The sequence below is a fragment of the Amblyomma mixtum genome, chromosome 1, assembly GCF_055824585.1.
Source record: "Amblyomma mixtum isolate Tamu chromosome 1, ASM5582458v1, whole genome shotgun sequence".
In the NCBI taxonomy this organism is placed as follows: Eukaryota; Metazoa; Arthropoda; class Arachnida; order Ixodida; family Ixodidae; genus Amblyomma; species Amblyomma mixtum.
In genome coordinates, this window is record NC_143012.1 from 163124456 (window position 1) to 163229511 (window position 105056).

The following is a 105056-nucleotide window of genomic DNA, read 5'->3' on the forward strand; positions in this document are numbered from 1 at the left end:
TTAGGCTGGTTTGTTATCGCTATCATCGCCCGTTATAAAGATGAGACCACGAGGCTCATTTCGGTGGCTTGCCATATTAAAAAGCTAGGTAACACTTTTATCAGCAGCCCGTCGATAAATCTACTACCTGAGGAACTAGCGTATTTTATTCAGTGACGTGCCTTTTTTCAGTCAGGTTGCGTGGTTTTGCGGTATCTTTTCACTCATGTTGCCTCACCTGTAGCGATAAACCATTTAGTTGTTTGTCAGCGCTGGTGTTTGTCCTCCTCTTGTCTCGTGTTCCGTTGCGCTGTTTTTCCAATCCCTCAAACATGTACCAACCAGCCGGTATTTGCACTCTTCTTAGCTGAACGCCTAGTATTCACACAAGACTATGGAAACCTTTCTCCGCGGAAAACGGTTTAGGCATTTTGACGCACAAAGCACCAATAACGAAAGAAATAGAACCTTTCTGTTTACTGAACTGAAAAGCAACCTTGTGCTACTGTTCAGTAAAACAATTTGAGGTGTATTAGAGTATATACAAGGTGTTTTATCAGCGAACTTTCAAAAATTAATAAGAATAGGGAGATCGAAACGGAAAGAGAACCTTTTCAGGAACAAACTGTCAGCCGCGGCGGACGTCAGCTGCTCTAAAAGCCACATTAATTACGACGTTAAAGCAAAATTTTGGTAAAGAACGTTTTAATTACCACATGCTGGTGGTTAGTGCCAATGGGGAGTTCCAGTGCCAGTGGTTAGTGCCAATGGGATGCGATGCGATATCAGTTTTCCGAACTAAAAAAACGACATTCTTTAAAGGTCAGCAGTGAGCCCCGCCGCGGTGGCTCAGTGGTTGCGGCGCTCGGCTGCTAGCCCGAAAGACGCGGGTTCGATCCCGGCTGCGGCGGCTGAATTTAGATGAAGGCGAAATTCTAGAGGCCCGTGTGCTGTGCGATGTCAGTGCACGTTAAAGAACCCCAGGTGGTCGAAATTTCCGGAGCCCTTCACTACGGCGTCCCTCATAGCCTGAGTTACTTCGGGACGTTAAAACCCAATAAACCAAACCAAACCAAAGGTCAGCAGTGAGAGGAAATCGGGGGCTTTTTCCGCACAAAGCCGAAGCCGAGCGCATGACGGCCGCAGGGAGCTCGCTGCACATGCAACGCCCGCTATAGCGACGAGTTGTTTTTGTTAAGGGGCTCAACTAAAAGTGGTTGGGCTGTTGTGCCACGTCATGCTCATCATTTTGCTTCAGTGCTTAATTCAAGGGAAAGGATGGTGATCGCGAACCACGTTTCATTATTTTTACAGTGACGAAGCCAGGGAAAGTGCAGGCCATGATGCTACGTAAAGCAGGCAGCTCGAATTTGTCGCCGTAGTCATTGCAGGACATCACAAGCAGACAGGAGTTTTCTCCTAGCTTCCTGCGCATCTTATGCGCTCTGTTTCCGTTTTAGGCACAAAAAAGCGCCGCATTTTCTTCTCCCTGCCTATGTTTAAAGAGCGAACTTTTTTTTTCCGTTACAAAAAGTTACGAGGCATCGTCTTGTCCATGGCTTAGAATTCCGCATTAACACAAACCACCAGACTATGCCAACTGAAAAGTAGTTCCTTATGTTTGGTCAATCAGAGGGTTAGTTATGATGAATTTTATAACAACAACATCCATTGTGGCAGACAATTTCTTTCTGAAAATATTTTGTTTTCTTTCTCGACCTTGCACTATTTAGGAATCTTTGAAAGCGTTTGCTCAAACAGCCGGTATATAAACACGCACAGAGTGGAAGCGCCTTAATTCCGGCCTGTGTCGCCAGCGTCACGATGCCGCATCATATGCTTTATGCGCGTATTTTTCTGGAATATACTGATTTTTTTTCTTCCTTTAACGCCTATAAGGCCCTCAGGGCTCTGCACCTACTGAAAAAATTTGTGCGTGTGCGCTCGTGTGTGTTTATGCTCGCGGTTGGTCAACGATGGACGATAAGAAAACGGTAACGACACTGTTGCTCGGGCGGTGGTGCAGTTTGCAACGGAAATAAACGGGAAAAGGTGGGCAGGTGGAAAAATGGCATGTTTTGCTGTTTCATTTTTTTTTGAGGAGTGTACAGTCGGTCGAAGAAGTATACGGAACCACAGAGGCACGGAAAAAACGGATTATCTCATCGCACCATACAGACAGGCGGACCGAATATATCTGAGTGTCTACGGCCCACGTCACCCTTGTGTAGTGCGCTCGGGCGGCGCGCTTCCCAGCATACAAATCCAGATCTTGTCGCAAGGGCAAAACTTGCGCGGAAGTAGTGCCAGATAGACCCACAAACAAAGTAGACACGAGCACTTTGCCCAGATATCAGGGGCTGTTCTCTAATTTCAAGTTTTGATGCCAGGTACTCACCGCTCGAGCGCTCCACACAAGTATGGCGCAGAATATACATTCCGTGCGGACAACGCAGCGAACATTTAATTTTTAGGCTGCTCAGCAAGGCCGTGGGAGGATTTATTTTTCCTCATGACGATCGCTTTTCGCAAACCTTCGCAGTGTGCATATAGAAACAGACCAAGGAGAGCCCACGAAGTTTAGGGGTCGACCTGTTTCGAAGCTCATGTTGCTGGCTACTAAACAAAACGAGCGTTGAGGAGCAGCAATGCTGCTAGGAAGAGGAACTGTTACATAATCTAGAGGGCTATATAAACTGTCCCTTAGCGCGGGCGTATATGAGGAGCTAGGGGAAGCTAGCACTGGGGCAGACGCGCGTCTCCCGCTGTTGCCTCTATCAGGCACTACGCAGTTGTAACCTCTCAATTTGACCGCTCTTACATGCGTGACGTCCCAAACGACGTGCGGACTTTCCTGCGGCAGTCGGCATTGAACGGGGAGGCAACACCTGCTGCTTCGAGAGACGTGGAGTGCTATAGCGAGGAGACGAACACGCGTGGCGCTTCTATTTCAGGCGAGATGGAGGGTAACGCGTATGCAAGAATGATCGTGTTTGACTTTGTCGCAGATAAGCCTGAAGCTGGTGTCTTTCACTGTCCATGCGCTTGAAGATATGGGAGTCGATAGGGTGGTTGTAGGAGGAGACATGCATTCCACTGAACGTGGAAGTAAATTCTGCGCACGATCCAGGCGATAAGCTGTTTTCTAGTTGGTATGACGTCACGGTTGTAGGGGCCGAAGGCACCCGTGGCGTCAGAAGCAAATGTGCACTGACGCCTGAGACCTTGCGTGGTTCATCGGCATATTGGTGCTGACAACCTTATTTTTAAGGTAACCAGGAGGAGATGAATGGCGTCAGGGATACCTACCTGGTTTACAGGTATGAGCGTTTCGGTACCAAATCTGCGCGGTTACATACGCCGCGCTAAATTCTACATGCCACTTCATATTTTTTATAGCTTCGGTTTATTCACTTAAGACTTCACATTAATTTTCACGCAAGCTGAACTTTGAGCCCACATACGCACAGAGTTACTAGATTTCTCCGACAGACATCGTAGGCCCCTTAATTTTTTTCCGGCACTTTTTCTGCCCAGTATACGAGGAGTTAAATGGTCCGCCTTAGGTTTCGCCTGTATGAAGAGGCAGTGCCCTCAAGTGAAATGGCCCAACCATGACGTCACGCCCTCATACCACGTGGCAAGGCGACTATCAAGTGCACATCATGCTTCTGTAAGCGTGGGCGCAGGAATACTGGCATGACAAGGCTTATCTTGTGACTCTGCCGTGATTCGCTTCAACGAAAGCGAGCAAATATACGATGACTGTTTTTTTTCTCTTTAAAACACAGCGAGTTGATGTCAGCCACAAAAGGAACTCAGATACACGATGCACCTGCAATTAGTTAGGCCTCAAGGGCGGGCAAGTTTGGGCAGCAGAAATTTGAGCTTTATAAGCTCGTCCTCACGCTTCTTGTTTTTTACCGCTGTCTACCTACCTGCATGAACTATATATGACCGATGCGTTAGATACGACGGTATGCTCAAAACGGGCTGAAATAACGAGTTATGCAGTGCAGTCGTTGGCCCATGAAAGGAAGGGCTCCTTCACGCAAAGTGCGTAGGTGCAAAACAACGCTGCACGACTTCGTCAAAGCTACCACTGAGCCCAGAGGTGTACAGGATAACCTAATCTGTTTCTCCGTCACTCCCTGTATACGTGCAAAGCAGGTGAGACTTTAGGTTAGCGTCTATGTCATCCGCGTGCGCTCCTTTGGGTAAAAGCAACTACAACCAGAAAGGCAAACACTCCTGCATTGCTTTGTGCAGTACATTAGCGCTCACATTATTGCACCCTCCGAGGCAATTGGACGGCTTGAGGAACTCCGGCGCTTTACTGCCCAAGCTGCAATGTACGAAAATTCACACCTGGCCAAAGGTTTTTTTTCTGGCATAAATAAACCAGTCGAGACATTTAACACGGAGCCTGACTTTGCTAGCGACCGTTTTCTGGATAAAAATCGCTGATTGGGCGAGTTGGTGGGACGTGACTCGAAATGACCAGTGCGAAAGCAGACGGAGACAACTGAAGAAACACAGACGACAGGACGGGCGCTGACTAACAACTGTTTATTTCCGAGGAAAGCCCAGCACAATATATGCCAAAAACCACGTGACAGTCACGGGGCCAAAGATTACAACCTAAAGCACAGTCATCAAAGGGCGGCCGACACAAGCATCAACCGGGAAAAGCGAAATGTGAAAAAATGGGAGAGGAAACTTTTATGAAATTATGCATCAAAAAGCACTATAACCAGCATAAAAACACAAGGAAAACAACGCGCTCAAGCAACATTGTGGCCAAACGCGGTGTCAGAACCCTTAAAAGGCAACAACGAGTGAGCCTAAAAGAGGCCCAAGCAAGCGAAGCAAAAGTAGAGTCAGAAACTAGAATCAGATAAAACGACAAACAATCCTACAGATACCACAAAAGTGGCTAAAACCAAACGAACACAGCCTAAAAAGGAGCAAAAATTTACCAATAGTGGGAAGGCAAAGAGGCAAACACTGAGAGAAAACTAACAGTCCACACGTAAAGCAATTGCCACTTGTAAGCCGCGACAAATGCCTGAGAAGTATGCGCTACCGGCAAACATAAGAAAACTTCATGATTAGACGGGAAGTGGCAGGCGAGCATGCAAAAACAGGAATTCTTAGGGATGATCAAGGAAGCGCATTTCTTTTTCGTGCAGTGAAAATGAGGGCGTGCTTACGCAAATGCCTCCTGCCTTAGCAATAAAGTTGGCCTCAGTGACCTCCCTTTCTGCTTTGTTTTTTGGGCGTTGCTAGGAACCTTGTATTCTCTAATATAGGTTTACACTTGTGGTGAGGCTGGTTGCAGTGGTCTACGAAATTACCTGCAGAACCTCTATCCACGTAGAGGCAGTGCTCCCTGACCCTGATATTGAAGCATCTTCCCGTCTGGCCTATCTACACACTACCGCACGTTAGAGGTATCTGATAGACAACCCCCGTCCGGCACAGTGCGTACCGCTCCCCGTGTCCCGTAGTGCAGGCTGCCTGTCTTGCCCTGTTGTTTAAGACGCATATCTTAGAAAGCTTGCACGGTGCGCAAAAGACTACCTGGACCTTGTACTGCCCTGCTACCTTTCTTACGTTGTGGGACATCTTGTGGAGGTAAGGTATGACTGCAACACGTTTCTTCTCTCGCTCCTTCCTAGCCTTGCTACCCTCCTTTAACGTTTTCAGCACAGCCTCGCATAGATGAGCTACTAACGAAGGCGAGTACCCAGCAGAGTAGAGGCGCTGTACCTGGTTCTCAAAGGTTGAGTTTGCCATATGAACACAGCTCTTGGCTAACGCAGCCTGAAGTGCGCTTGTTACTATCATTCTTGCGCGCTGTCAAAAGGTAGCAGACTCTTTTTAGACCTTACGTTGTGAGACCAGTAAAAATGGTCGTCTCTAAAAAGAAGCAGCAGGTCTAAAAACTGGATCCTGTTATCCACAGGCTATTCAATGGTGAAATTCAGACCACCAGACAAGGCTTTGAATAGTTCGGAGATACTATTAGCGGCCTCCGGCAAATGATAAGTGTCAGCTCTGTCCGTAACTACAAGGTAGTCATCTACATACCTGTAAACTTTCACGACATGTGTGTCCTTCAGTTTTTCCTGAATGTTTCTATCCATTGCAGCTAGATAAATATCGCACAAAACCGGGGCTACTGACGAGCCAATAGAAATTCCGGATTTGTGGGTCAAGAATTGGCCATTGAAAGACAGGACAGTGGACGACAAGTAAAAGCTCAGGAGCTCCATAAAGCTGTCCGCGCTTATGCCGGCTGAATTCTGAAAAATTACGACTCCAGTGTTGTCTATCCTCTGGCGAACGGCTTTGTATAGACCATCATGCGGAACAGAGTAGAACAAGTCTTCAACGTCTAACGAGAAAGCGGTCGCAGCACCCATCATGCCGGCTTTCAGGTCAGTCACAAGTACAAGTGAGGTGTGGATCTGGAACGGGTCCTCACCCGTCAGGCTTTTCAAATTGTCGCGTAGGTAATGTCCCACATGCTCCTGCGATGCACCTTTTTCTGATACTATTTATCTAAGTGGGCATTCGAGTTTGTGCGTCTTTCCTGTGAAAAATATTTCCAGGCTCCCCGTTTGACCGTTTTGTAGTCGGATAAGGAAGAGGGGCTTTGTTGTTACGCAGCGAGATACTTTCAGTGATAAGGCAATGGCTGCCGTAAACAATAATTTTAAGCCTGTCCAGTTTCGTGCTTCTAGGAAGAAATCGGTAGCACTAAGCTTTTGAAGCACTGCCAGCTAGATGGTTTAGTAGAGAAAGTGGACGGAGAAAAAACGGGGAGCCTGGAAATGTGGAAGCCCTTCGTGGCACGGTAACGCTTTTTACGATGTCGTCATCATAATATGGGGCAGAATTCCCGATTTCAAGCTTTGCACGACATATTGGTAAAATGTATAGCTGTGCTGCTAAACAGAGTCTTTGCTACCGGAAAGTCGTTCAGGAAAGCCTACGCTCAAAAGCTATAGCATCTTGTGAAAATGCAGCCAGAAAGACTGGCTTACTTACGGCACCTTGAATTGATAAGGCGCACGGAAATGAAAGAAATGAAAAAATTGATTAACATATCCATCTTAAATTTTAATTCCTGAGAACTGTTACAAAATTATGTGTAACATATCAGTCGTGAACTGTTCCCTTCACTGGGCAGCAACTTTGTGCATGACACCAAGCAACAGCAAATACGGCGATGAGCGAATTATAACAGACAGCATCCACATCAAAACACATAAAACAGTTTGTGTCCAAAGGGAGTGCGGCCGTTACCCCACATTTACTTCCATCTAACACCCTTCTCTAACTTCAGCATGTCCCCAGATCTCTCTACCTGTCCCCACTGCGGAGACTTCCTATCTTTCTCACACAATTTGTGGGAATGCCCCACACCCCAAGAATCCCGCACAAATCTCTCAGCGCGTGTATCCAACCCTTCATACTATCTCCCCAATGACTGGCTCGCTCCCCAAACCCAGCCCTGCATGACCATCCTTCAGTATTTTGTCCAGCACGTCCGTAACGTCCTGGGCGAAACCTGCTGACGTAAACGACCGCAGTACTCAAGGATCCCGGACGAATGTCTAAACGGGGAATAAAATTTATGCTCTTTCTTTCTCCATATGAACACAGTTCGGCTGTTAGGTGGATTTTAACCATAATTACTTGCTCCTCTGTGTCCCGGTACGCGTTAAAGTTTTCTAGTTTGCTTGCTCAAGTAAGGGAGAAGCTTCGTTTTCTACTTTCTAGGACAAAATTCAACCTACATACCACTTAATGACTTTGTAAAACGGCAGCAGTGCTTAGCTAACGACGCCGCATAACGGGACACTTGGCATTCAATGGAAAAGAAACCTAACACTGAGAATGCCGTTTAGTTTCTTCTTCCGTGCAAGAATAACCGCACAGTACTTTTTACCTTTTCTTGCTCATCACCATCCCCACGTAGTGCTCTTACCAAGAAGCAGCTCACGTAGATGTAGGCTACCGCGCAAGGAAAAAAAGAAACAGGAATGACAAGGTTGCTGGCTCTCACTAAAAGCACGGCGTCAGGGATGTGGACAGAAATGCGTGTGAAATCGACCAGAACGTGTTCGTTGCATTGGGAGCCGGACGTTATTTCCGACACCTCCCTTGCCAGACTTAACGCAATGCTACTCGTTCTCTCATGTGCCCGCTGTCGCGGAACTGTTAACGGAAACCGCAAACGAACGTTGGAAGCGCGAGGGGGAGAGGGAGGGAGGGGGGGGGGGGGGCGTTGATGGGTGGACGTGTACAAGCGCACGTCGTGTTGAACGAAAAATGCTCCCACACTTTGGTGTCAAGTATAATCATGAAGTTTAAAGCTAACATTTGTAACGTGGTCACATTAGTGTGTGCATGATTTAAAGTTACATGTAATGCCTCCCACGTTCCATTTTTGCATTTAGGGCCTTGCAGAACAGCGGGGACTAGTATGCACGTCTTGGACTTTTTATTTGTTCTAAAGAGAGAAATGGCACTACAACGCTGGGGTGAAAAGAAAGAAGCTATTGTAAAGGATACAAAACTGGTAAAATTTAATGCTCCAGTCAAGTGCTCTAAGGCAAAAAAAAAAAATGAAAGCTATGAAACAAATCTGAAATGTGTGCACATGAGTGCGCTACGAGTCAAGTACTGGAACACAGTGATAGCAGGCTCGAAGATCGTTGCACAGAGAACAGGATTATCAAAAACAAAAAAGAATGTCCGCTGAGTTTCCCTCAGGTATTATTGTTCGGAAGCTGTCACGTGCCAACCTTGGCGTTTCATTCATTTATTTTGTTCTGTTTTTTCATCCTGTAGGTGGTTGTTCAACGTAACCACTTAGAGGCAGTTTATTAACGTGCCACTTTAACGTTATTACTGTCTCCAGCCTTTTTATACGCGGACTTCAAGCGCCTCAACCCAACGACACGCGGGTATGACCATGGATAACGTCAAGGTTAACGATCGCTTAGCGACGTGAGTAGCAACGCTTATTTAAGATTTGTCTCAAAAACTTTTGTTTCTTTGCAAGATGCAATGACCTCTCAGCCTGTGATGAGCTTGAACGCTAAGCCTTCGCGTTTAACGCGTGCTTGGTCCACGAAACAATAAGGTTTGAGTAGTAGACATATCACCAACTGAAGAGCTGAATCCTCGGAGCAATTTTTTTTTACCTCCTTTTCACTAGAAGTCAGGTTTTAGAGGAAATAATGCGCTTACCTGAAGTCCAAAGAAATCAGCTCACTAAGCCGTGTCGGCGTTTTTATCGATTGCGCACTTCGTTTCTAATTCAGAGAACAATGCAGAGTGTGCAAATAAGGCTGCTGAGGTTGGTAACGCAAAACTGTTGTAGTAAATGTAGAGGAGGTTGCACTCCTGTGACGTCTATGAGAACAAAATGCGATGCATTACTTTGTAAACTAGTGCTAAGAAACATTACAGCACGGTACAACGAATATTTCCTTCCATTTAAGTCCTTGTCGACATAAGCCATGTGCCCAAAAGATCGCAGAAAAACAGTTCCACCAAGGTTCATTGGTGTTCAAGATTTCTTGCTGCTGATGATTCTACTCGCGGAACTAAGTACGAACTCGGCTATGTGCCGCTCGAGCAGCATTTGATTTTAACTGAGAGGTACAGTACCGACCACCATCACTCTCAAGGTTGATGCAGAAGCATAATGCGTTGACCGTCGCTTAGCCCGAAGTTCCAAGAGCGACAATGCACTTGTGCACAGCTGCCATCAGCTGTTGCACTAGTGTCCACCAGTGTCCACGAGAACGCTAGTGTCCACCAGAACACGCTTTTCATGGATCATTGTACGCTTGGCATTGCCACTAAACAGGATGTCCATCTATAGCCTCGCTTGGACAATGCATCTGGCAGGCAGCAAGGCTCTGTATCTGTATACAACCTGCGACTTGCGTTCGATGTACTGCAATGTGTACCTCTTCTCAGGGGTTGCCTGTAGCAAAACATATTACTTATTATTATCTCATCATCTGCAGGATGTGACCAAATAAACAGTAAACTACTTAAAAACACTCTATCATTATCAAGCCAGATACTACACCTAATATTTACCCAATTTTTAGACACCGGAATCATTCCTGACGATTAGAAGATAGCCCAAATTGTTCCCATTTTCAAAACAGGTGATCGCGCATGCCCAGCTAACTATCGTCCAGTATCCCTTACTAGCATATCTTCTAAACTTCTAGAGCACATTATATCATCAAGCTTAATGACCCACCTTGATAAAATTAATTTCTTTTATCCTCATCAGCATGGCTTCAGGAAATCATTTTCATGCGAAACCCAGCTGGCAGAGTTCACCGAAGACAACCTTAAGGCCATAGACGATAACCTCCAAATAGAGGCAATCTTCTTAGACTTCTCGAAGGCATTTGATCGCGTACCTGACAATCATCTGCTTGCGAAACTTTCGTTCCTGGGAATTCCTGCCAATCTGATATGCTGGCTCGAACATTTTCTAAAAGGACGCTCGCAGTTCACATCCGCCAATAACATCCAGTCACCCTTAACAGATGTCCCATCTGGTGTCCCTCAAGGAGCCAGGTTATCACCATTACTCTTCTTAATATACATCAACGACCTGCCTCTGATATTCAATGTAAATTGCGACTCTTTGCGGATGATTGTGTCATCTATAATGCAATAAGTAGCCCAACCGATAACCTCACTTTGCAACAGGACCTTGACGTTATTGCATCGTGGTGTGAAAAATGACAGATGCCTTTAAATCTTACTAAGTGCAAATCGTTGTCCTTCACTCAGAAACACACCTTGACGAATCACACTTACAGCATTTCATCAGTCCCTATAACCGTTGCAAAATCTTATAAATATCTAGGTGTACATCTCACATCAACACTTTCTTGGGTCACCCACATTAGAACCATTTGCTCCGACACTTCACGCACACTTGGCTACTTGAGAAGAAATCTGAAATCTGCATCCCCTAACATAAAACAACTCGCGTATGAAACATTTGTGCGGCCAGAATTAGAGTATGCATCATCCATCTGGCACCCATGGCAATCGTATCTCACCATCGAATTGGAATCGATCCAAAATCGCGCAGCTCGGTTCATCACTTCATGTTACTCAAGAGAAGCCAGTGTCACCGCCCTCAAGCAGTCTCTCCGTCTCTCAACACTAGAATCACGCCGCGTCGTTTCCCGCCTATGCTTACTTCATACATTTTATTATAACACAAGATCACGGCACGCTCTATTAACCACCCCACTACGAACGTCCTCCCGGCTTAGTCACTGTAACCCGATAGCACGCATCAGTGGCCACAAGTCTGCTTACAACAACTCATTTTCACCAACGCAATAGCACTATGGAATTCACTGCCTAACGAGATCGCTGCATGCACTGATCACAAAAAATTCCGCGAGAAAATAAAAATTCACTTCAAATAGATCTTGATCACTTCCGCGCTCTTTGTAGCGAGTATTGCTTGATATATCTTTAATGTATGATGTATCACCTGCTGTGAAACCCTGATATGACTACAACCCCTTTTATGTTTGTTTGTATGTTTGTTCTTTTTATTGTTATGCATGTTCCCATCATCGCCGTTGTAAACCAATATGCCCCCCCCCCCTTATGCAATGCCTTCGGGCCTTTAAGGGAACAATAAATGGAATGATATGAAATAAATGAAACTTCAGTTGCGCCATACGCGCCGGGCGGGTTCACCTGCAGGCGAGCTGGCCTACGTAACGAGCAGAAACTTTCAAACAGCGTTGAAGGCGCTTGGGGTGGGCGATGACCTACGTGCGCCTTTATCGATAAGATCGCGTTCGAACAATATTTGGTGGACATTGCCAGCGTTTAAGTTTGTTCCCGAAGCTCGGTGCATCTATAGCGAGAAGCCCGAGAAGTGCACCAGTGTGTCTCCCCGGCGCGCGCTGTTGCGATGGAGATCATAAAAAATGGCTGAGGCTTAGCTAAGGTTAAGCCTAGTCAGATGCGAAGCATATTGATGGCTAGGCTTGGTACTACATGGCTTTCCTTTTGTAGAACGTTGTCGCCGAGCCGCATATTGAGCACGCCGCTTAGCCAGACGTTCATCCCGCTCTTCATCGGTCTCTGCGGCACGCTGAAGCTTTCGCTTCTCGTTCAAATCAGCCCTGCTTCTTGGCGGCATCCCAACACCTGGCAGCCTCGTAAGTGCCCGGAGAGCGAGGCAAGCTCAGCTTTATACCGCTGCTGTAGCGTCACGTGGTCAGCTGCAGCGCCTCTGATGTGGAGCTTCCACCGCCGCGGCCGACCGCGCGAGCCGGCAGCCCATCTCTCCTCTGCTGTGACGTCATGTTGTCACGTGGTGTCACGTGGTCACGCTAAAGGTCAATGGTAGCTCCACCGCCGCGCTCGACGGGCTGTAGTGTAGCTCTAGTAATATGCTTCGCATAAAAACGTCGAGGCGTACCGCGCATCGAAGTGGGGAAGAGCGCTGTCCGGCAGGAAGTTCGCACGTAAATGAAGAAAAATGGGGGAATGTTTTCTTCCCTTTATCTACCGTGGTTCTCCGTGAACTTCATTAGCTTTCCTAGCACTGTGTGATGCCCGCGAAGCGGGCACATTGAAAGCCGTTGTTGGGCAAGACAAAGAGAATTGAAATAAAAAATTCAGGGGAGCACTTTCTTGACCTAAAGTGCGGTGAGGCGAAAGCCTTAAGCGCGGTGTTGCTGCTTATGTCACTGATGTGTGGTTAAGATGCTAAGCTTCGCCTCTAAGAGTGGGACGCGACCTCGTCTTGCAACGCTGCCATGGAGTCCACGGAACGCCATCGCCCGTTCGGTTCTATGCCTTGCTCGTCGGTAAACTGGTTTTTGAGGAAAGGAAATGTATCTGTCTCGCACACCTCGGTGGACAGCTGAACCTCGCCGTAACGGGAAGGGAGGAATATGGGAGTGAACGAAGACACCGTATTCACTAGACGCGCCTTTGCTCATTCCAAACCATCGAGCTGGCATGGCGCAGAATACACAAAACAATAGACCATGTTTTTTTGCACTGCTGGGAAGGGGTTTATTTTTGGGACGTGTTACAAAGGACCATAAAGAAAGAGCTACCACTTGACGCGCACGGAATTCGCTATTTAAGCACTGATAATGAGGATGGGGCACCTTTTGATCTCATAATGCTCTTGGGCCTCCACTGTATATGGCGCTCCAGAATGGCAGGCTACCATTGTGACAAAGACGCAATACTGGCCCGAATTTATTTTCGGGAAAGCATGGACTGGTTTCTTGCAATCCAAAAAGCAGCTGCGGAGCCTCCCGAGTGGCCCTCAAGACTAGAGCCGTTGTGTATGTTGCGGGAATTTTAAGCTGACGAAGCCAGTCTCGTGCTGGCTGACCACGACAGTGTCGTATGTATATAGCGTTATGTGTATTTTTGTTGTGCAATGTCATGAGCCAAAGACAGGAAATAAAGAAAAAAAAAGCTGGCATGGCGCAGTGGTTAGCACGCTCGTCTCGCACTCTGGAGACCGGGGTTCGATTCCCGAACTCGACAAATTTCCCACTCAGTTTTGTTTATTTATCTGGCCTGATTAGAAAGGATAATTAGGCTAATTGGGTGATTAAGCAATCAGCTAAACTCATTCCCTCTTACTTGAAGCATCACTATACGATCCCTTTAATTGGTTGCATGGTTACTAGCCAAAGTACAATTGTCCCCGTTTGAAATTCGCGCACTGTGACGTCACGACCGTATCGACCAATTGAAAAGCGTGACATTTCTGTCGACAACTCCTGCTCACAACGACGAGGCATTAAAGGCTTCCGCCTTAATAAAAGAAACATACTGACCCCGGGGTTACCCCTTCGCATCAGGGCCTACCATGATGCCTTGCTCATGGCGTCGCAGACGTGTGTCCGAAACAGCAAAGGCCCCTGCTCTGCCTTGCAAAACACTCCTTCCTTTCGCTACTTCTTTTAGAGCGCAGCTCTTTGGCGCCCGTTTCTGCATTTCGCAAGTAGGGAGTTGAGTAGAGGATTCTACTCGTTACGAAAGCATGGACAAGCCGCAGTGCATCCTTGCTTCGTAATCCGCCCCGCTTGTTGGAGACCCGGCGGACCATTCGGACCTGCGCAAACACGATGATGACCAACTGGAGGTCATCCTGCGGAAAGTCATCAAGCGGGCTCTCGATCTCCCGGTCACCACGTCCAACCAGAGACTTCTGGCCTTGGGCGTGGTGAACACATTCCGGGAGCTTCGAGAAGCCCACTTAGTCAACCAATACACGCGTCTTGCACAGACCACGTCCGGTCGCCGCCTCTTGGACCGGCTACACATCAAACACGACTGCCACATTGAGGAAAGGGAGAGAGTGCCAGAACCCTGGAGACGCGCCCTCCGGGTCCGACCCCTTGCCCGCAACATGTCCAGAGAAGACCATAGCGGTCGTCGCCAGGCGCGCGCGGAAGCGTTGGCGCGATACTATGGTAACCAAGAACATGTGTATTACGTAGACGTTGCCGGCCCACACCACGGGGGGTGGTACACGGCCGCAGTCGTACACAACACAAACACAGTTAACGGGCTCACTTTCAAAGCCTACAGCGCAACACACGCGGAGGAGATTGCCATTGCTCTGGCTCTCACGAATCCCAAGTCAAAACACATCATCACCGACTCGCGAGGGGCCTGTCGGAAGTACGAGTTGGGCTGGGCTCCCCCGCTTGCCTGGCGCATACTGGAATATAGCTGTCGATCTGAAGATCCAACTCCACGCAACCTGATTTGGGCCCCCGGTCACCAGGGACTCCAGGGAAACGAACAGGCCGATCAGGCCGCCCGCGCACTCTCTCACCGGGCTATCTCCCTGTCCTTGGAAGGGTACTCCCAATCAGACAATCTGGCCATTACATTAAAACAAATCACCGATTACTACAAGGAGGAGCACCGGCGCTACCCGGCCCCTCTGGATCGCGCTGACGAGCGCCTCCTCATCAAAATTCTCACTAACACTGTACTGTGCCCGGCGGTGCTTAAACATTTCAATACATCCTTTGATGGCACGTGCCAGTTCTGTGGGGAGGTGTCTGACACCTTCCACATGGTTTGGGCGTGTCAATCTAACCCATCTATCCCCCCCAACCCCAACCCCACCAGAGAGGACTGGGAGGCGGCCCTGCTCGGCTGTCAAGATCTAAAGAGCCAAAAGGCCTTGGTTCAACGGACGCGGGCGGCGTTGCTTGCCAATGGGGCCCCGGAATAGGGGCTCCACCTAGTACTGTGAGGGGAAAGGGCCAATAGGGTCCTACCCCAATCACCTTTATGTAAAAATTTAATTGCCCATAAATGTTTTTCACCACCACCACCTGCATTTCGCGGTGTCGCTGTTGCTGTTGTCCGTTGTAACCAACAGTGGACACCTTAGTCGCGCTTTAAGCTGCGAAATCAATGGAGCGGGAGCTTGGAAAGCAGACAAAAAAATGGGTAAATTGGTTTTTGAGCATAGGAAATGGCGCGCTATCTGTCTCACACATCTCGGTGGACACCTGAACCAGAGGGAAGGCGCATAACTGCCCTGTTGGAACGATGGACACTTCAATCGTGCTCTAAGCTACGTGGTGGTAGTGACAGATGTGCGCTGTATGCGTTGGCATTGACAGCGTTGTGCCAGAAACGCAGCGCTGAAGCCATAGGCCTTCGGCGTTCGTGGTGTTCATTGGCGTTGGCGTTGACAATGTTTTACAATCCGATCGTCTTAATAAAAGGAAGGAAGTACGCACAACTTTCTCTCTTGGGGGGGTCAGTGGTCGCCTAATCGCGCTTACAGGTACGTGGGGTGATGAAGAAATGTGGAGTGCAGGCTTTGGCAACGTTGTACCAGACACGCGGCCAAGTGACGCGGCGTTGAAGCCATAGGCCGTCGGAGTTGTGTTCATTGGCGTCGGCAACGTTTTATACTCTGATCACTATCAGGAAAGAAAGTGCGCATAACTGGGTCAGTGGACTCCTGAATCGCGCTTATAGATACGTGGAGTGCTGAGAGAGAGATCTGCGCTGTATGCGTTAGCGCTGACAACGGTGAGCGAACTCTTGTGATCAACCACTAACTGCCACCTGTCCGGGCGGCAGGTTGGGTGGGGACTTTAATGTAGATATGAAGACAAACAGGAATTCCTTACCACTCATCTGGGAGAACATTCCGTTCCTCTCGCTTATAACGCCTCCCACGGCTGTGAAAACCTCGCGCAATACTTGTAGAGACCTCGTCTTTGGGAACAAGGCATTGGTGGAGCAAGTCGAGCATATCATCTATTTATCCGTCCACAAAGCTTCCTTCATGGCAATCAAGAACTGTTAGTGGGGCGTTTCTTGAAGAAGGGAAATGTGTGAAAAATGGCAAGTTGTCTGCAATTGTACATACATGTCTTGCTCCAATTTTTTGCCTGAATCAATCGAAAAGCTGAAATAGCTGATGAGCTGCGCTCAAATTTCGCATTAGGAAGTGACGTAATCGTCGGCAATTTTTTTCTGGTCCTCCGACATGCTTTGACGGTATGAGTGAAACAAATGGAAAGTGTGTTTCCCCGAAGTTCGAAAGCTGGCGTTATTTTAGTAGAGCGGAGGTGAAATATATGGGGCTTCAAGTTTCTCCGTTATTTTTTTTCGGCCAGGGGATACTTGCTGGGATAGAGCAACAACGGCTCTATCCCAGCAAGTTTTGCAGTCTCATCTCCGCATCTGGCTGTGACGTACATTGGTTATGCACTTTTCTTTTCTGATTTATGGGTAAGCTACTATTCATAATATTTAAGTTAGGGAGGATAGAATGCCTTCGCATGCAGCGAATAAGAATATCCTCTGTTTTAGTGGCTGCAATTCTCATTTTTAGACACCAAGTACATTATAACGAGTTAGGTGCCTTGGAGGTCATGTAAAATGACTCATCTGGAAATGAAAGTGTCCCGCGACTTCTCCTAGGCAAACACAACTGATGACAAAGTGTCATCATAAGCTATGACGAGCCAGTCGGTGGCAGGCCAACAACTGAAGTCAGCACTCTTCTCCGAACGTCACAGATGTTCAAAAATTTCATGCCGCGTCCAAATAACCCTGTATAAAGGTCGTTATGTCCCGAGGTACAGCATTATAGAGTTAGTCGCCGGTAATGCATTTAGAATCGGCTTTTTAATTATGTACTTGCTTAGTCACACCACTTATCGACAACACGTTATGGAGGGCACATGATACTCTGCCGAGGCGCGCATACATCGAGCAACAGCGGCACCAAGACGTTGAAATTCTTGTGTCTATCTTCGTTTAAACAGCTTTGGCTGCAGCTAAAGCGTTCTGTTTTGAACTCAAGGTCGTAAGTTAGATTTTTCATTACCAACTGCAAAACGTGCAGAGCGAAAGAGGACTGTGCGCAGGAATTTTATCTCTCGTCAAACAACATGTGGCCGAAATTAGCTCGAAATTGACGACGACCTAAACAGATCGCCGTGCTGATTTCAAATGCCATACACAGATATTAAAGCGACGGGCCGTATGGTTATAAGTTTCCTATTATCGCTGTGGTTCAATTCACTGTTCCTACATTCACCTTGTTTCGTGCTCTGCTTCAGTAATCAATTATTTGCTGTTTGGTTATTGGTTATGCAATGCTCTTTAGTCGGCGCGGTACGATTTCAATAAAAGTCAGTTCGGTGGTTATGCGTGAGGCCCGAAATTACTCTGAGCATTATTGTCAGCGTTTCGACCTCGAATGGATTCTCCAGACTCTGTTCAATGTCACAAAGAGCTCCGCCACGCGCCATTTCGCCAATTGTACGTCGTCGGCTCAAAACAGGGCCCTCATAAAAATGAGCTTTGATCCTCGGAAGGCTTAACGACCGTGCGCGTCCTACGCCGACTCTGGTAAGTTCTTCTTTGCGATAGAATCAAAGGGCACCGATTCTTCAGGAAAACGAAAGGAAGCCTTTCGAAATCCTGGCTTCGAGTTTCTGAAGGAATCCTAACTTATTGCCCGCATGCAGGTCTTTTACATCGCCGAATTATTGATCGAGTTATCGTCCTCGGCGAGCTAAATGTAGGTCGTGAAAAAACAAAAGCAGAAACTGAATTAATTTTCACGAAATGGAGACGCCTATTCTCGGAGGCTGGGAAAAGTAGTTACCGTGGAAGCCGAGCGAGTGACTCCTGATTGTTCAATTTTTGTTTATTTGGCTTCGCTGCCCAGCTTCGCGTTCTACTAGCGGTACCAGAGGAATATTTTTGCGTTTGTTTTTGTCAGTGTGCTATCGGCAGCGAAGGCATACGTGACGTGGGTATGCGGGGAAAAAAAAAATTATTTTGCGCAGCAACCCAAGCCAATCGCGTGAAATGTTTGAAGGTATCAAGAAACGTACCCCTTTGCAAAAAGTAACCGAGCAACAGGTTTTTTGCTTCTCAACCGTATAACGGAGCCTTTACGGCACCCCTAAATACCGCAAGGTGTCAAAATATGAAGTCAAGTGTTCACCTTACTTTACACAGATTCAGAGCTTAAGGGCTGCCGCCTTAAGTGCTTCACTAAGCGGCAAGAAACAAACGACAATTGCCCGATTACTTTTGGCAAAAACTGTACGTGTTGCCTCCTCTAGTAATGATATCAGGCCATTTGGTAGTGATTTAGAGCAACATAAATGTTTTCCCGAAAACTCGCGTCCCGCGCACTTTTGCTGCCGACAGTACATAGTTTGGGAGCGACACGAAGATCGTTCTTCGCTCACCGTTGGCTGTGCAGCAGCTGGCATCATAGGTCTAATCTGGCGTTAAAAAATTATAAAAGACGGTTGACATTGAAGAGGACACGCCGGAGAGCCAAACACACGCAGCGCACAACCCATGGGCTGGCCTGTATTCCAATTACGCGTGTCGCGACGGCCGCCGCTTAACGGCACTTCAGCAGCTTTCTGTTCAGCGCGCAGCTCCTATCACGCGTAAAAGCGAAGCAGAGATGCGGCGTACAGGACCGCTATCTTTCCGCGCTCTCGTTTCGTCTTGTTGCCGCGCTGTGTTCAACAGCTTTTGCGAGTCGAGGGAATGGACTTGGCTTTTCAATTACCGTCGTCTTCCTGTATCTTTGATCGGCGTATTCACGGCGTTTTTTGAAACAAGAATTCGTTTGGTTCATTCCAATTGCACTGGATGCAATGTTAATTTAGGAGGGCGTAACCCCCGTTCTCACGCGGAAGTGGCAATTAATACTGAACCATACTGAGAAAAGCTATCCACATTTGACATAGCGTCTCAGACTGCTGCGCTTTTTGAGTGCTAGCGTGATTCAATCGCTGCAAGAGGATATAGAAGTTGCCCTCGAAACAGAATTCAAGCGGCATTTCCTCGAAACTATGTGACGTTCACAATTTCAGCCGTCGTCTCCGCGGGAAACTCTTTTACTTTTTTTTTTGTAAACAGCTAACGGGTAGTTTTCCAGACGTGCATCAGAGTAGCGCGCCTTCCATGCGCTGTCGTTTTTCTGAGAAACAGCTGACTCAGACCATCACGATCGTTGCAGACCTCGTGGAAAGAAAACACCTATCCCCCCCCCCCCCCCCCCCCCGACACCGGTTCCGCATGCGCACTTCTCGGGGACGTCCTTATCTGCCGCCCGGAAGAGCGGACGGTCTCTCGTTCCGCCGGAAGCGCTTCTCCGCGGAATCGTTGTTGCGCGGCTGCGGAAACGTCCGCTGACGCGTTTCTGCCGCCAGCAGCCTAGGCGAGCTGTGCAGCCACCTCACAGAGCAAAGCCGTGAGCCTGGAGTTATCAGCTGCAGAGCGATTAAAAATTCTGCACTCTGCGGCAGCTCAGTGACGAAACTTGATTAGGCGAGTAAGCAAGTAATCGTGACGCTTCTCCCGACAGATGCACATAGCAAGCACTTTCACAGCTTTCACCTGATAATAAATAGTGTTTACGTATTGTATTCTGGAGCTTACAAGACACCACGGATGCCATCCCTGAAGGTGCAGACTACCAAAGCAAAGTGCTCTCTTCTCCTGGAGCTATGACGACATCTAGGTTAAACATCTAGGTGGACCCTTTTATTTACCACTAGTACAAGCACATAGAGAGTGAATAACAAAACAATGCAACTCGTGCAAAGTTACACTTCAGAGAGAATAAAATACAATGGAAATATCGCACCTAACGCGCACTAACACAAGATGGAGGCAAACAAACAGAACACAGTATATTGACTGGACACTGCGACAGTCTGACGACGACGGTGCCGTACCACAGTCTGGTGCGCGCTGCCTTGTTGGTCTGTGGCTGGGGCGAGTGGTGCTCTCCCGGGAGTCGAGCGGGTGCGCTGTTCGGAAGCTTAAACAGCGGCTCTGGCTAGTCGACAGTGGTCAACGCCCTTCTTATAAAGGCTTTCTCTACGTCTGTCTGTTCTTCGCGCAAAGGCAGGCACGCACATACACACAGTATCGACTGTGCAGTCACCTTCTACTCCTCGCCGGGCGCGCGTCCACATGGCAAACGGTGTGACGGGCTTCGAGTTGCTTCCAGATTTCTCTAAGCTGGCGCCGCCGCCGACGCGCGAGTGACGAGGGGGAGGGCCTCCTTAGCACACGCAAGGCTACGCCCTCTCCGTCGGCTTCGAGTAGAAACGTCTCCGACATTTCAGAACATTCGACGTCATGGCTGACGCAATCCCTCGGCGCCGTGCCGGCGAACAATGGTGGAGGGGTCAGCCGCACACACAAGGCTAGTTGCTCTCCGGGGTTTGCTTCTTCCCTGTTTTGAGATGCGTCCGCGCAGCGCTGTTTTTGTTTCTTTTTTTCCAAATTGCGCCGATGTGACAACTGCCCCACTCTTTTTTAAGCCTCATGCAGCAACAAATTTCTCAGATACTTACTTAATGACAGCTGTGTGAGTTGGCTCCTCCGGGCGACGATGAAGCCTTTCGTCTCGGCGCACCTGGGATTCACAGCTAGTCTTCGTACACTGAAGAGGGAGCGGCGTTAAGTGCGTGCCCGTCTGTGGCATCATAGGAGAGTTCAGTACTGCTTCCCCTATACACGACTATGATAATTCGGTGTTTTGTATGCCTGCAGGTTCACATGACGATGAACTTACAGTGAACGAACGAGGGGCCGTCGTTGTCGAGAAAGCTGGTGCGTCACACACACACACACACACCGCCATGTCGGCGCGGCGAAATGGCAGCCGCCAACATTTATATTTTGCGTTGACAATGAATGACCAGTCGTTGCTTCTGCACGTATTACCGACTTGAGTTAGACGTTAATTGCAGCATGTTGCAGCTAAAGTCGATGACGTGCAGTCTCATGTCACGACAAGTTCGCGCGCAAAGCAGCGGGAGGCAAGCTGGCGGCTGCGGGGAGGTCGACGCGTCACAGACCGCCATGCTGGCTGGACTGAGCTAGGCTGGCTAAGCCTCTCGCGGACTGCCGTCGCAGGCGATACAACAGCAGGCGTTGTGCAACACACCAGAGGCTTCACAGGTACAGTTTGTGCAGCACATTGCTGCGCAAGGCGGTGACGATCCGGTGTCTTGTATGGTGACAAACGTGCGTGAAGCAGCAAGAGCAGAGGCGAGAAGCGAGCAGGCAGCGACGAGGGAACCGGCGCTGTCGCCTGCAAATGCAGCGAACCGGCAGTTGCCGCTACAGGGTGCCGGCCTCATGAAGAGATTAAGAGGCGTGCACTAACCTGCGTTTGTCGGATGGCTGCATAATTTTGATTACCATCCGACGGCCGACCTGCTTCGCTCAGCCGAGAAAGGCGTACACGTGTGTCAGCTGACCCTGTGTAAAGTGTCAGGGGGCGGCTGCTCACAAACGTGGGCAAGAAGAGGACGCTGGCTGTAAGAAAAGACATCTGGTACTGCGGTGAACGTGAACTGTTCTTCGTGGTGGGAAGAACGAATGCGAAGACAAAAAAATCATAATGAAAAAATAAGGGAGATGATGAGGTAGCGTTGGAGTATCATAAATTCCGGCATACTGCCTACGGGCCATGTTTGTGTAAAAGTTACAAATTTAGGCTTTGTGGACTTTCTAATGTGCGGGGTGAGGACTACCCGGTACGCGGTTCTGGAAATCTGACAATCTTTGTTTTGTTTTGTTTTTTTTTGCCAAAATTGAGCCCTGAGGACTATACACCGGGAGCGGGCTGTATGCCGGATACTACGGCCGACATGGAAAGAGGATTACGTCTTCATTAAAAATTAAAGCCACTGTCTTCACTGTAAACATCGGTCCGATATTACTTATTCTCAACTCTAGGCACGAAGTTCTTGAAAGTGGCAGATGTGCGTTCTTAATGATGTATGATTAAGCTATAGCGCTACGCGTTACCGCTAGAGAACAAACCAAAGAATGTGTCTTAAGCACTAGCTCTAAGACAGCAGTGAAACCGGCACAACTCTAATGCGGCATAGTGATAACTAACAACTAAACGCGAACAAACCGAAGAGATTCAACATGACAAAGTAGACCGCTCATAGTTTTCCACATACCGGCCTAACATCTATATGTAGCGTTTCCAAAAGTAATCCCTGCGTCAGAGACGATTCATGTGCTATCCTCGACCATTTAACAGATATATCGCTTCTCTCCTCTTCTCTCCACAGGTCCACTTCTCTCCACAGGTCCGACATCGGGAGTGTATCGGTACCTGCCGCCAGAGTTGAACATCACCGGGTCCTACATCGACATTCCTGCCAACAGCACTCTGCGCATTACGTGCTACGGGATATACCCGCTGGCTTGGAAGCTGCCGCCCCACGGGGTAAGTCGTCGAAATCAGCACCTCGCAATGTTCGTTGCTCATTATTGAGGCTGACGAACGCTGTGAGGGCCAAGTGCGGAAAAGGGCGATAGAAAAGCATTCAGAGTGAGCTAAATATAGGAGGAAGCATATACAGGTCGACAAGATCAATAACGCTTACTGACGTAGTAGTGGGGAACGCGATAGTGTCTACTGTTCTCAGGCAGCGTTGTATTAATATTTCTGTGACCTCTTTCTCGTGACCTCGTCCCTCATTTCAGGTCCTGGTTTTTTCCTTGTTTCCTTTTCGTGTCCCCCCAACCCTCTTTTTTTTTTCTTGGCGCGGCAGTAGTTTCTTACCCCAATATTAGGCCAGCCTGCGCAGGTAACGAAGGATGCCGCGAAAGCACTCGGCTGACGAGGTAGCAAAAACCAAGTCGCTAAACTGAATTCATGTGTCCGTCGCGTTTCCTTCTATTTTCATGATAACAGCACAAAATTATGCACGGCGACGGGCCTTTCATTCTCCACACTCTTATCTTTGTCCGCCTGTGTGTACGGGGTATAGCCTCACGAACAGGGCACTTTCTCTTGATCAAGTGAGCGAGCCCTGGGTAATTCCACTGGCACATCAGGCGGGGTTTGCTTGTTTTCTTTTTGGATGCGGAATGTATTTCATTACACTCCTGGACTGCTGCACTGCGTTTTTCTTCTTTCTTTGTGTGAGTGTACCTGATAGAGACAAAGTCTGATAGCAGCCGCTTGCTTGTGAGGTGCGGACATTTCGCTGTGATGTCACAACTGCTCACCCGTGGCTAAAGAATGTTTTTGCGGCGGAATCATGCAGTAATTACTTATCTGAAAAAGCATACAATGCAGTTGTAACGGCTGTCGCAATAATTCGATTTTTTTCAAGTTCGCGCGTGTTTGGCACCGGAACGCTTCTTTCAGCGCATTTAGAGGCAGTTGACCACGTGATAGGGCTGGCATGTGCTCGGCTTTTATTACACTATTATTTTTATCTTTTGTTTTCACCATCTTGTGGCTCACAACAGACAGTGCGTCTCTTCTGCGACGATCTCTGCTGGCCTGGTTTCGTAGTTTGGCTCAGGAGTTTAATTCGGGAGGCCAAAAAAAGAAACAAATGAACTTGTGGTTGCTAAACACTTAACTGCATGTCCGTTATATGTGTGTTCAAGTCAGCTCTCTTAAATTCAGCATGGCAGCGACGGTATATTGGTGTTAGGTCTTACAGAACAATACGTAATTAAAAGTGAGCGCATTAACGACGTTTCACTTATCAGAGATTTTATTGTGAGACCACGTTGAGTTAATTACACTGCTGTTTATAATGCATCCACTTTCTTTCATAAATGTCGTCACATAGAAGCAGGAACAATACTTCATTCCAGATCTTTTGTTCTTGCGGTTATGTAATTCTTTTGATGCTGATGTCCCAATCTCAATCTCATGTTTTGTTCAATTCCAGGATAACGTCTCTCTGCGTTCTTCTGTCACTGAAGAAGAGCTGGATGGCGAACGTCCGTACAAGAGCGTCTTTGAGCTGAACACTACTGACGTCATGGACATGGGCCGCTACACCTGCTACTACAACGAAACCACCGATTCCATAAACACTGGGAACGCCACAGTTTATGTCTTTGTCAATGGTAGGTCCTGTAACCATTATCTGCATGAGGGCACCGACACTTCATTTTGTAGGCTCCCATGCAGGACATATGCACACGCCTAATTCTAGCCGTTATAAAAGATAGACTAGGACTTCAACGTTAAAAAAGAAAAAAAAAATCAGCGTAAGTAGAAGAAATGCTTGCTCTAAAATAATTTGCATAAGGCTTAGAAATTGTTTCAATCGACGTCAACATTACTGACCACCAAATGTCTATGCGTGTTTTCTTCGCAAAACCTGAAGCCAGTTTTATAATGTGCATCGGCGTGCATGCATATGTGTTGTGCGTGCGTCCATGCGTATTGTGTGTGCCTATGCGTGTGTGCATATGTGTGGGTGTGTTGCTTACCTGCAGCATTTTTTCGCTTTATTGCCAAGACCGAAGCTTGCGGTTTCAGACTGGATATAGTTTAATAACCACCCTGACTCTCTGCTCGCTGGCACAGACGACTACTACCTGTTCCAACCGGACAAGCAGATGGGCCAGTGGGTAATCGTGATGGTGCTCCACGGCGAGCAAAAGGTGGTGCCCTGCCTGCCCACTCACTCCGAGGCCAAGGTGCAGCTCTGGAAGGACCTGGGGCACGACAAGATGGAGGAGGTGTCACTGGTACCAGGATCCGTCGAGTTCGACCCCATGCGCGGCTTCATCATCTACAATCCGGACAGAAACTACGCCGGACACTTCTTGTGCAACGGCTCGGTACCCGGCCGCGTCTACAACGTCTCCTCCAAGTCCTTGCACTTCGCCTACCTGAGTGAGTGTGCCACCTGTTCTGCTAGATGCCAGGAGTTGTCTGGTCCTAGCCTTGTACAAGACGCACTAAATACCTTGACAATGACAGCGTCAAATGATGACGAGGATGTAATAATATCTGCGGGGGTGTAATAATATCAGCTACACCGCCAGCAAAATATGAACGTGCCTGAGAAGAACCAAGATTGGCTCCCGGCACGCCTGAATTTTTCTGCCCTTTGGCAACAGTTGCTACCAGCTGTGACGTCAGTACAGGAATACTAGTAACTAGAAAGCATTGTCAGTCGCTCCAATTTAAATGCCGGTTATAACCAAAATAAACATAAAAGAGGAATAAACTAAAGAATAGTAATGAAATGCGAACTCAGGTTCGTTAGCATATAACAACAATAGCAAAATGGATTGAATAATTGTTGGAAGCATCTTTTATACCACTTATTGAGTTTTTGGAGACATACTTATTGAAGGCTCGTAGCAGGCCAAAGGACAAACAACAGAGCAGTGACAAAGGCTGTGTCACGAACACTGCAAACACGTATCGTACGAAGGTCTCTAGAACTGCCGCAAAGTTTATGCTAGGCTAGATAGGCTGTTGAAAGGACGGCTTCCCACAAGACAGGTACTGAAAAGTGCGTTCAGTATCTTTGCTCCCGTCTCCACCAGTCACGTCTTGCGTTGCTTGCTTGCGAGGAATCACCTGAACAATCAAAAGAAAAAAAATCATTTTTTTGGACATGATGGACCGTAATAATGGAAAGTTTGAAAATGCAGAAGACACAGCATAACCTGTATTGTATTAAAATTTTTTGCCCGCTGCACTTACGCAAAGGGTTACAGGGAATAGATCTACCAGCACTAATTGTGTTCGGCTCAAAATTTCGAGTATCATGTTGAATTGCAAAGGCAGATCGCGAACGCTCCGCCGGATCATGAACGGAGTGCGTAGCTCCGGCGAAGATTGCTCTCTCCCATTCTGCGAATGGAATGCGTGCGCTCCTGCGGGGCCACTAAGAAAAGCTCTACGTTCAGGCAATATGGCGGCGCCCGTCGAAGCGGGGCTTCTCGTTTCACCACTGATGCCCTGTCGCCACTCTGTCTCTCACGTTCAGGGCGAACGAAATGCGCACGAAACTTTCGCCTTGACAGAACATTCCCGCGCCGCAAAATTTTAGGGATAAAAGGCGCCAGATGCGCAGATTGCTTCCGTATTTACAGACATGGAGGAAAAAAAACTAGGAGGGAGCGCGCTCAGCCTCTGCAAGCCATCCTCCTCTGATGCCGCTGCCGAGGGCCCTTTTGCGCGCTGACTCTTGGGAAATAGGCCCTCCACAGTTACCAGACTGCCAACCAGCGATGCTCTTTAGTGAACGTCCGTGCTCCGATGTAGCTCAGAAGCGCCGCGCCTGTGTTGCTGCTTTGGCGGAATGCGTACCGAGCTCGAGGTTGTCTGAAGGCTCTGCGTCTCAACACTTCTGTTGATTACACTCTTGAGTTTTTGGGTGCACTGTAGAAAACTGCAGGTAAACTTTTCATCAAAGGGTGCGGCCACGACCTCGTCACTGTTCAACTGTGGTTCATAAAGAGAATGGAGAGGAATTCCTTTCGTCGTTATACACATATACGGAGCGTTTATTTCAGCGCATGCTATAAGCGGAGAACTCGAGAGTAGGCGAAGAAAACGAGCCTCTAAAAAAGGGCGCAGTGGCTTCCAGAGCGCTCACGGCGGACGGACGTGTTTCACGAACGCTCCGGCGCGCAGCGCAAGATTCTATTTCTCGGGCAGGCGGACTTCGGCCCGCCGATGGGCCCGCCGTTCTCCGCTATTCTCGAGGCACAATTCGCGCCGAATACGCTCGCGCACATACGTACGCGGTTCCCACGTGAAATGCAGCAGTGAAGTATTTCTCTCTCTCTCTGTCGAGAGAGACTGCCGGCGGCTTTACGTCTGCCCCTGCGCGGGGTGTACCGGCCACTGCGCACAATCACTTACAAAAAGAAGTAAACTGTATGTACATAGCCGCCCGCACCTAGCGTCCTGTCTCGGACTAATCGAGCGTGCGGCACACTGCACTAGCGGCCGCGTAAACCGTCCGAGGTAGCACCCACGGAGCGTTTGTGTCACGCGTGCACTACCTGGCGAAGAGCAAGCGGGAAGTCAAGCCCGCCTGCTCGATGAACGCACAGAGGCTCACCATTGTTTTGTCACGGGTGCGCGCACTGCCGCGCGGCCACAGGAGCGCTTCGAGACTGTCCGGGATGATTCCCAGCGCCCTGTAGGCCGCGAGCATCTCGCGACGCGGCACTGCAGAAGCGGCACAGCGAAGGAGCATGTGCTCCAATATCTCCACTGCGCCGCAGTCAGCGCACGCGTCGCTCGGGGATCGTGGCCGCTGCGGCGAGCGAGCAGTTTGCGCTCACCACGGAGCCGTCAGTGAACACAAGCGGATGGTCGCGCAGTTGCTCGTAGAGCGAGAGAGCAAAACCGAAACCGAGATCCGGCTAAGAGCTACCGCTGCCTTGTACCAGCCTCGCTCAAAAAAAAAGAAGGGATTTTAAACCACCATTCAGCTCATTCAAAGCTTATTAAAAGGGGAATAGCAAAAAACTGCCTGCGCGCTGCTCTTGATAAGTCTTGCCCACATGAAATGCAGGATAGCGTGCGATTTCAATTACAACGTCTGAATAGTGCTGGTTTTCCTCGAGTGATGGTCACCTCGGTGATAGAAGCCCTTGCCAAGGAAGCTCGTTGCCCACCGAAGCACAGCCCAAGTGAAGAACCGCAACGCCGGAGACCCGTGGCAATACCATACTTCCACCAGATCTCCCATCGCCTCAAAAAAGTGGCCATGAAATGTGATGTCCCGGTGGTCTTCAAGGCGCCCAAACAGCTTTCGGGCATGTGCAATATGGTGCAGGGAAGTGGCAAAAAGAGCGAGTGCCGCACTAAGCATGTAGACAGGTTCGTTCCCTGCAAAACTGGGGTGGTGTACAAAATACCCCTCACATGTGGGAATTGCTACATAGGGCAAACTGGACGTTGCCTGAATGTCTGACTTCAGGAGCATCGCGCCGCTGTTGAATCATTGGCGGGGGGCGGGGAACTGGCAAAGCATTGTCGCCATTGCAGTAACTACATGCCCCGGTTCCGCGACACAATTGTCTTGAAAAAATTGACGACCCAGCTTAGCAGGAAAATTTTCGAAGCCTACTGCATAAAAAACGAAAATGACCGTTGCATCAGCTCCACTTACGTATCTTTATGCAAGAAAGAATTTTATCTAGACGCTAACTTGTGCCACGCGCGCCCACGTGCCTGCGTTATTTGATGGTGTCGGCTGTTTATCAGGTGTGATTACGATTCCTGTATAAATGTGGTTTTCCTGTAGTAAACTTTAGTTGAAGTTCCGCGTCTTGCCCTGTGGTTTCCTCTGCGTCGGTTTGCGCGGTTGCAATATACACTCCATTGCCTTGTCACGTGAGGGCCTTTTTCCCATGATGCTATCCATTATATTTTTTATGACTAGGCTTCAAGGTTTTGACGTCATGCTCCCTCCCAGTTTTTTTCTTCCTCCATGTTTACAGAGCTGCTAGGCTTAGCGAGTACGCGCGCCTGACGTCAGAAAGCGCGGGACGTTCAAACAGGGTAATGATCTTGATATATAAAGCGGTCACAATGAACTGACAATCTTTTAACACAGATTTTTGATCATTCCGTAGTTTTTGTTTATGCGGACGCGAACATGGCAAAAAATATTTACATTTGGGAGAATTAACGTTGCGCGTTTTGGCTCAGATGGCGCTGAAGGTGCAAAAAAAATTGTTTTTGGAGAGGAGGCGCGAAGCCAGGGCAAAATTTATTTAAATTTTTTGCGGGAATCAGACAGGCATATAGTACGTGGATCCAGCGGGTCCAACCGAGGAGGGCATCTGCACCATTGCTGGGGTGCACGAGGGAAAGCACGTGAACAGGCTCTCGGTAAAAAATAGCGACTCGCTAAGGTTGGAGGAAGTGGCGATTGCACAGGCCCCCACCCACACCGACACAGGGTACATAATGTCGGACTCGCAGCAGGCCTGCCGAAATTACGTGCGGGGTAGGATATGTTAGTGACTGCGACATTGCAACTAGCATGGAAAGCACAAGGACAGCGACAAAAGGAACCGACGGGACAGCACGCTAGACTTCAACTGACGTTTTAATGCACACATAACAGATTTTTACACTTCTATTCGGCGCATGCTCAGGAGACTGTACCCCCGCCCCCTTCTCTTTATCACGAAGCAGATTTTCATAACAAAGAGTAAACATTTAAACCAAATTGACGCGCAAGTTTTCTGACAGATAGATTATCTCTTTTTTCGTGAGGGCTATTGAGGGTGTGCTCACGCACTTGTCCCCTGTTTTATCAATGCAAAATGCTTCAAATATCTCCATATATCACCCTGCCTATGAAGCCGTCTCAGCACTCTCGTGTGGCTAAAGAGCGGAACGCATTTTTCTTCATTACCGCCTGTTGTTTTTACTTTGCATTTTCGGCAATGTGCGACCAAATGCCCCCCCCCCCCCCCCCGCCATCAGAGCTGCGACTGTAGTCCGGTGTTTTCGTAGCCTTTCGTTCAGGCACTGGCCTGTTTGGCCAATATAACATACATAACATATATATAACATATATAACATATATATATATATATATATATATATATATATAAGGATAGAGCCATTCACCAGCAGAATACTATAGGAATTTGAGAGCAATTCGGATTCGGTTATGAGCAAAAAAACAGGTAGTATGAGTCAACCAGGGGGTTGAGGGGATCGAGGCTGCTGACGCGGCTGCCCGAGTGTTCCTTCCCCCGGGTTCCGCTCAATCCCCCGGTTCTCCCGCGCAATCATACCGATTCCTCTACTCTCTTACGCGGATATTAACAACCATTTACGCCTCTGCAGGAGGATACTCCCGGGACCCGCCATGGATCTCCACAGAGCCGTGGAGTGACACCTTAGATGTCTCAAAACCGGGTCCTTCTTAAAACCCGCCGTACTAAAACACGTGGACCCACCATTCCCGGGCAGGTGCAAATTATGCATGCTGACCTATACCACATGGTGTGAGCCAGCACAATACACATATAGCCATTATAAGTCAGACAACTAGGCAGGGCTGTGATGCGGGCCTGTCCAGCTCCGATCTGGAGGCCCAGCCGGCCCTGGTCCAGAGATCACGGGCAGCGGCGGCGGCCAATGGCGTCCCGGAAGCGTATTGCCAAACCATATCCCGTAGGCGCACTCGAGCAGACGAGACCCAGGGGCGCGATTACGTGACATAACGCCACTTCCGTCGACAACACACAAAAAAAAGGCTGCTTCACTTGTAGCCGCGGCGGCCTCGGTGTTTTCACGCCCGTTGTAAACAAGTGGTTCCATGACCAAGGGTCTGTGCAAGCCGCCTCGTTGGATCCTGGATACTTGCCTCGGAATGCTTAAAGTGCGCCGATTCCAAGTACCTATGCAAGCCGTGCGGTTGGATGCTTGATATGCATCCAACGCAATACCTACGCGGTGGCGGTGTCTCGAAGCGCTTGTTTGAGCCGTTTGTGGTCGTTGCAAGCGTTCCTAATTCTTGCGAGGAATGGCCGCGGCGAGTAATAGCTGCTCACCACGGCGAAAAGAGGCTGCTCACAGCCAATTTCCTGTGCGTGCATAAGCTGCATAGCACAGTGACAAATGTGCGCGTAGTGAAAGTGAGTGCGATCGGAGCAAGTGCTTCTCGGCAGAGAAATGCGCACGTGTGAAGGCTCACTACGCGCGCAGTTCTTTTTTTTTTTCCGAATGTTGAAATGAACTCGGCGTTGCGCAGCTAGCTGCATTGGTTGCAATGGTTGCGACCGAAGCGAGCGTTGTTAAGCGACGATGTTTCTGCTTTGTGTCTATCACCGATTTTGGCCGCGGTTCGTAGGTACTGTGGTTGAAAACTGTCGTGTGTGCGACGCGGCGCGATCTTGGCTGCACGGCCGTCGGACTGCTTTCTTCCGCGACTACAGCAGCGTGGCCATGCTTCTGCGGCATGGTGCTCCATACAGTGCATCGGTGTGCAGTGCAACAGTCTGTTCTGGAGCGCTGTCTTTTTTTTTTATTTTCTGCCGCCTATGCGGACCTATGTCTGCAAAAATGTGTGCGTAAGGAACTGGTGACAACGCAAAACTCTCTGCATAATGGTAAGCTGAGCCCGAGGAGTAGTTTTCTGTTTAGGTTGTGACAACATGGTGTGCTCTGTTTAAAAAGTGCTAACTTAGCATTTTCGGCTCTTTGAGGTTATAGCGTTTATAATGTATGCAGGTGGCCCAGATATTTTATTTTCAAAGAATTTAATTCATTTCGCACAAGAGCAATCTGTGCCAGGATGCGAGTCGCCAAGCCCTGACAATTATTTTGACACCAGAAAAACAAGTGTCTTGGCAACCAGCAACTGTGTGAAGTAGGAGGGGTCAGTGTGCCAGGTAGCGTATTGCCAAACCATATTCCGTAGACGCACTCGAGCAGACGACGCCCAGGAGTGTGATCACGTGATATGACGCCACTTCCGCACTTCCCTACTTCCGTCCGCAGCAAAAATAGCTGCTTCATGCGGCACTGCGGTTGTTTTCATGCCGTTGGATCCTGGTACTTGCCTATGAATTCTTAAACTGCCGCGATTCTAAGGACCTATGCCAGCCGCACCGTTGGATACAAGATATGCGTGGTCCACGGAAAACCCATGCTGTGGCGATGTCACGAAGCGTTTCTAATTCCTGCAAGGATCATAATGGATCACTGCGAGTAACAGCTGCTTACGGTGAATTTCCTGCGCGTGCATAAGCGTCCACGTAGTGAAAGTGAATGTGATCGGAGCGAGTGCTTTTCCGTCAAGGCAGAGAAACTAATGTGCCCCTGGGAAAGCTCACTACGTGCAGCGTGTTTTCCGAATGCTGAAATGAGCTTGGCATTGTGCTGGTAGACGCATTCGTGGCGTTAGTTGCAGTGGTCGCGACCGATGCGCGAGTCTTTCTGCTGCATGTTCATCACTGATTTTGATACAGTGCTTGTAAACTCACTGGAAGTTACTCTGCCTGCACAGGAAGTTACGCTGCCACGAGAAACGCGCAATAAAGGTTTCAGAATGACTACGCGAATCTTATCGCAGATTCTCCATCGTAAGAACACATTCACTGGATCATGCAAGGCTACAGTGCAAGCTGCTAACAACCATCATAATCACGAAATCGCATTTTTCAAATTCCTAAGATTTCATACTTTAAATTATTAGTCAGTAATTCAAAATAGCACACTACAGTGGATTAACATTGCTGGCAGAGAAAAAAAATTGTACTTGCAGCGTTTCCCAAGCAATGCACAGGAGTTGTCACTGTAATATGCAAACAGGCCTCCTCCCTGCATCCCTACTGATGGTATTGCAAAAGACATGCGTATCTATTCAATGTACCATGTGTGCGCATATCTGAAGTGTGCATGCTTCAAAAATTCATATTTTAGAACACTGCTGTCAATCACGAATGCAATTGCACATGAGAAAATTATGACGTTGCTCACCATTTGGAACACGTACAATCAGTGGTAACTAAAGCAGTTCTCCATTTCACAGAACAGTGAAAATGCAACAATACTGATTTGTTTTTGTTGTGTTTCTATAGCTATTATAAAAACCAAATATAAATGGAGCTCATTGGCTGGGAATGGGCTTAGATGTGTGTCATTCGGCTAAAGTGCATGTCTTTATTCTCCACATTGACAGAGGGACGTCAGTTCTCTTCTAGCGGTCATTCCTGAGATAACATTGGAGTTGCACGAGCCAGAATCCAGCGTTGAAAACAAGTGTGGGATGAGATAACATTGGAGTTGCACGAGCCAGAATCCAGCGTTGAAAACAAGTGTGGGATATTCTGTCGAAGGCGAGTGATTGTTGACATGTCATTGTTGACATCGCCGTCGCAACCTGTCATTGCACTTCTTTCCTGTCGTCTCTACCCCCTTTTTTCCTGAGAACGTCTTTTTAGCGCACAGCCTATCAAATAGGAATATGTACCAACTAGATCGTCAGAAAGCCTTACTTAAGTACATATCTCCTACTACGGGCTCTTTACTCTGTCATCAGTTCAGGCAAGCTGCTGCTACTCTGTGTGTGAACCTAATCTCCATCGCAACCTGCCATTGCGCTTCTTTCCTGTTGTCTCTACCCCTTTCTTCCTGTGAACGTCTTTTTAGCGCAAAGCCTATCAAATATGAATATGTACCAACTAGCCAGTCAGAAAACCTTACCGCAGAACAAGCTGCCGTATAATCTGTGCAACTCCAGAGCATCCTCGAATGTCGCTGTGAATGCAAAACACAGTTGGTGCGCAGTATTTATTGCATAAAAGTCTACACATGACATACTCATTAATATCAGCATAATGAGATATGGGAGCCAGTAAACTTCATTACAGGGAGAGGAAATGCAAGGAATAATTTGGAGGGTTTGCCTAATAATGGCTCCTGGCTTATGCAGGGAAAATACACTTCGTAATATTAGGGAAACAGAATACGGCGACCATAATTTCTGGTTATCTCAAGCCAGCCCTTCATTTCAAGCAGAATTTTTAAAATTGGATTTTCATTATGAGAGCTAAAATTTCGCAGAATAAAATGAAATTATTTTTTTAGCCATTTAAGTATGCGACAGGCTTACGTTTCTATGTTCTCGGATACAACTTTAAAGCAGCATCTAAGAGTTTCCGCTGATCATTAAACTGTAGTACAGCATGACTCGGTGACGAGGGGGTATATCCACGAAACAGTTCGCTTTGGAACCGCCTCGTTTATCCACGTTTCACCTCACGCCAATGGCCGCTGCGCCATCTGACGTCAGGCTGGCTGATGTTAAGTTGCAAACCGCTTCATGGATATAGCCCCAGTTCCCAAAGTAGCAAGCAAAAGTGAGCATTGCTAACCGTTGCCGTTAACAGATGTTTGTACGGCTTAATATATATGGAATCTTGGAGTTGCTATTTATCAACATCTTCAGCAAAATATATCTATTTCACAGCTAGTCTGATTTCAATGAAAGAAATTAGGCGAGGTATCGATAAGCGTCAAAAACGTGGAAAAGACCAAGTTGAAGCTGGGCCAAAGAATGCTGTCTTTTGCTGGCATATGTTTGCTGCAGATGCATCTTTTGCTGCAGATTGAAGTTAACGGATTCTGGGTTTAAGGTAGCCAACAGCCCCGTTAACGGTATCCTGAATGTCAATGCATAAGCATAGAAGTAGCATTCTCAATGAGCCATGTTAAGAAGTCTATGCGGTGCTTAGCTAAAGAGACAAGCACAAAAGAGACTGACACAGATAGGCATAATAATGCACTAATTTTCATTGCTAGCTGGATCTAGCTTGTGTATAGTGTGCAAATTAGCCTAAATGTAACTATTGTGCAAATATGCCTTGACATTACATGAAATAGATTATTAGGAAAGTTCTCGATGAATACATTATGTAAAAGAGAACATTGTATTGGTTTGCCATTGTGGACGTGTGACTATGCACTTTGTTAAATCAATTTATTTTAACATTTATTATACCTCAACGGTCCTACGTAACAATACTTGAGCCGTGAACATTGACATGGCGTAGCAAATAGGAGCTTGATGAATTCACTGTTTACTAATAAGGGAGTAATTACTGCATTGGCACTTAAACGCAACCATAAAGCTACAAAGGAAAGCTTTGCAGCTTTCTTTTGTAGCCGTATGGCTGCGTATGGGTGGATGCTAATGAGCAATTACTTCCTTACAACAAACCATTTCTACCTTTAGGGATTCCTCAAAAATATGGCACCAACATCACCGCCACTTCGAGCTCGCCCCACCATATGCTAGCCGTCCTGGTTTTCTTGGTTGGTAGTGCGACTACCTCAGTGAGGCTGTGGTTCCGAGTTCGAACCATACACCAGAGCGTATTTTCATTTATCTACAAAGCTTCTGTGGTCCTTGTGCAGCTTTTCTTTGTAACCTTATGACTGCGCTTGGGTGGATGCTAATAAGTTACAAACGTTCTGCACACTGGGTGATTCCCATAAAACATCAAGCTAACATTGTAACTTATTGCGTCAGTTCCGGCAGTGACCAGTTCAAAAGAAAAGAGGTTAGCAAGCATAGCCATGTGAGATGAAGACCATTCCAACTTTTCGTGGCAAAAACAAAATGAATCTCGAAATGCAGTGTCATGAGCTAACTTAAGTGGCACAACAATGCTTATGGAGCTATTGCAGAAGAAACTATGAGTCATAGTTGGTTATGTGACGGTAGAGGATAAAAAAAAGCTGCAGTTTCTGAATGGGAAGAAGAAATTTGAAGATTCACCTTTCGCGCTACGACACTGGAGCTTCAACAATACTCTGAGAGTATAAAACAAGCGGCTCAGATCTGAATTCATCCCAGAATCTTAGAAAAATTATATTTGTGCCATGTGGCATTACAATGCCCTGCTGATGCCGCTCAGGGGTTTTGAATTGAAGTAACATAGGCGGTTATGGTGTGAGTATCCTAGGTTGGGTAGGTGTATAAGAATTAACAGGTGAGGCCACGTTTCACTGTGAGCCATATTAATGGCTGAGTATTTGAACCAGTATGCAGTGCATATGCCTTTCTCGGAATGGCCTTATAAGTAGGCAAAATGTAGTTATATTAGTGCATTATTCATAACATCAGCAAAGAGGTCATTCGAGAGCATCCGAAATATTGTTCCGGAGGATTAAAATGCTGGTATTGATTGCAGGTGGCAGACTCCATAATCACCAATGAAGGCCTGTGACAAAACGTCGAAAGGAAGCTCCAAATATGTTTAACAAAAAGCTGGTGTCCACGGGCAATGGCTTGGGGGACCTCGAGGTTGCAGAAGAAAAGCAGAATGCGTAAGAATTGGCATGGGAAATCTGCTGCACAAGATACACGTATGTACTATTGGGGACAAAATTCTCCAGAACGCGCGACTGAAGATATTGGCTTATAGGTGCAAAGTGCGCTGTTGTTCGGCTGATTTCACAAGCACACATTATAGAGTCCAAGGCCCAGTTTCATCACCACGACTGTGATCTGCAACCACCACCGGCTGATAGCAAAGCTGTATGCTTTTGATGTCGATCACGTGTCCTGGGCACTTTTGCCCCCGACAGTTCACATTGTTTCCTGTCCTGGTGTTGACCTCTGTTTCACAGAGCTTGAGCTCTCGTGTGCACAAGACGGCGTGCTGACACTGTGCTAAGGGACGAGAAGGATAGAGCAAGAAAGGCTGCTCTGTGTGGCGCTGTTGTTTGTTCTTTCCCGTCGTCGTCTTTGTTCCTAACATAGGTTTGCAAGCTGCACAGGGCTCATCTTCCTATCTGTGATTTCAAAGTGGTGTCAGGTAAAGCGAACTGTTATTTTTCAACCGCCACACTGCTGTACCATACAACACATTGTTCTGATGAGTTTTCACAATTTGCAAAGTGAAATTTACACCTTAGGTCACCTAGTTAAATAACACACCATAACTACTTGTATCATCATGTCAACTAAATAAACAACCATGATTTCACGCATACAGTCATGCCTTGTTAATGTAGGCCCCTTTATTATGGACTCAATTTATGGAGAGTATTTCGGAGGTCAATACTTTTTCAATTCACCTGTGCCTCGTTAACATGGAAGCTCGGTTATGAGACAGCGAACCGAGTGAAAATGCACAGAGCCTATTGTCGTACGTATTTTTGTTGCACAGTTATGCACAGTGTGAAGACTGCTAAAAATTTTTGGATTTAATAGATAAGTCAACGACTTCCTGAATCATATACCTTTGCTACACACTACAATTGCCATCATACCGCTTGTCGCAGTTGTATGCACAGTTTTCTCTGAAGCCATGATCTCTCCTGCTCACCCACTTGCTGGTTGCCAAAGCACTTCTTTTTCTGTTGTCAAAATCATTGTTTATTTATTTATTTCATTACCCTCAGGGCCAGAGGGCATTACAGAGGGGAGTGGGTTACACACGAAAGTGAAACAAAACTACAGCTGTAAATACACATAAAAATTAGATATAAATGAAGCTCACAGAAAAAAGGAACAAACAGGTTACGTCAAAACATTTAACGAATTAAAAGCACATGTCGCAGAATAAAAACAACAACAAAAAACATCAGCATACAAGAAAAACAAAACGACAAGAGATATCACGTTCAAAAAGCAGTAACATGCGCGCATATAGAACAAGTGGAAAAACCGTTTTAAAAAGGATTGACTGCATCTTGAAATTAACTGAAAAAAAGTGACAGTGTTAAGGATTCTCAAGTTTATGACAGCAGCAGGCTGGTTGAAGCAGATTTAAACGTAGAATCATCACAAATTTTGACGATAGATCCGGGAAGGTGATTCCAGCTTACTGAACTACTTGGGATGTATGAATTGTGATAATGGCTGGTTAGGCATAAAGGAATACCATCCTTATGTCGATGGTCAATGCGATGTGAAATGTAACAGGGTGGCAATATCATTTTATTCTGAAGAATGGGATTGTCATAATAAATCTTATGGAACAGGCAAAGACGGTATCTTTTCCTACGTTGTGACAGCAGGGGTAGTGACAACGGTGTTTTCATAGTCGTGACGCTGGAGTTGCGATGATAATTTGAAAGAATAAAACGAGCCGCCCGGTTCTTGACGGATTTCAGCTAATAGATGAGCGTCTCTTGATTGAGGTCCCAAACAGATGCAGCATATTCCAGTTTAGTACAAACTAACGATTCGTAAAGAAGTAATTTTACAGAACTAGAAGAAAGATAAAAATTGCGGCGTAAGTAGCCCAGCATGCGATTAGCGCTGTTGGTTGCATAATCTACATGCGTGTTCCAAGAGAGATTAGAAGAAATAAATACGACGAAATATTTTCAACAAGACACAGATTCGAAGCTAGTATTATTAAGATGATAAGAGGGCAGTGAAGTATTACGACCAGAAACACGCATGTACTTGCATTTCTTAGGGTTTAGTTCCATGCTTCAGGTGTTAGCCCAGTAAAGAACATCATCAATATCGGAGTGAAAAAGAGTTACATCAGTGTCACTGTTAATTTCGCGGTATATGACGCAGTCATCTGCAAAAAGGTTAAATTGTGAACATAAGCTAATAGGCAAGTCGTTGATAAAAAATAGAAAAGCAAAGGCCCCAACGGAGAGCCTTGTGGTATGCCTGATTCGACTGGCGAAGTGGAGGAGCAAGTGTTATTTACTGTGACAAATTGTGAACGATCAGTACGAAAAGAATGCAACCATCCAAGAACGTTAGTATCAAGATTAAGTTTGCTTAGTTTGAAAAAAAGCATTTGATGTGAAACCTTGCCAAACGCTTTTGAAAAATCTAGAAATATACATTCGGCAATGGATCAGTCCTTGACGACTCGCATCCTGGCACAGATTGCTTTTGTCCGAAATGAATTAAATTGCTTGAAAATAAAATATCTGGGCCACTTGCATACATTATAAACTCTATAAGCTCACAGAGCTAAAATTGCTAAGTTAGCACTTTTTAAAAAGAGCACACCATGTTGTCACCACCTAAACAGAAAACTACTCCTCTGGTTCAGCCCATCATCATGCAGTGAGTTTTGCGTTGTCACCAATTCCTTACGCACACCTTTTTGCAGACATAGGTCCGCATAGGCGGCAGAAAAAAAAAAAAGACAGCGCTCCAGAAGAGACTGTTGCACTGCACACCGATGCACTGTATGGAGCTTCATGCCGCAAAAGCATGGCCACGCTGCTGTAGTCGCGGAAGAAAGCAGTCTGATGGCCGTGCAGCCAAGATCGCGTCCCGTCGCACACACGACAGTTTTCAACCACAGTACCTACGAACCGCGGCCAAAATCGGTGATAGACACAAAGCAGAAACATCGTCGTTTAACAACGCTCGCTTCGGTCGCGACCACTGCAACCATTGCAACCAATGCGGCTAGCTGCACAAAGCCGAGTTCATTTCAACATTCGGAAAAAAAAAAAAAAACTGCGGCGCGTAGTGAGCCTTCACACGTGCGCATTTCTCTGCCTAGAAGCACTTGCTCCGATCGCACTCACTTTCACTACGCGCACATTTGTCACTGTGCTATGCAGCTTATGCACGCACAGGAAGTTCGCCGTGAGCAGCCTCTTTTCTCCGTGGTGAGCAGCTATTACTCGCCGCTGCCATTCCTCGCAAGAATTAGGAACGCTTGCAACGACCACAAACGGCTCGAAACAAACGCTTCGAGACACCGCCACCGCGTAGGTATTGCGTTGGATGCATATCAAGCATCCAACCGCGGGGCTTGCATAGGTACTTGGAATCGGCGCACTTTAAGCATTCAGAGGCAAGTTTCCAGGATCCAACGAGGCGGCTTGCACAGACCCTTGGTCTTGGAACCACTTGTTTACAACGGGCGTGAAAACACCGAGGCCGCCGCGGCTACAAAGTGAAGCAGCCATTTTTTTTTTGCTGTCGACGGAAGTGGCGCTATGTCACGTGATCGCGCCCCTGGGCCTCGTCTGCTCGAGTGCGCCTACGGGGTATGGTTTGGCAATACGCGTCCCGGAATAGGGACTGCCACCCAGCTCAATGACCATCCCCACCTCCCATTCCCAATTCAGTACAGTGTTGCAATAGATGTTTCCTCCTCCTCCCTGAGGGAAGTTTATGGTTTGTGGGGGTTTAACGTCCCAAAGCGACTAAGGCTATGAGAGACGCCGTAGTGGAGGGCTCCGGAAATTTCGACCATCTGGGGGTTCTTTAACTTGCACTGACATCGCACAGTACGCGGACCTTTAGAATTTCGCCTCCATCGAGAATTTCACCGCCGCTGCCGAGATCGAACCCGCATCTTTCTGGTCAACAGTCGAGTGCCATAACCACTGAGCCACCGCGGCGGCTGTGGCGCAGTAATTTTCTCACGTCTCGGTAGACACCCGAACGACGCCGTGAGGGAAGGGAGGCAGGTGGTAGTGAAAGAATAAACAGGTGCCGTAGTGGAGGTCTGCGGAATAATTTCGACTACCTCAGAATCTTTAACATGCACTGACATCGCACAGCACACGGGCGACTTCTGCGTTCCGCCTCTATCGAAACGCTGCGCCGCGGTCGGGTTCGAACCCGGAAACTCCGGCTGAGTAGCCTAGCGCCCGAACCGCTGGGCCACCGTGGCGGGTCACGCAGGGCGTGGATAACAATAATAAAAGAAGGTCAGAAAACGTTCCTTGTATGTGGCCTGGATTAACCCCGATCACCGGGTAGCGGCGACAGGAACGCAGCAGCAGCCGGTCGTGACAGGAAGCAGACGTGGAGAAAGTAAAACGTCACACGGGTTCTGGTCAAATCTTTCGCTTTCGGCGAAGAAAATATTGCTGCTGAAAAGAGCGATCCGGGATGACACCTGATCCCGACCTGCCATTGGAACATTCAATTCTCTCTTCCAGTTTGCCTCCGGAGTACAATTGGTCCGAACAGAGAAGACACAGTTGATCTGGATCTGCCATTGGAATTCAACATGATCTTCTTGAGATAGACACTAAACAACTTTTGGAGCTTGCTAGTTGGAAAACGGTGTCAGACTGACTGCTTGCGACCTGAAACGTTGAAAGCGGGAGCGTTCGCAAGCCATATAGTCGTCTGGTGTTGAGATCCGGTGACAACGTCTGTGGCGAGGAGGGTCGTACACTCGTTAATAATAACTATCGTTGGTATTGTCAGCCTCTGACTTGCGTGAGGGGTCTGTGCAAGTAGTGACAGTTTCCTTGACACACTTGTTTTGGCTCGGTCCCTTGATATCGGCAGAAAATGTGAGCAGAGCGTCCAACGTGACGATCGAGAAGGAGAGCAACTTTCATCCGGTGCTGAACGGGTCCTTCACGCTCAACTGCACAGTCACTGTGGAGGAGGGAGTCAAGTTCGTCGTGTCCTGGGACTACCCCAACAAGAATGTGAGTTTTTCGTCTAAGTAGGCGCGCCGTGAAATCTTTAATAAGATAGCATTGGAGCCCCATGAGGCCGGATGCGCCGTCGGTCATAAAATTCGCTCATTGATTAAGGGGTGTGGCGTCACTTGACGGAAGCATTCCCAATGGCTGTAGGGAAGTGGCCTCACCAGATCAGAAAATGACGACACATTAGGCAAAGGCATCATCAGCTGCTAATGCTATTATAGAATTGTGGGTCCATGTGATTTTTTTCCTTCTCTCCTAATCCTAATAATGAGAATAGAGGCCGGGTAGAGAACGAGGAGGTGACGGTTCTCTTGACTTTTTGATCTGGAGAGATGATTAGCTAGTCGGCTGCATGCATGTAGCCTCAAATAGGGTAGTAGTAGAAGACCTTTTTTCGACCATAATTTACAGGGCGAGCATGTCGACCGCCTGGGCGACCAGAAGTCGCTGTTCTTTTCCCCTTCAGCTCCAAGCCAGTCGAGCCAGGTGGTAATGGGGGGGGGGGGGGGGGGGACCCGACTGCTCAGCAGCCGGGCAATAGAAGGTCCGCATAGATACTGGGGCAGTTGAAACAGGAAGGGTCCGATCGATAGCGATAGAGAAAGAGGCGGGACGGGGTGATGACGGCCTTCATTTGAATGTGCCGAAGAAGGCGAGCCTCCGGCACCGTGAGTGATAAATGAGGGGTAGGGTAAGGGCGTTTGTTGAGGCGGAGCTCGAGGTAGACCTCTTTTATGGTGCGGCGAAGGGTGAGTCTCCCACTGTCCTCCGAGGGCTTGGGCCGGGGGATCAACAATGCCCGGAAAAGAGTGTCGCGGGCGATCTGATGGGCCAGCTCATTGCTGTCTATCCCTGAATGCCCAGGGACCCAGCGGAGGAAAACGATGGAAGGCTGCAGTGCGAATACCGCTCGTTCGGCCCACTGTTGGAGAGAAGGTGTTGGTGTGCGTTTCTGTATGTGGTGTATAGCGGCTTGTGAGTCTGAATAGACTGTGTACTCTTGGAGAGAGGAAAGGAGGGCAAATGACTGGAGGGCGTGTGCAATGTCGAGGAACTCGAGGAATAATGCCTCAAATAGATCATTGGGTCGGCATTTCGGCGTCGTGTTTCAGATCAGTATGTTATTTTTGATAAGCTGGTCTCCGCATCAATAGGTTTGGTTAATAATGGTTTAAGGCCCCAAAGCGACTCAGGCTATAGGGACGCCGTAGTGAAGGGTTGAAATTCGGGCTTGTTGGTTCATACTTCGGAGCAATAGCGCAAACAGGACAAGGGACAAAAGAACGAGTAGACAGACACAGCGCTAACTTCCAACAACTTTATTAGAAACCAAAGCACAAGAATTTATACATGCATTTTTACCGTGTCATCTCAAAGCATGCGCAAAGTCACTGTGAGCGTAGGTAATCTACTTCTTTTTTTGAAAGTCTGACAGAAGGAGTTTTTCATTCTTGTGGAATGAAAAACCTCACCTTTAAAATGAAGGGATTTGTATCGGCTCCTGCATTGCCCAGATAGCAAAACTTGACAAAGCCGGTATGGACAGATTAGACAATATGCAGGTTACCAAAGTTTTTAGATACGTTGACGATTTCCTGATTTTTATTGACAGTGACCATGATTCCTTTGAATCGAAGGCTTTTAACATACTAACTGTGCTCAGACAAAGTATTAAACCGCTTGTTCTAACTTTCGAACTGCCTTCTAATGACAAGCTTAGATTTCTTGACATTAGCATCATCTTTCACCCAGGTCATACCTGCTGGGCTTATGAACCTCGCAATAGCAAGACTCTCCTGCCCTTCAAATCTTCCCACTCTAAACTGGTAAAAAGAGCCATAGCGAATCTGTGCCTTGAAAATGCCCTCCGAAAATCCTGTCCGCATTTGATGTATGCAAGTTTGCAACAACAGTGCAGTAGGCTGTCGCACGCTGGCTATCCTAGTCACCTTCAGATTTCAGTAGCGGAAAGTTTACTCAGGAAATTGAACACTGAGCTGCATCCTTGTGCGCATGTGCCCTCAGAAAGACAGAAGAAAAAAATGGCAGTTATCCCATACTTGCATACCATCTCTCACAATCTTAGGCGCATTGCAAATCGGGTAGATGTGTCAGTTGTTTTCTCTGCCCCTCAAAAGTTAAACAGCCTGTGCAAGGTAAACAAAGTTCGTCCTTTGGCCAAAGAATGCACGAAAAAAACACCAAAAACCGTTTGTAGAATGCAAGGTAGGCGTGGTGTACCAGATACCGCTCTCATGTGGACGACAGTATGTCGGTCAAACTGGTCGCTGCCTGAATGACCGCCTCCGTGAGCATAATCGCAATGTAAGTAATAAGAATGAAAACGATGGTGAACTCGTGAAACATTGCAACGCATGTGTAAAGTGCAAACCGTTACTTGACAAATGTTTTTTAGTCGGGAAAAGTAATGACAAGCGCACTCGTGAAATTATCGAAGCAGAAAAGATAGGCAGGTTAGGAAGTGCCTGTGTAAGCACTCCTTCTGTCACACTTTCAAAAAAAGAAGTAGATTACCTACGCTCACAGTGATTTTGCGCATGCTTTGAGATGACACGGTAAAAATGCATGTATAAATTCTTGTGCTTTGGTTTCTAATAAAGTTGTTGGAAGTTAGCGCTGTGTGTGTCTACTTGTTCTTTTGTCCCTTGTCCTGTTTGCGCTATTGCTCCGTAGTGAAGGGCTCCGGAAATTTCGACCACCTGGGTCGAAACTTGGGCCATCTGGGGTTGTTTAACGTGCACTGACATCGCACATTACGCGGCCCTCTAGAATTTCCAATCCGTCGAAATTCGGCCCCCGCGGCCGGGATCAAACCGGCGTCCTTCGGGCCAGCAGCCGAGTGCCGTAACCACTGAGCCACCACGACGGGGCGGGAAACAATAGAGAATATCGTAGGGGTTAAGGGAGCATCTTCTTTAGTAGGCACTAAGATCTCTGTGAAAGGTTTTAATAAATTGTAGATTAGATAGTGTTCGCAATTTTTGTCGTGAGTGTTCGACGAGCGCGGAGAAGAACGACCCTCCAGACCGGTGGCTGAGAACCGAAAAGCATTTATTTTAGAAAGGGGCGGGCGAGCAGGGGCTCGCCCTCCGTCGGGCGCCGGGAGAGGAGGGCGCGTCCGCTCTTTCACACTACTTGGCGCTCGGCTGTTACACTAGCCGGCGGCACACCACATCCCCCTCCGTTAGCCGATACCACGGCGATGCCCCCAAAACGGTCCGGCACAAAGACACTACGCCCGGAGCGAATCACGGCAACCGGTGCCCTTGCAGCCGCAGCTTGAGTGCAGTGTGATGTCTCGGGCGGTGAGTTACTGCCGCGCTGCGGTCGAGCTCCCCCGTCGTCCCCTGTCGGCGACGCTCTTGGTGTTAATAGCCAGTCTTCATCGTCGTAGTCCAGGAAAGCGGGAGAAGGAGGCGGCGTCGTTCGACTCTGCGATGGCTTCCAGGAAACCAGCATCCGCCGATTGCGGCGCACGGTCCCGCGGCTTGTCTTTACCCAGTATGACCGTGGGGTCCCGGCTTGCTCTACTATTTCCCCCTCGCAGTCGAAGTCTCTCACCCAAACTTGGGTCTTGGGCGGGAGTACCGGCAGCTCTCTGGCGGCGTGTCGCGAGTTGAAATTTCGCCTCTGTTGCTCCTTGGTTTCGCGATCCTTTGCGGCTGCCTGCTTGCTCTCGCTACCCCGCTGTGCGAAGAGAGCGGGAAATGTCGGAACACATGTGCGCAGCCGTCGTCCCATGAGCAGTTTCGAAGGGCTGAAGCCTGTTGGTCCCGGCGTGTCTCTGTAGGCCAGCAACGCAAGATAAGGATCTTCAGCCTTCTTCAGCAGGCGTTTTACTGTTTGCACCGCTCGCTCTGCTTCACCGTTGGCCTGCGGATGTAAGGGGCTGCTCGTGATGTGGGTAAAACCGTACGTCTTCGCGAATTTCGCAAACTCCGAGCACGAAAACTGAGGGCGGTTGTCGGAAACCACAGTCACAGGAATTCCATGACGAGCGAAAAAGCTCTTGAGGTGGTTTATAACTGCGTCTGCTGTTGTGGAAGCTAGAAGCGCTATCTCCGGGTACCGAGAGTGGTAGTCCAGACAGATGAGGTATTGCTTGCCACGAAGTTGAAAGAGATCTATGCCCACCATGTTCCAAGGCAGCTCGGGAATTGATGTTGGCAGGAGCGGCTCAGCATTTTGCTGGCGCGTTTTAGCGCAGATTTCGCAGTTAGAGACGACTTGGCGGAGTTCACTGGATAACCCCGGCCACCACGCAGACTGCCTGGCTCTGGCTCTGCAGCGCTCGATTCCTTGATGCCCCTCGTGTAGGCGAGCGAGAATTTCTACTCTCATGTGTTGAGGGATAGCCAAGCGTGTTGCATATAGCAAGTAGCCATCGTTTTGGGATAGACTTGCTTGGTGTTGCCAGAATGGTGACAAAGGAGCGGGAACTTTGCGTTTTTCCGGCCATCCATGCACGCAGTACCACCGAAGACGCTGGCAGATTTCGTCTTCGTTTTGTGCTTTCTTGATCGGATCGAAGGCGGAACTTTGAAGTCCGATGACAGCTCCCTTTAGGTAGGCACTGACTTCGTCGCAGGTGAGCATTCCTGCTACCAGGTCGCTGGTTACGGGTGCCCTGGACAAAGTGTCGGCCGTTGCAAGGCTTTTCCCTGGCACATACTGCATCGTATAGGTGAAGCGCATCAGGCGCATGCGGAAGCGTTGAATACGTGGCGGCAGCAAATCCAGAGAGGCCTTTCCCAGAAGGGTGATCAAAGGCTGATGGTCAGTCTGGAATGTTGCCGTGAGTCCACGGATGTATTCTTCAAAGCGTTCGGCTGCCCATGTCAGTGCCAAGGCTTCCTTTTCAACCTGAGCATAGCGCGTTTCTGCCGTTGTTAGGGATCTCGAGGCGTATGCAACTGGGCGTTCACATCCATCTGGCTGCGTTTGTAGCAAGACTGCACCTAAACCATGGGCTGATGCATCCGCTGACAGTGTTGTAGGGTAGTCTGGATGATACTTGGCTAAGCACTTCTCTGAACACAGGAGGTCTTTGATGCTCATGAACGCTACTTCCTGAGCAGGCCCCCAGGTCCACTCTGATGTCTTTTTGAGGAGGTCTCGAAGCGGTGCGGTTTTCTCGGCCAGACATGGCAGAAACCATGCCAAATGATTCGCCATTCCCAAGATCCTCCGGACTCCCGCGACGTCTTTTGGCGGAGGAAGTGACTTGACTGCCTCGACTTTTTTAGGGTCGGGACGGATACCTCGGCGGCTTATGACGCATCCCAGGAAGGTCACCTCATTAACACTGAAAACACATTTTGTGCGGTTGAGGGTGAACCCCGATGAGGCGAGTTGCTTTAGCGTCGCGTCCAGGTTCTTGTCATGCTCCGCTTGGTCGCGGCCAAAAACTAGAATGCCGTCCATGAGATTGACTACTCCAGTCAGTCCACTGAGAGTTTCGGACATGCGTTTTTGAAAGTATTCCGGCGCTGACGTGATACCGAAGGGAAGTCTGGTGAAACAGAACCGTCCTATCGGCGTGATAAAAGTAGTCAGCTCTTGGCATGCCGGAGAAAGAGGAATTTGGTGAAATCCCGAGTTGGCATCAAGTCGAGAAAATACTGTAGCCTCACCTAGCAGTGCGAGTGACTGTTCCACTGACGGAAGAGGAAACCTTTCTCTGAGGACCGATGAATTGAGGCGAGTGAAATCCACGCATATTCGGACTCCTCCTGACGGCTTCACCACGGAAACGATTCCGGCACACCAGTCCGTAGGGCCTTCAACAGGACGAATAATCCCTTGCTCCCTCATCTTGAGTATTTCCTGCTCTACTGCTTTTCGTAGCGGTACAGGAATGCGCCTCGCTACAGTCACGGAGTACGGCACGGCTGTCGGCTCGAGACGAATGGTGTACTCGCCCGGCAACTGACCTAATCCGCAGAAAAGTTGGGAGTAACGCTCCTAAATGCGTTCGGTTGCGCACAGGAACTTCACCAAGCCCAACGCCTCTATAGCAGGTAATCCAAGGAGCGGGTGCTTGAGATGTTGAACGACGTAGATGACTTGGTCGGAACTTCGCTTCTTCCATTTGATAGTTGCGCCAAATTTTCCGACAACTTGAAGCGCTTTCCCCGTCGGTCCTGCCAAAGTTTCTTTTACCGGATGGAGATCTCTGGGAACTGCGGCAAAATTTGCAGGCACAACGGAGACTTGAGCCCCTGTGTAAATCTTGGCAACCAATGGAAATCCGTTAATGCCGACTTCGGCGAGCCTGATGTCGTTCTGAGCAGTGGCTGGTTGATGGACAGCGCCGAGAAAAAGTGCTGAGGTTTCCTGCTCGAGTGTTGAGACTTCTTTAGAGGGAAACTTTCTGCAGACGCGAGCGTAATGTCCCTTACTTTTGCATCTTGAGCACTTTTCGGACTTAGCCGGACACGAAGGACGAGGGTGAGGCGTTCCCCCGCAGTAGCTGCAAGACTGGCTGCTCGTCTTCGCGAAACTGGCCGGTCGCGTGCGATTTTTTCCCTTGTGCTTTGCGCGGGCAACAGCATCCAAAGCAATGCCTTCCGTCTTGACCGATGGGCTTCCCTCCGCGGCTTGAAGTTGAAGTAGCTGCTGTTGATGATGCACTGTTTCCTTCTGTCGAGCCTTGGAGAGAGCTTTGACGAGGGTGAGGTCGGCATCCAGCTGCAACGCTTCTGACAGTCTTTTATCACGGAGGCCCAAGACAAAACGGTTGCGGATGAGTCGATCCCGCAGTTCACCGTAATCGCACCTGTCCGCCATGTTGTACAGCACAGTGACGTATTGGTCAACCGTCTCTGTGGGCTCCTGTTCACGCCGGTTGAAGCATGCTGATTCGTAGACAACGTTATTTGTCTGAACGAAGTGCGAATCGAACTTCTCCTTGACGAGGTCGTAGTTCTTTGCGTCTTCAGCGGAGAGCGAAAACGTGCTGAAGATTTGCCTGGCTTGGCGGCCCATCACGTAGAGCAGAGTCCGCACCTGCGTCTCCTGGTCTTGCCTGTTGAGACCGGATGCGTAGCGGTAGTCCTCGAACTCGAGAATCCAGGCTGGCCATTCCGACGCTCGGTCGAAAGTGAAAGCTGTGGGCGGCTTCAGAGCAAAGCCCGAACTCGCAGTTGCTTCTGCCATCACGGTTCCTTCCGACCGCTGAGGACGGCGAGAATATCTTTAGCGAAGCCCGGGTCCCACTTCTGACACCATGTCGTGAGTGTTCGACGAGCGCGGAGAAGAACGACCCTCCAGACCGGTGGCTGAGAACAGAAAAGCATTTATTTTAGAAAGGGGCGGGCGAGCAGGGGCTCGCCCTCCGACGGGCGCCGGGAGAGGAGGGCGCGTCCGCTCTTTCACATTACTTGGCGCTCGGCTGTTACACTAGCCGGCGGCACACCACAATTTTCGGATTACGACTCGACGATTTCATACTATTACCTTCGCTTGCTCGCATTGGTAAACCGAATCATGAGGAACGAGTTTTTGTATTTTTTTCTCACGCGTAATTACAAGCGCCCTTTTCTTCACAAGGGACGCGAACTGTAGGTTTCGGCTGCTTTTTTTGCGAAGGCAGCCTATTACGTGATTACTCTTATAGCAGTATAAATGCAAAAGAGAAGAAATAGATATCTGAGCATAACCCGGTTAAACGGAGCGTATCATAATTATTGAGCCGGCATCAAATGTCGAATGCGGCAGCATCAGCATATGTAGGACGAAGCGTTGGGGGAACAAGTAAACAGCACAACCCGTGTGGTGGCTCGGTGGCCACTGCGTTCGGCTGTCGAGAACCATAATGCTGGCTCAGTTCGAGCCGCCGCAGATGCGTTTCAGTGGGGAAAATTCAAAACCGCTCCTGTTCTCGGATGACTTTCCGAAGGGCGTGACAATGTGAAATTTTCCTTGGGTATTAAGCCATCGTAGAAATCCCAAGCCGTCCCTAATTTGGGACGATAAGCACAAAAGAGGAAGCTTTACCTTAGCCATTACGAATATGAATGCTACCGATGTGCGCAAACTCTGAAGCTGCAAAAAAGTGAGCTATAAGACCGAGTTCACAGAATGAACAACGCTACTATCTCTGCTAGAATTTCTTTCTTCTGCATCACAAAAGTTAACCACCTTTTTTTTCCCGGTCATTTCTGTCCGCTGCTCGTGGCATGTTTATTCCCGCTCAAGCAGGATTTCTAATTTGCTTATTCATGAAAGCCAGAAAAGAAAAGGGAGCATGTAAGCACATATTACTTTTGGAGAAGTGGCTCATTCTGCAAATGACTTAGAACAGATAGGAAACACAAATACACGCCACAGTAGACTGCGCTATGTCTTATTTGTGTGTGTTTGCGCAAAGATTCATTCAGATTTTATTGTCGTACAGTAACTAGCATGCAATTAAACCAAACTCTTGTACGCAGCTGAGTTCGTCGTGAATAAATCAAAGTCTGTCAGCATCGACTCTGCTTTTGTCTTTTCTCCTCTTCCAGAGCTCCCGCATCAAACCAATGGAGGACGTCCTCAAGAAGAAACCTTCCGTCCAGGGGAGCTTCATGGTGTCCGAGGTGACGTCACTGCTGACAGTTCGCGACGTGCAGAGTAGCGACGAAGGGTGGTACACCTGCATCTGCACGGACCACTCCAGGAAGAAGTATAATGACTCCATTTTTGTCTCCGTCTACGGTGAGACACTGGCACCCACTTCTGACGGCTCTCTTTATATATACTTCAGTGCTGAATAACAAAAGGAATATAGTTTAATTTGACCAGGGCAGGGTGTCGAACCGGAACCGAACCTGAACACGAAACCGGAACCGAATCCGTATTTTTGCCCGGAGCCGGAACTGAACCGAACCCAAATTTTTTCGCCATCTTGGAACTGAACCCGAACCGGAACGATTCAAAGGAACCGTTCCGAACCGGTTCGGGACTCGGTTCAGCCGCGCATTTTTCGTTACATGGCATACTTTTTTTCCCCGACAAAATTCCATGTGCCAGCGCTTAGAATTATCCACCGAAAGCTCTCTGCACAAGGCAGTGCGAAAATGGCATCCAGTCGAAATGACAATTAAAGCTAATTGGCACTTCTGTAATGTGCTTTTGGTAATTCTAAAGCATTTTACACCAAATTCACGTTAAATCTTCGGTTTAATACTATCCCCCTTTCACATGCTTGCGTTCAGCTTTAATCGAATTGTTAGCACTACTTTAACTCGTAAAGCACTGGGCGAGTATTGGCTTCTTTGAAAACATGGCGCAGAAAAGACACGGACGACAAAGATATGGACGAGACAGGAACTAATGGCTTCCCTTTCTTTGTGTCGTGTAAGTGAAAAATAGGCGCAATGACCAAACCACGTTGTGCAACATTTACTTTCGCAGGCATTCCTTGTCTCAGACAGTAGAAACAAGGTCAAATGAAATAGGTCGCGAAGCCGGGGCTTGAATGCGGTCCAGAACCAAGTGCTAGCGACATCAAATTAGTGGTGGAACTAAAGCGCCAAACTGAAATGAGTGGACAAACACGACTAGAAGAGGAAAATAATTAGGACATATTTTGTGTTTCAAAAGCATTCAAAAACAATTGCAGTGATTCCGTTTTAAAATGTTTTAGTTGTGTGCATTTTGTTAGAAAGTATAGCGCTTGCTTTGTAAAAGTTTTATGACAGCATTCGCTCAGAGCAGCGGCAATGGCAGCGGGACGATGCCAAGGTTGACGGTGCTCTGATGTAATACCCTGGTGATATCTTTTGACCATTCTGCTTCCTTTTGTTTGAAACTCGATTCTGCTAGCCCTACTTTTTCCTCGTTGCTTGTTGCTCGAGTTCTTGGTGTGCATCGTTCGTGTACAGTTTCCGCTTTTCCCTTTTGCCAGCGCTTCTGTTGAGTTTCGTTCGGTTGGGTGCGGTTCTGTCGCTTTTGCCCCAAAAGGGCATCGTCTGTGGCCATGGGGCCCCCGTACGCAAAAAAGAGGTGTGCGGTTGCACGATGTGCGAGCGATAACCTGTCTGGCGGCGTCACATTTCATCGCTTCAGCGCTACACCCGCGACATTCAGCGTGACACCTGAGGCGAGGACGAAGGAAAAAGGCACAACGAGAACTGACTACCTAAAAATAGCGTTGATGGTCGGCACTCGTCGTGTCTTCTTTCTTCGTTCTCGTGTCGGGTGTAGCGCTGAAGCGTCGCGGCGTTCAGCAGTTTATTTTTCCCGCCAAGCAGCACGTGACGCTGACGTCACGAATATGACGTCACTAAAACACGTGACTTCGACGTCGCGTTTTTGTTTTAATTATGACGTCACTTTTTAGTTGTCCACGCATTTCGAAGACGGCGCTGGCTTCGCACCACAAGCCGCCATGTTTTGAACGTATGGGCTTCTATGCAGCCTACGCTACCATAGTACATCTACCTTGGTAGACACTGAATAATACCCCTCACAATAGCTCAGTGGCTGTGGTATTGGGCTGCTGATGGCAAGGTCGCGGGTTCGATACCTTTGGCGAGTTCGCGATTTGATGGCAGCGAAATCCAAACACGTGCGTGTGCTGTGCGATTTGAGTACACTCTGAGGAACCCCGGCTGGTCCACGTTAATCTGGAGCCCTCCACTACAGCTTTCCTGATAGTCTCCGCGTCCCTTTGACGGTTTAGACCCCACATATTAATGCCATTATTACAAAACAAAGAAATATAAATTGGTGCTTTTTCCTATGAATCCCAACATTCTTTGCTGCACGCGACGGATATAAGCAAGGAAAGGCGGGCATGTAGCGGCGGTACCATACTTAGAAAAAAATATATATAGCAATGACACGAAGAGGCAGTGCGGAAATACATGCCCTCGCTAGGATCCAATAATGATTACACCCAGACAGATGCTACTGCAATGAAATATAACTGCGATGAAGTGATTTTGCGTTTTGCCGGTGCGCTGAAATTGTTCTTATAAAAAAAAAAATGAATGCCAATCGCTAGCGGGTAGCTCGTCTCTGTTATCGAACTGCTGTATCTTGAATTCTCTCTGATGGGCGGCTTGTATCTGCCTCTCGCTGCCGCACATGACGGAAGCCAACAGTCACTAAAACCAAGGAGGAGGGGATGTACATTATTTGAAATAATTTAGGGTTTTCATCAGTAGGAGCTTGATAGGGTAATTAGCTTTAGAGATAATTTCTTAAAAAGAAATAAAAAACATGCCGCTGGTAGGATCCGAGCCCACGACCTCCGAATTTTGTGTCCGGTTCTTCCTTCCTTCCTTCCGGTGCTTCCTACCAACTGAGCTGCGGCGACGATATTTATTCTTTATCGCGTGGAAATAGTGCCGAAAAGGAAAATCGGACTATATTCATGCCACAAAAAAGCAGGCCGTGTAATACCAGCCCACCATACCCCTGCACGTCCCCACTTCCCAAACATCAAGTCTAGGAGGCACACACATGCATCCAGACAGGTGAGCCAGCTAGGGGGCTCTTTCAGGACAGCATATACTCCCCGTACCAATGCGCACTGCTCACGGAAAAAAGATTTCGATGACCGCGCTGATTTGGCGTGGCAGTCCATAATACGGCTCCTCCAGAGACTAAATAGTCCCAGCAACATAAATCGATCACATGGCACAACGCCAGTGGTGTAGCCAGAAGAATTTTTCGGAAAGAGTTATACGCTGGCGATAAAAAAAAAATTCAGAGGGCACTTAGGCTCTCAAAGTGCTGCGAGGCGAAAGCATTTCCTCGGGCACTTTTTCTTTAATTTTTATTTTTCATCTTTTATTTTTGATTTCGTTTTTCTATTTTTGTTTCTTTCGTTATTTTTTTATTTTTTTATTTTATACGTCGAACCCATGCATTCACTAGATGCGCCTTTTGCTCATGCTGAAACCCTGAGCCTTCGTGGGGGAGACGTAGCGCCTACCTAGGTGCTCTGTAAATAGTCTGTTTTTGTGTTAGTGTATACACACACAGATATGTATATATATACTTTGTGTACAAAACCATGTAAATAAATACCATGAGAGAAAGAAAAAAAAGAGTGGTGGCGTCTGCACTTCAAATGCAAAAGGCCCTTCTTCGATTCCCAGCCTCGACACAGGTTTTTTTTTTTAAGTAGTAATGCCGAAACGCGCACACACTTGCTAACACAACTTGGTCACGATAGTATGAGGCATTAAAGGCTTTCGTCTTAAAAAATAAAACGAAGGAGAGCCTGTGCCCAAACAATATCTTAGTCGTTATTCTGCTGTACTGAAGCCGAACGGTTAGTTGCTCTGTTAACCATAATATCTACATAATACGAGTGCACACAGGACTCCGAGGATTTGATTCGTGAAGGACATTCATCTTCTCACAAGAAAAAGGGAAAAACACACTTACACGAAAAATACCGGATATTTAGAATCACAAAATATACAACGACAAAGTCAGCAACTGTAAACAAATGTCATTTTCGAAACATTGTATCCCACGCATGTGAACCTGCACCCGGACGCAGAGGCGCTTAAAAAGATGCGCTTTTCATTTTCGCGATAGTTTTAGATTGGTTTGGTTTATGGGGGTTTAACGTCCCAAAGCGACTCATACTATGAGGGGACGCCGCAGTGGAGGGCTTCGGAAATTTCGACCACCCGGGGTTCTTCAACCTGCACTGACATCGCACACAGGCCTCTAGAATTTCGCCTCCATCGAAATTCGACCGCAGTGGCCGTGATCGAGCCCGTGTCTTTCGGGTCAGTAGCCGAGCGCCATATCCACTGAGCCACCGCGGAGGAGTGACAGTTAGTGACCACTTGAGGACAATGCAAAGGATGAAAAAGTAGGCTGACGTGATAAGATGTTTTATTGGATGAACGGTACCTACAGTTAAAAGTAGTGCCATACGTAGGACGATGGAGCAGAAGAGTGACTATTTTCTGCAATAACTGCCGCTTCCTATTTAGAACTGGAACTATTTTTTGTCAACAAACCGACATTCTTCTTATTTTCGTTTTTACATTTTAATATATCGATGCGGTGTGAATAGCACGAGGAGGGGGGGGGGTGTCAAAAGGAGGGGGAGGGGAGTGTAGCGCTCAGAAAATTTCGGGGGATGTCTTGACACCGAAAGTCACAAAAATCCTCTGTAGCGAGTTTACGTTCTTCCTCGCACAATACAGCACTTGCAAGAGTGTGACAACGGACGTAGCAATGAATATGGCGCAAGTTTGTGTCCATGCAGACACGAAGCGCTCCCAACCAATCCAAGCCTGCTTTTTATGCGTAGCATATTGCAATCACTCAGTTCAGCCCTTGGGCGCGGCCGGGCAGCCACCAAACCACGTGAAGTGACGTCACCAAACTACTTATAAAAAATAAAAAAAGAAAAAAAAACAAACAAAAAAAGAACGGCTGAGCATGTTGGGGGCTGCCACCGCCCCGTTTCAAAGGGGGCGCTCCTATCCATCCATCCATACGTCACGGAGGAAAAGCTGCTGAGAAAATCGAGTGCCGCCAAGCAATACCTCGCGCAAAAAGACCGCGCAATATGCAACGCATTCTTGGCTTAACCAAGCTAAGCCTGGCCATCTTTTTTTTATCGTATTCTTTTTAGCACAGAAAGAGATGGCGACGAGATTAGCATAGGCCAAAATTTGAATTTTACAATGTACTAGCGAGAAGCCATGATTAGCTGTGTTATTAAAGAAAGTGAGTCATAGGTGGTTGAGATATGACGCGAGTTACAAAGGTGATGTAGAACAGGTGATGCAATTGAAATATTAGATGTAAGCTCTTGAGATGCTCGCAAGAGGCGTGCCTGGAAGAGGAGTGACTGGCAAGTCGTTTTTGGGGGTGACGGAAAGGTGTCTTAACTGTACATACCTTCCGAAACAGGGCAGCTTCCCCTCACAGTGGGCGCAAGCGGCAGTGCTGACGGTGCCCGCGTAAGTTACTCTGCGCAGCACGAGCTTCAGGGCTGACCAATTACTCGCGCGACTGAGTCTCCGAAACTGCTGAAGCTGGAGGGCTTAGAAGGTGCAAAATCTATCAGCTTTTCTGCTGATGTACCTCATCAGATAGATTATTGCATATACATAGCCGATGATTGTAAAACATTTCATTCGCCGGAAAGAGCTTGGCAAGAGGTCGCGTTAAGTGGTCGACAGTACATAGCTCTCGACGGCTTTGTCAGCCCACTACACCGCCAAAACTTGCGTTCTGGGATCAGAGCTAGCCAGCACGGTCTCCCACCGCTCGAGAGAAGGAGCTGTAACTAGATCACCCGGAGGTGGCTCTATTTTGCAGTCCCACAGCATGTGATCGTAGGTAGCACGTTGGCCACAGTGTTTGCAGTTTGGGTTGTAAAGATCTGGATAAATGTGCGCGAGGAGTGATGAGGTGCGTATCGATCTCGTCTGTAGACGACGCCACGTAACCTCTTGTTCTTTAGCAAGTCTTTTGTCTGGAGGGGGGAAAATTCTCCTCTCTAATTTAAAATGATTGGTGAGATCATGATATGTGATCATGGAGTCCTTCGTGAAATTCAGGGAGCCAGACTCATCCACTGCCCGGTCGACGAAACCTCGGGCTTTATTGTGGGCTGTCTCGTTCCCCGGATTCCCCGAATGGGCTGGGACCCATATCGATTCCGAATAATTTGGTGAGAATTTGGTTGCGTTAAGGATCCTAAGGGAGGTGTTAGTAATTCGCCCTTTAGCGAAATTATTGATACCCATTTTGGAATCGCTGAGGATGATGCTCCCTTGCGTATTCGCTAGGGCGAGGGCTATAGCCGCCTCTTCTGCCGTTTCAGAGGATTTCGTTTTGATTGTCGCCGAGACGACGTGGTCACCATTCTCGCTCACAACCACAATTGCAAAGGCATTGGTATGTTTGTATTCTGCCGTATCTACATAATGTGTTCCAACGCACTGTCTGTATTTGTTATGTAAGGCTTTGGCTCGTGCTTGTCTTCTACCCTCATGGTGTAAGGGGTGCATGTTTTTGGGGAGTGGTTTCATTAGTAGGGCCGTCCTATAGTCGCGGTGTAAGTCTACTTTAGCATCGTTATTCGTAGGTTGAAAGTTAATTCCGAGCCTGGTAAGAATACTCCTGCCAGTTCTGGAATTGGCTAATCGCGCTGTTTGAGCCATTAAATGGGCTTCTTTCAGTGTTATGTATTCCTAACCTCATAAGCCTTTCGGTTGAGGCATTTAGTGGGAGTCCTAACGCAGCCTTATAGGCCTACCGTATCATGCTATCCAATTTGTCCTTTTCTGCTTTCGAAAATTTGAGATAAGGAGTGGCATAGAGTATCCTGCTTAGCGCAAAGGCCTGCACTAGTCGGCATAAATCTCTTTCTCTCACCCCTTTTCTGCGGTTAGCTATGCGGCGGATTAATTGCGCCGTCGCTTCTACCGTGCGTTTTAGCTTAGTGAGTGTGTCAGTATTCTTTCCATTTGTTTGTAAATACAACACCAGTATTCTCATGGTCTGTACCTATTTGACAGATCGTCCATTAACATAGACGTTTATTTGCGGGGGGGATGTCGTGGTACGCCTACCTCTTTGTTTACGACGGATCACGAAGAGTTCAGATTTTTGCTCAGAACAAGTGAGGCCAGATTGCCATGCGCATGCCTCAATGATGTATACTGCTGCTTGGAGTGTGTCTTCTATGTAGCCTTCGCATCCTTTGGTTACCCAAAGTGTGATGTCGTCTGCATAGAACGTGTGATGTAGGTCTGGTATTTGTGCCAGTTTGGGGGGAATTTTGATGAGGGAGAGGTTAAAAAGGAAAGGGGACAGGACGGAGCCCTGTAAAGTAATTTTGAGTTCATTTGAATTCGCTGTTCTTGCGTAAATTTATATCTTTTCGCCGCGGACAGTAAATTAAAGTGGGTAAAGTCGGAGCATCTCGCATTGGGAAAATTTTGTAGTTTTTGTTTTAGGTACTGATAACACACAGAAAAGTAAACAGTACAAAAAAAGGTTGAATGAAAACAATCTGTGTTCAGAATTTTTTATAGTCTGAACCCGTTTGAACCAGTTCGACGCGATCCGAACCGGTTCGAACCAGAACGAAATGTCGCTCTGGAGCCGAACCCGGAACTGAACCCGAAAGGCGTGAACCCGAACCCGAACCGAAACCGAAAAAATTCCGGTTCGACACCCTGGACCAGGGTTCCCGATGCTTAAGCTGTTTTGGTTTGGTTTACCCACTGCAAACTGTCGCACCAACTTCTTCACAATTGCACAATTCAGCTTCTTAACTTCTGCCTTACCCTCTACTAGAAGAGGGAGAAAAAGTCACGGAGCTTTGGTTTTTTCCTTCAGAATCATCCCTCTAGTATAATCTCACTCTGTTATTTTCTCAGACCCTACCATCTTCACTAGCTAGGACTTCAATAAGCGTCATGCCCTCGTTTGCTGCTGCTACCTTCTGTATGGCATTTTCTGCACTCTGTCCTCTTTTTTTTTGTGCAGTTGGGAAGCTTTGGACATTCAGAATGCAGAGAGTGACAAGTTTTAGAATTGGCAGCTGCATAAAGAGACTAGGCGAGATCATGGAAGGGTAGGCCAAGACGCAGCTATCGAGAAATTTCGCATCCTTCTCTTTCGAGGTGGCAAAATACTGCGACGATCGAAAGCGCCTCTTTGTTTGGTTAGCCGGTTCCGATCCTTCCTACGATCCCAAAACGCCGGCTTGCCTAATTGTAAATGCCAAGTTGGCGCCGCAGTATTCGTCCTTCGTATTGTCCTCACCGGAAATACAATATTCAAGTTTGTCGACGCTGGTGCTGCTGTTATTTCAAGGAGAGGGAGCATAAATGATCGTGCTGTAAGATGGAGATCAGCAATTCTGAAAACTCTACTCCCAGTTTCGACATCCAGCGACAAATAGGTGGATAATACGCGGACGGCGGAAGACTTTTCTTTGAACGTAACCTCTTACAAGTCGCGCTACTATACATCACATCGGGCGGGCAGGCAGAGAAAGCCATGCGTCGGTACGCGGTTAGTATTCGCCACCTCGGCGGTACTTATCTGCCCATGTGGTGCGGTTGACGGCTTTAAGCCAATTGTTGCACCCATAGTTGCCGGTCTGCGAGTTTCATCACACGAAAAGCGCGAACTGGTCTGACATCTCGCAACTTTGCTTAGGAGTTTTTGCTTCCCCATGTTATAGTTTTCACTGGAGTCACTTCGTCAAAGTGCAGTCTTTCGCCTTACTCGATTCATCATTAAATTCGTACCTGAGCTCACTGGCGCCTGCAGTATAGTAAGCATATGGGCAAATGATGTGAACCAGCTGCACGCATCAGCCAGACGAAAGGATGTCATTAGAATTTAGCTCGTATCGGTGCTAGCTGCATCATCACTGTGCGCAAATATATATACCGCGCAAAAGATTCTGGAAATGTGAGCGTCCACGTGAATTCCAGGTGATTAATTGACACTTTCATTGACCAGAGTGAATACACTGAATCCCTCATGCAGTGTACTTCATTGTGAAATTATTCTTCATTAGCGCTTCAAAATGTTCTAAAGTAAACAACGCGTCATTTTATATCAGTACAGAGACACTAGAAAACGCGGCTTCATTTGTCCTACCCGTGTAAGAACCAGCAATGTCACGCTTGAGCGCGCACGTGGAGAATGATCGACGCTTATAACGCTTGTAACGCGATGATTTCACCTTCGGCGTGTGCAGAGTTTGCGGGGATACGGTGGCCGCAACTGGCAAAGGACAGGGTTAATGGAGAAGCACATGGGAGAGGCCTTTGCCCTGCTGTGGGCATAGTCAGGCTGATGATGATGATGATGTGTGCAGAGTCCGAGTTGGCTCACGTGAATCTGACGACGGGCCTGGACGCCTCGGAGGCGCAGGTGTTCCCTGAGGGCGCCAGCATCAAGTTAGGGGTGACCGTGGAGGCGCACCCGAGCTTCAACGAAACAAGCTTCTGGTGGGAGAAGGACGGCGTGCTGCTGAACGACGGCCGCGATCTGCGCCTCTTGTACAGCGAGCCCAGCGCCGTGCTCGAGAAGGACAACGCTCGCCTCGACGACAGTGGACAGTACACGCTGTACGCGCGCGTACACAACGCCACCTCCAAGATCACCATCAACGTCAGCATCTCCTGTGAGCAGCTTTCCTGATCATTTTAGAGCGCAGCTCTTTGGCGCCCGTTTCTGCGTTTCGCGGCATCGCCGTCGCCGTTGCTGCCGCCGTTGTCCGTTGTAACCGGCAGTGGACCCCTTAGTCGCGCTTTAAGCTGTCAAACCAATGGACCTGGAGCTTGGAAAGCAAAGGAAAGGCGCATAACTGCCCTCTTGGAACAGTGGACACCTCAATCGTGCTTTAGGCTATGTGACGGTAGACAGATGTGTGCTGAATGCGTTAGCATTGACCACGTTGTGCCTTTTTAAGGAAAGGAAGGATGCATAACTGGCTCCCTGGGTCAGTGGACGCCTGTATCGCGCTTACAAGTACGCCGGGTGATAAGAGAGAGATGTAGGCTGCAGGCACTGAGAACGTTGTGCCAGAAACGCGGCGCTGAATCCATATACCGTCGGCGTTCATTGTGTTCATTGGCGCTGGCGTTGACGATGTTTTACACTCCTATCATTTTAAAGGAAATGAAGTGGGCATTAATGGCTGCCTGGGTCAGTGGACGCGTGAATCGCGCTTTTAGGTACGTGCGGTGACGAGAGAGAGCCCTTACAAAAAAATTGCGCCTCTCCCGTAACCGAGAGTAGAGTAAGCATGAAATGTTTACGGGCCTAATACAGGCTCCATTGCTCGGCTTAAGCAGCTGTGACGGTGGCGGCATTGAAATCCAGGACGATGCAGAAGCGTACGCGGACACGACCAGACGCAGGCCTGGCAAGAATGTATATGCAGCGCGTTCGAATACTCCGCGAGCGTATATAAATCTGCCTGCCAGAGGGGGTAAGGGCATGAAGGCCCTGCGGCCGGTCTTTTACATGCGTGAGTGTAGGACCGCAGCGCCATCCTTGGGGAGCGCGCGAAAGCACACCCTAGAGCTCCCTTCTTTCTCTAAGCGGCCTTCTCTCAAAGCCCCTAACAGATCACGTATGACAACGAAGTGTATTGTGGCATGTATGTGCTTTTTGCACGCGTTATTAGAAATCGGAAATTATAATTCCGTGCATTATCAAATGCACAACTCGACTGATATCTTGATAAACATTGAGAAGACACTGGCAGCAGTTAATTTTTGTGACTCGTTTGGAGAGCAACCGGCGCTTGTATGCCGTCCCGTAGGAGGGCTTAGAGAGTCTCGTTGAATCTCGATAAATCTCGTACGGTGCCCGGATGTTCTCGTTTCAGAGCCCGGATGATGGCCCAGAGAGTGACCTAGGAGGCAGGTGAGCCACCCAGGTCACATGACCGTGTGGCGTGATCACACCCTCCCCACCGGATAGTGAGAAAACTGCCTATGGTGGCAGTAAAATTAATCATTGGTCGTTTGGGAAGAGCAACCTGGGCCGCATAAGGCCCACCACTGGGAGCACCTGCCATCGCAGGACAGTGGCGCATCGCTTAACCGCTGCACCAGTGCGCCAGTAATTGTATGAGGCCTGCGAGGGATCTATGAACGCAAAGTAGGCAGTGACGGCTCTCGGTCTCGGCGTGACGTCACCACATTGCCGACAACGGGGGCTAAAAGCATTTAATGCTTAAAAAGTTTGACAGTCTATAGAGTGTCTTTAGACTTCTGTCTATAAAGTCTATAGACAAATCCTAGAGAACAGTGTATACGCTATACAAATGCCATAGACAGTCTATAGAAAATCTACAGATTTACGGCCATACACTTTTAGTACACTTTTGTCTACAGACTATGAATAGAGAAAAAGCAATATTTATAGGAAGTCAACAGAGTCAATCAGAAGTCTATAGACTGTCTATAGACCATTTTTATAAAGGAGATGCGGGCTGCTAGCGTTAGCGCTGATAACGGTGAGCGAACTCTTGCGATCAACCATTAACTGCCACCTGCAGGCTGGTGGTGAAAACATTTTTAAGGCGGAAGAAGCCTTTAATGCCTCATCGTTGTAAGCAGGGGTTGTCGACAGAAATGTCACGCTTTTCAATTGGTCGAAACGGTCGTGACGTCATAGTGCGCAAATTTCAACCGGGGATAATTGTACTTTGGCTAGTAACCATGCAACCAATTAAAGGGATCGTATAGTGATGCTCCAAGTGGGAATGAGTTTGTTTAGCTAATTGCTAAATTACCCAATTAGCCTAATTAATCTTTCTAGTTAGGCGAGATAAATAAACAAAACCGAGTAGAATATTGGTCGAGTTCGGGAATCGAACCGCGGTCTCCGGTGTGCGAGACGAGCACGCAACCACTCCGCCATGCCAGCTTTTTTCTTTATTGCCTGGCTTTGACACAAAACAAACAATCAACAAAGGACACTAAACGCTATGTGCATATACACGGCGCTGTCGTGGTCAGCCAGCATGAATCTGGCATCGTCAGATTAAAATTCACGCAAACTGCACAGCGGCTACAGCTTCGAGAGCCACTCCGGAGGCTCCGCAGCGGCTCTCTGGATGGCTAGAAACCAGTCCATGCTTCCCCGAAAGTAAGTTCGGGCAGGTCCTGCATCTTCGTCACAATGGTAGCCTGCCATTCTGGAGCGCCATATACAGTGGAGGCCTATCAGCATGATTAAGTCAAACGGTACCCCATCCTCACTTTCTACAGATAAGTACCGGATGCCATCAGGTCAAGTGGTAATTCTTTCTTTAAGGTTTGCTGCAATACATCCCAAAAATAAACCGTTCCCAACATTGTAAAAAAAGTGGTCAGTTGTTTCCGGCTTTCTGCAAATTAAACAGAGAGAGATCCCCAGGGTAAAAAAAAATTCCTTTCCTTGCCAGCTCGATATTTTGGAGTGCACAAAGGCGCGTCTGGTGAATACGGTGTCTTCGTTCACTCCCATCTTCCTCCCTTCCCGTTACGGCGAGGTTCAGGTGTCCACCGAGATATGCGAGACAGATACATTTCCTTTCCTCAAAAACCAATTTACCGACGAGCAAGGCGTAGAACCGAACGGGCGATGGCGTTCTATGGACTCCCTGGCAGCGTTGCAAGACGCTGTCGCGTTCCACTCTTAGAGGCGACGCTTAGCATCTTAACCACACATCAGTGACATAAGCAGCAACACCGCGCTTAAGGCTTTCACCTCAGCGTACTTTAGGTTAACAAAGTGCCCCCCTGAAATTTTTCGCTGACATAGTGTTTGGGAGCCACAGAGTGGCCACGCTACATGGTCGGCGTCCCTAGTCCGGGACACCGCATGACAATGCCCCGTCTCTAGCCCGTTTCACCAGAGCCCTTTGGGACTCAAGCGAGGAGCAGTTGAGGAGGGCAGTCTCCCATGCCTCTCTGGAAGGGGTAGGGGAAGGGGGGAGGTGGGGATTTTGAGTACATGCCCACACCATGTGGAAGATATCACAGGTCTCCCCACAGTGTGGGCATCGCCCATCCGTGTTAGGATCGTAATGTTTTATTATTGCAGGACAGAGTAGAGTCCCTGTCTGACGGCGCCTTAAAGTTCGCTCCTCCGTCTTACTCAGCCCCCTTGCAGGGGCCGGGAAAGGGCGGTGGTTGTCGCTATAATGCGTTATTTCCCTGAACCGCAGCAACGGCAGGTTAGTCTCCGAACCAGAAGAGCTGGGATGAGGAGCCCGGTGAATAAGCGCTCGGGCAGCCGCGTAAGCGTCCTCATTACCTCGTAAGCCGTGGTGGCCAACAACCCAAATTATTCTTTTCGGTGTTGGATCAGAGTGCCAGGGTGGGTGGGGATTTTAATGTGCATATAAAGACAAACAAGAATTTCTTATCACTGATGCGGGAGAACATCCCCTTCCTCTCAATTGCAACACCTCCCACGGCTGTGACAACCTCGCGAAATGCCAGCATAGACCTCTTCTTTAAGAAACAGGCATTAGGTGCAGCAAGTCGAGCATATATCCATCTATTTCTCCGATCACAACGCTTCCTTCATGACAATCAAGAACTGTTAGGGGAGTGTTTCTTGAAGGAAAATGTATGAAAAATAAGTCTGGAATTCTGCATACATGTGGTGCTCTAATTTTTGATGAGCTGCTCTCCAATTTCGCATTAAAAAGTAACGTAACCGTCAGCAATATTTGTTGCGGAAGCAACACTACGATTGATGTGAGCGATTTCGCGGAGCGTCGGAGGGCCCCAACTGCGCATGAGCGAGGAGCGAGTGACGTCAGAGCAAGGCGGAGCCGCCGCCGACTCCTCCGCTGCGCGGCCAACTCAGAGGTGCCGTCGCCGCAGCGTCAGCAGTGCATTCTCCAGGAGGAGTGACGTCACACGCCGCACAGCTGCGACGCTGGGGCCACCGCCGGCTCCTCCGCTACGCGGGTGACTCGGAGGTGCCGCCGGCGCTGCAATGGCCGCGCCGTTGCTTCCGCAATTCTACTCGGGATGACCATTGGTCAAACCACAGCCATTTTTTTTTATTTCTCCTGTAGAGACAATACGACGCAGCGAGAGACAGAGACTAAGCTTCAGGCAGTTGAATGATCTCTGTTATGCTTTAGTGGTGTCGCACGACGGCGCCGTTTCATCGATGCCACAACAGCAGCGTGCAAAGAACGCATATACAAGCCTTTGGCTCTGTCTTCTGAGCGAAGCTAATACTTTGAACACTGTCTGGAAGCATGAAAAGCTTATTCTTAAAGAGAAGCTCATGTGTGTATTCAACCTGCACTATTTCGCTACAGAAGGCATTTATTTGCACTCTTTCGACACTTCCGATTGGGTGTAGTGTGCATGACAGTGGTTCGGATGTAATCCTGTTGACAGAAACGTGAGGTCGCCTAACTTCAAAACATCAAGGACGAGGGCTTCGATTATTTCACGGGATTCAGTTCTGGCCGGTCAGAACAGCTTTCCACCGAATGCTTCCGTTTCCCAGAATTCGTTCCATGCGTTTCTTCACTTCCGATCCCCCCCTCCCCCCCCTCCACACACAGCCAAGCCCGTGGTGACGGTGGTGAACGACACGGAGCTGTTCGCGTACGGTGCCAACTTCACGCTGGTGTGCACGGTGAAAGGCAGCGAGCCCCTGCGGGCCTGGTGGGAGTGGCGCAAGTGTGCCGAGCCCCGCACCTGCGACGAGCACAGCCCCAGCGGCGTCTTCAAGCTCCTGTCAGCGGACAGCCACCACAAGAACGGCCCCGCTGACGGCACTCCGCTGGTGCGCAGCGCCGAGGGAATGCGGCACCGTAACCTGACGCTGCGACTGCGCGCCCAGCAGTCGGGACTCTACCGATGCGTGGGAAGCAACTCGCTGGGAACGGACAGCAGCGTCGCTAGGTTCTCCGTCATCACCGGTGAGAGTGTGTTTCGTGTTGCTGGTTTTGAGACACCTCTGGCAAACTGTGTACCGTGACCGGAGTACCGCCATTGCGCATGCGCAGATCGCCCTGAGGGCGCCAGATTCACGGCAGTGCACGCGCGCCTGCCGCATGGGGGCCAATCAGCGCGTGCACACTGGCAGGGGCGGGTTCACGGCATTCCAGTAACGGCAACGGTAGCATGGAACACGGGAAGCTAACGATGTCTATTCTTCGTGCGCCCATACCGTAGCGCAATGAACGTTACAGACGAACCGACATTCGTGTGTAGTTGCGATTGAGGGAAATCAGAAAGCAACGGTGAATTGGCGCTTCGCAAATGTTTCTTCTTGAAGTTGACTCATGTCTGAACGAAAAAATTCGTGTACTGCAGGAATTCTGCGTTGTATCTTTGCGAAATGCTGCAAAAAAGGTTACATCCGGTGTGTCCTGCAAACAGAGTGTCCCCGAAAAAAATAAGGAATTCAAAACGTTAGCAGTTGTAGCATACTTGAAACTACTCGTGTTTTTAAATCCATGAGAGACTGGGACGTTCATTATTGCGTGTTGGAACGTATGCAATACTGAACCACATATTTTCAAGAAGTGCAGGTCATCGCAGAGAGGAACTGTTCCGCGTTCTTCGCATTAGAGCAGTATCCCAAGTAACCACCGATATCCTTCGGACGGCCTACGGAGGTCCGTTTCGGATGTTCCGGACGTCCGCTGAACATCCGCAAACAGCCGGTGGACGTTCGTCAGCTGTCCGATAGGAGGCCAAATACGTTTCTCCCGCCAACGGACGTCCAGTTGAGTACGTGCGTTGGCGGATCTTCCTCGAATATTGTCATATATGGTGCATCCCTGCTTTTTTTACTCCTTGCGATGCAATAAAACGGAAAACAATTTGATGCATAGCGGGCATATTTCATTGCGGTTGATCATACAGCAGCAGAGCAATGGGTTATATTCGTAGAATTTTTTAAATATGACTCTTCAAATGTGACAAGCTTGGGATACACATCTATAACCTTCCCGCCCTCAGGACTTCTGAAAAAAAAGCGAGAAACATCAGTAATGTGAAAAAAAAAATGACAAAAGGCAATAGCCTACGTAAAAACATTGGAACCAAATAACAGAACTGTTTAGTGCTGCAAGTATGACAATGCACTTTAACAAACACCTCTATGAATATAAGGCAATGGCGGCTCTCAATTTTCCGCAGCATATTTCACAATACTCGGTAGGGGTGTTGGCGGATAGGGCGTTCGGTGGGGTCAACTATAATGCGATGCTTTGCTACTGACGTCTGCCTCACCTTGGACGTGACGGCAACTCGTCAATATGTTCACGAAGGAAGACTATTCCAATATTCCATCGGCACCAGAATATGACTATGACTACATGAGCCCAATAGACGTTACTGTTGATGGCGTTGCGACATTGATTAACAATCTGAAATTAAGTACTTCATGTGGTATTGACGGGATTAATTCGAAAATTTTGAAACATACCGTGGCTCATTCCAGCGTCATACTCACTCATATATTTCGGCAATCACTTTCAACAGGCGAGATGCCATAGGAGTGGAAAATTGGAAAAGTTATTCCAATTTTCAAATCCGGTGACCGAAGTGACCTTGCTAACTATCGCCCAATATCTCTGACATGTATATCTTGCAAACTTCTTGAACACATCATTGCATCTAACACGGCATTACATTTAGAAGGCAACGGTTTCTTCTTTTCAAAACAAATTGGGTTCAGAAAAGGGTTATCATGTGAAACACAACTACTCGAATTTACGAATGAGCTGCTTCACGGTATGGAAGAAAATCTCCAAATCGACTGTATATTCTTAGACTATGCTAAAGCCTTTGACCGCGTTCCACACTGTCGTTTAATAGCGAAAATCTCATCCTTGCGTCTCGATTCATTAACAATTTCTTGGATAAGAAACTTTTTATCATTTCGTAAACAATTCACTTCTGTTGATAACCATTCATCCACTTTAATTGATGTAACATCAGGCGTACCGCAAGGTAGTGTAATAGGCCCGCTACTTTTTCTAATTTGCATCAATGACCTCCCATTAGGCATTACCTCAACACTCAGAATGTTTGCAGACGATTGCGTTATTTATCGCAAAATCCGCTCCTTTAATGACCACATCGCCCTTCAAGAAGATCTACATCGCATTAATAACTGGTGCGCATCATGGCAAATGTCCCTTAACACTGATAAATGGCAGGTAATGATACTTAGTCGTAAACGGTCTAATTATCTTTTCACTTACTCGCTTAACAACAGTCCAGTCACTCTTGCGTCATCATACAAGTACCTTGGCGTCCACTTTTTATCTAATCTCTCATGGAAAACCCACATAGAAAAAATTACTGCCAAAGCTAGCCGTACATTAGGCTATTTAAAACGTAACCTCACAGGTGCGCCTTTTTCCACACGCCAGCTGGCATATCAGACATTCGTCCGCCCTCAACTTGAACACGCATCTTCCATTTGGTCACCCTACCAACAGTACTTAATAAATTCCCTAGAGCGTGTACAAAATCGTGCCGCTCGCTTCATTTCTCGCAACTATTGCCGACATTCCAGTATAACTAACATTAAGGCTTCGTTATCCCTTCCATCCTTAGAATCTCGCAGAACAATAGCTCTTATCTGCCTCTTCCATAAAATTGTTTACAGCCATCATTTCTTCACTCTACCCCTTTCAAAACCGGCCCGCACATCTCACCGATTGCATAATCACCTCAGTTTTAAACGCCTTTCGGGAAGGACCACTGCATTCAACTCATCAGCCCTGCCCCGTGCAATCATTTATTGGAATAGTCTTCCTGACAACATTGTTCACATCACAGATTATGTTATTTTCAAAGAAAAAATAAGTAACATTTTGTTCTGAAGTGTGCTTTTTCCTGAAGTGTGCTCTGTAGCGTGTTTTTCAAATTAGTTTTTCAATTTAGTTCTATCTTCTGGTTGGTTGTTTGTTACGTGTATAACGATGTTAAAATATCCATGTTCTACCTGCTTTTTCCCACCCCAGTTATGTAACCCCCCTCACATAATACTCCAGTCGGAGCCCGTGAGGTATTTGAATGAATGAATGAATGAATGAATAAATAAATAAATAAATAAATAAATAAATAAATAAATAAATACATAAATAAATAAATAAATAAATAAATAAATAAATAAATAAATAAATAAATAAATAAATAAATAAATAAATAAATAAATAAAAGCAGTCATGGTAAGAGTCAAGAATTGCTTGAAGGCGGCGTTTCCGGTCAAAATGCAAAGCAGGATTCACGTCAGTTCGAACTGTATGGCCAGTGCTCTCGAGAGGGTTCTTGTTTAGCAACGATAGGGCGCAGTGGGCTGAGGGCTCGCCTACTTCATCAAAGTAAGCGATGGCTGTCCCTTGCGGTAAATGGCGGTATTCGGCGCTAAAGTTCGTTAAAAGCAGTTCAGTTCGCTTATTACTCAAGGAAAAGACCCCACGAGCGACGCAGACTTGTAGGCTCAACAATAAATTCACATTCATTTCCGCGAGGCCTTGAAGGGCGGGAGGGTTGTCGCAGTGCACTGTAACAAACATGCTGGTGTGTGGAGGTAGTGTGACATGATCATCGCATACCCGGAAAACTGGCCTGCCTGCTGTGTAGTCGTCGGAAACTGCGCGCTGGGTCGAAAAGTCACCATGAGGTCACGGAGGTCGATGATTGCGCCGTTTTCTCGAAGAAAATCAAGACCGAGGATCAGGTCCTTGGAGCACTCCGCCAGCACAGCAAAGCAACAAGAGAAAGTTACGTGGCGAATCTCGACTCGGGCAGAGCACACTCCTAGCGGCGTCAGTAAATGCCCTCCGGCTGTCCTTATCGGCGCGCATGCCAAGGAGTCAGGACTTTGCGTAGGATTGTAGCAAGTGCACGACTCATAACGCAAAAATCAGCGCCGGTATCTACAAGGGCAGTCGTATGGTGGTTGTCAACGACGATCGGTATCTCAGCGGAAAGAAGCTCACCGTCGACGAAGTGCGCCGTATCACGGATCGTCGGACTGACGGGTCGTTTAGTGCGTCGAATTGCGGCGTCGAAGGTAAGCTTCTGTGATCGTCGGGAGGTCGTCGGACTCGTTGGTCGTTCGGTGCGTCGATTGGGGGCGTCGGAGGAAAACTGCGGCGATCGTCGGAAAGTGGTCGGACTGCTGGTCGGTGGGGGGGGGGTCGGAGGTCGGAATGTTTGATCGAATCGGCGAATGGAGGATGTTGGTCGCAGTGCTCATCGGCGGCGGCTCTACCTCCGAGAGTCGCCGTCCTCAGTTTTCCCGGCGCGGACTTGGGCACTGCCTGAAGGAAGTACGCCGGTTGGGGAAAAACTGTCGCGGCGATGGCGACTTGGACTAGCGCCGCGGTGGGGACGCAGGCGGGACGTTGGCTCTGAGGTACTGGTCGATGTCCCGAGGTCGTTCACCATAGCGCGGCCGAGGGGCATCTGGTGAGAATCCGCGCAAGCCCATCTGACGGTATGGACAATGGCGCAGTACGTGTCCGGCTTCGCCGCAGTGGAAGCACAGAGGTAGATTGTTCGGCGTACGCCACACGTGTGCTTTGCGAACGGGCGGTCGAATGTCGGGCGCATCAGCCGGAGCTGGATGTCGGGGTGCAGGACGGACGAGAGGAGCGCGCCTGTAGGTTGCCGGCGGTGCTGGCGCAGGGGTACGCAACACGTCGCTGTAGGACACGACGTGCGGCGCAGGCGGCTGGGGGGATGGCATTGATGGCACTGCTTGCCGGAGCTCTTCACGTATAACATCCGAGATGCCTCCAGCACGCGGGTTTTGCTCGAGAAAGGGCATCTTTTGCAGTTCTTCACGTACGATGCTTCGAACAAGATCGCAAAGGGCGCCACTCTCGTTGCCGTTCATCGGCAAGTGGAAGTCCACCGCAGTGATGATCGCAGAACGATCAAATTGTACGAATCGCTGTTGTACGGCACGCTCCATACTTGTCGCCTCCTTCTTAAAATCAGCCACAGTACATGGAGGGTCACGTACAAGGCCGACAAAGATCTGTTCTTTAACGCCACGCATAAGATGGCGCACCTTCTTTGCCTCCGACATGGACGGATCCGCGCGGTTGAAAAGCCGAGTCATTTCTTCTACAAACATGGCGACGCTCTCATTGGGCCGCTGCGCTCGGGACTGTAGAGCCAGTTCAGCCATCTCTTTTCTTGCGTCGTTGCCGAATGTGCTGAGCAGCTTTTGTCGGCAATCTTGCCAGGTGGTGATGGTAGTCTCGTGGTTTTCAACCACATCTTGGCGGCGTCTTCAAGTGAAAAATAAATGTTCCGCAACTTTCGCTCCTCGTCCCACGCATTAAACGCAGCGACCCGGTCGTAGTTGGTCAACCAGTCCTCAACATCCTCAAATTTGTCGCCATGGAACGGCGTGGGCATACGCGGAGCATGGAAGAACAGCGGCACTCGCTGGAAGGTGAATGGGCTGGCTTGGCTGTGTGTCGTCATGGTTCGCGGTAAGGAAAGAAGGGGACCACACTCGGTGGCTAAGCCTCTCAAGCGGCGGCTGGCCTTGTGCACAGGTATGTCCACGGTGTGTAGCGGGGCTTCGGAGGCACCCAGAAGCTCTTCGGAAATGGGATGTACCCAGCACCTCCACCAAAATGTCACAGAAGCAGGTAGGCAGGTTTATATTTGCCACAACGTCCCAGCACCAGCGGAAACGGCCCGGCCGGCTAACCGACTCGCGAGCGAGCTCTCGGGCGAAGAGCGTGTGCCAGCCTCCTGAGCGTGACTACTAGGCGGCGCCAGTAATGGGTTGCGGCAATATGTATAATTCATTTATTCTCATGGTTTTATCTTTTATAATTATCAATTCACGTCCTTAAGGCTCTAACCTGCGTAGCACTTTACGCGACTGTGCACAGAAAGCCGCAAAGCTCCCGCTGCGAACGATTACAAGGTACACGTGCTCCCTATGTGCTGCCTTTCGCGCGTTGGCACTCTTTATATAGGAACAGTGAACCTAGCGATGCCTTAAAAATTAACAAGATGCGAAAATACGCCGTCCCACAACTCAGCAGAGGAGTGGAAATTAGCCGCGCGAGTTGAGGGCTCCCGCAGCTGTGTGATGTAGGCTCCCGAAAGCGTGAGAACAGCACACACTTGGGGAAGCCATGGCCTCGCGCTTACTGCTCCCACTCTCCGGCGAACGAATGTTATATGATCATGCTGCACTGTACTATGTATACATACCTTCGTAGGCAACCACACTAAGCCTTCTTTAAACCAAGGTCGGTGCAGTACTGCAATCCAGCGTTCCAGAAGAGCTTCAGGCGCTTCCCGCACCTTTCCAATTGCTTAAATTGCATACCGCTTTCGTCCATAGACCGAATAAAGACACGCATTATAATAACAGAGCTATAAAGCAGAACAACACTACGCAACAAATTAACAGCGGCGCTACGGGACGGTAATGATGGATTGAATTGGACTGACCGCGAGCTGAGAGCTGACGTCTATGATGATGTCGAGAGTGGAATACGCGAGAGTTTTGAATTCACGAATGGTTTAAACTGCAAGTTCAGGGAACAAAGCGGTCGACATGCCGCAAAATTCCACTAATATATAGACGTTTTCTAAATATAAAACTAGTAATTGAGTTGCTGCAAAATTGCGCAACACCTGCTTCTCTCCTTAAATGAATTAAGCTCGTTGGCGGTTCTTGAACTGCAGGTAGGAGTGAAATCGCACCAATTTACAAACACCGCGTCAAACCCTCCAACTGATGCAAATAATTTCGTGAAAGCAGATTTGCGGAATAAATATTTCGCGGTTAAAACAGCAAATTGCATAGTATACACAGTATACATACAATTAGGAAAGTATACATACAATTTTTGCGAAAAAAACATTCACACACATGGCCGGCGAAAATACTTGGCCTTACATCCTCGTCTCTTTGCATGCCGATATACAAAAGTGGACCCTGTCCATACCTTCGACGGACGTACGGATGAGAATATATGAAGCCGAATTGCGTTCGTATGTCCGACGAACGTCCGATCTCAACGCAAGACGTTAGGATCTATCTCGGACGTACGACGTATATCTGTGGTTGCTTGGGACTGAAAAAGTTGAAAATGTGTGATAGAGTGTTTCTTTGACTCAACATTGCCTTGCCGTCATATATGTGAGCTCTGCGTCCCTGTGTTATTACGACGGTGTAGCTGACAGACAGCGTAGTCTTTACAGAGCATTACCACATATTAATGCACTTTAAACAGAAAGGAGTATAAAGGGTGTAAGCTGTCCTCTAGCGCACTCCCTCTTATCAAAAGAAGTGCGCTAGGGGACATACTACGCCCTTTTACTCCCATATGGGCATATGCGCGTGTGGAGCGTAATGGTACGTGTATGCTTGTTGCAGGACTACGGGTGCTTGACATCGCTCTGATAAGCGTTGGGGTCACGGTACTCGGCACTGGCATCCTCGTCACCTTGTTCGTCTTCTGCAAGAAATACCGAGCTGTTATGGTGAGCAGGAACAGTGGTGTATACACTGGACGAGTGCGCAACGAATGGCGGATGAGTACTCACAGTTGCGCCCAACTTTTTTCGGATCGCGCAGAAAGAAAAGAAGGAGGCGGAGTCAGTGAACAACACCCTCCTCTGCAACGGTCAGGTGGACATGTTCAACCCGGACCTGCCGCTGTGTGAGCAAGTGGAGTTGCTGCCGTACGACAAGCGCTGGGAATTTCCCAGGGATCGGCTCAAGTTGGGTACGCGCAGCACAAATACGATACGCTGAGGCGAACACACATCGTCGCTGGTTTCGCGCGCGCGGCATCTGAAAAGCTGAGGGTAGTGGGAAAGAAACCCAGTCAAAAAGCACTACAGGATTACAACAAAAATTTGTTGTGTTGTCTGTCTCTGTTCTGTCATGTTTTTGGCATGTCGTATGTATTGTTGTCTGTCGTGTCGTCCTGTAGTCTGTCTTGTTGTACTGTTGTGTATTTTGTTGTACATCTTGTGCCTTTGTGCTGCATCACATTATTGTTCTTGAAGCAATTTTGCTGCATACACATGGGTAGCTTCAGAGCAGTCAGCTCAATGCACGCCTCCCAAAGCAATGCAGTGCCAAAAACACTACTTACAGCAAAAGCTTGCTTTATTGAGTGAATGTAATCACTGGCAATTTGCAAAATTCCCAGCCTGCTCACGGCCGCTGGCACATATCGCACGCAACTTGGTGGCTTGCTCAACTTCCGCGCAACTCTTGGTCACTTGGAACTGAAAAAAAAAGAAAAATCAGTGAGATAACAAATTTGATATGGATTGCATTCTTTCAATGACTAAGAAAGAGCATTTTTCAGCTCGGGGCTTTTAGCAGCCCTTGTCTTGTGTGGTTCTCTTGTGTATGCGTCCTCTTTGGCTGGTAAAAAATACTTCCATAAGTCTCCAATTTACCTGTGTCCTCCACAAACTGCAGGAACCCTGTCCGCTACCAGTCAAATTTCACTACTCCACCTGCCTTGGACTCCCACTGCCCTTCTCAAACTTTGGAATGCTGTTGTCCTAGCAGATCACCAGCTGTTGTTTGCATTGTTTTCGCTTTAGTACTACACCCTCGAGGGCGAAACTGCTCGATTCTGCACTTTCAAGAGATTTGTGTGACATGCAAGTGGCTTGTAACATGACGAATAGGTGTAAATATTGCCTAGTGAATTTGTGATGCCACAACAACAGCTGCAGCCAGCTATCATGTCGTGGAGCCGCACAATGGTCTCCATTTTCAAAGTGGTGAAGTGTTCAGCATTTGTTTCAAGCATTAGTGCCAAGGGAAGACTTTTTATGTCGCAAGAAAAGGTTGGTTTTGGTTGGTTTTATGGGGTTTAACGTCCCAAAGCGACTAAGGCTATGTGAGTACTAAGACTAAGTGAAGGGCTCCGGAAATTTCGACCACCTGGGGTTCTTTAACGTGCACTGACATCGCAGAGTACACGGGCCTCTAGAATTTCTCCTCCAAAGAAATTCCAGCCGCCGCGGCCGGGATCGAACCCGCGTCTTTTGGGTCAGCAGCCGAGCACCATAGCCACTGAGCCACCGCGGCGGCTCAAGAAAAGGAAGTAATTACAAGCACACTGAACTTTGCAAGAATGCCCCATGGACATTACGAAACCCTTCCACCCTTGCTTTATCTTTGCCAGCTAACAAAATCCAGAAACCTACAAATACTTTGGTTGATAAGGACAAGCTGCCATGCACTCATTCGAGCATAGCAGATTTTTGCTAGGCCAAGCTTAAGTACATCAGTATCACAATATATCAGGTAAAAGTATTTGCAGTGAAGATTTGCAGAGTATTCCAGTAAATCAGTGCCTTCTACAGAAGGTAAACAGATGCAAGCTTATGAGCTTGTACATAAGCTTGGCCAATCTATGCCCATAACAGAGAAGTTTGCCTTGAAAAGATATTTACCACTGTAGGTTACTGCACTTCTGCGCCAGGTAGCAGATTACAATAGGAGTCTGCATAGATAGGGAAATAAGCAATGCCAGAGTAGTTGAATAAAGAACTTACTAGCCAGGCCATAGCTCTAAGAGCTTCAAATATTTGTGCACAATACTATATGGCAGATAAAATTAGCAAAGTAATAGAGAGACAGAAAGTTCTTCAATGAAATGAAAAATATTTTTCTGGCATTTAAAAGCACTCACCTGCTACTCAGCATGGGCAAGGACATAAGCGGGAAAGACTAAAGGAAATAGGCACAAAAAATTGTTAAGGTTTAGAAAATAATTACAACTTAACACATTTTCAGAACAAATGTAGCCATTAATTTTCCCTGGTTGTATGGAGTTTAACATCACAAAGCAGCGCAGGCTATGCGGGAGGCCTTACTGAAGGACTCTGGATAATTCACCCTTAGGTTCTTTAAGTGTGCTGCCATCGCACATTACCTAGGCCTCTAGCATATCGGCTCTATCGTAATGTGACCATCATTGCTAGAATCGAACCTGCGTCGACGGGGTCAGCAGCAGCGCACCATAACCACTCAGCCACCGCGACTTCTCCCATTTGGTGTGGCATGCATCAAAGTGGTGACTAACGGGGTAGACAAAGTTCACTTCAGAGAGAGTCCGCATTGATGTGAAGGTTTTATAGTTTTCTCTAGTCTATCAATACCATCTAATTAGTAAAAAAATCATTAAGAGTATATGCTGCTTATGACAGGCTAAGGGACCTAAAAGAAAGCAATATGTCCATAAATTAGGCAAGAACAGCCTGCTGTCAGCGACCACTCCTCTACCCAAAAGAACAGAGAGCTTTTAAAAAAGCACGCCCTGTCCATGTCCATTCATGATTTGAGCTGCGATTTTAATTCGAATTTTTTACCAACCCATGCAACTCTCTCTCGCAATCTCTTAGCACTAACCCTACGATTTTTCTTTCAGTGGTCCACTGCACTGTTCGCAATTTTAAGCCTTTTATAGTTACAACACTGCCTGACAGCTTTGCAAAGGCAAAAAAGTTTAAAATTTTTAAGGCGGAAGCCTTTAATGCCTCATCGTTGTAAGCAGGAGTTGTAGACAGAAATGTCACGCTTTTCAATTGGTTGAAATGGTCGTGACGTCACAGTGCGCGAATTTCAAACGGGGCCAATTGTACTTAGGCTAATAACCATGCAACCATTTAAAGGGATGTTATATTGATGCTCCAAGTAAGTGGCACTGAGTTTAGTTAACTAGATAATTAACCGCATTAGCCTAATTAACCTTTCTAGTGAGAGAAGGTCAATAAATAAAACCGAGTAAAAAATTGGTCGTGTTGGGGAATCGAACCAGACTTTCCGCAGTACGGTACGAGCACGCTAACCACTCCGCCATGCCAGCTTTTTTTTTCTTCAACATGCTATTTATTACAGTGATGTAATGTTCTATGTACATGAACTATATACAAGCCATTATGAAAACAGTGGTAAACAATACATATTCAAAAGACCATGCACTAGAAAAGGGGCAATGCAGAGCACATCACTAATAGTGAGTGCCACTCCGGTTCGTACTCAGTCTGGGCATACACGTCTCTTAGATTCGAATCCATTCGACTGAAGTGATCCTTTGTAGACACAACAGGTTCACAGTGTCTGTCCATCATGCGGGTTTTCCAGAGGCTGTGCAGTCCAATCAGAAAGAACATGTCCACGGGTTCATCAACAATGGCAGCGCAATTAGATAGCGAACAGAATGTGGAGTCAGACGAATTCTTTTTTTAAATGTGCGTTGCAGGATATCCCAGAATAGTACTGCATCTTTGCAACTGATGAAACAATGCTCAATTGTTTCTGGTTCATCACAAAGGCGGCAATTAACGGTAGACACAATAATGCCCTTTTTATCTAACCATGTTCTAACGGGCAACGTACCGGTGTGTAACTTAAAGAAAAAGGTCCTTGTACACGGCGAGACTGGCATCTTACGTACTCTTTTGAGTACGTCATGCCCCGGTAAACCAAAATATAGAGAGCGGTACATGGGCGGAGAGAAGAGCATACTAATCAAATCCTCATACAACTTTTTCCTCGACACTAAAAAAAGGAACTCAGGAGAAAAACGAACAAGTAGGAAACGGACAGCCAAATACACTTCTTGCATTATGCCCCACAAACACGGACGGTCACAAACATTGGAAGACACAATGAGGGTGGGTAAAACATGAACTAAATTTGTTTGCAGGAATGAACGTACTATTGGGTGTGTAGTGTCACGGAAAAACATGAAACGTGACTCTATCTGTCGGACATACAGGTGAACTAGACCAAGGCCGCCAGCGCTTACAGGCCGAAAAAGGTTATCACGCCTCATGGATTCAAAAGACGAATCCCACACAAAAGTAGCGAAAACCCTGTGAAAACGCTGGATAGGAAGTCTTGCGAAATGAATAATTTGCAGTACATAATATATTTTAGTGGCGAGAAACAGATTACAGGCGGTCGCCCTGCCAAAAATTGAGAGGCCATGGGGGACAAACGTTTGAGCATAGCGCTGAAGAGTTGACACGCGGTCTTTCCAATAATGTGCGCTATGCTTATAGGCACTCAAAGGGACGCCAAGGTACTTTGGTGGCCTGCATGTCCATGTTATACCAGCGTATTCAGCAGGTGTCGAACCCCAGCTACCAAACCAAAGACCGCAACTCTTAGAGCGATTAATCCGACTTCCTGACACCGAACCAAAGTCCTCCGTTAAACGAATAACCTCATCTATGCTTGGCTTATCAGTACAAAAAAACGCAAGGTCATCTGCATAAGCCAATACCTTCAGTTCGTGGCCCATTATTCGGAAACCATTGACAGCTCTACTGTTTATAACACTTATGCAAAGTGGCTCCAAGTATAATGCGAACAGGAGCGGAGACAGTGGACACCCTTGTTTCACCGAAGACTGAATTGGGACTGGTTACGAGAGACAGCCATGCCAGCTCGATCGTTTGAAATGAACAAAGGCGCGTCTAGTGAATATGGTGTCTTCGTTCCCTCCCATCTTCCTCCCTTCCCGTTACGGTTCAGGTGTCCACCGAGATATGCGAGACAGATAATTTCCTTTCCTCTAAAACCAAACTACCGACGAGCAAGGCGTAATGTCGAACGGGCGATGGTGTTCTGTGGACTCCCTGACAGCGTTGCAAGACGCTGTCGCGTTGCACTCTTACAGGCGAAGCTTAACATCTTAACCACATGTCAGTAACACAAGCAGCAACACTGCGCTTAAGGCTTTCGCCTCACCGCACTTTAGGTCAACAAGGTGCCCCATTGATTTTTTTTTCTTTTTGAGCATACTGCAAGGTGCTGTTCGTAACTTCTGCATGCCAGCCTAACGTATAACACCCCATCCTTATTCTCCCAATAGCTTCTCTCAAATGCTCTATATCTGTGCATGACCTGGGTCAGATGTACTCCGTTACCACTGCCAGTACCTAACTGCCCGTCGTAAAATATTCTTCCTTTTTCATATTGTTGAATGCTCTTCACTTGTACACTAAATATTTATGTCATCAATCATGAACCACAATTCCCCACCGCCTATATATACTACGGCAATCAATAACACGAAATCAAATGTAGTAAGCTTCATTAGTTTGTGTTTCCGAAATCTAACCACTGCCATGCAGAGGGTCACCTCATCTAGCATCATCACATCCCGTTCACTGTAGGTGCGTTCTGCAAAGTAACCAACAGTTGATTTCAGGCCACTGCTGCCAGAACTGCCCTTGTGACTGGATTCATACGCTAGGATATAAGAATTTGCTGTCTGCAATCATCATCACAAACATACTCACTAAGCCTTCTCGTCCTGGAAAGAGACTGGCAACGACTACACTTTAAGGATGTCATGTTTATCCCTCATCAGTGTAAACTCGTGGACACATGCAGTGCAGCACATTATTCTCTCTGCTCGACATTCGGATAAAACAGAGAGAGGCTACTCAGTTTGTTGTCTCATCGGTGACAAGTTTTCGCTCGCCAGCTATCTGCCGAGGCCTGGCTGGGTAACTACCCGAAGTCTCGTCGGTGTCAGTCGTTAGAAAGCCTTTCACTCCACTGAACACTTGGCACTCATTAGTGCTGCTTTAGTCAGTCTAGACTCACCACGGAGGGTTTCCAAGTGTGGCAGACTGGTGCAATGCCAACAGGTTCTGCCAACTATCCCAACAGTCTCCATCTACATCCTCAGCAAGCACTGAGAGTTGACAGGTTATTTCGATGGTGTGCCAACCCAGAAGGGTTGAGCTGCTCCTAGGTGAATATTTAAAATGATATGTTCCACTCAGCACCAGTGATTGAAACTTGCTAGGAAGTGTCTGCTTATGGGCAGTAAAGAAACTAAATTTTTAGTGTTTAAATTTTGTGCCTCTACCCCCTTAAACAACCGCAAGACCACAGCTGGTTAGGGTGAAAAAAGATGCACAGAGAAGAGATAAACAATATCACACCAAAAACTGGATGGATTCCAAAAGAAGGTGAATGCATCAATGGGTGGCAGTCAGATGGCTAAACGAGATTAGGACACCTGTGGAAAAAGGGTGATAGAAGCTGGCAATGGACAGGGTTAACTGCAGATCAACTGGGGAAGCATTTTCCTGCACTGATTTTGACGGCAGGTCCACACCACAAACACAATCAACTCGAGGAGCGGAGTGCACATCGTGCGACTGAATGTCAGTGGCCAGTGAAAATGGCACCAGCACCATGGACTGCATATGTGGAAAAGCAGACACATTTTTTCTCAACTTTGAGTGGCAGTGTACTGCACTTTTAAAGACCAAAGCTCTCAAGTACGGCAACACTGGCACTCTTTAATCTACTGGCATCGTGAGGGTTCAAGTCCATGTTTGTTTTGTATCCAATCGGTTAAATGCGAGCTATGTTTATCTAAAGGGGGCTGGGCACCTAACATCGCCGTTATTTCCATGCAGCCGTTAAAACAATAGCGCATAAATTTTATAACACGCTTAACGACTATGGGAGCAGCATACTTTTACCCCTCTACTATTTGTTGCTCCTGTATAAGTTCGACGTTGACAAAAGACCTGTAACAAGAGAGTAATTACTCATTGACATCCACCCGAGCACAGCCAAACTGCTACAAAGGAAAGCTATACAGCTTTCTCAGAAACTTCGTAGTTAAAGAAAAATTCGTCCTGGTCTGGGGTTCGAACCCAGGACTACCGCTTCACCGCAGCAGTCGCTCTACTGACTGATCTAACCTGGACAGCAAGCTTATGGTAGGGCGAGAGCGAAGTGATCAATAACTCGAAGTGGCAACTGTGTTGGTCCAACGTTTTAAGACCCCATAAAACATTGGCAAACACAGTTCCCACTTCATGTTACATTACTGAGTGAGATTTTGATCTATGCACCTGAAATACCAGTAAAGCATCACGGTAGAACACATTGTTTTTAAAGAGATAAACGAATATTTTGGCCATTTTAGAGGGCACATGTGCATAAGAGGCAGCAGGTGTGCAGTAGTCACTGAACCTGAAGCAGTCTCAACTCCATTATGTTAACAGCAGTAGTGTCAAAAAGCTACGTGAGTGACTATATTTCGTACAGATAATGTAATCCATGTAATTACATTCATGTAATTCATTATCAGGTTCATGTAGTTATAAAGCGAGGTACTGCTGTTAAGTGCATGTAGAGTTCTGCATGCATTACTAAACCCGGCTGTGAGCCTATGTATAAAATATTTTTCTAAATAGGCAGGTAAGGTATGTATCACTGAAAAACTATAGCAACCACAAACAGCTGAGGAGAGAAGACAAAGCCAAAAGCAGGAAGCACGCATGGCCCAGCAAATGCTGGCAGCTGGCAACTGCAAATAAACATGTCCAGAGCAACTGTTGCCAGTGGCCGTAACTATGTCATGAATGACAAGAGAAGAAATTGTCTACTGCTTCAGAAACTAAAACAACGTATTAGTACAGGAACACAAAAAGCAATGAGATGGCCTATTACAAAAGAAATGAACCGATTGTATGTGATGCACCCATATACATTCTTTAAGTACATTTACATGTCTGTCATAACCATACTGAAAAATGAGCTGGCTGGAATACCACTGTATTTTTATGCATGATGAAAAGAGCATAACCATTGGAATATAGCATCCACAAGATTCAGTTAATTACTGCTAGGGTGCCTTGCACCAGCATCAAGGGTATTCTTAAATTGAACGTAGCGACCAGTCGACCAGTCTGTCTTGCATAAATGAGAAAAGAGAATGGAAAAGGCATGCATTAATTAGCAAGAAGCCCGATATCTCACGACAAAGCTTAGCATGATACGAAAATTAGTAGTGTATTTAACAAATCTGCACACAAATAAAAACTGCCAAAAATTTGTATAGTGGCAATGCAAGTAGGGGCAAAGGAAAAAAAATACCGGAGAACACTGGTGAGCGCGGTGCAGGGAGATCTGCGGGTAGGGTCCCGTGCCTGGGAATTGTTCCGAGCGCGGAGAATCGCCGGCAGCACAGCTGGTGGCAGTCAACCAAGAATAAATAAGAGAAAATGAAAATCAGTAACAAACCATCACCAATGGCGAACAACTTGAAAGCGGGCCGCACAAGCGAGGCATGTAACAAAAAGCTTGAAATCCCAAATAAGCGCACAGTTGCAGCCCCACAGTTCTGAGTGTTCTGAAGGAGAGAAAGCATCGACATCTACAGCTCAGGGGAGACGCAAGAACGATCTAACTTTGACATAATACTGTCTCAAATTCTGTTCCAATGGGGAAGCACGGATAAAAAGTTTACAGATGACTAGGCCAGGAATATGCACCAGCCTTTCACACGCGATCATTGTCCCCCCCCCCCCCCCCCAAAAAAAAAAAAAATTGTATGACTAATATTAAGGCATAACCACTAATCCGATGAGTACCAACATCGAGCAAACTCGTCCGTTGTCTGTTCGGAGCTGGCATAGTGCGAGTGCTCCGTCGGGAGGCACTGCCGCTCATCGTCATCTTCTAAATAGCACAAATCCGTCCGATGGGTACCAGCCGCGAGCGAAATCGACCGTTGTCAGTTCCCGTGACTATTCGCAGCTGGCCTAGGGAGAGCGCTCTGTACCGCGGCACTGCTCGCTCATCGTCATCTCCTACGTAGTACAAATCCATGCTATTAGATTGTAGTTAACATTGTAGTTTTTTGCAGCGCTAGCAAGCGACCGCTTAACTCTGTTGTGATATCTGATGACATTTTTATTTACCACGGCACCTGAGCACTAAACGCAGAAAAATACTGTGGAGCAACACTTGTCACGCAGGCTCGGCGCCTGTTTTTTTTTTTTCCTGGTAACGCATTATAGCTGAGGCAACCGCACGCAGACTGCCTCCACTGCCGTCCCTATATAGGCGCATACAAATAACGCATGTGAATAGAGATCAGTAGTAGAGAAGCGTAGACGGGACTCACCGCTCATGCAACTCATCCAGGCTTAGTAAAACCGCGCATTCTTCTTCGTTGCCTTTGCAGATGACAAGATGTCGCACCGCTGCCTTTCTTCATGGCTTTACCCGTTCAAACTCACCGACGTTGACGACGCGTAATACTCGTCGTTGGCTTCCAAAACACACTTCTGTTCTTCATACATGTCCGCTGCACGAGCATTCAAACAATGCCATGAAAAGCCAAATAGTATAATACAGGACGCGACACTCGCACAGTCATGGCGCCGACGGCTGCGGTTTTGCAATTGGTTTTGCGTCGTTGAAAAACTGCAACCTAAAAATGAGCTTTTTTATTATTATAATCATCATCATCATCATCATCATTTATTGAACCCTTAAAGATCCCGTCTGGGACATTACATAAGCAGGGGGTGGGGGGAGGGGAAGATAGTGGTGTGAAGTGGTAATACAGAGGCATGTGAACATAAAAAAGCGTAACAAAAATGACAAGACTAACACGTTTGACGAGAAATTAACGTCAGGTAATCCAAATACAGAAAATATATGTAAAAGCAGTACTATATAAAATTAAACATTAAAATGTGCGGAAATTAAATAAGTGGGAAAACACTTGAGGGGGGTGACGCAATGACACGAGCAGTTCAAACTGCCGGCACAGCAGCGGGAGGGAAGTAGCTATAGTTGGTTCAAGTGGTCTGTTAGTAGGTGCCTAAATCTGGTGGGATTAGATTCGATGACAACGGTTTCAAGAAGGTGGTTCCATTCTTCTATGGCGATGGGAAGGAAAGATTTGTTGAAAGCGTTGGATGAACCGTGCAACCGCTGAATGCTGAGGGAGTTGAATAATCGGCGAGATGAGCGTAAGGGAACAGATAACAAAGTTTGGCGCAGTGCAGGGAATTTAAAATATAGTTTGTGTAAAAGACAAAGAATAGATACTTTTTTTGCGGAGTGCTAATGCATCAAGGCCGAGAGACGATTTTAGGTTGGTAACGCTGTGTCGGGACGAATACTGCGACGTTATAAAGCGAGCTGCCCGATTCTGGATAGCTTCGAGCAACTGTATTAAGTAGGCCTGGTGAGGGTTCCATATTGCTGAGGCATATTCCATTTTAACGCGAATGAATGTTTCGTGTGCTTGTTGTCTAATGGATGGAGGGGACATTGATAGTGATCTTCGGATAAAGCCAAGTGCTCTGGAAGTGCTTGCACAAAGTTTGATAATATGGTCTGTTCATGTTAATTTGTTCGTTATTTCGACGCCAAGGTACCTGCATGAATTCGTTACTGACAGTGCCACAGAGTTCAGGGAGTACTGGAAATTGGCAATGGAACGTTTGCGTGATATGTGCATGCATTTACATTTCGAAATATTAAGCTGCATGAGCCAGTCGGAGCACCATTTCTTTATTTTATTTTTAATTATGTTCACGAAAAAACTATGTAAATTTTGCAGTTAATTTTCTTATTAATTTTGAATACCTAAGCGCCTTTAGGTATTTTTGATGGCATGCCGTTTGTGGCAGCTGCGATACTGTGATACCATCCCCCAGGTTGCCCCGGATGTCCTAGCAGACGATGGCGCAGATGACGCGGTTCACGCAATGCAATTTCGTTTGCCGCCATCTAAAATCACTTAATTGCGACAAAAAGGGCGAAGAAATGCACCCTACCTCAAGCTGGTGCATATCAAGGAAATGTTGGGCGCGAGAGGTAGGACTGAGATCAGCTGCAATGCATTACTTTGTGCAACACGGGCATGCTCGACGGAGATTTACATGAAACTGAGAGCTTAACTGCGTTACGAAACTACGTCGATACTTGCGTCACACTTTAGCTGGTAAGCAACAGCGGCTCGCCCTCGCCGCATCCTGTTCAAGTGTACTTTCACAAAAAAGAAAGAGCCCACATGGAAGCCGACAGAAGCAACTGTGTTTTAAAGTTCAGATTGTTACGAGAAATACGAGCAACTTGCTTTGGAGTTCTCAGCTTGTGCGCCACGGACGGTGACGATGGCGTAGAGGACGAGCTTAAGAATCTCCTTAACGTGGCCGCAACGCAGCCGGTATTCCAAGCATATGGGCACTAAAAGTTGTTCACCAGTACCGCAAACGTGCGCTCAGTCGCAGGCCAACCGCTAGCTGCTCGATTTGCCTGCCTTACGAGTGCAAGTCGCAAGTTGCGGAGCCAATTGTGTGCGCGCCGAGCTCTCAGCAATGACGCTGCCCTCGAGCGCGCCGAGCGACGAACTTCGCCGCGCTTCCTGGCTGCCCTACTCGTCGCTAAGCCTAGCAGGTTTCACATCGATGCCGGAGTTGAGTGCGCTTCAGAACTGGCTAGCACTGAGGTGCTACCCTCGGCGCCGTTCTACTGTGAACCCCGCGTCGTAGTGAAATAAAGATATGCTCGGTTTCCGCGACCCCTTCAGGAGCGGAGCTAGCAGAGGCCAGGCGAGCTGCAATGTAGCAGCCGCAAAGCGGCTATGGGAGGAAATTTGTAGTGCTGTTAACCGCTTCTACCAACAACTCCATATTGACTAACGATACTCTATCCCAGAGCTTTGAACGTGAACAAACAATATCGATGTATTTCTCTGACGCCGACATCCCGGCTGGCAGGCCGGCCCCGAGAAGCGCGCCCTTACGCTTGTATCGCCATGGCGCACATATCAAAACCGCCACGACAGACTTCTCTTCGCTCAGGTTGTCCTACTACACAGTTCATAGCGAGGGTCCAGAACAATTTAGAGGACCGAGTGCGAGGGCGCAGGAGACTGGGCCAAAGCACGCGACTGGCGTCATTCCCATTTCTCCTTTCACGTGAGAATCAAATGAGCAGGCGACCCGCAGGTCACCTTTGTGAGTGTGGGGAACGGTGTCGTGGAGCTGCTGCCTGATCGCAAGCAACTGCTGGTCGCATGCCCATTGTTACTTGCAAGTGTGAATGGACGTTAAATGCGCGTTTGCAGTAGCAAGTCGCAGAGTTCGCGCGAGTTAATTCAGCCTCTTGGTCACGGAGGGGGAGCCCCGAACAAGTACAGTCTTTATGAAAATAACCAGGCGGCATGGTTTGCTTCTAATTCATATAGTAGACCCCTCACGTCTTCTCTAAAGATCAAAAACTTCTTTGAAGGTGAGGGCAGGGGTTCTCCTTACCATACAGAGATTTAGAGCTTGAGGGTTGGCATAATAGCTTCAATATACGACTGAAAAGAAAACCGTGCCGCCTAGTTACTTTTGACAAAGAATGTACATCCTCATGGGGAAGTCACTCACTGACCGAATCCTTGCGGCGCGACTTCATGTCGCAGAACTCGTCACCTAATCCTTGGCGTCGCGGGGTATAACGACACGTCAACTGACAAATATCCGGGTTCTTGCTTCGCCGGGAAATCATCATCATCATCATCGTTTATTGAACCCTTAAATATCCCGTCTGGGACATTACATAAGGGGGGTGGGGGTGAAGACAGTGGTGTGAAACGGTCATACAAAGGCGTGTAGACATAAAAAAGCATAACAGAAATAACATGAATAACAAGTTTGACGTGAAATTAGCGGCAGGTAATTCAAATAGTACAGAATATATAACGCAAGGCAGTAGTATATAAAATTAAACATTAAAATGTACGGAAATTAATTAAGTGGGAAAACACTTGTAGGGGGGGGGGTGTCGCAATGGCACAAGCAGTTCAAATTGCAGGTAGAGCATCGCGAGGGAAGTAGCTATAGTTGGTTCAAGTGGTCTGTTATTAGCTGCCTAAATCTGGTGGGATTAGTTTCGATGACAACGGCTTCAGGAAGATTGTTCCATTCATCTATGGCGATGGGAAGGAAAGATTTGTTGAAAGCGTTGGATGAACTGTGCAACCGCTGAATGCTGAGGGAGTTGAATAATCGACGAGATGAGCGTAAGGGAGCAGATAACAAAGTATGGCGCAGTGCAGGGAAGTTAAAATATAGTTTGTGTAAAAGACAAAGAATTGATACTTTTCTGCGGAGTGCTAATGGTTCAAGGCCGAGAGACGATTTTAGGTTGGTAACGCTGTGTCGAGACGAATACTGCGACGTTATGAAGCGACGTTATGAAGCGACTGCGACGTTATGGATAGCCTCGAGCAGTTGTATTAAGTAAGCCTGTTGAGGGTTCCATATTGCTGAGGCATATTCCATTTTAGCGCGAATGAATGTTTCGTATGTTTGTTGTCTGATTGATGGAAGGGACATTGATAGTGATCTTCGGATAAAACCAAGTGCTCTGGAAGTGCTTGCGCAAAGTTTGATAATGTGGTCTGACCATGTTAATTTGTTCGTTATTTCGACGCCAAGGTACCTGTATGAATTCGTTACTGACAGCGCCACAGAGTTAAGGGAGTACTGGAAATTAGTAATGGAACGTTTGTGTGATATGTGCATGCATTTACATTTCGAAATATTAAGGTGCATGAGCCAGTCGGAGCACCATTTCTGTATTTTATTTAGGTCGTCCTGTAATAATTCCTGGTCAGTGTTATCAGATATGCGGCGATAAATGACGCAATCATCCGAAAAAAGACGGACAGATGACGAGATTCCAGATGGCAGGTCGTTGATGAAGATTTGGAAGAGCAGCGAAATTAAACCGAAGGCGCGAGGCAACGGTTCAAGCGCGCCCTTTCTAGGTGTCCGTGTTCAAACGCGCTGACGGCTGTATTGGCCCTCAGGCTGCGTACGTTGTTCTCTATATTTTGCGAGATGGTTGTGTCGCTGTCATGAAATTTTCAGCGAAGGCATGCAATGAACGAAGTCATGAAAATACTTTTTTTCATATTTAATGATAAGCAGCATGCACCGCTATAAAACTGAAACGTGGAAACGATATGGTAGTCGCCTTGAACATTCAGACAGAGAACAGGTCATGCGTGCATATACATACCTGCTGCCTTTGTGATAGCAGGACGACTACTGCGAGAAATTTTCCAGCTTTTTCGCGACAATGCAGGTTACTCTCACTGCGCGTACGTCGTTAGGCGGCGCGTATATGTGCCCTTAGCCTTTTTTCCGCGTGTGGTAGTGGGTGTACAGTATATTATATGGCGAGACGCGCACGTCACAGCAGCCATGAGGACAGTGACCTTCGATAGCGCCATTCGTCGCGCTCACGGCGACTGGCATGCAGACGCTCGCGTGGCTGGCAGCTTGCCGCCACCGCAAGCACGGGCGCATTCACAGGCACCGCTAGCTTTGTCGCTGGTGCATTGCAGCTTTCAGGGCTTTGAAGCTCCATTACTCTTTAGCATGGTCTTCTTTCGCTCACACTGTCATGTGCAAACTGAAGGGATGAGGGCGCGCGAGCGGCGCATCTCCTCCCCGCCAATTCTCGTGCGGGTAGCTAGGTCTCGGCAAACGAGTTGCAAATTCGAGTCCCGAATTAACACTTCATTTCATTCGATGGTCGTCGCCAGTCGACCAGAACAACTCTCATCGTCTTCGCGGCTCGTCAGAGTGAAAGCGATTTAACACGCCATTGGTGAATGTCAGCCTATCGCTATCACACTACGGCGCAACAGTATTTCGAGAATTCTGTAGCAAGGCACAATTACCATCGACAGTAATCTTTCACACGACGCATGTCTCGACAGGTATCTGTCGCAAGACCGAACTCATGACAGGTATCTGTCGCGAGACAGAACCGACGACCCACGACAGAACCCACGACAGGTATATGTCGCAAAACGGAACCCACGACAGGCTGTTGTGTCGCGCGACAGATCTCACGGTAGACACTTTTGTCGCGTGCTAGAAGTATGTCGCGCGACTGAAACCGCGACTGAACCCGCGACTGAACTCTGAGTGCTCCTGTCGCACGACACAACGCACGACAAGAAAGCTTTTCTCGCGACACAAAATTTTGTCGCGTGACAGATGCGCGACAGAAAACCCTGTCGTGCTTTTTGTTCGGGAGGAAACGCCTGCTGTAAAGCGGGGAACTTGATGACGGCACAAGGATACCACGTTAATTAATAACTTCGTACCTTATTGGTATTTTCATCCGCGAATCTTGATTCGAATATGCCGTGTGGTAAAGTCAGCGCCTCTTACCGGTAACGAGAGCTGCGCTATGGTTACTGCAACCATAAGAACAACTGCGCGCAACTTAACACTGCCAATGACGCGAAGAGGCGGCAGATTCCTTTCCTGTTGACAGCCGTCGCCTAAGTTTTCCATCGGAAGTGAAAAGAGCTACTTCCAACTGTCCTCAATACAGAACCGGTGCGCCCGACAAGTCCCTGGCTTATGCTAATGATTTAAGTAGGGAATAGAAAACAGTAGAATACAGTTTGTTAGTTTTAGCGATTTAGTCAGTGGCGAAAGAAGGTAAATTGTGTTGTGCTGTCAAGGCAGTCTAACACAGGCTGCTTCATCACCTGCAGGTAGAACCCTGGGACAGGGTGCATTCGGCCGTGTTGTCAAGGCTGAAGCCATTGGTCTTGGACCCAAAGGACAGTCGCTTACGGTGGCTGTGAAAATGCTGAAAGGTGAGCCCCTACGTATGAGTGTGCACATTTAACAGAAATTCCTTCTCTTGCGTAAAATGAAGTCATAGTGCCTTACATGCATTGCATTTGTTGTTCCTCATCTTCTTTCGTTCGTCAGAACGAGCCGACATGTCTCAGCGCAAGGCGTTGATGGCCGAGCTCAAGATCCTCATTCATATCGGTCGGCACTTCAACATTGTGAATATCCTCGGCGCCGTCACAAAGAACATAGCGAAGGGTAAGGTTCACTGCAACTTTTGTCTGCAATTCGGGGAATAACCTGCAGTGTGCGAGCTTGAACTGTGTTAGAAATAACGACGGGGCAAATATTCCGCATCCTGGTTATAAAGCGAGAGCTTTATCGGCTAAAATGTCCCCATTAGCTTGTTTGTAGTTTATAGAGAAATGAAACGTCGTAAATTGGATATGATAAAGGGGCAGGAAACAAGACATCACAAGGCTCTGACATTGAACCTGCTTGAGCTGGTTTAAAGCCGGTGCTTCGGGTGTCTCGATTGCCCCTGCCTATTTGGCGCTGTTTGAGTATTATTAGTTTAAAGCCCCGCAGCTATGCTACATGGAAGGTGGAAACAGTGAGAAAAGGAGAAAGAGCGCATCAATTGCTAATGTTCAGGTCAGCATGCGTGCGTTCTTATGTGCGTCATTTCGTCAACACTGTTCCCACTTCGAGTTACTGATCAATTCGCTCTCGCCCTACCATAAGCTTGTCGTCCCGGTTAGCTCAATTGGTAGAGCGACTGCTCCGGTGAAGCGGTGGTCCCGGGTTCGAAACCCGGAGCAGGACGAATTTTTCTTTAACTACGAAGTTTCTGAGTAAGCTGTATAGCTTTCCTTTGTAGCCGTATGGCTGCGCTCGGGTGGACGTTAATGAGTAATTACTCCCTTATTACAAATCTACTCCACCTTGGGGGATTCCCCAAAACATTTCGTCAACACTGCTCCCACTTTGAGTTACTGATCAATTCGCTCTCGCCCTACCATAAGCTTGCCGTCCCGGTTAGCTCAATTGGTAGAGCGACTGCTCCGGTGAAGCGGTGGTCCCGGGTTCGAAACCCGGACCAGGACGAATTTATCTTTAACTACGAAGTTTCTGAGAAAGCTGTATAGCTTTCCTTTGTAGCCGTATGGCTGCGCTCGGGTGGACGTTAATGAGTAATTACTCCCTTATTACAAGTCTACTCCACCTTGGGGGATTCCCGAAAACATTTCGTCAAATATGTGTGTCGATGTGCGCGGTTCTTACAACGCCTGTTCTGCTGCATGCAGGTGAGTTGATGGTGATCGTGGAGTACTGCAAGTTCGGAAACCTGCGACACTACCTGCTGAGGCACCGCGAGAGGTTTATCAACCAGGTGAACCCCGAGACGGGCAAAGTGGATCCGGACATATGCTACAGCCCACAGTCCCCGACGTCGGCGTCGCCCGGGTTCCGGTCGGCTTGTGCTGCCTCTGCCATTTCGAACCCCGTCTACTGGTGAGCGTTGTAGCCTGGCTCGGACCAGTGTGATTAAGCAGACTTAATTTACTTTAGCGGCTTATTACTTCAATTTAGGAGGTTATTATACAGGGAGATTTTTTAACGTTTGCAAGATTTTATTTTAAGAACTGTGAAAGACATGTCGGTGTGATCTACGCAGGTGTATTATAGAGCAAGGTGATTCCTTCTTCGTCTTGACGTCACAAGTTTGAATCGAGTGGCTGGAAAGGGTCTAAATCCAATTTTCGCTCCAAGAAATGCGTCTTTTGCAGCCGAAAAACAATAAAAATAGCCAGAAAGAGTCATGAATCAATTTTCACTGAGACCAACATTGAATGAAATTGTCTTCAGCGCCCCTTTAAAAACACGCAGGCGACACCATTACCCGATAGGGTTTGCTAACTTCTTATTTGGCGCTGATTGTGTGCCCCTCCACCACAGCACTATCCGTTCTTCTACACGCATAGGATAGCATTTGTTGCTTGATAATGACCCAACTGTGGTGCTTCGCGTTCATGGAAAAAGAAGTTTTGTTGCGATGTTGAGCGGCGGGACAAAAGAAAACGAAACTGCTTGTAAAGGTCAGTAGGCTTAAAGCCTCATTTTTTCGCACTTCGTAGGCATACTGTAGATCAGTATTTCATATATGAATAAGCTTCAAAATTCAGTCACATTGTATAGCGGCCCCTTGCTAACATAAAATGTCTGAAAAATAAAAAAATGGCTGAGAAAACCTAGGACGTGAGTTCTCAGCGTTAGTTTCTGCCTTTGTTATAAGCCCATTGAATTTCATTTCTTCTTGAAACAAAGGCGTATAGAACCTTTGTTCCGTATGCACGGCAGTGACCCTCCTCGATCTGAATTGTTGGGTTGCGGATTCTTGTGATGTAAATTTTGCGATACTTTTCTGTAAAAAACCGTAAGACAGCTCATGCTTCGGGCTTTATATCGTTGTTGCTTCTCAGGGATGTCTTGCGTTTATGACCGTGAATGGTTCGGGCACACCATCTTTAGAGCTACCAAAGATGGTGTGCTCTGAGTCTGTGGAGCAGCGGCCGAAACTATAAGCGGTCAAACGTGTAGAAGGGAATTTGTTAGGTTGGAGTAGTCCTTATTCAAGGAGTAATTTCCCGTTTGCAACCAATTCATTGTAAAAAGCAGATATTTAAAACGATGCACAGCTTCCGTTTGTAGCCGAATGACGTTTTCATGTGGACGATACTGGACAACTATTCCCATGAACATAATGTTAATGTGGGCTGTTCGGTGTTAGGACATTGACAGTATTGTTACAGCATATTGTCCCTCTATGTATAGTCAGTGTCGACACAACGTGTAGGACGAAAGAAGCCAGTTACGTTTTAGTTGGCGAGTCCATCAAATACGCTTTCTAACAAAAATGGTGTTGAAAGGTATAGAGGGACCAACGGGCCAGCTGTGAACTTTTCGTTCATCTTGCGAGTAATAACTATGGCAGATGCATTTAATCGGAGTAGTTTTACTCTAAAGCGACCAGCTTCAAACTCATTCGGGCTGCATATCGCATGTAATGTTTGAGTGACCGGCTCTGCATGACCGCTCTAAGCCAACCGCGGCAGCAGCGCACTCCGACGCTCAAGTACGCGGACCTGGCGATGAGTTCCACCCCTTCGAGCCGCGGGAACGAGTTGAGCTTCCCGGTGTCGGAGAGCGGGAGCACCATGGACGGCTTCCTGCCGGAGAGCGGCAATCACGCACAGCTCATGAGTGACTCCTCCCTGACCAACCACGGAGACCTGGGAGACGCGGCGCTGACCACGTGCGACCTGCTCTGCTTCGCCTTCCAGTGCGCCCGCGGAATGGAGTACCTCGCCTCCAGGAAGGTACGTGTGCCCGCAGTTCGCCTCTAAAAAAGATAGTCTTGGGCACGAGCGCTTCATGTCTGGTGGAAGCGGGATTTGCGGCTAATCACGAGACGCAGTGGAAGGTATCTCGGGCCTCGAGGAGTGAAGGTGCTATTTGAGAGGACGAGTGGTAGAGGACAAACGACGCGAGAGCTTCAAATCATATTAAATTTATAAATCTGCGCACCAGTTATGCTGCCATTGAAATCTGTCGAACACAGATTGGCCGCACCTACGACGGAGACGGCGTCTGTGTCAATTGTCGGCGCACATACCCTACAGAATGTTTTCATCGTTAGCGCTGTCGACGCTGAGACAAAGCACCAGGGGTTACGTCAAGGAAAGTGAACAGACCGACTGGTTTGTTATTTATTGCTCATGCAAGTTAATTTCACGCATCTTACTCCTTATCCCGTACACTGAGGATGATGGCAAGAAGCAGCAGCGCGACGTCGTCTTCCTTTCAATATGTTGTCATGGGCTCGTCCGAAGTGTCAACGAGCCTGGTGGTTTCTCAGCGTGGAACGACACCCATCAATAGCCAACCATACGATCATACGCGCTGTACTTCTGATGTCTGATATCAATTCAGGCGCATGACCAAGACTTAGGAGAATTTTGGTAAGCGCTACATAAGCAGAGGCGTCTGTGAATAACGCCCACTTTATTTGCTGTCCTGGCTGCCGGCGTTCGTGTCTTTCCTCGGCCTCGATAGAACAGTACTCGTATTCTGTAATTTGCACACGGCATCAGCCTATAGAGCCACGATGGTCAGTCGGGACAATGGGGGATGAAGTCTGCGGGCTCATAAGTGCTGCACAGTTAAAGCTTTTTCCTGAGGCTCATGATTTTTATTGTTTAACGCATTTGTTGCGATATTAGGCGCCGATTGCATAATGCTTGTCGCACACAAGAGCGGTCCATTAGCCGCTAGCTCCTTTGCTTTCGTCTTGTCGGGTGTCGAGCCGTCTAGCCGCCTTGATCCGGTCTGTCAAATGATGAACACGTGCGCGAATAGCTATGAGAATCTGCGTCCACGGCGCTCTAGAGAGGTGTCGTAGGCGGAATTCTGCCACGCCAAATGGTTTTGGGTGCTTTTACGCGTTCATAACGCTGCTGAGAGAAATTTCACTGAAACTCTTGTTTTCGCCTGTCATTTCCGCGAAAATGAGGCCACAGCGGCCGGAAATTCGATAAAACGTGACCTGCATGCTTCACTGCGGATTATTGCAGCCAACCGGACACCGTGGCGAACGGCTTTGTTGGACCGTTTTCACTGGTCGAGGGGTTTAGTTCATGGCGGCGTCAAGTGCGAACAAGAATCCATGTGGAAAGGCTTTTTTGAAAACTGAAAGCATGGATATTCTATGACAAACGACTGAGCGCATCTGTTGATACGTGCGTCACAGTAGCTGCTTAGTTTAGAATCCTGTGCTTGTGCTTTCGTTAACAGTATTGTGTCATCTTTATATTGCATGAATTGCGTTTCTCATGTGTACTCATTATTCTGGAGTACTGTGGGCATTTTTAGCAACTTGGGGGGAGAGCAATGTACAAAATACTACGGCGTATCTTCACATCGCACTTGCGTTCAGCAAACCTTTTTTCAGCTTAGTCTAGCTCCTCTGTAAACAGTTTCTTATTTTATATATTTTACGACAACTCTATGTGTCGGTTTATTTATGAAAACCGAAGTGATGTAACCGACGGACCTGTGAGAATCAAAGGCTCTCAACACAGAGTTACGTAAAAAAAGAAAGGCTCATGCTTGGTACGCTTTAGGGCAAACACGCACGCGTTAAGGTAAATATATATTTGGGTGCAAATTCAGGACGCGCCTATGACTTACGAATGTGAACACACCTAGGGTAAGCGTTTCATTATTAGCAATGTGGAAAACTGCAAGCAAAGCTGAAAAATAGAATTAACGCGCAGCACGCCTTTCTGATCTTAGCTTACCTTCGCGTAAACAAACACTCTGCTTTTTCTAAAAAGGTATTCTTTTTGGTTTTCTTGCAGTTGATTCACAGAGACTTGGCGGCGAGAAACGTCCTGTTGAGTGAAGGAAACATCGTAAAAATCTGCGATTTTGGGCTCGCCAAGGACTGCTACAAGTACTCCAAGTACGTCAAGAAGGGAGACGTAAGCGCACTATTTTCAGCCGTTCCTCACGCGCGTTCTGTTCATCGCTAATCAGAGCTGAGTTGATGAAATCGCAGTTAAAGAGCTGAGGCAGTGTAGCTTGATTGCTGATGATTTGACGCTACTTAAAATAAGTATTCCAAACAACAGTCTCGCGTTTTAGAAAAATTTATGTTGCATTTTAGCAGAGAAGCGCAGATTGCGTTATGTTGTAGTAAGGTGAAGTTGAAGAACGAAACGGCTAATGTGTCTTATACGAGGCTGTTCAAAGCGCCCTTGCTGTTACCAAAGCAAAAAGGGCGCGAATGCTGTTAGCGATGCATCTATCTTCTTGTATAAAACTGAAGAATGCTTTTTAGAAAGGTTTTCCTGAGTGCGAGAATGTGTACAGGTGTTTTTTCCCCTCAATGTAATCTCAAGTGTTTAGCGCACAGGCTTTTTTATCAGTTTTTTCTTTCTTTACGTGTTTTCTTTTACTGCATTTGTTACGTTTTTTATACATATCGTTTGGTTATCATCCTCTTGGATTCCATTCAGTCATGTGTCTTTGGCCTTATACACCACGTGTCATGCTTTTAATGTTCTTTCGCCGCTTTTTATCGTTTTTAGCTACGTCGTGTTTCCAGTCTTCCAGTCTTTGTGTCTTTTACCGCTTTTATGACCCTTTACATCATTTTGCCGTTTGCTGCAGCTGATGGGTGGTGTGACGGTGTGCCTATATATTACGTGTTTCTTTCCAATAAATGATCAGTTGTCAGTAGCGCTTTTTCCTGTCCACCTTTCTTGTGAGTGTCGTGTTTTGCGCTAACTTTTGTACGAAGAAAAACAGCGCTATCTTGTTTCTCTTTTCAGGGCCTCCTACCTGTGAAATGGACCGCTATTGAGTCGATTATGGACAGAGTCTTCACGACAAAAAGCGACGTGTACGTTTCTCATCGCTTCACAATCTGAAAAGCTAGCTAGAAACATACTCTATGCAGAATGTGACGTCAGCCAATACGCCATATACTTATTTCTTCGATAAGCCAAGCAAGCTGCGGTGATTATCCAGTAATGATGTTTTTCAGTGCCCGAGCAAACCATGGTCAATAGAGCAAACAAGGGAAGGGGTATGAGGGACTCGTTATAAATATGAATGAAGCCAACAGCCACAGAAACCAAGGGGCACAGGGGATATTTAATTGATTTATTTATTTTGTGGTGTTGATCAATTTAGAATATTACTGAATATGTTATCGCTTAAAGCTAATTGATTAGAAAAGCAGAAGAAAAAACAACCACTGCCGCCGGTGGGATCCGAACCCGCGACCTCCGAATTACGCGTCCGGTGCTCTACCTCTGAGCTACGGCGACGGCTGCCAAATCTTCTGCTTTCGGGGGTATTTATGTTTACAAGTAACCTAACCTTGAGAGTGTTCATCAGCGCCACCCACGTTCATAAGCGGCGGACGTAGAACGTCCTGAGTTACAGCAGGTGTGACGTAGAACGTCATCGAACGGAGAGGGTGGAAGCTGCGTGAGAACCCTCTTATGCTTCCTATGGCGTCAAGGCTGCCAGAACCAAGGCCCTCGCTAAGCAATTAAGCAAACAAGGGAAGGGGTATGAGGGACTCGTTATAAATATGAAAGAAGCCAACAGCCACAGAAACCAAGGGGCACAGGGGATATTTAATTGATTTATTTATTTTGTGGTGTTCATCAATTTAGAATATTACTGAATATGTTATCGCTTAAAGCTAATTGATTAGAAAAGCAGAAGAAAAAACAACCACTGCCGCCGGTGGGATCCGAACCCACGACCTCCGAATTACGCGTCCGGTGCTCTACCTCTGAGCTACGGCGACGGCTGTCAAATCTTCTGCTTTCGGGGGTATTTATGTTTACAAGTAACCTAACCTTGAGAGTGTTCATCAGCGCCACCCACGTTCATAAGCGGCGGACGTAGAACGTCCTGAGTTACAGCAGGTGTGACGTAGAACGTCATCGAACGGAGAGGGTGGAAGCTGCGTGAGAACCCTCTTATGCTTCCTATGGCGTCAAGGCTGCCAGAACTGAGGCCCTCGCTAAGCAATTAAGCAAACAAGGGAAGCAAACACCGGCGGCAGTGGTTGTTTTTTCTTCTGCTTTTCTTATCAATTAGCTTTAAGTGATAACATATTCAGTAATATTCTAAATTGATCAACACCACAAAATAAATAAATCAATTAAATATCCCCTGTGCCCCTTGGTTTCTGTGGCTGTTGGCTTCTTTCATATTTATAACGAGTCCCTCATACCCCTTCCCTTGTTTGCTTAATTGCTTAGCGAGGGCCTCGGTTCTGGCAGCCTTGACGCCATAGGAAGCATAAGAGGGTTCTCACGCAGCTTCCACCCTCTCCGTTCGATGACGTTCTACGTCACACCTGCTGTAACTCAGGACGTTCTACGTCCGCCGCTTATGAACGTGGGTGGCGCTGATGAACACTCTCAAGGTTAGGTTACTTGTAAACATAAATACCCCCGAAAGCAGAAGATTTGACAGCCGTCGCCGTAGCTCAGAGGTAGAGCACCGGACGCGTAATTCGGAGGTCGTGGGTTCGGATCCCACCGGCGGCAGTGGTTGTTTGTCTTCTGCTTTTCTAATCAATTAGCTTTAAGCGATAACATATTCAGTAATATTCTAAATAGATCAACACCACAAAATAATTAAATCAATTAAATATCCCCTGTGCCCCTTGGTTTCTGTGGCTGTTGGCTTCTTTCATATTTATAACGAGTCCCTCATACCCTTTCCCTTGTTTGCTTAATTGCTTAGCGAGGGCCTCGGTTCTGGCAGCCTTGACGCCATAGGAAGCATAAGAGGGTTCTCACGCAGCTTCCACCCTCTCCGTTCGATGACGTTCTACGTCACACCTGCTGTAACTCAGGACGTTCTACGTCCGCCGCTTATGAACGTGGGTGGCGCTGATGAACACTCTCAAGGTTAGGTTACTTGTAAACATAAATACCCCCGAAAGCAGAAGATTTGGCAGCCGTCGCCGTAGCTCAGAGGTAGAGCACCGGACGCGTAATTCGGAGGTCGCGGGTTCGGATCCCACCGGCGGCAGTGGTTGTTTTTTCTTCTGCTTTTCTAATCAATTAGCTTTAAGCGATAACATATTCAGTAATATTCTAAATTGATCAACACCACAAAATAAATAAATCAATTAAATATCCCCTGTGCCCCTTGGTTTCTGTGGCTGTTGGCTTCTTTCATATTTATAACGAGTCCCTCATACCCTTTCCCTTGTTTGCTTAATTGCTTAGCGAGGGCCTCGGTTCTGGCAGCCTTGACGCCATAGGAAGCATAAGAGGGTTCTCACGCAGCTTCCACCCTCTCCGTTCGATGACGTTCTACGTCACACCTGCTGTAACTCAGGACGTTCTACGTCCGCCGCTTATGAACGTGGGTGGCGCTGATGAACACTCTCAAGGTTAGGTTACTTGTAAACATAAATACCCCCGAAAGCAGAAAATTTGACAGCCGTCGCCGTAGCTCAGAGGTAGAGCACCGGACGCGTAATTAGGAGGTCGTGGGTTCGGATCCCACCGGCGGCAGTGGTTGTTTTTTCTTCTGCTTTTCTAATCAATTAGCTTTAAGCGATAACATATTCAGTAATATTCTAAATTGATCAACACCACAAAATAAATAAATCAATTAAATATCCCCTGTGCCCCTTGGTTTCTGTGGCTGTTGGCTTCTTTCATATTTATAACGAGTCCCTCATACCCTTTCCCTTGTTTGCTTAATTGCTTAGCGAGGGCCTCGGTTCTGGCAGCCTTGACGCCATAGGAAGCATAAGAGGGTTCTCACGCAGCTTCCACCCTCTCCGTTCGATGACGTTCTACGTCACACCTGCTGTAACTCAGGATGTTCTACGTCCGCCGCTTATGAACGTGGGTGGCGCTGATGAACACTCTCAAGGTTAGGTTACTTGTAAACATAAATACCCCCGAAAGCAGAAGATTTGACAGCCGTCGCCGTAGCTCAGAGGTAGAGCACCGGACGCGTAATTAGGAGGTCGTGGGTTCGGATCCCACCGGCGGCAGTGGTTGTTTTTTCTTCTGCTTTTCTAATCAATTAGCTTTAAGCGATTACATATTCAGTAATATTCTAAATTGATCAACACCACAAAATAAATAAATCAATTAAATATCCCCTGTGCCCCTTGGTTTCTGTGGCTGTTGGCTTCTGTCATGGTCAATAGATGGTAATTTTAGAAAGCGTTTGGCCTGCAGCGGACTTAGCCTTAATGATGGTGGCGGTGAGGCTTGAGCCTGCACTTGCTGCTATGTGCCGCTCGCTATTATGGACCACATGTGTTCTTAATGTGATCACAGTTGGCCTGCTATAAAAAAGTCTGCCGCAGCATAGCCTGCGCTATAATAGTAATTCATCATTTACCGTCTGTTTGAAATCCATTGCATTTAAACTTCAAACCATGGTGTTGAGGATATGTACAGTGTTTGTGAAAAGTAACCAGGCTACATGGTTTGCTTCCCATTCGTGTAACAGAGCCCTTACAGCTTCCATAAAGATCAAAAACTTCTTTGAAGGTGAGAACAGGGGATCTTCTTACCATACTGAGATCTAGAGCTTGAGGGCTGGCACAATAGCTTTAACATAAGACTGAGAAGAAAAACATGCAGCCTGGTTACTTTTGACAAAGGCTGTACACCATGTACTGTAGATCCAGATTCAATCCGTACATTCTTACGTCAGACCGCTTGAACTGATAATATCTGAAGACATGTAAAATCGCGTGGAAAACAAAGAAAGGCCAACTGCCGGAAATATAGCTGAATACGATCTCCTAGTTGGACTGAACTGTCATCCTTGCCTGCGATTGCAATGAAACCAATGGCACATGAATGACCTGTCACCTCATTCACAGGTGGTCATACGGAGTGCTGCTGTGGGAGATGTTCTCCTTGGGGGGAAATCCTTATCCTGGAGTTGTCATCGACGAGTCCTTCTATAAGAAGCTTAAGAACGGCTACCGGATGGAAAAGCCTGACTACGCACCCGACGACGTGTAAGCGCCAACATGCTGGCAGACGCGCTAAACAATGCAAAGACTTTCTTGCCGCGAGGTTGTACCTTAATACGTGACATTCTTTTGCACGAAGGTACGAGATCATGCAGAGCTGCTGGCAGACAGATCCAAAAGAGCGGCCGGACTTCTCAACTTTGGTCAGCCGCCTCGGTGCCCTTCTGCAGGCTGGAGTGCGAGATGTGAGTTAGCTTCTAGTGACCACATCTTCTCATTCACTGTTGCTAAAGGTATATCACTTAAATAAAACCCATCTCATGGACTTAGCTGAGCGAAGACAGCTGTTTACTAAATATAAAAACGCACAATAGCTTTGATTTGACATGAACGTGACAGCGACAAGGGTCTTGTTCAGCGGAAAGCACGACGTCGTCTTCAGCGTGAGTGAAAAATCATCAGAGAAGCAACATAGGTGGACCACCTAGATGGCCAACCTAACTGGCAAATGGGCCATCAAAGCCTGCCCACCGGATTGTGACCAAACTAAGCACCGCGGTAGGCGGCAGTTACATTAAAGGGAGACTGAAGCACTTTTTTTGAAAATCAGGCTGGCAGCGGCGTCCTATAGTTTTTTCATGCTGTATACTGGTATATCGCATCCAAATAAGGCAAAAACAAGCGGGAATTGCCTTTTTTAGCCGAAATACGCGGCCTGTGCCGCGGGGCACGCCGCGCGGCGCGCCGCCGCCCGTGATTGGTCTAGAGAGGTCGTGACGTCACTTTGAGGACTGGAGCAGCTGCCGATGCGGATCCGGCGCTGCGTTGAGTGCAGATCGCAGCTTTCCGTGTCGTTGTAAAAGCGAATACGGCGACTATTTTTTTTTTACTGACCTCCAAAGAAAAGGATACTACAGTTTTCTCATTCCACGTATCGCCTGAAACCAAAAAAGACACAAGCAAAAAATTCTACGCCTAGCACAAGCATACGCCAGCTTGAAAGACGCGTACGCAGACCATGCGTAAAAGGTGCCAGCGCAACCTCGGCTTGTATTCTCGGAAAGGAAGGGGTGCGAACAAAACTCACGTCAGTTACCACCACCGGACGCCTCCTGGCTCGCCCGGAAGAGCGTCATCCTAAAGAAAAGGCCCAAAGCACTGTGTACAGAAAATCCTGTTCTCAGTACCCTGCGTTGCAGGTTGGGGCAAGAAAGTATTTCAAGGAAGCAATGAAGGAGCACAAAGTTGATGTCAAAATTAGCGAAGCGCAGTGGCCAAGCACTGCGAGGCATGTGACCACAGGATAGTGACGCAATCGTGCGCTGGAAACCAAGCCAAATACGCGCACAGGGCTGCTGCTTCACCCGTGGCGCGTTCAGCAGATGCCAGAAAATATTAATCGCTGCCTCGGAAACGTTCGCCCTTTCTAGATTTGCAGTTTAGGTTCAGTGAAGTAGTTGCCAACTATATGTGTGTTTAAAAGCCAAGCTAGCTGCAACTCGCCCGCTGCCACAACTGATGAAGAAACCGAGTAAGGTCGCGGTGTTTTTTTGCAAAAACTCGGTTGGCATTCATTTTTCTCATAAATTTTAATCCAAAATCAACGTCGAACGCTTTCATTTTAATCGCTTAGCTACGATTAAACGATATGCCGCTTATGAAGAGCTTCGGTGCTTGCTTGCTTGCTTGCTTGCTTGGACCCGTCGAACCGAGTATAAAATCACTAACCGAGCCTTGCTGAGCACGTCTCAGGTGGTCTGGCCGCACCTAAGCTGAGGAGAGCGACACATGCTTAAGCCTCTATAATATTTATTCAGGGGCTAAATGAACATGTTTCTACTTTTAAAAGAGGCGCTTCTTCGGAATGGTGACACGCCTCTCATGCGCGAGAAAATCGAAGGAACTGTGTCATAGTTCAGCCGCGCCTTTTCGACAGAAATCTCCAGAGGTGACATTAGGGACAAGCTCTGCATGTAGCCGCTCTTACGAAAATGCTTCGAGCAGAGTAGGCTTGCTTTGGTCAGCTTGAATTCTTCGTCACAGCAGCGAGCGCTTGCGCTGCGAGCTTATGATCTTGCGAAAAACAGTGAAAGGCGACAGAGTCTTGGCCGTATTTGTTCATGGACACGAACGCAGAGTAGTACCTCGTGTTGAATCCGATTCTCAAGGTCGGCTGACTCGCTTTGTATGTCACAACGCACGCAGCACGAGAAACAACGCGCGCTGAAAGCTCGCTCGGGTGCGCCGAAGTATCCCCGACTCCTCAACGTGACGTCACGTTGGCCGACATGGACGAGGTTTCCCTCTTCGCTGTTCTCCTCTCCTACGCTCGCGCGGGGCGCGGGAGATTTGAACATCGCGTTTTTAATTGGTGATTGCGCCACTGTTTTAGCCAAAATCGAAAAAATAATTCCACAGACGTGATCAGCAATGACACTACTTCAAAACCCTAAAAAATTAGCTGATTCGAAAACCGCTTCAGTATCCCTTTAATAACTGGTCGCGAGAGTTGCTCGGGAAGAGCAACCTGGGCTTCACAAGCCCCGCCTGCAGCTGTGTTCGAACCTGCGGAGACAATGGCGCATCGCTTAACCGCTGCATCACTGCAGCAGGGGTGGTATGAGGACCCCCAGAGATTTGGGAATGTAAAGTAGAGAATGACCACTTTCGCGTATATAGGTATTTGCCTATTAACGCTATCATGCCATACCCTAAAGGCATAACTGAAGTGTGCCCTGTAGTTCTTAACTTTCATTCCGTTCTAATCCGCCACATCACTAACGTAAAGTAATTAATTAACTTCTGTGTAGTCAGCTTCAATAGAACTAATGCATGCGGGTGGTCACATATGATTCCGACAATGCATTTGTCTTGTGTAGAGTATAGGCAACTATTTGTTTTTTTTAGCATTTAAGAGAATTATAGCAAGCAGAATATTCTATGCGTGAAGAAGTCGCAACGAAACAAAAATGAACCAGTGTGCTGCCTTCAAGCTTCGCACTTATTTAAACGCCGGCTCTAGAGTTTAAGATAAATCCTTTTCTCTGCAGTACTACATGGCATTGAACGACCCCTACGCCAATGCGAACAACCTTACGAAGAACAACGACTACTTCGCTATGGGAAACAAAAGTACAAACCCGGATTACCTGGACATGAAGTCTGGCGACGAAAACTACATCAGCACGAGCCGAGCCGGCATTGAGACGGGATCGGAACCGCACTGCGCTAAGATAACCACCCCCGCCACCGTCCCGAACGGTAGCGCCATCGCGAGGGATGTAACGGAGAAAATGACCATATTAGGCCACGGCGGCGACACCCATGAAAATGACACGGCTCCAGCACCCAGCTACATGAACGTCGATGGGCCGACGCTGCAAATGCGTCTTCCGGCCGGCAGGCACTGGGATGCACAACCTCTTCTTTTGCCGCAACCAACTGAACCCCCTGGAGACACCAGGGCGTCGGACGACTTGGGCGAAGTGTGCGCCACACCACCGCCAGCCTACAACCTGGTCGTGAGGGCCGATGGCAGTGGCGGCGGACCGCACCTAGATGGGCGAGGTGTCCTCAAGGTAGAGGAATATGGGTATTCGGCTCAGAAAGCTTAAGCTGTCTTGTGCTTGAGCTATACTGTTTCAGTGAGGGGTAGCTGGTTATTCAGCAAACATGCTGCCTCGTTTGACTCGAAGTTTCAGTTCAAAGGATACGAGCACGCGACGCTGATGTGTGACGTGGAAAGCATTGACTCTTGTCAAACTTGTGTACATAGTGTTGTTTGGTTTGGTTTATGGGGTTTAACGTCCCAAAGCGACTCGGGCTATGAGGGACGCCGTACTGAAGGGCTCTGGATATTTCGGCCACCTGGGGTTCTTTAACGTGCACTGACATCGCACAGTACACGGGCCTCTAGAATTTCGCCTCCAAATAGTGTTGTTATAGATATTGTTTCTCGTTGGTGTTGTGCAGTTTTCGTCCCTCTTACCTGTGTTTTCGTGGATGTGGTGCGACAATGGCATCGTCTATTTGTTCTTGCTGTCTGTGTGCATGAATTTCCGGGCCAAATGTACAGAGCCCTGCGGTCTGCATGGCGGGCACATTGGAGACACAATGTCTGACCGTGTCAGCAGTATGGGGGCAGCTTCTGTGGGGCATGCTGCTTGAATAAAGCACGTCTAGGAACAGTGCTGGCTCAAGTACGGAACCACATCGTCCCTATACAAAGCAGTAGACGGTTCCTGGAATATTACTGACAATGTGTTCTTATAGTAATAAGCACGAGTACGTTAACGCTGTTACTTTGACCACGAGCTTCAAGTGAAAGAGAGTGCAAGCTCGCTCCTATGTCTGTCATCCATAGGCTGTGCGTTCCTTGGTACATAGAAAGGCGGACTAAGTTGACCAAGTCTTCCAAACTCACACATCGAACAACGTCATTTACATTCCAAGCGTGAGTTGTCATGCTCTGTTCTTATTGTTGTCTCTGCGTTATGTGAACGCGTTCTTACTCACTTTTGTTTATTAAGTGATGGCAAACTATAGCATGTCAAGTGGATGTTCGTTGGGCGCATCGACGTTGAGCGAAGAGTACAGAAGGGACAGTATAATAGTCTCATCTTCTTGTTCTGTGATACGTATCGATGAGACTCCTTGTCATGCTTTCTTCTTTTGTTGTCAAGGCTGTTTCCACGTTGAAGCACGATGAAATGTGCATACCTTCTTCCTTGCGGTGTGAACTAGTCATTAAGTACAGCGCCCTGGAAAGCACTTATCTTACGTTGAGAACACTGACCTCTTGATGTTGAAGCTCTACGCACAACAGTCGGAGGGGTCCCTTGAGAAGAAAATATAATTTAATAATAAAACCATGTCACTTGTGACTGTCTTCTTTCTTCTGTAGCGTCCCTCGTCGAAAAAGTGAATGAGTGAAGCAGTGGTGGAGCACTGAATATTTTGAACGCCTGCAGTTACATCCATGATCGCACGGTATTGAACGCTTTTTATTTCTCGTAGAATGCTCTTTGTAGCGAAAGCTACAATACGCGAGGTTTTCGCCTCTTCGCCGTCGCCGCACTGTGACTTCACAGCCCGGCCCTCTATTCTCCAGCAACGCGGCTCGTCGCGGTCGCCGCGCAGCCACCGCTCCTGCCGTTGGGCGCTCGCTGCGCCCTATATATGACGTCACGCCTCGCGTTCCGCCGCTCGGATAACCGGGAGGCGTATTTCCATCTCAGCGTACGTACACGCACGCCTGGTTGGTTGGGATGTCACATCCGGCGTTGTCATGAAAACAATTGAACGCCACTGCTCGCGCGCTCGTGTTTTGCTTGCAAATGGCTGTTCGCGTCGTCAGCCCATCGAGCTACTCGGCGCATCTCGCTTTTTATGCACGGAGCCATTTTTCCCTGCAATCTCCTTTTGGCAAAATATAACTTTCTTCTGAAGCCCTCCACTTCATCGTTCCTCCAGAAGCGGAGAAACGGGACAAGCGAGGGAGATACCGTTTCACAGGCTGCTGCGAACAGCGATGTGGCGTGTCTATTATTCTGCGGTTTAGTGGCAACAGTTTGTTGCTAAAGGTTGGTTGCATCTTGATATTTTGTACCATGGCTGTGTATCGCGATTAAGTTCTGATCCACTCCCTGGAGGAGAGCTGTGCATTTGTCCTAATAAAACTGACAGTGGTAACGACATTAAAGTACCGCTCTTGCTAGAAGAAACACGTTTCAGTTTAGTGAGGTATTCCTGTGTTGAGAAATAATACAATGGATTAAGGATAAGATGGCTTTGGCAGTACTTATCACAGGAGGGTGTATACGATCGTAGCTGCGGAAGTCTGAACATAGCAACCATCCTCCCCGTCACCTCTTCAAGCCAGTAGTGGTCGTGTATGTATGTTTTAGGCCTGTGCAAAATTTTCCATTTGGCTGTAATATATTTTTCCAAGCTGGCCAGAAAAAGGAAGTGTTGGTAGGAAGAGGAGGATGTAAGCAATTTGGCATAGACATGTCTGCATGCTGAAAAATTAATTTTGTATATTAGTTGCACATATATACACGCTGTATTTTGCATATGGCAGGTGGTTTACATTTGTGCACAAGGTGATTTGATGATACTGCTCTTAAACATCTGGAGATATTCATATTCAGTGGTAGCCCACAGCAGATTTTGTTGTATGATATGCTAATTCTATTAGTTTATTTTAAAATTACAAGTGTCTAAATAGATGTCTATAGGCTTAGTTAATCAAGCAAGACGTCTTGTATATACGCAACTGTGGCTTTAGTTTTAGTGTTTT

The 105056-nt window shown here is 47.6% G+C and overlaps 1 protein-coding gene and 1 pseudogene across 1 annotated transcript; one reads left to right on the forward strand and one right to left on the reverse strand.

Annotated features, from left to right (window-relative positions):
• The first annotated feature begins 22483 nt into the window (after positions 1-22483).
• On the forward strand, positions 22484-103638 carry LOC149369607 (platelet-derived growth factor receptor alpha-like). The gene is made up of 18 exons (XM_089559075.1): positions 22484-22831; positions 24300-24480; positions 24947-25258; positions 41121-41266; positions 49795-49987; positions 59109-59417; positions 64329-64688; positions 72158-72264; positions 72359-72509; positions 88119-88223; positions 88342-88461; positions 89511-89718; positions 91307-91583; positions 93624-93746; positions 94599-94669; positions 98660-98800; positions 98895-99000; positions 101806-103638. Exons 2-18 carry the CDS (start codon positions 24393-24395, stop codon positions 102367-102369), a joined length of 3381 nt encoding a protein of 1126 aa, XP_089415201.1. The 5' UTR covers positions 22484-22831; positions 24300-24392; the 3' UTR covers positions 102370-103638.
• On the reverse strand, positions 72877-81726 carry LOC149369608 (uncharacterized; annotated as a pseudogene).
• Positions 103639-105056: the final 1418 nt, after the last annotated feature.

Coding starts and splice junctions, on each gene's coding strand:
- LOC149369607 (XM_089559075.1), top strand. CDS start 24,393: ATGGACATGGGCCGCTACACCTGCTACTACAACGAAACCACCGATTCC. Junction 59,418..64,328: donor CATCAACGTCAGCATCTCCT/GTGAGCAGCTTT, acceptor CTCCACACACAG/CCAAGCCCGTGGTGACGGTG. Junction 93,747..94,598: donor AGTACGTCAAGAAGGGAGAC/GTAAGCGCACTA, acceptor TTCTCTTTTCAG/GGCCTCCTACCTGTGAAATG.